At 47.1% G+C, this 143,632-nt stretch overlaps 1 protein-coding gene and 2 non-coding genes across 6 annotated transcripts; all 3 read left to right on the forward strand.

The window, feature by feature from the left end:
• The first annotated feature begins 15,159 nt into the window (after positions 1–15,159).
• NCAPD2 (non-SMC condensin I complex subunit D2) lies at positions 15,160–103,337 on the forward strand. Of its 4 annotated transcripts, XM_069243090.1 has the most exons (33): positions 15,758–15,911; positions 21,091–21,196; positions 21,918–22,043; positions 22,131–22,206; positions 23,720–23,778; positions 24,217–24,398; positions 44,366–44,505; positions 44,601–44,728; positions 46,885–47,008; positions 47,636–47,783; positions 49,557–49,754; positions 51,607–51,741; positions 55,542–55,629; positions 55,729–55,912; positions 55,995–56,113; positions 56,923–57,177; positions 57,813–57,987; positions 68,206–68,290; positions 69,731–69,864; positions 70,426–70,558; positions 75,217–75,301; positions 75,530–75,700; positions 75,872–76,086; positions 76,558–76,663; positions 83,130–83,253; positions 83,333–83,488; positions 83,867–84,044; positions 84,152–84,246; positions 84,556–84,636; positions 88,291–88,474; positions 101,360–101,498; positions 102,579–102,728; positions 103,065–103,337. In XM_069243090.1, exons 3-33 carry the CDS (start codon positions 21,926–21,928, stop codon positions 103,151–103,153), a joined length of 4,254 nt encoding a protein of 1,417 aa, XP_069099191.1. In that variant the 5' UTR covers positions 15,758–15,911; positions 21,091–21,196; positions 21,918–21,925; the 3' UTR covers positions 103,154–103,337. The 4 variants fall into 4 exon arrangements, with proteins under 4 accessions (XP_069099190.1, XP_069099192.1, XP_069099191.1 ...); XM_069243089.1 differs by lacking the exon at positions 21,091–21,196 and having other exon boundaries at positions 15,160–15,911; XM_069243091.1 differs by lacking the exons at positions 15,758–15,911; positions 21,091–21,196 and adding an exon at positions 15,168–15,571.
• On the forward strand, positions 23,831–24,137 carry LOC138247553 (small nucleolar RNA U85). Its single transcript, XR_011194573.1, has one exon. It is a non-coding gene; the product is annotated as a small nucleolar RNA U85 (small nucleolar RNA).
• LOC138247554 (small nucleolar RNA U85) lies at positions 47,064–47,358 on the forward strand. The gene has a single exon (XR_011194574.1). It is a non-coding gene; the product is annotated as a small nucleolar RNA U85 (small nucleolar RNA).
• Positions 103,338–143,632: the final 40,295 nt, after the last annotated feature.

Below are 143,632 nucleotides of genomic sequence, written 5' to 3' on the forward strand. Positions count from 1 at the left end.
ACGCTCAGTCTGTCCGTTGGTCTGAGGATGGAACCCTGAAGACAAGGCTCTATTTATATTCAGGGTTTTACAAAAATGCTTCCAAAATCGGGAGATGTACTGAGGTCCTCTATCAGATATTATGGTATGTGGAAGTCCATGGAGACGGAAGACATGATCTATGAATATTTGACTTAGTTCTTGAGAAGTAGGCAGCTTTTTTAGGCCAGTGAAATGAGCCATTTTTGTGAAAGAATCCACTGTGACCATGATAACCCGGTTTCCTGCTGATGGTGGGAGCGAACACATAAAATCAGTAGAGATAGTATGCCATGGGGCCGATGGAACAGGCAAAGGCTGTAGTAATCCTGCCGGTCTGGTGTGAGGTATTTTGACTTGGGCACATATGGGACAGGCCTGAACGTATTTTTCCACATCCAGTTTCCAGGTAGGCCACCAGAAAAATCGTGAAAGTAGTTCTTGTGTGGCTTTGATGCCTCTGTGACCAGCTACAGGGGAATCATGGCACATTTGTAATGCTTTCTTTTGCACCTTGTTTGTAGGGAGGAATATCAGGTCTTGGTAATAAAAATATCCTTGTTTCTTGTACAATAATGGTCTTAGTTCTTCTATGTCATGGTCCGATAGGTTGGCGTATTCTTGTTGTACTTCTTCCAGGAAAGACTGAGCCACTCCAATGATCTTACTGGGTTCTAGAAGATACTGGGATGAGGAAGGAGAACACTCTGGATATCGGCGAGACAGAGCATCAGCCAGAATGTTTTGAGATCCTGGAATATATGTAATATAAAAATCGTACTGACTGAAGAAAAAGGCCCAGCGGGCCTGACGACTATTCTGGCATACAAAATTTCTTAAACATTGTAAATTACGGTGGTCTGTCCTCACCTCAAATGGTTCCTTGGAACCCATCAGAAACTGTCTCCACTCAAGGCAGGCTGTTTTCAGAGCCAATAATTCCCTTTCAAGTACGGAATAATGTTGTTCAGCTGTGGAAAGGATATGAGACAAATAGAAAACAGGATGTTCAAGGCCATCATCCTCTTGTCGTTGGAGTAAGACAGCTCCGATGGCTCTCTCAGAAGCATCAGTTACTACTATAAATTGCTTGGTGGTATCTGGATGTCTTAAGATGGGGGCTTGGGTGAAGGCTCTCTTTAAGCTTTGAAAGGCTGCTTCAGCAGCTTCAGTCCAGACAAACCCCTTCTTTAAATTGTCCTTCTTTAAGGTGTGAGTTATGTGGCTAGTCTGACTGGCAAAGTCTAGAATGAATTGTCGATAGAAGTTTGCTAAACCTAGGAAACATTGTGTTTCTTTTATGGTAGAAGGAGAAGGCCACTCTAGGATAGCTTGTACCTTTTCTTGATCCATAGCTATGCCGGTGGGACTTAAATGATAGCCCAGATATTTGACTTCCGTCATGTCGAACTCACATTTCTCTGGTTTGCAAAATAGTTGATGATCACGAAGTCTTTGAAGAACTTGTTTAACATGGGAAGTATGGAGTTCAGGATTTCTAGAATAAATAAGAATGTCGTCTAGGTAGATCACGACTGTCTGATTCAGTAGGTCTGAAAACACTGAGTCCATAAATCTCTGGAAGATTGCGGGGGCGTTAGTAAGACCAAACGGCATAACCCTATATTCAAAATGGCCAAATGGGGTCCTGAATGCTGTCTTCCATTCGTCGCCTTCTCTTATGCGTAAAAGGTGGTAGGCTCCTCGTAAATCCAATTTAGTAAAACGTTGGGCCCCTCTGATTGCTTCCAGTATGTCCCTGATGAGAGGCAAAGGATAACGATCTTTAATGGTAATTTTATTCAGACCTCGAAAATCCAGGCACGGACGAAGATCCTTAGTCTTCTTGGGCACAAAAAAGAGAGGGGCCCCAGCCGGAGACGACGATGGAACAATAAGACCACTCTGTATATTTTCGTCCAGATACTCCTTTAGAACTTCCTTTTCGGGTTCCGTGAGGGAGTACATCCTCCCAAAAGGAACAATTGTGCCGGGTTCCAATGGAATTGCACAATCATATTCTCGATGTGGAGGTAGCACAGGTTTTGACGGTTTTTGGAAAACATCCTGAAACTCCAAATAGTGGTCTGGGATCCCTTGGACCGTATTAATGGACATACCAGTGGCACCTTCAGTAGCTAAGGATCTTTTCGGAGACCAATACTTGTCGGAAGTAAAACAGTTCTCATGACAAAATTGCGAAGACAAAGAGACTGTCCGGGTAACCCAATTTATATATGGGTTATGTCTGATGAGCCACGGAATTCCAAGAATGATGGTATGGTTAGGGGACGTAATAAGATCGAAGGAGATGTGTTCTTGATGGTTTCCCACCTGTAGACTTAACATCAGGGTAGTGGTGTCTACAGGACCAGAGGATATCAAAGATCCATCCACAGTGTGTACCTGTTCGGGTACCTCTTTTGCTTGAGTAGGGACTAGGTTAGCAGCAGCCCACGTCTTGTCCATGTATATACCACTAGCACCACAATCTAGTAATGCCATAGTCTTTTCTTGACGACCGTCAGGAAGTTGTAACAGGACCGGAAAGATGAACAAGGCAGTTGTATTGTCATTAAAGGAGCTGATGGAAGGTATAGCTGTAGATCCCGTCCCCTCCCTTCTTACAGAGGACGGGAGGTGGCGTTTCCCAAAGGCCTGGACGGACGTACTGGACAGGTACGGAGCATGTGACCAGCAGAACCACAATACAGGCACAACCCTCTCTTGCGTCTGTCTTCTCGTTCACTAGCAGAGAGCGGACCTCGGGTAGTATCCACCTGCATGGGTTCCCCTTCGATGTCTCTAGCAGGAGTGCGAGGTTCCTCGGAACGCTGCAGGTATGCACGTGAGCTACTTGGCTGGGCAAACCCTCTACTCCTTTTCTTCTCCGATCTCCGTTCCTGAAGACGATATTCGATGGACAGTGCTTGATCCATCAGGCCACGAAGATCTTCCGCTCTGGTAGAATGCACTAGTTCATCCTTTATTTCTTCTTTGAGTCCTCTACGAAATAATGTTACCAGAGTACGTTCCACCCAAGTGGTCTCTGCCGCCAGCTGACGAAAACGGGTTATATATTGCAGGACGTCTTGGGAGCCTTGTTGGATGTCGCACAAGGCTTCTTCAGCGGAGGCTTCCAATCCAGGACGACTAAACATCTGTTTGAAGCGACTCACAAAGGCGGAATAGTCTGACAATACAGGGTCGTTGGAGGACACCATCGGGGTTGCCCAGGCCAAGGCTGGACCGGATAAGGCACTGATAAGATAACCCACCTTGGTCCTGTCGTGGGAGAATTGAGTAGGTCGGAAGGCGAAATACACCGTTAAAGCATCCAAGAACTCGCGAAGCTTGGTTGGTTCACCAGAGAAACAAGGGGTAGAAGCGGAGATTGTCGGAACATCACTGGTGCGGAGGGCCAAAGCCTGTCGTAACGCAGCATTTTCATTACGTAGTTGTTGCAATTCCTGGGCTTGTTGCTGAATCGTGGTCAACAGAGATTGCTCCGGATCTGCAGCAGCCGCCACTGTATTATCCATGGTGTTTGAGGACGTCGGAATGGTTGGGCGCTGCAATCTGTCACGACTCACGTGCTGCTTGCGCCTGGAATTTGCAGATCTGGTGGCGTGAATCTTCAATGTTCGGCTTTGGCCCAAAAAGGGGCGACTCTTTCTGGTAGCCACGGTGCTGTAGGCAATGGAGACACCAAGAACAGACCGTGCCCTTCAGAAAGTAGCGCCAGAGGGAAAAAAACCCTTAAAAAGGGGAAAAAACCTCCAAACAGGAAGGCTCCTGGAGAAAAACAAGAACAAACAAACAGGAATCCAAAAGGAGCAAAAATCAGAAAACACAGAAGGCTGAATCCAAAACCAAAAGGCAAGGAAATCAGGAGCGAAGACACTAACTGAGCAGAAAGTGTTGCAGCGCAAAGAAAGAGGAAAAACACAGCCCTTATATACCAAAAAACAGGAAGTGACCCACAGGAAGTAAAAGGACACCATCTTAGATAGGGAAACAATACATAGAACAGAATAGTAGAGGAACCATAGAGAATAGGGAACAAGGAATGCTGGGAAAGCACAGGAATCTGGGAAGGAGGAAAAAACATAAAGAAAGGCACACAACAGACTGCAAAAAAGAAGAAGGACAAAGAAACGAAGAAAAACAGGTAAGAGGGTTCAGAGACCACTGGGACAGTGAAAGGCAGAAGGAAGAACGAGGCCCCAAGCAAATCTGGGGCCTCGAAACGCGCAGGAGAGGCTGGGGGCGCGCCGCGTCTTAATAACGCGGTGCGCGGCCCGAGCCGAACGCCCGGCAGAAGTCGAGCTCTCGGCTCGCGCCGCACCGCGCGGCGCGACAGGGAGGGCAGTAGCCAATGGCTACTAGCCCTTAGGGTGGCTACACCCTCTTTGTGCCTCCTCCCAAGGGGAGGGGGTCACATTCCTATCCCTATTGGGAGGATCCTCCATCTGCAAGATGGAGGATTCCTAAAAGTCAGAGTCACTTCAGCTCAGGTTGCCTTAGGGGCTGTCCTGACTGGTCAGTGACTCCTCCTTGTTTTTCTCATTATCTCCTCCGGCCTTGCCGCCAAAAGTGGGGCCGGGCAACTCCACTAGCTGGAATGCCCTGTGGTGCTGGAACAAAGGGGGTGAGCCTTTGAGGCTCACCGCCAGGTGTTACAGCTCCTGCAAGGGGGAGGTGATAAGCATCTCCACCCAGTACAGGCTTTGTTAACAGCCATAGAGTGACAAAGGCACTCTCCCCATGTGGCCAGCAACATGTCTCGAGTGTGGCAGGCTGCTACAACCAGTCAGCCTACACAGGTAGTTGGTTAAGGTTTCAGGGGGCACCTCTAAGGTGCCCTCTGGGGTGTATTTTACAATAAAATGTACACTGGCATCAGTGTGCATTTATTGTGCTGAGAAGTTTGATACCAAACTTCCCAGTTTTCAGTGTAGCCATTATGGTGCTGTGGAGTTCGTGTTTGACAGACTCCCAGACCATATACTCTTATGGCTACCCTGCACTTACAATGTCTAAGGTTTGGCTTAGACACTGTAGGGGCACAGTGCTCATGCACTGGTGCCGTCACCCATGGTATAGTGCACCCTGCCTTAGGGCTGTAAGGCCTGCTAGCGGGGTGACTTATCTATACTGCATAGGCAGTGGGAGGTTGGCATGGCACCCTGAGGGGAGTGCCATGTCGACTTACTCGTTTTGTCCTCACCAGCACACACAAGCTGGCAAGCAGTGTGTCTGTGCTGAGTGAGGGGTCCCCAGGGTGGCATAAGATATGCTGCAGCCCTTAGAGACCTTCCCTGGCATCAGGGCCCTTGGTACCAGCGGTACCAGTTACAAGGGACTTACCTGGGTGCCAGGGTGTGGCAATTGTGTAAACAAAAGTACAGGTTAGGGAAAGAACACTGGTGCTGGGGCCTGGTTAGCAGGCCTCAGCACACTTTCAGTTCAAAACATAGCATCAGCAAAGGCAAAAAGTCAGGGGGTAACCATGCCAAGGAGGCATTTCCTTACAGTGCATCTCCTGTCGAGTGGCTATTTGCCCTCTTTCGTGCAGCATTAACCACCACTGAATCGGGAGGCACCTGATGGGTGATGTAATCAGGGTCAGAGGGTGCAGGCTTATACTTCTTCTCTATTCTATGTGTGATTATTCTTGCTTTCACAGACTCATTAAAAATTTGGTCTGCGTGCTTTACCGTGCCTGATAGCATTGGTAGGCATTGGTACCTAGCATGTGTTGAGGATAACGTGTTAAACGAAAAATCTTCCTCTAATGGTTAAGTGTGCATTGCTACCCAATGATATGCTGCAGCCCTGGCTATGACCTGATTGTATACTGTGGTATCCTCAGGTGGAGATGGTTTAGAGGAGTAGGTATCTGGGTCGTTATCTGGGATGGGATCAGGATCATAAAGGTCCCATGGATCTACAATGTCTTCTTGAGAATCAAAAGAATTTGTTGGAGAAGGCATTGGAGGAGGGCTGGTGTGAGGAGAGGTAGGTAGGTGCGGAGAATGAGGAGGAGAAGACTGAGGAGGTACTGGCTTCTCTTTTTGCTTTGGCACTTTAGCAGGTGGCTGTGCAGTGTTCAGTTCTTCTTGGAATGCTAGCTTTCTCTTTAGAGGAGGTGCTGTAATAATTCTCCCCGTCTCTTTATGGATGTGTTTGCTAGATTGCCTCTCATCCATAACTTGTGGAATGGGCTCAATGTCTGACTCTTCCTCAGAGGTTTTACGGCTTTCTCGTAGTTTTCTGGAAAGTACTTGCTCCTCTGTGTAACCTGTCTTTTTCGGTTCTGAAGCTTGATGTTTTTTCGGTATCGAAAATGCTGTGGAAGGTCTCGGCTGCAAAACTGTTTTTCTAATTTTCGACTCTGAAAATTGATGTTTTTTGCTGGAGTCTGAAATGGAGCCCTTGATATTTTTTGCCAACTCCGAAGTAATTGTAGGTGTTGGGCACCGACAGTCTTTTTTCGGGCTGAACCATGGCCTTCCGGCAGTGGTGTACCCAAGGCCTTCTGATGTTTTTTTTGTGTGGGGGTGCAGGGGCAAACGTACTCACATGCTGGCCGGCTGTGATGGGTCTGGCATCTTCGTACTCCTGCTCGGACTCTGTGTCTCGGATAGAGACTGCTATTTGCGTCTGCTCCTCTTCGGTGACGTCAAGATGTTCACTGCTCTTCGACACTATTTCCAGCCTTCTTGCTCTTCGGTCTCTAAGAGTCTTTTTTGATCGAAATGATCGACAGGCCTCACAGTTTTCCTCCTGGTGGTCTGGAGAAAGGCATAGGTTGCAAACCAAGTGCTGGTCTATGTATGGGTAGTTGGCGTGGCACCGAGGGCAGAATCGGAATGGAGTCCGATCCATCAGGCTCTCCACGCGGTTGGCCCGAATAGGCCTGAATTGGGCACGTGCGCCCCGAAGGGCGAACAAAGTGGTTTCCCGACGGTACTACTGGTTCGATGCTAGTTGGATAACGTGATCGAGACAATACCGACGAAAAGAAAGGTTTTCTAAAGTTTTCCAATTCGAAATCTCGGAGCGAGAGGAAACACGTCCGAACCCGACGGCAGAAAGAAAACAAACAATGGAGTCGATGACCATGCGCAATGAAACCGAGAGGAGGAGTCACTCGATCCTGTGACTCTAAAAGACTTCTTCGAAAAAAACAACTTGTAAACACTCCAAGCCCAACACTAGATGTCGGAATCGATACGCATAGCATGTGTATCTGCAGCTACACATGCCATCAAACAATCGAACATATATATATATATATATATATCAGACACTACACCTTTCTAAGTCAACTGATGTAATTGTTGTCCTTCATATGTGTCCATGAATTCTGCCTTTTTGGTGTCCTTCTTTTTTGTCTTTAAGCAATATCGGCTTTTAGTTTGTAGAAAAATGTTTTAGATTTTCTTAGCTTGAGTGAAAGAAAGTCTTAATTTTATTAAAGACACGGAGGCAAGCTTTATGCTATCTGTTCTTGCATTTATTTGAATATCAGCCAAGATAACTACAACTCCCAGCATGCTTAGACAGTACAACTACAAAATGCTGTCATAAATAGAAGAGTAAACAACCAGTCACATAAAGGCAACCCTATAAAGGTCTTGACTGGGCGCAACAAGTCCTCTTTTCTTGGTGGCGCAATTTAGGACACTGAAATAACAGTGTTATAATCAGAACAATAGAAAAAGACAAAAGAAAAGTAAACACGCTTTTAAAATAGTTCACATAACGGAGAATCTTAAAGATTAAAATCATTAATATAAGTTGGATGTTCTTCCTTGTACGGAGTGCTGGAAACAAGAGAATAACGAGGAGATCCCAGAATATGTTGTAGATGAATGTTCTTCTTAAGACCTCTGGTTAGTGGCAGAAGATAACGCTATAGGAAAAATAAAGGGAGGGTTAGAACAGAAGTGGAGGGATAATACTTGCCTCCATGTCTTCATTAAAATAGAGTCCTTCTTTCACTGAAGCTAAAAAAAAATACATTCCTATTATGCTAGTTCAAAGCATAGCTACAATTTTATTAGCAACATGAGAAACAGGTTTGCAATAGAACACCGTAAAAGTAGAAACATCTGTTCAATCAGCAGATTTAAGAATGTCATTCAGACTCGCTCCAACCCGGAAGACGTTAGATGCCATAGCACCCTTGGTAGGGTGGGCTCCAAAAGTTGAAATGTTAACACCCGCCAAATTCATGATCCATATAACCAAACGGGCTAAAGTAGGAAAAGACACAGTATTGTGGGGCATTCTGAAAGAAATAAGAAGATGGGGGGGTCCGATGACTTTCTCAAATCTTTAGTTTTTGAAATATATTCTCTTTAACAACTTCCAAAACATAATTTTGGTTGATCAGGAAAATAAGGATAAAACACAGATATTGGGTTTGTTTTAGTTCTTATACGAACTTGGAAAAATACACCTGAATGAATATATTGTACAGAAGAAGAATTCAAAGCTGTGGCATCAGAAATACATTTTAAAGAAACTAAACATGGAAGTACAGTCAATTCTGCAGACAAAAGTTTTAGAGAAAAGAAAGAGTTACCAGGTTTATTGAGGCAATATTGTAGTTACATTTGCATCCCATATTGAATTATATTTTGGTAAAGGAGGCTTTGAAAATCTTACTCCCTTTAAAAGACAACATATCAATGGATGTTCACCCACAGATTTTCCATCCACTCTATAGTAATCCATTGATATTGCTGATCTATATGTATTGACTGTTCTGTAAGCTTTCCCTTGGGAAGCCAAAGAAGCTAAAAAGTTTACAATCAATGTTACATTTGCTGAAAAGAGATCTGCACCCCAGCCGATATACCAGCTATCCCATACTTTCCAGGCTGGCTTGTATGTTTGGCTGTACCTGGAGCCCAGGATTGCTGGATGAATTGAGTAGCTTCTCATGAAATTCCTGAGGTTCTCCAGGAAGACCCAAAACCATCCATGCCACCAACATGAGGGAGTTGTTGACAATCAGATTGTGCAGTAATCCTTGAGGATTCTGGAGCAACAATGGCAATTGTGGAAGAAGAGTAGGTTGATCTACCAACAACTCCAGGACTGTGGGGAACCAGGGCTTGCCTTGCCAGAAAGAAGTAACCAGTAGGACCTTTGCTTTTTGACAACGAATGTGAGTGAGTACTTGAGATATCATAATGAAGGGAGGAAAGGCAGAACTCAGCTGATTGGACCAGTCTTGAAGAAAAGCATGGCCTCCAGGTGTAAAAAGAAAGAATGTGGGTATTCAAGTGGGAAGCAAATAGTTTGATGGAGAAGGGGCCTGAATTTAGAAAAAAGTTTTTTGAATACTGTTGGGTGAAGACGCCAGCTGCTTGAATCTTGAAGATGTCTGGAGCACCAACCTGCTATTGTGTTCATACTTCCTGGAAGATATTCTGCTTGGGCTGAGGTCTGTCTCTGGAGACAAAACTCCCAAAAATGTCTTTCTAGCTTGGTTAGAAGTTTGGACCTTGTACCTCCTAGATGATTTATATATTGAACAGCTGATAGGTTGTCCATTCGAAGCAGAATGGAACAAATTATCCTGTCTTCGACAAAGGTTTGGATTGCCAAGGAACCCTTCAAACATCTCTAAACAATTGATGTGCAGTGATGCCTTCTCTTGTGACCATGCGCCGCCAGTCGAGAACTGACCACAACTTGCACCCTAACAGTCCGACTTGCATCGAATTCTTAAACAAGATCTGGTGATGTAGAGAAAATTGCTCTTTCATTCCAAGCTTCTAGGTGATCTAACCTCCATTGGAATTCTGAACCAGAATATTGATCTAGAGGAATGACGTCTCCATAACTGAGACCCTTTTGAAGAAGGCAAATTTATTTTGAGGCTTTGTAGGGCTCAATAATGTACCAGGCCTGTAAAAATGGCTTGAACTGAGGAAGCCAGAAGACCTAATATCCAAGCTAAAAGTCTGAGAGTTAGATTGGATTGATTCAAGACTTGAGTTAACTCTCTGTTGATATGAGAAACCTTCTCTTTTGGAAGCTGAAGGATTGAATTGTCTGAATCTATCACAAAACCTACAAACTCCATCTGTCAAGATGGATTTAAAGCTGATTTGTGCTTGTTGATGAGAAAAGCTACGTTTTGGAGAAGAGATATGAAGTTTGGCAAAGGTGGTGTTAAGAAGACCTTATCCTGATGTAATAAAATAAATTGTCTAGATAATCTAGTAATCTGACACCTTGTGCTCTCATTTGAGATATGACTGGTTTGAAAACCTTTGTGAAACACCAAGGAGCTGAAGATAGTCCAAAGGGAAGGCTTATGAACTGATATAATGTGTATTTCCTTGGCAATTGGAGGAATTTCCTTAAGGAATGATGAATCAGAATTAAAAAGGTATGCATCCTGAAGATCCTGGCACACCATCCAGTCTTTCTCCAAAAAGAATCCCTGAGGTGGAGAATTGCCTCAATTTTTAAGTGATGATACACTATGTGATTGTTGAATGACTTTACATTTATTACTGGCGGAGATTTTTTTTTCTTTTGAACCAACAAGATCGTACTTACAAACCTGATGGATTAGGGGAAGAAATCTCTATAGCTTGTTTGGGAAGAAGGGATTGAATCTCTTGAGACAGTAGAACAATCTTGTTCTTTCGAGAAAGAAAGGGATATTGTTATCATTTCTTGGACTGGTGCCTTGTTAAGTTCTATACAGTAATCTTGTACTGTTTGTAAAACCCACAGATCTGAAGTTATGTTTCTCCAAGCAGGGATAAACAAATGTGTACATTCTGCCACCGGAGGATGGCCAGAAAGAAGGGTACTTACCTGGGTTCTGGGATCCTCTGCTTCTGGAACCAGGTTGCCTGAAACTTCTGCTCCTCTGAGAATACAATTGTGGTTTATAGTCTTGTTGCCATCCAAAGGAGCCTCTGGTCTGATTAAACGCACCTGTTGAGAGATAGCAGACAGCCAAGAGGATCCTGCCTTTGCCGGCCCTGCCAAAAACCTGATTGTGGAAAATTCTTTATAAAGAAGAATGTGTCTATTGATGCAAACGTGGCCCCATTCTTCCTGAGCTCTTTGAGGAAAGAGTCACCAAAAAGCAAACCGTTTGCATCCTGACCCTCTTCCTTTGTTGCCAAATTACTCAATTTGGGATCAATCTTCAAAAGCCAGCTTTTGCATCTTTCTTGTGCCATGGCCGAATTGGTGTTTCCTAAGAGACAAATTGTTGTTCTGGGCCCAAAGGGACAAAATTATAGGATCTACTTTGGTGCCCTCAATCCTTGCTTCTTCTGCCAGATCCAAAATTCTGGTAAGAGGACCAGTGAGGTCTAGTAATCTGCCCTGGCAATCTGTCCAGGCTCTGTCTATTTCCTTCTCAGGGTCTTTCCCAAACTTTGTAAAGAATAGGCGCATATTTGGATCTATACTAGGTGTGGCAGAGATGCTATTGGGCAAAGAAGGACAAGGACATACAGAACGAAGTCTGTTACCAGAAAGTTTGTCAAAAGGTTGTCTTAATTTTTCAGAGACATACAGGGACACGTGTTCGCAAGGACACCATTCTGTGCAATGTGCATGTCGGACAAGGGTAGGATCAAACATCGCTTGACCTGAAAAATCAAGCAGTGTATCATATTCACTGTTAGTAATAGATTTAAATGACTCTATCAATTCGTTACAAGAGGTTTTACGCCTCTTCTCCACAGGCCTAGGCCAGATCATAATGTCTGGATCCTTAGCCATGTCATTATCAGAGTCTTCCATATCATCATCTGTGCCTCGTAATTGTGTCACATTGATAGGGAATTTGAGCTTTTTTGAACTATCACTAGCATCATAGAAAAAGGTTGTACGGAAGGAGAATCATTAGCTACATTTGTATCAACTGCCACACGTTTTTGGCCTTTTTAATATTAACATCTTCAGCATCATTGGCCAATAATTTTAGCATGGAAGCTTTGAGTGTTTTAGAAATATTTGTCATAGAGGCTGAAACAGCCTGTAGTACAGAATCTTTTATGAAAGAATTTAAGTTATCTTTAAATATTTGTACTTCTTCATCATCAGAATAATTCTCCATTTTATTTAAAGAAATAAATATGTTTATATTGAAAAATGTAAGAAATGGTACAATTTTTATCCGGAGACTTGGGGGAACGCTGGGTGGAAGGAAATTTGTGGCTGCTCTCAGATTCCAGAACTTTCTGTCACAGGAATGAGAGGAAAAAGTGTTTTTTGGCCAAATTTTGAGGTTTGCAAAGGATTCTGGGTAACAGAACCTGATCAGAGCCCCACATGTCACCCCATTTTGAATTCCCCTAGGTGTCTAGTGTTCAAAACTGCACAGGTTTGCTAGGTTTCCCTAGGTGCGGGCTGAACTAGAGGCCAAAATCCACAGCTAGGCACTTTGCAAAAAACAGCTCTGTTTTCTTTGTGAAAATGTGATGTGTCCACGTTGTGTTTTGAGGCATTTCCTGTCGCGGGTGCTAGGCCTATCCATGCAAGTGAGGTACCATTTTTATTGGGAGACATCGTGGAACACAGAATAGCAAAATAAGTGTTATTGCCCTGTGACACACTCAGATCTTGCTTGTGCTGTCGCTGCCTCCACCACCACGGAAGTGACCCGGGAAGACGGCCTTCCCATTGGTTCCCTGCTACCACCGCGGGAACTGCAGATGGTCAAAAAGAGGCTTTCTCCCTTTTACGGGGAGAACGACCGGATTCGGAGCTGGAGTGTGACGGAGCCGACAGGAGGAGAAGAACGGAGGACAATGGAAGACGCTACCCCAGAAGACGCTGCACTTACCCTTCGGAAGAGCGAACCGACGTTGGGATCCAGAACGGTGGAGACCGTTGCAGAGACGAGGACCGCCGGCCCCGGGGAGCATGCGAGTGAGCCGCCACGCTTCAGGAGAAGCGTGGCCAATCCAGGTACGGGAGTGCGGGACGGGGGAAGAAAGGAGCGGGAGGAGGGAGGTGAAAGGAGGCGGGTAAAGGAAAACACGGAAAGGAAAAGGAAGGCGAAAACCCACACACTTACCGTATCTATTCTTTTCTGTTTCCACACGCTTCCCGCGAGGCCCTGGGAGAAAGAAAGAAGAAGACGAGATGTAGTGGCTAGAAGAAAAAAAAGACACTTAAACCCACCAACCCTCAAAACCAACCAACAACCACATTCTTTATACCATCCAAAAGACCAATAAAGGCAGCTTACCTAAAACAAAAACCAAGCAGTCTGATGTCATCGATCGGCCAACCTCGTACATGCCCCTTGTCTTTCTCTACATTTTTTCCTCCCAAATGTAAGACAGTATGTAAAAAAGACTTCTATTTGAGAAATGCCCTGTAATTCACATGCTAGTATGGGCACCCCGGAATTCAGAGATGTGCAAATAACCACTGTTTCTTAACACCTTATCTTGTGCCCATTTTGGAAATACAAAGATTTTCTTGCTACCTCTGTTTTCATTGGGAAAATGTGATGTGTCCACGTTGTGTTTTGGGGCATTTCCTGTTGCGGGAACTAGGCCTACCCACACAAGTGAGGTATCATTTTTATCGGGAGACTTGAGGGAACGCTGGGTGGTAGGAAATTTGTGGCTCCTCTCAGATTCCAGAACTTTCTGTCACCGAAATGTGAGGAAAAAGTGTTTTTTTAGCCAAATTTTGAGGTTTGCAAAGGAGTCTAGATAACAGAACCTGGTCAGAGCCCCACAAGTCACCTCATCTTGGATTCCCCTAGGTGTCTAGTTTTAAAAAATGCACAGGTTTGGTAGGTTTCCCTTTGTGCCGGCTGAGCTAGAGGCCAAAATGTACAGCTAGGCACTTTGCAAAAAACACGTCAGCTTTCAGTGAGAAAATGTGATGTGTCCATGTTGCGTTTCCTGTCGTGAGCATTAGGCCTACCCACGCAAGTGAGGTACCATTTTTATCAGGAGACTTGGGGGAACACAGAATAGCAAAACAAGTATTATTGCCCCTTGTCTTTCTCTTCATTTTTTCCTTCTGAATGTAAAACAGTGTGTAAAAAAGACGTCCAATTGAGAAATGCCTTGTAATTCACATGCTGGTATGGGCACCCCGTAATTCAGAGAAGTGAAAATAACCACTGCTTCTCAACACCTTATCTTGTGCCCATTTTGGAAATACAAAGGTTTTCTTGATACCTATTTTTCACTCTTTATATTTCAGCAAATGAGTTGCTGTATACCCAGTATAGAATGAAAACCCATTGCAAGGTGCAGCTCATTTATTGGCTCTTGGTAACTAGGGTTCTTGATGACCCTACAAGCCTTATATATCCCCGCAACCAGAAGAGTCCAGCTGACGGAACGGTATATTAATTTTAAAAATCTGACATCGCAGGAAAAAGTTACAGAGTAAACAAAAATGGACAAAAATGGCTGTTTTTTTCACCTCAATTTAATTTTTATTTTTTTCCAGCTGTTATTTTCTGTAGGAAACACTTGTAGGATCTACACAAATGACCCCTTGCTGAATTCAGAATTGTGTCTACTTTTCAGAAATGTTTAGCTTTCTGGGATCCAGCATTGGTTTCTCACCCATTTTGTCACTAACTTGAAGGAGGCTGAAAGCACAAAAAATAGTAAAAATGGGATATGTCCCAGTAAAATGGCAAAATTGTATTGAAAAATTGGGTTTTCTAATTCAAGTCTGCCTGTTCCTGAAAGCTGGAAAGATGGTGATCTTGCCACCGCAAACCCTTTGTTGATGCCATTTTCAGGGGAAAAACCACGAGCCGCCATCTGCAGCTTTTTTTCCCCATTTTTTTTTAGAAAAAAAACAAAACTTTTACTGCAATTTGGTTAATTTCTTGGTCTCCTTCAGGGGAACCCACAAAGTCTGGGTACCTCTAGAATCCCTAGGATGTTTGAAAAAAAGGACGCAAATTTGGCGTGGGTAGCTTATGTGAACAAAAAGTTATGAGGGCCTAGGCGGAACTGCCCCAAATAGCCAAAAAAAAAGGCTCGGCACGGGAGGGGAAAAGGCCTGGCAGCAAGGAGTTAAGTGATTGGTTGTTTATGTTCTCTTTATGGCAACATTTTGTTGTTGTACTATCTAAGCATGCTGGGAGTTGTAGTTATCTTGGCTCAGCTGCTATTCAAATAGTGCAAGAAAAGAGCCATACAGGAGCCTCCGGGTCTTTTAATAAAATCTAGCAACCCTCGCTGCTTTTTATGGGCACACACAGTGTTGAACTTCTTTGAAGATGGGAGTTACCAACGAGTCTCAACTGGTCTACATAACTGAAGTGGGAAGGTACCGGCGCTTCTCGGTATCTAACACGTAGTCTGGAACAGTGCGCACCGCGTTTCTCTTTCAAACTCTGGAGCCTAGCCTGCGATTTAAAATATTATATAAAAATAAACTATTTTGTTTTGTCAATGCCTGTACGAATAAGGACTCAGGAAACGCAACATTCTTTTTTACGCTGAAGAAGTATTTTAGGATAAGGTCCCGCCATCCGAGAAATAAAGAAGCCGCCATCTTACAGGTAGGCCAAGACCATGAATGTACAATTATAAATGAACTAGAACGCCATTCATTCAATGCGAGACAGTGCGGATTGGCGGGGCCAAGAAATGGCGTCTCACTCCTACAGGAAAGTCTTCCGCTAAGGGTCTTATAGACGAGGGACGTGATTGGTTTACACCAAAGCCGCCACTCTAATTGGCTTGCCTTGGTTTGGTAAAACAATCCAATTGGGTATTTCGAGCGCTCTCTTTTCGGTTGGCTGTGGCTTCCCCCTCAAGTTCGTGCTCAGCCTGGAACCGTTGTTCAGCTTCCTGCGCGCCGGATTTGAACACGGTCTCGTCAGCTCGTGTCTGAAGGCGGTAAGTGGTAGCGCGAGAGAGGATGAGTGATGTCGTTGTTGTGCACAGAATGGTGGCGATGTTTGCATGCGGTTGTTTGAAGTCTTTATGCGATATGTTGATGGTGACATAACTTCGTGCACGAGAGAAGCAGCGACGCCCCTTGCGATGGGGAATGCATCGGCGTGAGGTTAACTATATATTGAATGACGATAAGATGCCCCTGTGACGTCTTTTCTTGGAGTTATAGGAACGGAGCGGGTCTACGGATCATAGGTCTAACAATATCGCTACATTTCCTGGCTATTTGCCTGGCGCATTCTACTGCGGTGTTGGAGTCTTGCCGCTTTCTGAGCTGGTGTGACGTAGCCCCTGTCTGGAGCTCAGCCAGCCCCACAGGTTTATCACCCCCCTTCCTTCTTGCATTGAGCAATCCAGGACCCGAAGTCAGGTGACCACCTGATCCAGAATACGCTGCTGCAAGTCATCTGCTCTCCATAGCCATCCTGCTGCTCCACCCCTGGGTCCTTTCACCCAGACCGGGAATGTTATAAAACCTCAGTTCATTTCCTTCCTCCTGTCAGAGCAGGAGACCGTCACAACTGGCTACAAACAGTACACAAATATTTGTTTTTTTATACATAATTTACATGCTGTTTCAGTACTACAGTCTTGCTTGTTTCAGTACAGTCAAATCCTGTCCGTGCAATATTGTCACAGTGGATAGAGTAAAGTTACTGCATCCCCTGAGTGTGTAGTTGTAGGAAGTGAACTAATGCAGGTGTACCCCATGCAGATAGTCCAGTTGATGCTTAGAGGGATTAAATTAATAATCCCAAATGCTCTTTTTTGTGGTTGTGTGGGTGAGCAGTTTAGGCTTATCAGAGGGTAGTGTTAAGCATTTGTTTAACACAGTCAATTAATGAGACACACATTCAAGAAGAAACTCTGAACTAATTTAGAAAAATAACATTTTTATATTGATTTACACACCCCAGATCAGGTAAGTACTTTTTGAGATAGTGATTTTCCAAAGTACAGTAAATAATGCAGTCAGATCTGAGGCATGACCCTCAAACACTGTAATGTTATGAAATGGGGAAAAACATACACTGCGTAGGGGCACTTGCAAACATCTTCTGGACTTGAGGTAGGTAGGGGTCCATGGCCCAAGAAAGTACCAACAGTTTAGGTTTACCTGCCCTGGTGTGTCCGTGTGTAGCGGTGCTTCCAGCTGTGGTACCCCTGAACGATGCACATTAAAGTCAATAGGGAAAATGACCTTTAACGTGTGGGGTGGAACCCAGGTCTCAGCTGTTAGTGGACTCAGGACCATAGGGGCGCCATCTGTTTTAGTGGGCTCGGCTGGAGGTCTCTGGTGCAGAGGTGTTTTCTCTCTCAATGTCCAGTGCAGGTTAGTTTGGGCTGTGGTGTTCATGCTGAACACAAACAGGCCTTTGTGCTTGTAACTGGTGATGGTACCCCATTTGTTGGTTCAGGAATGCTCCTGGCAGGCTCAGTGACTCGAGGGCTGGATAAATCACTGGGGTGCACCTCTGGATCCTCGTCCTAGCTTGTTGCTCCCTCAGGGAACCAATGGTCAGCAAAACTGGGAACCAGGCAGTCGCGGTTGGTGCCTGCTGGTGCAGGAAGTGGTTTCTCCACTCCAAGGGTGATGCAGACATGCCCTCCTATGTAATATAATGCACCCTGTCTTAGGGCTGTAAGGCCTTCTGTAAGGATGACTTGCATATATTCGGTGACTTGGGTGTGGCACACAGTGTACCATGTCATGTATTCACACAGGGTGTTCACAGTCTGCATGCAGTTTGTATTGGGGGAACAGCCTGCAAAAAACCTGGTTTCCTACGGTGGTGATTTGATTGTCCGGAATGGTGCTGGCACGTGGGTGTTGTTGAGTTCATGAAGTTGGCAGACCGTCTGCTGACGTAGGTGAGAGCTTTGAATTTCTCTTGTCCTAAGTTAGGGTAGTCAAGGCCTCTCAAATGTTACTTGCATGTGCATAGAAACGTTGCTGAGATTTGGATTCAACCTTTAAGTTCAGGCTCGATTATCAGTACTTGAGCAGTCCCAAGACAGATTTGTATATGACTGTCTATCTGAGATGTCATGGTAGGTAAAAGATGATGGTCCAGAATGCGGCCAGAGAAATAATTAGTGGCTGATATGAATTCAAGCTTTACACCCATCGCTTTATTTTTCTAAGTGTCTCTCTTGCTCATTATTCCGCAAGCCTTGAGCTGCATCTCACTGAGGAGTCACAAGACTGAAATCGATCCAGTGCTGCACATGTTCCTGTCTAGAATGGATCCAAGCTGACTGGACTGGATGTCTCTAGATTCTAGAACAAGCCCCAGTCTGATTTCCCTACAACATGTCTCTATCTGGAATCAATAATAGGCACAAAAAAAACTGGACTGTTTTGTGGCCCTTGCAATTCCCTGGGGGCTAAGATTAATTCAAACATTATTCCTATTGCTTTTTGTGACTGGTGCGGTCTACTTTCCTGGCTATTTCATTGAGTTTGATAATGCCACGGCTGCTCCTCAAGGGATGTGTGACAACGCCATGTTTTTGAGTGAAACATTTTGTGTTCTGGTTCAAGTAGGGCTGTTGGAGCCTCGGTGGTAACCGGACTTACAAACTCCTCTTGTGATAGAAGGTAGTGCTGACAGGCCCACCCATTCGGTTTGCTTTCATGTGGTATTACATTCCCATTGACAAATAGCTAAATATATGTATATCTCCTAAATCGGGCATGTCCTGTATTGGTCCATGAGGGCTCACTCCATGCCACAATTTCGGGATAACAAATGGAAATGTAAATTTATGGGTTGCTATTAGCTCATCTGGGGGGGAAGTTAAGCTGTGGTGATTTAAATAAAAAAAAAAATCTAACTCTGATTCCCAATCTGTGGTCCGTGGACCCCCCCCCCCATGCGGTCCATGCCACATTTCCAGGAGATCCGCAGGCCTGGGCCGGCAGGAAAGCACTTCTCAAGCTGGGGCCTCTTGACAAACACGTGTTTTTGTATTTATTACTTAATTTGTGCAGCAGTTTTAAAAGCACTACAGAGTTCCTTGGGCATCAAGCAGCTTTTGGGCAAAAGTAAAATCGTCAATATAACTCTGGTGGTTAATGTACCTGCTGGAGAGAGACAGGAGTCTAGTGGCAGTTTTGACTCATGTAAGGTAGCGCATATGGTTATTATGCCTGCTGAAAACAACCTGTGTCATGCAAAGAACAGTATTTCATGTGCATAGAGCAGTGGGTTACTGCTTTTGTTAGAGATTCTTACATTACTGTGCAGTTCATAAGTTACAATTGTAACCTAGCACAGTGAGCTATGAACTGCTATCAAAGCTGCATGGCTCAAATTATAATTTTTTTTTTTTTTTTCCCCCCCCCAGTCTTACGTTATCCTTATGCTTCTAAAAAAGTTTTCTTACTTAGAAATACGTTCCTAAGTCAATGCTAACCACTGTCATGATCTGAATCCTGAGTTTGTGCTTTATGTGACCAAGCACTCTTTGAAAATGCCTACAAGTGTGGATGGCATGAATCCTACACCTTGTAATCCCCTGAAAGTGCTCCAATACCCTACACTGGTATATGAGCTGATATAAAACAAATTAAATAAACACATATTTATGTGGAAAAAGCTTTCTCAGATCTTATGTAACTAAAAACATAAATCGTTTGGAAAATGTAGAATCTGACCTAAGGATTCAGCTTTTCCTAAATAAAACTAAACATTGAAAAGTTAGTCGCCGAGATGCAGCGCCAACCTTCCCATTTAACATTTTTTCATATAAAATAATTATATCTTTAGTAATTCAAGTATATGTTTGGTGTGTACTTGTTTGTATATTTACAAATTATTATTTGAATGTTTCAAATTGTACAACTTGTCTGGGGGGGGGGTCCCCAGCTTCCAGTAGTGATTTAGTGGGGGTCCTCAGGAGTCAAAAGGTTGGGAACTTCTATTCTAAACTGTTGGTAATTAGAAATGAATAAAGTTTCTTGGGCCTACAATGTGACACTTTTTATTGACCGCGTTTAGTCCGATGTGTTGGTGGGAGGGAGAGAAACTTACACCAAAGATGACCGAAGCATGACAAGTGATTGTCTTCCGAGATGGGGAGAAATATTATAACACCCTTTTGAAAACTCAATAGGTTTCATTTTTTGGAGACCTGTTTGCTTTGCCAAAACATTTTTGGGGCATGCTGGAGCACATGGGGAGAGAGCTAAACAAGCATGGGAAGGGGGAACAAGCACACGGGCAAGAAAGCAACAAAAGCCTGATTGGGGAGAGAGAAATAGGAGAGGGTAGCTGGAAAACACATGCACTCACGGAGCGCTAAAACTTAAAAAAAAAAAAAAAATCAAAAAAAAAAATGCTACAAGTCAGCAGCTATAGACATACCAGTCGGAAGGGCGGTACCTAGACTGTGCTTAAGGAGAGAGACAAACACAAGTTGCAAAAGTCATTAGGTCGAAACGAGCAAATGAGACAACGAAGCTAAGCAGTGGTATGCGCTGGATGGGTTGAAAGCTCTTGGTAAGCCCACAGTAGAATTCCTGCAACTATATAGTTGCACTGCCTGGTGGACTTGACTTAAAAAATGTCTGGGTGCAGCTTTTGTGGGGAGGCCTTTGTGAATGCTACTAGTCAGTCGGAGCCATCTAGGCCTCCCACCCTGAAAGGCTGTGTGCTTCTTGAAGAAGCAATTCTTCACTGATGCAGGTGAGTCTGTAAATGTCTCAGTAGAAGGGTAATTTGCACAAAGTGAAATCACCTCCCTGCTGTCTGACCGCACTAGTGATTAAATTACTTTGGCTACACCTGGTACAGCGTGATGGGCTAATCGCTTGGTGGAATAAAGCTCCAACTACATTTGTCATTGCTTAGTTAAACGTTTATTTTATTATCTGGTATACAATCCTTCTGACCGTTTTAGAGCTCTAATACAATTCCTGTACGAGCAGAAGGACAATTCCCTTCCTTCCTTCCTTCCAAGAAGTGGTGTGCGGGAGACATGATAAAAGCCACCACGGTTAGAGGGAGAAAGCAGCGCAGTTGGGGCACAACTTCAAAAACGTGTAGTCTTATGGTATGCTTAAGCAAAAAAAAAAAAAAAATATATATATATATTTTTCCCTGAATGTTAACAGTTGAAGAACACAAAGAACCTGTGCTCCAGGGGAGGGACATAAAAGATGAACCGGGCAAGCCATTGAATAAGAAGCAAGCAAATAGATGGCAATAAGCCAACCAATGGTAAATAATGGGTGTGTTTTACACCCACTGTAAGTTCTTGTAAAGCTGTCATTTTATATCAGGCAGCTGCACTGTCTGGTAAGCTCATCCTTTAAAAGGGCACAATTAGCATACATGGAATCTTATAATGAAAAGCATGGGGTTAAGAAGATGCACCTACACGAGGGACAATGGGCGCGAGTTAAAGAGCACTAAAGTCATCCGGGTGGGATAGATTTCTGAACCAATAAAAATGATTACGTGTGTAACAAACTGCACACTTTGTGTGACATTTCAGTTGATGGTCACATTCAAGGTGTAGATGAGAAGAATGCTCAGGAGAAGTGTCAGTGTAGATGATTGTTTATGGTTGGAGGATGAAGAAATTCCAGGGGTGGTGAATGACTTCTGTGAAGCAGGGATTACAAGCTGACAAATGCTCTTGAGAAAGGGGTTGAGAGTATGATGAATGGAAGTCTTTGTGGTATTATTGTGCAGCATTAGAAGTGACTGTTAAAATGAGCTGAGTTGGTCATCCTACAGCTGCAGTGGGACACAAACGACCACAGAGGTATTTTTGTTGACTGACATTAGCTTGTGGGCGAGGGTCGGCAATGCCATGGGCTTAGTTGGGTTTGTATATCCTTCATATGAGGGTAGAGGGTCTCCCAGGGCAGCAAAGAATTCAGATGAAAAAGGATTGACAAGTCATTGGTATGCATCGTTCATCTTTTCAACCTAGGTGTCGAGATGCCATTTGAATTTCATATCCCCTTGACGTTTGGGGAGCTACTGCACAGTGGGGGCATCGATCAATATGTGGTGCAGGAGGTGCTGCCAGTCCGACAGCTCAGCACTCAGCTAGGCGGTAAGTCAGTTTGGGCTTTGATTCGTATGTTAGCATTAGTTCATCTGCTGACAGTGTGACAGACCTTTCTATCACTCCCCCCTTCAGCTTTTCAGTCTGCCTTCAGAGGAGCTGGTCCATTGGCCATCTTGGAGCATTTTGACACCATCTACAGCATCCTACAGTAAGTACTCACCTGTGCTGCGCATCCTCCAGCGTGCTTGCTACGGAAATGTATTTTTTAAGACGCCGTTTTAGACCCGGCTGTGCTGCTAGAAGGTAGTTCAATGGGCTGCTGTTGAGTTTGATACAATATTGCCTGTTCTAACGGCTTAAAGCTAGTGACATTTAGCACTCATTGTGACCATTCTGCTGGTGTAGCTTTGATTGGCCGTTCACCATTGTAAATCAAATTTGAATTGAATCGGGAGTGCATGGTTACAGAAAGGAATTGCGTTGGGTTGTGATCCAGTAAGTGTGGTTTGCTCCAGGCTATCCTTATTTCTGATTCATACTGCCGATGCATGGCTGTGATTTTTAGCGTAGGAATCATGCTCTGCTCTGTCCTGGGTCTGGATCTGGAGGACAAAGGGTTAAACTAACAACTCCATTGATCAACTGCTCCCCAAGAGCTGCTAACCCATTATCAAATTAGAAAAAGTCTGTGTTACGAATCAGTTCCGTGACATCAGTAGTCTTAATGAAAAGTGAGTGGTTCTTTGCACCCCTCTGCAGCTCCCATTGCATTTCCACCGTAGTCATTGGACTCAGAAACGGAATAATTGTTTGCCTGCCCAATTTCTCTTGATATGATTGAGGTGATGCACAGATGACAGAAAAAAAAATGGTTGGAGCTTCACTGCAGGGATCATAAGAGAATACACGGAAAGGGGTGACTGGACGATTGTCTTGTCACTAAGCAGTTTCAGTATTGTCTGACGATAGGATGTTGAAGCCCAGATAGGTAACCTTAGAGATGTGATCAACCCAAGCTTCGCTTTGTTTGCTCGTTTAGATTATGATCATGTCGTGCAATATGAAAAAATATTTAAGTCAATAGCTGTCCCTCTCTCAACCCTGCAACCAGTTACCATGATATACGAGAAACGCTGGGAGGACCAAACGTCCAAAACATTTATTGCAAGTTATTAGTGATACACATTGCCTCCTGGATAGTGCAGCGCCAATAACACTTGGGTATACGTCAGATTAAATGAACTACTGAGTCTCAGATCCCATGCCCAACAACGTTTTGAGTATATTGGACTAGACCATTATGGGCCTCTTTCAACATGCCTTAAAAAGGAGATCACTTCTGCCTTAAATTACAGGGAAAGAAAAACATGTTATTTCAAAGACATTTTTTAAATAGCTTTGCAGCCTTTGTGGGGGAACAACATATTAATACTGAAGTTCCTTTCTGTGACCTTAGTACTAGAGAGGAAATTCATTTCTAGATAGTTAACTTTGTGTTCAGGAAAGGGAAATAACAATGAAGAACGCTGGGAGTTGCGAGGTTTATTTTAGATTCGATATTTTTCAAGCTCTGCTGCTGGTCATGGAAATTGGAGGTACATCATTTATTTTAGTTACAGTGGTGGTTTAAAATCTGTGTTCTTGTTTACCCTGTGATCACATTGCATGTGGTGGTTTGTAATTCAGTGTGTCACCTCCTGGTTTTTCTGTTACCTTCACAGTCATTTTAGAACAATTCACCTCGAGCTGAAGGAGGACACACTGGAACTTCTAGTTAAAGGTTTGTTTGTAGATTTCAACTCTTATTCTTTCTCTCCCTCCCGCTGTTCAAGGCTAAATGATGAACCGTGTGGCTTCTGTGACCTCACTAGACAGGCTATGCCACTGTATCCCTAACTTCTATACTGGCCCGTAATCTTGGTGGGTGATACTGAGCTATGTGCACTCGCTGTAAGGCCGGGCCGACAATGAACTGCAGTCTCCACTCCTTGTCTCCTGAGGTTTCAGAGAGAAGGAACTGGTTTCCGAGATTCTGGGTCTGCAGACAAGGTATATCTAGTTCCAAAAGTTTGGGTTAAAGTGGTGTGGCCTGAAAATGGCTGGTGTGGTATGATCACAATTCTTTGGTAATCTGATGCTGAACGGCCCCTTCTGGTGGTCATTGGCTAGTCATCCTTTGGTGAATGTCTGTTATTGTATGATCTCTCTCTCCTCCCAGTGGTGTCTCGTCATGCCAGTGAGCTGCCTGCTATCTTGGAGGACCTGACCCTTAGCTCTGCTGATCGCAGCGCTCATCTCAACACTCTCAAGATGAACTGCTACCTTCTCACTCAACTAGTGGAAGCTTTCGAGGCAGAGACGTACAAGACGGGGCTGGTCAACCTGGAGGCTGGTGGCCGGGTAAGTTGAGGAAAATTGAAGATCTGAAAGGTAGGGGTGTAGGCTTTGGCAACATACTGTGGAGGGGACAGAAAATCAAAGCAGGGAGCGAGAGGCTGATCAAGCCTAAAGCATGTAGTCCGAGATGAGAAAATAACGGAGTCCTGCTAGGGGAGGACATGCAATAAATAGCTGTATCAGACATGAGGATGTTCTTTCTGGGAATGGGCAGACAAAGTTGTAATGAGTCTAGCAGGTGGTGCTGGGGAAAATACCAAAGAATGGGAAGGAGTATGTAATGTAGGGACTGTCGAAGTCTTTAAAAAATAGGGAAGAGCTAGAGGTATTTTTTTTTTTTTTTTGGGGGGGAGGTTGAGCAATGGCAGAGGAGAAACTGGAAGCGCTGTAGGAAGAAGGGAACCGTGGGAATGGGCGTTTAGGGGCGAAGGGATGTTTTTATTGGGGGGAATAATGAAAGCGAAGGGATTGCTGTCTAGTGGAGGACCAGTGCTGCTGATTGTGCTGGGCGTTTTGAATGAGTGTGAGGAGATATCCCGGGCAGGTCAGCTATATATCGTTAAAGAAGGGGAGGGAGAAATGAGAGCACTTGTGCATGAGCCATTGCTGTTCAAAGTGTTCAACCATCTTTGGTGTGGAATATGAGGGAGTGTGTATTGCTTCAGCTTCGGTTGAAAATGTGGCGGAAGGTGGGTCCCCCCTAGGCATTTTGTATAGCACCATCATGCAGATTGACTGCTCCACACATTTGGTCTACTGTTCATATTGCCCTTTTCATTTGTAGTATCTGTGTTGGAAACATACTATGTTAGTACTTCTGCCATGTTTGAGATTTTTCTTTGCATGTCCACGTGTAGCATCAGCCATTCTTCCAGGCACGATTTTTTTTTTTTTTTTGTAATCTATTCTGGAATTTGAAGTTTGAATCGTCGGCTTGTGCTTGTATTGATATTGGTGACCCTTATGTCTATTGTCATAAGCCATACTTTCAAAAATATTCTTACTGTAATACACAACAATATTAGATGGGTGTAACGGGCACTGCCTCAGTTACCCTTTTCTCCGGATGGGTTGTAACAATCTTCTGTCTCCCAAACTATCCACCCTATAAGTTTGGAGCTTTCCACCTTGCTGAGCTTGTTTGGTTCTTCCAGTCGGATTAACGAGGATTTCTCAGATTCAATGAATCTATATTAGCCGAGTCTCAGTGAAGACAGCAACAAAAAAACTGTGTTGCCAAACGGACCTGAAGTTTAGATCAAACAAACCGTATCAACTAACAAGCACAAACCGCATTGCTGTTAGTACATGAAATTGGTGACATGTATCTCAAATTATCCAGTATTGGTATCTTTCAGATAGTCACATGTTCAAATCGTTGCCTTTCGTCCGGCTGAGAATACCCGGTAATTTTAAATGGCAAACGGTGTAAAAATGGCCATAGGCCCCATCAATTGTGTTTTAGTAGCACACCCACCTCATGAAACAACCCAAACTTCCTAGAATTAAGTAAAAGTGCTAATCTTTCACCCCTGGGATTAGTTTTCAGTATAATTTTTGTGCCTTGTAGAGTGGAAAAAAGGCTTATTTTCTGTAAACTCCTGCAACTCCTTCTGTTCTTGCTAATGTTACGGCTAGAAGAAGTGCTGTCTTCCAACAGATAATCCTTCAATGCTCTTTATTGATTGGTCTACAGGGGAAGCATAATTTGGCAGTGTTAGTCTCTTAAGGCACAACAGGACACTGTACAGGAGGGAATGCTCTGAAAGACACTCATAAACTGTTATGATTAATTGTGAAAGAGTTGTGGCGGGGTTTGCCGTTCTCCCAGATGTAAAGATAGCTGCTATGTGTACTCCCACAGATGGGTTTTTGAGGACCATTGTTGCCTTTGTCTTTACACCTCATGCTATCATTTGGCAATATTAAGATTTCTGGCGGTCTTACCTAAGGCTGTAATGGGAGGCATGTGCTGAGGTTTGAGGGAAATTCCCTCACCAGGACCGCCCTGAGTCTCCTTGTGATGTGGACTGCCGTACTAATATCTGTGCACTTGTTGCCAGTGATTTGCCTAGCTCCTGTTGTACAGGTCTCTTTCTGAGCCTGCTAGAAGGTATCATCCCTATGCAGGAGGACATCGGACCCAGAATATATTTGTTCAGTCTGGTGGTTTCTGTCTGTCAGGGGCCTTAGCAATGGCTCAGAGCTTCAGTGCTGTGTATTTGTGGTTGCGCCAAAGAACTGAGGTTGTCACTGCTGTCCATGGGGATTTTTCAGTGTCTGGCCACTTGGTCAAAGATTAATGCAGGCGGCTGTAGTAGCACTTAGCTCTTCTGTTGATCGAGCCCTGGTAAGTCGGCCATCCAAATATGGATATTCTTGGTGACGTTGTACATAGGCACTTTTTAGAAATCCAGAGTGAGATATTAAACCAAATGGAGGTTGGTGGGGGCGCCTTCAGTTGATACTACTGCTTTTCAGTGGCAGAGCAGCACTATTTCCTGTAGTTTCGTTGAAAGAGGATGTGACAAAACACATCCCAAATGTCAAGGAGGTCAGGAAATCTCCTTCCTGATGCATCAGGGGGACTTCTTTGAGTGCTACCATTCTAAATTTCTTTAGTCAGGAATTTGTTCAGCTGCCTGAAGTCTAATAGGCCTCCATTTCCCCATGTTCTTTATCAGGATGAATCTGGAATAGGATCCCTGATTTTGCTGGGATCCTGGCACTGTCCCTATTGTCCCCTTCTTCAGGAGAATAAGTTTCTGCTGGAACTCTTATTTCCCCCCCCCCCCCCCCCCCACCCCTCCAAAATGACGATCACACCTTTGCCAGCCCGGTGCTTTGTGCATGTAGACAGGCTGGCATCCCCAGAGGTAGAAACCTTGCAGAATCAGTTTTGCTGGAGAGTCGCTTTATGCTGGGTAAGCCCCATCTTGGTTTTGGATACAGAGAGGTCTCCTTCGGTTATTTGGTGGCCAAAACCCCTGCAAGTGATGTAAAGTGGGAAGGGTTGTCCTGTGGGAGCTATTGCCCCATTGAGTCCTCTTCCCCCAAAGAAGACTGCAGAAAAATGACACCCCAGAACCACAGTCTGGATTACAGCTGGACCGGAAAGAAGACAGAAGGACTACCCTGCTGCTCTCTGGACCCAGCAAAGAAAGGCTGTACCAAAGAATGGATTGCACCTGCTGAACCAAAGGGACCTGCACAGAGGACTGCCCACCCATGGAAAAGAGCTCCGCTGGTGCTTGAAAGGAAGAAGTGACTCCAAGGGCTAGCCCTTATTCAGTACGGAGGAATTCTGCCCCCAAACATGGTTGATCGAGACCTTGAGGCTGATTATCCCTGGCACTTGGGGATATCAGATTGGCTCCGGAACATACTTACTGCATCTCTGCATTATCTCCAGCATCAGAACCACTTCTTGGCTGGACTACAGTAAAAGGAAGTAACTATCCTCCTGGATCTGAGTAGTCTCTGTGACTGTCTCCCAATTAGTGTGGCTGTTCGAAGAGTTCCAACCGGTGTTTCAACTCTTTGGCTACTGACTGCTAACATCAACCTATTGCATCTAAAGTTAAAATGACTTTACTTCCCTTTTTGAAAATTCATAATCCTGGTTTTCCTCAATAGATTTTTGTCTGTTTGGTGTCTATTTTAAGAAAAATACCCTTTTTTTGTGTGTTTGTTATGGTACTTCAAATTGCCTTACACCTTTTTGTTTAAACGTGACTAGTCTGCCACAGCTAATCAGGGCTGAGCCTAGGACTTTTAATTAAAAAAAATAAATAAATAAATAAAATAAGCTGTCGGGACCCAATGGAAGATTGTCGTTATTACATGACGATGTTTCATAACCAAACCAGATGATGATAAAATTAATCCACTTTCCTACAATACTGTAATGCCCCAAGGATCTCAGTGACTGTTGCACCCTCCTTGACTGCTTTGGTAGCTTCCCTCTTTTCCTTTTGGATGAGGTTGGTCGGTGGCCAGTTGTCATGCCACATCGGGTCTCGGAACCTCAAAATTGATGTATATGCAACTATGATTGAAGTTTTTGCTATAGAACTAATCTTTTGACCCAAATTATTTAGCTACCGGCTGTCCCTGTCTGGTGGTTCTGACAATGGTATGATGGGGTGCTTGGAACTACATAGTATCAGCAACTCAATCACATTCTAGGGCAGGTGATGTGTAGATGGCCTGAAGATGAATCTGCAGCGCTGTACTTTTAAAACTGTGGTGCAACTGCCGAAGTTGTAGCCTGTGTTTTCGACAATTTTAGTTTCTTTAGCTCTAGAAATTATAATATGGGGCTAGACCTGTTTGGGACTGTTTCTTTAAATAATAAAGGAAACTTTGGTCCACTCAAGCCACCTAGTGATTTGAATATTTTAGCTTCCCTTTCCATCAAAGCATGGAATCTGGCTGAACACGAGATTCATCTACATCCCTGGGAAGATGGAACAAATACATTCTGGATTGTGTTCATGGTCTCCATGTGGGAGCTCAACTGCTATCTCCTAGTCTGAGTACTGGTCGGAATCTGGCAAACTTACCCAGCTCCTAAAAATGCTCTTGGATATTGGTGGGACAAGAGGCATGGACACTTTCTTAAGCATCTCGGGCATTGCAGGAAGTGGAGGAGTTGGCAGGGACATGAATAGAGCTGAAGGGTGGTAATTGTTGATTGTCTGACTGGTTGTTGAGGAGTAACCCTTGAAAAGTGCCCACCATTTGCTGCAAAGTTATCAACCCAACATGCACCTGCATCTCTTCAGGTTCTTCGTAGTAGTAATATCTCAGTTCATACTATGGAGGGCTGATGGTGAAGTTCTTGGTGGCCTTCTTTCAAAGCGTGTAACTAAAATTCAGTCATGTAATGTGTATCTAGCTATGTCAGGCTGTATGCAGTTTTGAGATGATGCCCTGATCATTGGCTTCTAGCTCAGATTCCAGTATGTGGGTTAGCAAATTTGCTGTCACTTTTGTTGCTGAAAAGGAGACTGTAACCAAAAATGACGCTGGTGAGGTGCTAATCATCAGTTCTATACTCCTCGTCAATTTGTGAGGTGTAAGGTAGACTGGTTCATTGTTGACCGTGTGAGGAGAGATTTTCTCGGAGCTCTTGCCAACAATGGACTGGTCACAGAAGGTATTGCTAACGAGTAATTGGTGATCATGTGAGTAATTGATGAGTCTGCAACGCAGCTGATGAGGCTTGTTCGACTGTTCCAGAAGGTTCAACAGTTTGTCAGTGACTAGGTTGGTGTTGATCCCACCCCCCCCAAAACGGAGGCGAGGTGGGTGGGATGTTTTTCTTTTTCCAGTAAGTTGCGTGCCAACCTTCTCACTATCCTTCAGAGTGTTTGGGAGAAGTTTTACAGAGTGAAGTCTTGTGTGCTGAATTAAGGCCATAAATACACTGATCATGTGGATAATTCCTATAGCTCTCCTTCTGATCAGTTTATTTTTCTGTCAGTCATGAGGGCAGTTGGTGACAGGATCTCAGTAGTTCAGAAAGTGTAGATTTTTCCACAGTTACCCCAGAAACAACTTGGTGGTCTGAAAGCTTAAGCTAGAGCTGGTTCATGTCCAATTGTAGAGCAGGGATGTATTAGAGTAAGGTAACACGTTAGAGTAGAGGGGTTCCTGGGGACTTCCTCGCAGACAACATGCAGTATAAATCTGAACTTTGGCCTCGAGGGAGCAGGAGAGCTTGGTACTATCGCCTAAATGGCTTAAGTTTTTATTTTTTGTTGTTTCAAATCAAGTGGATCAACTACTAAACACAGAGGCCTAAGACCATTATTACCCTGTTTTCTGCTTCAGAAGGTCCTTTCTGATGGGGACCAATCCGAGAATGTAAATATGACATGCTGGCGGCTGGGGATTTTTTTTTTTTTTTTGTGTGTATGCTTCAGTGCAACTCCTTGAGTGGGAGGAGTATGCACAGATGTGAGTCCTGTGTGCAGTGTGCCACTGGAACCAAGCTATACCTCACTTATGCGCACTAATAAGTATGAAACGGTTCTTGTGTTCCGGTTAGGGGATGGCCTGGTAATTTGGGCTGGACTCTTACTAGTGGAGCATTGTAAGGAAATGCCTCCTTGGCATGGTTGCCCCCTGACTTTTTGCCTTGGCTGATGCTATGTTTACAATTGAAAGTGTGCTGAGGCCTGCTAACCAGGCCCCAGCACCAGTGTTCTTTCCCTAACCTGTACTTTTGTATCCACAATTGGCAGACCCTGGCATCCAGATAAGTCCCTTGTAACTGGTACTTCTAGTACCAAGGGCCCTGATGCCAAGGAAGGTCTCTAAGGGCTGCAGCATGTCTTATGCCACCCTGGAGACCTCTCACTCAGCACAGACACACTGCTTGCCAGCTTGTGTGTGCTAGTGAGGACAAAACGAGTAAGTCGACATGGCACTCCCCTCAGGGTGCCATGCCAGCCTCTCACTGCCTATGCAGTATAGGTAAGACACCCCTCTAGCAGGCCTTACAGCCCTAAGGCAGGGTGCACTATACCATAGGTGAGGGTACCAGTGCATGAGCATGGTACCCCTACAGTGTCTAAACAAAACCTTAGACATTGTAAGTGCAGGGTAGCCATAAGAGTATATGGTCTGGGAGTCTGTCAAACACGAACTCCACAGCACCATAATGGCTACACTGAAAACTGGGAAGTTTGGTATCAAACTTCTCAGCACAATAAATGCACACTGATGCCAGTGTACATTTTATTGCAAAATACACCCCAGAGGGCACCTTAGAGGTGCCCCCTGAAACTTAACCGACTGTCTGTGTAGGCTGACTAGTTCCAGCAGCCTGCCACACCAGAGACATGTTGCTGGCCCCATGGGGAGAGTGCCTTTGTCACTCTGAGGCCAGTAACAAAGCCTGCACTGGGTGGAGATGCTAACACCTCCCCCAGGCAGGAGCTGTAACACCTGGCGGTGAGCCTCAAAGGCTCACCCCTTTGTCACAGCCCAGCAGGGCACTCCAGCTTAGTGGAGTTGCCCGCCCCCTCCGGCCACGGCCCCCACTTTTGGCGGCAAGGCTGGAGGGAACAAAGAAAGCAACAAGGAGGAGTCACTGGCCAGTCAGGACAGCCCCTAAGGTGTCCTGAGCTGAGGTGACTCTGACTTTTAGAAATCCTCCATCTTGCAGATGGAGGATTCCCCCAATAGGGTTAGGATTGTGACCCCCTCCCCTTGGGAGGAGGCACAAAGAGGGTGTACCCACCCTCAGGGCTAGTAGCCATTGGCTACTAACCCCCCAGACCTAAACACGCCCTTAAATTTAGTATTTAAGGGCTACCCTGAACCCTAGAAAATTAGATTCCTGCAACTACAAGAAGGACTGCCTAGCTGAAAAACCCCTGCAGAGGAAGACCAGAAGACGACAACTGCCTTGGCTCCAGAAACTCACCGGCCTGTCTCCTGCCTTCCAAAGATCCTGCTCCAGCGACGCCTTCCAAAGGGACCAGCGACCTCGACATCCTCTGAGGACTGCCCCTGCTTCGAAAAGACAAGAAACTCCCGAGGACAGCGGACCTGCTCCAAGAAAGGCTGCAACTTTGTTTCCAGCAGCCTTGAAAGAACCCTGCAAGCTCCCCGCAAGAAGCGTGAGACTTGCAACACTGCACCCGGCGACCCCGACTCGGTTGGTGGCGATCCAACACCTCAGGAGGGACCCCAGGACTACTCTAAGACTGTGAGTACAAAAACCTGTCCCCCCTGAGCCCCCACAGCGCCGCCTGCAGAGGGAATCCCGAGGCTTCCCCTGACCGCGACTCTTTGAATCCTAAGTCCCGACACCTGGGAGAGACCCTGCACCCGCAGCCCCCAGGACCCGAAGGACCGGACTTTCACTGGAGGAGTGACCCCCAGGAGTCCCTCTCCCTTGACCAAGTGGAGGTTTCCCCGAGGAACCCCCCTCTTGCCTGCCTGCAGCGCTGAAGAGATCCCTAGATCTCCCATTGACTTCCATTACAAACCCGACGCTTGTTTCTACACTGCACCCGGCCGCCCCCGCGCTGCTGAGGGTGAAATTTCTCTGTGGGCTTGTGTCCCCCCCGGTGCCCTACAAAACCCCCCTGGTCTGCCCTCCGAAGACGCGGGTACTTACCTGCAAGCAGACCGGAACCGGGGCACCCCCTTCTCTCCATTCTAGCCTATGTGTTTTGGGCACCACTTTGAACTCTGCACCTGACCGGCCCTGAGCTGCTTGTGTGGTGACTTTGGGGTTGCTCTGAACCCCCAACGGTGGGCTACCTTGGACGAAGAACTGAACCCTGTAAGTGTCTTACTTACCTGGTAAAACTAACCAAAACTTACCTCCCCTAGGAACTGTGAAAATTGCACTAAGTGTCCACTTTTAAAACAGCTATTTGTCAATAACTTGAAAAGTATACATGCACTTTTTATGATTTAAAGTTCCTAAAGTACTTACCTGCAATACCTTTCAAATGAGATATTACATGTAGAATTTGGACCTGTGGTTCTTAAAATAAACTAAGAAAAGATATTTTTCTATACAAAAACCTATTGGCTGGATTTGTCTCTGAGTGTGTGTACCTCATTTATTGTCTATGTGTATGTACAACAAATGCTTAACACTACTCCTTGGATAAGCCTACTGCTCGACCACACTACCACAAAATAGAGCATTAGTATTATCTATTTTTTACCACTATTTTACCTCTAAGGGGAACCCTTGGACTCTGTGCATGCTATTCCTTACTTTGAAATAGCACATACAGAGCCAACTTCCTACATTGGTGGATCAGCGGTGGGGTACAAGACTTTGCATTTGCTGGACTACTCAGCCAATACCTGATCACACGACAAATTCCAAAATTGTCATTAGAAATTCATTTTTGCAATTTGAAATTTTTCAAAATTCTTAAAAGTCCTGCTAGGGCCTTGTGTGTTAAGTCCCTGTTTAGCATTGTCTTTTAGAGTTTAAAAGTTTGTTAAAAGTTTGAAATTAGATTCTAGAAACAGTTTTAGATTCTTAAAAAAAGTATTCCAACTCTTAGCAGAATAATGTCTGATACAGAGATGCAGGTGGTGGAACTCGACACCACACCTTACCTCCATCTTAAGATGAGGGAGCTAAGGTCTCTCTGTAATATAAAGAAAATAACCATTGGCTCCAGACCTACCAAAATTCAGCTCCAGGAGCTGTTGGCAGAGTTTGAAAAAGCCAACCCCTCTGATGATGACATCACAGAGGAAGAAATTAGTGACTTGGAGGCCAATGTCCCTCCTCCAGTCCTAAATAGGGAGAACAGGACCCCTCAAGTCCTGTCTCCAACTGTGTTAGTCAGAAATAGTGAGTCCCTCACAGGAGGGTCCCACATTTCTGAAATCACTGAGGATGCTCTCAGTGAAGATGACCTCCTGTTAGCCAGGATGGCCAGAAGATTGGCTTTAGAGAGACAGCTCCTAGCCATAGAAAGGGAAAGACAAGAGATGGGCCTAGGACCCATCAATGGTGGCAGCAATATAAATAGGGTCAGAGATTCTCCTGACATGTTAAAAATCCCCAAAGGGATTGTGACAAAATATGAAGATGGTGATGACATCACCAAATGGTTCACAGCTTTTGAGAGGGCTTGTGTAACCAGAAAAGTGAACAGATCTCACTGGGGTGCTCTCCTTTGGGAAATGTTCACTGGAAAGTGTAGGGATAGACTCCTCACACTCTCTGGAAAAGATGCAGAATCTTATGACCTCATGAAGGGTACCCTGATTGAGGTCTTTGGATTCTCCACTGAGGAGTACAGGATTAGGTTCAGGGGGGCTCAAAAATCCTCGAGCCAGACCTGGGTTGACTTTGTTGACTACTCAGTGAAAACACTAGATGGTTGGATTCAAGGCAGTGGTGTAAGTAATTATGATGGGCTGTACAATTTATTTGTGAAAGAACACCTGTTAAGTAATTGTTTCAATGATAAACTGCATCAGCATCTGGTAGACCTAGGACCAATTTCTCCCCAAGAATTGGGAAAGAAGGCGGACCATTGGGTCAAGACAAGGGTGTCCAAGACTTCAACAGGGGGTGACCAAAAGAAAGGGGTCACAAAGACTCCCCAGGGGAAGGGTGATGAGACAACCAAAACTAAAAATAGTAAAGAGTCTTCTACAGGCCCCCAAAAACCTGCACAGGAGGGTGGGCCCAGAGCCTCTTCACAAAACAATGGGTACAAGGGTAAAAACTTTGATCCCAAAAAGGCCTGGTGTCATAGCTGTAAACAGCATGGACACCAAACTGGAGACAAGGCCTGTCCCAAGAAAGGTTCCACTCCAAACTCCCATCCAGGTAACACTGGTATGGCTAGTCTCCAAGTGGGATCAACAGTGTGCCCAGAGCAAATCAGGGTCCACACTGAAGCTACTCTAGTTTCTGAGGGTGGGGTGGATTTAGCCACACTAGCTGTCTGGCCGCCTAACATGCAAAAATACAGACAGCAACTCTTAATTAATGGGACTAGAATAGAGGGCCTGAGGGATACAGGTGCCAGTGTCACCATGGTGACAGAGAAACTGGTTTCCCCTGGCCAATACCTGACTGGAAAAACTTACACAGTCACCAACGCTGACAATCAGAGAAAAGTACATCCCATGGCAATGGTTACTTTAGAATGGGGAGGGGTCAATGGCCTGAAACAGGTGGTGGTCTCCTCAAATATCCCCGTGGACTGTCTGCTTGGAAATGACCTGGAGTCCTCAGCATGGGCTGAGGTAGAACTAAAAACCCATGCAGCAATGCTGGGTATCCCTGAACTGGTGTGTGTGAAAACCAGAGCACAATGCAAGGCACAGGGTGAACAAGTAGAGCTGGAGTCTGGAAGAATGGCCCAGCCTACCAAGAGGAAAGGAAAGTCAGTTGGGAAACCAACTGCAACACAGCAAAAGAAAGGGAACCTCTCTTCTCAGGAAGAAGTTCTGCCCTCTGAGGGAACTGAGCCTTTGGAGCTTGAACCTTATCAGGTTGAGCTCTTAGGCCCAGGGGGACCCTCAAGGGAGGAGCTGTGTAAGGGACAAGAAACCTGTCCCTCTCTTGAAGGCCTTAGGCAGCAAGCTGCTGAAGAGTCCAAAGGCAAGAAAAATGGAACGCATAGGGTCTATTGGGAAGATGGACTCCTGTACACTGAGGCCAGAGACCCCAAACCTGGTGCCACTAGGAGAGTGGTAGTGCCTCAGCTGTTCAGAGAGTTCATCCTAACATTGGCCCATGACATTCCCCTTGCTGGACATTTGGGACAAACCAAGACGTGGGAGAGGTTAGTCAACCACTTCTACTGGCCCAATATGTCCAACATGGTTAAGGAGTTTTGCCTCTCCTGCCCCACCTGTCAAGCCAGTGGTAAGACAGGTGGGCATCCAAAGGCCCCCCTCATTCCACTTCCAGTGGTGGGGGTTCCCTTTGAAAGAGTGGGTGTGGACATAGTTGGTCCACTAGAACCTCCCACAGCCTCAGGAAATATGTATATCCTGGTAGTAGTGGATCATGCTACCAGGTATCCTGAAGCTATTCCCCTTAGGTCGACTACTGCCCCTGCAGTAGCCAAGGCCCTCATTGGTATCTTTACCAGAGTGGGTTTCCCTAAGGAGGTGGTGTCTGACAGAGGTACCAACTTCATGTCCGCATACCTAAAGCACATGTGGAATGAGTGTGGAGTGACTTATAAATTCACTACACCATACCATCCACAAACTAATGGCTTGGTTGAGAGATTCAACAAGACATTAAAAGGCATGATCATGGGGCTCCCAGAAAAACTCAAAAGGAGATGGGATGTCCTCTTGCCATGTCTGCTTTTCGCTTACAGAGAGGTGCCACAGAAGGGAGTAGGATTCTCACCCTTTGAACTTCTGTTTGGTCATCCTGTAAGGGGACCACTTGCCCTTGTTAAAGAAGGCTGGGAGAGACCTCTCCATGAGCCTAAACAGGACATAGTGGACTATGTACTTGGCCTTCGCTCTAGAATGGCAGAGTACATGGAAAAGGCAACCAAAAACCTTGAGGCCAGCCAACAGCTCCAGAAGTTTTGGTATGACCAAAAGGCTGCACTGGTTGAGTTCCAACCAGGGCAGAAAGTCTGGGTTCTGGAGCCTGTGGCTCCCAGGGCACTCCAGGACAAATGGAGTGGCCCTTACCCAGTGCTAGAAAGGAAGAGTCAGGTCACCTACCTGGTGGACCTGGGCACAAGCAGGAGCCCCAAGAGGGTGATCCATGTGAACCGCCTTAAGCTCTTCCATGACAGGGCTGATGTGAATCTGTTGATGGTAACAGATGAGGATCAGGAGGCAGAGAGTGAACCTCTCCCTGATCTTCTGTCATCAGACCCAAAAGATGGCACAGTAGATGGAGTGATCTACTCAGACACCCTCTCTGGCCAACAGCAAGCTGATTGTAGGAGAGTCCTACAACAGTTTCCTGAACTCTTCTCCTTAACCCCTGGTCAGACACACCTGTGTACCCATGATGTGGACACAGGAGACAGCATGCCTGTCAAAAACAAAATCTTTAGACAGTCTGACCATGTTAAGGAAAGCATCAAGGTGGAAGTCCACAAGATGCTGGAATTGGGAGTAATTGAGCGCTCTGACAGCCCCTGGGCTAGCCCAGTGGTCTTAGTCCCCAAACCTCACACCAAAGATGGAAAGAAAGAGATGAGGTTTTGTGTGGACTACAGAGGGCTCAATTCTGTCACCAAGACAGATGCTCATCCAATTCCAAGAGCTGATGAGCTCATAGACAAATTAGGTGCTGCCAAATTCTTAAGTACCTTTGACTTGACAGCAGGGTACTGGCAAATAAAAATGGCACCTGGAGCAAAAGAGAAAACAGCATTCTCCACACCTGATGGGCATTATCAGTTTACTGTTATGCCCTTTGGTTTAAAGAATGCCCCTGCCACCTTCCAAAGGTTGGTGAATCAAGTCCTTGCTGGCTTGGAGTCCTTTAGCACAGCTTATCTTGATGATATTGCTGTCTTTAGCTCCACCTGGCAGGATCACCTGGTCCACCTGAAGAAGGTTTTGAAGGCTCTGCAATCTGCAGGCCTCTCTATCAAGGCATCCAAATGCCAGATAGGGCAGGGAACTGTGGTTTACTTGGGCCACCTTGTAGGTGGAGGCCAAGTTCAGCCACTCCAACCCAAGATCCAGACTATTCTGGACTGGGTAGCTCCAAAAACCCAGACTCAAGTCAGGGCATTCCTTGGCTTGACTGGGTATTACAGGAGGTTTGTGAAGGGATATGGATCCATTGTGACAGCCCTCACTGAACTCACCTCCAAGAAAATGCCCAAGAAAGTGAACTGGACTGTGGAATGCCAACAGGCCTTTGACACCCTGAAACAAGCAATGTGCTCAGCACCAGTTCTAAAAGCTCCAGATTATTCTAAGCAGTTCATTGTGCAGACTGATGCCTCTGAACATGGGATAGGGGCAGTTTTGTCCCAAACAAATGATGATGGCCTTGACCAGCCTGTTGCTTTCATTAGCAGGAGGTTACTCCCCAGGGAGCAGCGTTGGAGTGCCATTGAGAGGGAGGCCTTTGCTGTGGTTTGGTCCCTGAAGAAGCTGAGACCATACCTCTTTGGGACTCACTTCCTAGTTCAAACTGACCACAGACCTCTCAAATGGCTGATGCAAATGAAAGGTGAAAATCCTAAACTGTTGAGGTGGTCCATCTCCCTACAGGGAATGGACTTTATAGTGGAACACAGACCTGGGACTGCCCATGCCAATGCAGATGGCCTTTCCAGGTTCTTCCACTTAGAAAATGAAGACTCTCTTGGGAAAGGTTAGTCTCATCCTCTTTCGTTTGGGGGGGGGGGGGTTGTGTAAGGAAATGCCTCCTTGGCATGGTTGCCCCCTGACTTTTTGCCTTGGCTGATGCTATGTTTACAATTGAAAGTGTGCTGAGGCCTGCTAACCAGGCCCCAGCACCAGTGTTCTTTCCCTAACCTGTACTTTTGTATCCACAATTGGCAGACCCTGGCATCCAGATAAGTCCCTTGTAACTGGTACTTCTAGTACCAAGGGCCCTGATGCCAAGGAAGGTCTCTAAGGGCTGCAGCATGTCTTATGCCACCCTGGAGACCTCTCACTCAGCACAGACACACTGCTTGCCAGCTTGTGTGTGCTAGTGAGGACAAAACGAGTAAGTCGACATGGCACTCCCCTCAGGGTGCCATGCCAGCCTCTCACTGCCTATGCAGTATAGGTAAGACACCCCTCTAGCAGGCCTTACAGCCCTAAGGCAGGGTGCACTATACCATAGGTGAGGGTACCAGTGCATGAGCATGGTACCCCTACAGTGTCTAAACAAAACCTTAGACATTGTAAGTGCAGGGTAGCCATAAGAGTATATGGTCTGGGAGTCTGTCAAACACGAACTCCACAGCACCATAATGGCTACACTGAAAACTGGGAAGTTTGGTATCAAACTTCTCAGCACAATAAATGCACACTGATGCCAGTGTACATTTTATTGCAAAATACACCCCAGAGGGCACCTTAGAGGTGCCCCCTGAAACTTAACCGACTGTCTGTGTAGGCTGACTAGTTCCAGCAGCCTGCCACACCAGAGACATGTTGCTGGCCCCATGGGGAGAGTGCCTTTGTCACTCTGAGGCCAGTAACAAAGCCTGCACTGGGTGGAGATGCTAACACCTCCCCCAGGCAGGAGCTGTAACACCTGGCGGTGAGCCTCAAAGGCTCACCCCTTTGTCACAGCCCAGCAGGGCACTCCAGCTTAGTGGAGTTGCCCGCCCCCACTTTTGGCGGCAAGGCTGGAGGGAACAAAGAAAGCAACAAGGAGGAGTCACTGGCCAGTCAGGACAGCCCCTAAGGTGTCCTGAGCTGAGGTGACTCTGACTTTTAGAAATCCTCCATCTTGCAGATGGAGGATTCCCCCAATAGGGTTAGGATTGTGACCCCCTCCCCTTGGGAGGAGGCACAAAGAGGGTGTACCCACCCTCAGGGCTAGTAGCCATTGGCTACTAACCCCCCAGACCTAAACACGCCCTTAAATTTAGTATTTAAGGGCTACCCTGAACCCTAGAAAATTAGATTCCTGCAACTACAAGAAGGACTGCCTAGCTGAAAAACCCCTGCAGAGGAAGACAAGAAGACGACAACTGCCTTGGCTCCAGAAACTCACCGGCCTGTCTCCTGCCTTCCAAAGATCCTGCTCCAGCGACGCCTTCCAAAGGGACCAGCGACCTCGACATCCTCTGAGGACTGCCCCTGCTTCGAAAAGACAAGAAACTCCCGAGGACAGCGGACCTGCTCCAAGAAAGGCTGCAACTTTGTTTCCAGCAGCCTTGAAAGAACCCTGCAAGCTCCCCGCAAGAAGCGTGAGACTTGCAACACTGCACCCGGCGACCCCGACTCGGCTGGTGGCGATCCAACACCTCAGGAGGGACCCCAGGACTACTCTAAGACTGTGAGTACAAAAACCTGTCCCCCCTGAGCCCCCACAGCGCCGCCTGCAGAGGGAATCCCGAGGCTTCCCCTGACCGCGACTCTTTGAATCCTAAGTCCCGACACCTGGGAGAGACCCTGCACCCGCAGCCCCCAGGACCCGAAGGACCGGACTTTCACTGGAGGAGTGACCCCCAGGAGTTCCTCTCCCTTGACCAAGTGGAGGTTTCCCCGAGGAACCCCCCCCTTGCCTGCCTGCAGCGCTGAAGAGATCCCTAGATCTCCCATTGACTTCCATTACAAACCCGACGCTTGTTTCTACACTGCACCCGGCCGCCCCCGCGCTGCTGAGGGTGAAATTTCTGTGTGGGCTTGTGTCCCCCCCGGTGCCCTACAAAACCCCCCTGGTCTGCCCTCCGAAGACGCGGGTACTTACCTGCAAGCAGACCGGAACCGGGGCACCCCTTCTCTCCATTCTAGCCTATGTGTTTTGGGCACCACTTTGAACTCTGCACCTGACCGGCCCTGAGCTGCTGGTGTGGTGACTTTGGGGTTGCTCTGAACCCCCAACGGTGGGCTACCTTGGACCAAGAACTGAACCCTGTAAGTGTCTTACTTACCTGGTAAAACTAACCAAAACTTACCTCCCCTAGGAACTGTGAAAATTGCACTAAGTGTCCACTTTTAAAACAGCTATTTGTCAATAACTTGAAAAGTATACATGCACTTTTTATGATTTAAAGTTCCTACAGTACTTACCTGCAATACCTTTCAAATGAGATATTACATGTAGAATTTGGACCTGTGGTTCTTAAAATAAACTAAGAAAAGATATTTTTCTATACAAAAACCTATTGGCTGGATTTGTCTCTGAGTGTGTGTACCTCATTTATTGTCTATGTGTATGTACAACAAATGCTTAACACTACTCCTTGGATAAGCCTACTGCTCGACCACACTACCACAAAATAGAGCATTAGTATTATCTATTTTTTACCACTATTTTACCTCTAAGGGGAACCCTTGGACTCTGTGCATGCTATTCCTTACTTTGAAATAGCACATACAGAGCCAACTTCCTACAAGCATTGTCCGGTGTGATTTGCATATGGCGGAGTGCAAACTGAGGTGGCATGGTGTGCAAAATAACAATTTACTGGGGTGCAGACCAATTAATTACCAGTGGCTGATATTAATTCATATATTCCAATAATCACTTTTTTGTATACCTCTGTTAACAGGACTTTAACGCAGATGTTTCTAGTTCTTGTGTAGCAAGTTACATTGGACTAGTTTAATTATTCTTTGTCAGTAGAATAGATGGAGGGTGTTATTTGTGTTAAACTTTTTTTTTATTGAGCCCTTGGTATTGATCCTCCTGTTGATGGTGCATGCCGACCTGTTGATTAAGCTAACAAGATGTTGTGTTCTTTTGGAGGCACTTAACAGTACTGATTGAGAGGGTGGGGGTGTACCTCGAGAGTTTACTTGGGACTGTAGGCCCAACACTGTGTGTTGCCACTCCATGTTCTGTTTTATGCTATGTGTAGGACGTTGGCTCTGTATGCACTATTTCAAAGTAAGGAATAGTATGCACAGAGTCCAAGGGTTCCCCTTAGAGGTAAGATAGTGGCAAAAAGAGAATTCTAATGCTCTATTTTGTGGTAGTGTGGTCGAGCAGTGGGCTTATCAAAGGAGTAGTGTTAAGCATTTGTTGTACACACACAGACAATAAATGAGGAACACACACTCGGAGACAATTCCAGGCCAATAGGTTTTTGTATAGAAAAATATATTTTCTTAGTTTATTTTAAGAACCACAGGTTCAAATTTTACATGTAATACTTTAAATGAAAGGTATTGCAGGTAGGTACTTTAGGAACTTTGAATTAGCAAAATAGAATATAGAGTTTTCACATATAGCTATTTTAAAACTAGACACTTAGTGCAATTTTCAACAGTTCCTGGGGGAGGTAAGTATTTGTTAGTTTTGCAGGTAAGTAAACCACCTACGGGGTTCAAGTTTGGGTCCAAGGTAGCCCCCCGTTGGGGGTTCAGAGCAACCCCAAAGTTACCACACCAGCAGCTCAGAGCCGGTCAGGTGCAGAGTTCAAAGTGGTGCCCAAAACGCATAGGCTTCAATGGAGAAGGGGGTGCCCCGGTTCCAGTCTGCCAGCAGGTAAGTACCTGCGTCTTCGGAGGGCAGACCAGGGGGGTTTTGTAGGGCACCGGGGGGGACACAAGTTAGCACAGAAAGTACGCCCTCAGCAGCACGGGGGCGGCCGGGTGCAGTGTGCAAACACACGTCGGGTTTCCAATGGAAATCAATGGGAGACCAAGGGGTCTCTTCAGTGATGCAGGCAAGGGGGGGGGGGTGGGGCCTCGGGGTAGCCACCACCTGGGCAAGGGAGAGGGCCTCCTGGGGGTCACTCCTGCACTGGAGTTCCGATCTTTCAGGTCCTGGGGGCTGCGGGTGCAGAGTCTTTATCAGGTGTCGGGATCTGGGAGTCAGGCAGTCGCGGTCAGGGGGAGCCTCGGGATTTCCTCTGCAGGCGTCGCTGTGGGGGCTCAGGGGGGGGGGGCAACTCTGGCTAATCACGGTCTTGTAGTCGCCGGGGAATCCTCCCTGAAGTGTTGTTTCTCCACAAGTCGAGCCGGGGGCGTCGGGTGCAGAGTAGCAAGTCTCACGCTTCCGGCGGGAAACGCAAGTTGTTTTAATGTTGCGCCTTTGGAACAAAGTTGCAGACTTGGGTGAACAGAGCCGCTGTCCTCTGGAGTTCTTGGTCCTTCTAGAGCAGGGCAGTCCTCTGAGGATTCAGAGGTCGCTGGTCCCTGGGGAAAGCGTCGCTGGAGCAGTGTCTTTAGAAGGGGGGGGGGGGAGGAGACAGGCCGGTAGAGCGGGGGCCAAAGCAGTTGGTGTCTCCGTCTTCTCTGCTGGGTTTTTCAGCTTAGCAGTCCTCTTCTTCTCAGGTTGCAGGAATCTGAGTTCCTAGGTTCTGGGGAGCCCCTAAATACTGAATTTAGGGGTGTGTTTAGGTCTGGGAGGGCAGTAGCCAATGGCTACTGTCCTTGAGGGTGGCTACACCCTCTTTGTGCCTCCTCCCTGAGGGGAGGGGGGGCACATCCCTATTTCTATTGGGGGAATCCTCCATCTGCAAGATGGAGGATTTCTAAAAGTCAGTCACCTCAGCTCAGGACACCTTAGGGGCTGTCCTGACTGGCCAGTGACTCCTCCTTGTTTCTCATTATCTCCTCCGGCCTTGCTGCCAAAAGTGGGGCCGTGGCTGGAGGGGGCGGGCATCTCCACTAGCTGGAGTGCCCTGGGGCATTGTAACACGAAGCTTGAGCCTTTGAAGCTCACTGCTAGGTGTTACAGTTCCTGCAGGGGGGAGGTGTGAAGCACCTCCACCCAGAGCAGGCTTTGTTTCTGTCCTCAGAGAGCACAAAGGCTCTCACTGCATGGGGTCAGAAACTCGTCTCTCAGCAGCAGGCTGGCAGAGACCAGTCAGTCCTGCACTGAACAATTGGGTAAAATACAGGGGGCATCTCTAAGTTGCCCTCTGTGTGCATTTTTTAAATAAATCCAACACTGGCATCAGTGTGGGTTTATTATTCTGAGAAGTTTGATACTAAACTTCGCAGTATTCAGTGTAGCCATTATGGAGCTGTGGAGTTAGTTTTTGACAGACTCCCAGACCATATACTCTTTTGGCTACCCTGCACTTACAATGTCTAAGGTTTTGCTTAGACACTGTAGGGGCATAGTGCTCATGCACCTATGCCCTCACCTGTGGTATAGTGCACCCTGCCTTAGGGCTGTAAGGCCTGCTAGAGGGGTGACTTATCTATACTGCATAGGCAGTGTGAGGTTGGCATGGCACCCTGAGGGGGGTCATTTTCTCCCCACCAGCACACACAAGCTGGCAAGCAGTGTCTGTGCTGAGTGAGGGGTCCCTAGGGTGGCATAAGACATGCTGCAGCACTTAGAGACCTTACCTGGCATCAGGGCCCTTGGTACCAGGGGTACCAGTTACAAGGGACTTACCTGGGTGCCAGGGTTGTGCCAATTGTGGAGACAATGGTACATTTTAGGTGAAAGAACACTGGTGCTGGGGCCTGGTTAGCAGGGTCCCAGCACACTTCTCAGTCAAGTCAGCATCAGTATCAGGCAAAAAGTGGGGGGTAACTGCAACAGGGAGCCATTTCTTTACACTATGGATTTAGCAGAACTGGTTGCAGGGATTTATGCTTACTTTTGCTATGAATTAACTGCTGCAGCTTGTTTGCCTTTTACCTGCGTATTGCTCTTTTGAGGTAGTGGCGTTTGGTGGCCTGGTTCCTTCCATTGTACAGGGCATCCTCTTTGTATGTGCTACCAAGGCACTATCAAGATTGACGTCTTGCTTATCCTTCCTAGACTAGGTTGTTCTTTCTCTTTAGTACAACCTTTTGCTCCAGCAGAGGTTCCCTACTCGTCCGAGTTCAGCTCTTGTGATGTCTGCCTTCCCTTGCAGGGAAAGAAGGGAAAGTTAAAGGCTGGTGGTTTTGATTGGGAGGCAGAACGCGAGCGAGTGCTGCAGACCATCCTGAATCTGGTGCAGCTGGAGATCCGGCGCCTCTGGAGCCTCTCTGTGGTGGAAGAAGAGTTTGTCAGGTCTGCTGCAGGGAGATGCTGTTTTGGGGATGGGAGATATGGCTCTTTTTCCTAGCTTTCATCCTCATGTTGGTCCCCTTCCCCTTCTCCTGCAGCCTGGTGACTGGCTCCTGTTACAAGATCCTGGAGAATCCCAGTGTGTCCCAGGTCAAGAACAAGCCCACGCGTGATGTGGTGTCCCACCTCCTGGGGGTGATGGTTAAACGCTATAACCATATGCTGAGTGAGTGGCCTTTGAGTCTTTTGTGCTTTTTACCCACTATCCGATAAATCGACTTCATCCTCACAACTCTGCTTTCTGCGTAATCCCCTTCCTACATGTGACTCTGCTTTTTCACTATGGTAGTTAGGGCTCCAAGTGAATTAGGGGGTTTGGAATAAGAACCTACAGTTTCTTGCACAGATGCTTAACCGACACTTGTTACTTTGGCAGGTGTGTGTGTGTGTGTGTGTGTGTGTGTGTGTGTGTATATATATATATATATTGTTTGAGCAATCTTTACTTCATGTAATTACCACCCTCTGCAGTGGGTCTCCCCCCCCCCCCCCCCCCCCCCCGCCACACTAGTCTCGCTTCCCGCAGTAGCTGCGGCTTTTTTTTTTCTTTCTTGTGTGCATCTCTTGTTTGTTCTTCCCCCTTCTCAAGACTGTCTTGGAGGAGCCAAATTACAAACCTCGAGCATAGATGATGTCCTTAGATGCTGTGTTAGTTCTTCCGATCAGTAAGTTTGGCGAGGGGTGCTCAGCAGTGCGCCCCCGCTGTAAGGTCAGACCAAGAGTAAACCGCAGTGTCTTGTCTTAATATGCGGTGCTTTAGGCAATGTGGGCCGCTGCCACTTGCTATGATCAATTATCTTTGGTAATCTGATGGAGTGTGACGGCAGTGAAATCTGCATTTGTGTAGCCGCTTTTTTCTTCTTCTTACAGTTAAAGATAAAGATATTGCTAAACATATTACCAATGTTGCACGTAATTACAGATTATATCCTGGTTAACGATGTTCCAGTATCCCACAGCGGCTCCTATAAAATTTTCCATCCCTACCTCCTGCATACCACGCTGTTAATCTACAGTAAATGGCACATAATTCGCCTCGACTATCTAAAAATTAATGCAGGATCTCCAGGTGTTCTCATGCTTAGTCGCGCAGCCTCAGATTTAAGAGACTTCGTGTTCCAGTTGTACACATCCGTCTCTGCCACAATGTAGTCTGTGGAGTATTCTTTCTGAGATGATAGCAAGTGATGTCCCATTCACAATTAAGAAGCCCAGACCAATCCGCATCCTCCTGTGTTGGCAGTGTGCCCTTACCCCCGGCTATTCCCATTACTGCTATTTGTGGTGTGAGCATGATTGGTACCATGAGGATCCGAGCCAGCAGCATTCTGCATGTTAATCCAGTGTTTAATGTGCGCAGGCCTACACTATTTGATAAAAGCTGCAAACGTCTGCATTACATCCCAGACAGTAGTCACCATTGCATGGTAAATACATGATATACCCTTTGTCGCCAAGGGTTCAATAATGGCCTATGCTCCCAGAGGGTTCTACTTAAAAAGGGGTTATTTTTGGACTATATAACCTAGAGCGTATCTCAATTGTAAGAATCTAAAGTAACGGACCTTGCTGCACATACGGGGTCCGGGGGGAGGGGGGGGTCAGATAATTGCCCATTGACTTTATCCTGGGCCCACAGCTGTATGTAGAGGAGACGTGCACAATTAATAAACTGAGGGCCATCGTATTTTTCCATGACCTGCCTAAAGGAAATACAGTCCACAAAGTTAAATGCTTTTTCTGTCACAAGCACCCTTCAAATTCTTAATTCTAGCTAAAGTTATCTGTACCCAGGCATTACACTTTTCTGGTCCCTATGGACTAGTGTGTGGGCATCACTCTGGCCAGGCGTAAAACTGGTACCTCGCCTAACCATTTGGCAGCATGGTAGAGATCGAGCCCGTGTGCTGTTGGCCATCTTCCCTGGCCACGCCTGTGAAGCTGTCTGTATAGAATGTCACATTTTAGTATGTTCCACTTTACTACTTCTGCGTACTCATTGTTATGCACAACCTTTAATTCCTCTTCACTTTCGTTTATCTTGGATGTTTTTCAATAGTTGTCAATATTTCCAATTTCAACATTTACCCTTCACTCTTGAGTGTTCTTTGCATGCTTTTCATCCAGTTTTCATTTGTTCTGTCTCTTGCTCTATTGTAAAGGTTTTATTTACTCTGCATTATTTTGTAGCTGTCTGATCTTACTCGGCATTGTTTTTTAGCGGTCTGGTTTATTTCCTGTTGTTGCTTTCTTGTTTCTACAGTATCTTCTGCATACATCTCTCCCTGTACGTTTCCTTTCATGCTTATTTCTCTTGTCTAGGTGCCAGCCTGAAGATTATTCAGCTACTGCAGCATTTTGAGCACTTGGCCCCAATCTTCGTTCAGGCTGTCAGCCTGTGGGCAACAGACTTTGGAATGAAGACCATTGTTGGGGAGATCATGAGGTAAAACAGAGGACTGAAGATTGGTTTCTCCATAGTACTGGGATCCGTATGCCATGCCAAATGATGAACAAGAGGCTAATGTGACTCCACTGGCTAGGTCCTGTTTTTGACCTAAAACGGTCCGTAATCTTGGTGCGCGAAGCTGAGCTATGCTCGTTCACTGTAAGGCCGGTCCAACAGCAAACTGCAATAGCCTTCCTACTTTCCACAAGTCTTTAAGTTATCTGGACTTGGGAATCAAGGGGTCTTTGCAAATAAGGTATGCACAGGTCCAAAAATTGGGGTTGCAGGGCAGTGACCTAAGTTTAGCCAGTATGGTGTGATCACAAATCTTTGGTAACCTGATGGCAATTCGCAACATGTTTCTTACGTTAAACTTTCTCCTGTTAATTGCCTGCTATCTTCAGTCGAATCACTATGGTCTCGAGGAGGAGAGATGCTTGCCTTCCAGGTTGGCATCTTTGTTTCAAAGTGTATAAAAAAAAGTGACATTCATGTATAGTAATGGTAGATGAAAAGCATTTCTGGGGAAAGGGGGTATGGGGCATGACCTGGGAGGTATTAAAGGTTGTTTTTCTGAACTTTTGTCCTGTTTCCTAATGACCAAGTCTTCCTTTCTTTCAACAGAGAGATAGGACAGAAGAGTCCTCAGGAACTGGCTCGGGAGACATCAGGGGTGAAAGCCTACGCCTCATTCCTGACTGAACTTGGCGAGCAAATACCAGCCGTCATGATTCCCAGCATCAGTGTCTTGTTAGACCACCTGGATGGGGAGGTAGGGTTTGTAAAAGGGGAGGGCGGACATGAAATGGTCTGATAGTCAAAGTTTTACCTTGATGCTGAAGTATGTCAGTGACTGAAATGTTGGGAAACCATTGTTTGAAGCACCAGATGTTCTGAAGCTTTCCGGTTTCACTAGATTCCCTAACTTTTGTAAAAGGGAAGACTGAAGAAGGCTCCTTGCATACTAACCTGGTAGGTTTGGTTGTCTCTCTCCAAAGCAGCCTTTTCTTTCAGCAGCATTTTGCTTGTTTATTTGGTGGCTTCTTTGCTCTGCATAAGTAGGTCACCAGAATATTTAGGTACAAGAAGACTTAAGTAGCTAAACACTTTTTGGTTACATTTTCTGTAACCTGAAGGCCATTGGTTTAAATGTTTGTCAGACCAGCTTAAGCTTTCCATAGTCCCAAATTAAGTCCTCTTTTATTTCTGAACGTTTAAATCGCAAATATCTCTGTACGAAGCCCTGTAAGTTATTAAATGTCAGCAAGCTCAGAACATCAAGCGAGCAGCTCTGATGTACTTTGCCTACCGCAGAGTTTCTATTTCTCTTGGCTTAATTGAGATCTACAGAACTTGTGTTTTTGGCATTGGATCAGGTGTGTATAATAATGAGCTTAGTGCCTCTGTTGGCTTGTGGGTGCGATGTCCATTGATCTGTCTGTCTGTCTGTCTGGAAGAGAAGAGAGGCTTAACTTTGCTCGAATAGCCCAAATGAAATTCTTGGACAGGGCTTGGCTTGGAATTGATGGATTGGCAGACAATATCTTGATCAGACCTGTTGTTGGTGTAATAATTTAGATGTGAGCTCTGGTCAATAAACAATGGTGGCAGATGTGATGCAAGATGGATATGAGGTAATGACAATGAATGGCATAGCAGGGTTTTGTTGGGACTATGAACTTTACTGCACAAGATTGGACTACTGTGGAGTTGTAGCCATGCTACTGTGCATTTAGGGCTTAGATTTGATCAAAATGGGATGTGCTCAAAATCCATATCGAGCAGATTGAGCTCAGCTGGTGCAAAAGTCTTACTGGAGTAGCCTTAAGATGGTGTGCGGCATAGTAGACCTAGCTATGCAAAGTATCCAGATCAGTGTTAATCTGAGCATTACTACTGCCCTGTGTTCCATGTCTGAGAGAAGTTGCTGTTGAGTCAGCCCAGAGGTTGGGGAAGGTGAGTGTATTTACAAACTGACTGGGATTTGACTAAGCACAGATGAAAATTGACCCAGTGACATTTGTGTAATCTGGAAAACCAAGAATGGGGGGGGGGGGGGAGGGGGAGGGAGGGAGGAAAGGAGGGAGGAAAGGAGGGAGGAAGGGAGGAAGGAGTGTTGGTTTAGCAAAGGCTAACTTGTTTAGGTACCCATTGATCCACCAATGGCTTGGAAAGTTTCTCCCATTCCAGACATCCTCCTCCTATCATTATTCATTGAGGGTGATAGCAGTCCTAGAAAGAACTCCAAAAGGATCTTTAAAAAAAAAAAAAAACTTTCTTTACCCCACCCCAGGGTAGGGCATTTTCAGGATAAACCTAGTTTATTTTGGAGTGCTGGATATCACAGTTCTATAAGCAGCCATGTAATGATACTCATTAAGAGGTGAGTGATGAAAAACATGTGGATTCTGGATGACGCTGATTATAGAAACCTGTAATCTATGGGGCTCCTATTGTATTTCTCAGCTTGTCACAATTAGAGGCTGAGTAAAAATGTGCCTGTCTGTACTACCTATCGTACATGTGCGTGTTTTACTTTTCCCAGAGTTATATGATGCGCAATGCTGTCCTGTCGGTTATGGCTGAAATGGTGATCAGAGTACTAAGTGGTGATCAGATGGATGAAGCAGCCAGGAAAACCCGTGACCAGTTTTTAGACTCGCTGCAGGATCACATGCATGACGTCCACGCCTTTGTTCGCAGCAAGGTGCTGCAGATTCTTTGTCGTGTTGTGCAGGAGAAGGTTGGTATTGCCAAAAAAGCTCCAGGACCCCGACATTGATCACTGTCTCCCTGGACACCATACCCACCTCAGTGGCATGGCCACTTTATTTACATTTTTTTTTTTTTTTTTTTTTTTAAGGAAGCATGTGGAATATTATATTGGCATGGTGCATGTGAATCAAGCTCCAGTTCCTGAATTGGAATCTCCAGGTTGTCTAAGGTGGCAACAGCTGATGGCCTTGCCCCATGTGCACTCTGCCACAGATGACCTCGGGTAGGGCTTCTTTTAGAGTCCCTAGGCAAAGTGTAGTTATCCCCGTGCAGATTTTGCCTCTAAGAGACCGTTCCTGAGAGACTAGGAGAATGACTTCTGCCCCAAACACTCCTGAATAAACCTCAGTTCTCAAGACCACATCAGAAAAGCAGCACTGACCCATTAGCACATTTTACAGACTGGGGAAGATTAGGCAGTAAGACGTAAGCATACGTCGGCACTGAGTTGTCAAACAGGATCTTTTACTAATTATGATTCATATTCTTTAAGTATCCCTCATTATGAGGATCCTATTCTCATCTGCACTTCGACTGACCAGTTTTGTTCATAGCTGGTGGTTTTAAGTAGTGGGGCTTAAATACCTGATCCAAACTGCCCAAAGCTCACACAACAAGCAACTTCCAAAGGGTAGTTCAAGAGCCAACCCATGCAATTTGTCACTACATTTTAATGAAGTTCTATGTTCTGAATGAAGCATTCATGACCTGTTCAGGTACTCTTGTGATGTGCTAACTACGACTCACCATTCAAAGGATAGCTGGGTTCTCCCATCCCAAGAAAATGTTGATATGGATGCAAAACACAATGTTACAACACTATTTTCGGAACAAAAAGCATAAAAATAAGTGATCTATACAGTTGAGAAAATCAATGTTGCATAAGCTATTGTCTTTGAGAGAGTCTGGCTCGCTCACTGCACTTGACACAGTTGTCGGTAGGTAGTTAGTACCATAGAAAGTGTTTTTTGAGCATGGTGAGCAAAAGAATTGATGGATTAAACCCAGATCTGTGACTTTGGGGGTGGTAAATGTTCGATTGGTTTTGCATTCTGAGCAATTTTTTTTTTCTTTAACAATAACAAAGATGCAGAAGCTTGTGATTTAGATGAATACTGTAAGAATCCAGCTCTGCCATCTGCTTCTGTACTGCAGCTGCACCATTACTGCTCGCGATCTTGCAGTTCTTATACACCATATGTGGTGCAACCGATTTTTTTTTTTTTAAGGAGGGGGATCAGCATGCTGGTGTCCATCGAGCCCACCACTTCTTTGCTTACAAATGCCCATCTCCCAAGTTAGTGCTAAAAGATGGACAAAGCTCTAATAAGATAAAATAGACGCATTGGTGAGGGTTTCGGTATGGGGGGGCGGCTGAAGGGGAGGGTGGGGGAATTTCCCATCTTGTCCAAGCACCCACTAGTTTTTCCACCATGTAATGCAGCTTTTCATCAGCAGGGGATTTTTTTTTTTAGGCCTCCATAACTACCAGGCTATAGTCTGTTTAGTTGCTGATTAAATCTTCATAACTTGTAGTGCTGATTTGACACAAGTTTGCGGGTTTTTTTTTTTTTTTTTTTTTGCCCCCTCCAATCCATTTGAGCTGTTGTATTTACAGGTGTTTGTGGAACAGCATGCGGAGCAGTCCTCCTTCCTCAGACTGACTGCGTATTTTTGTTTTTGTTAAATCTTTTCTCACCCAAAAAAAGAAATCTGCTTACTTTCTGTTCCGAGGTGTGCTTTCTCTGGCCACTACCCTTCCACTGTTGCTGGCATATTGTATTGCTCCCTATTCTCACGCTTATGCTTTCTCTTTCCAGGCCCTTCCCCTCTCACGATTTCATGACGTTGTCACTCTAACGGTTGGCCGGCTTTTTGACAAATCTGTGAATGTTTGTAAGAACGCCATCCAGCTCCTTGCCACTTTCCTGGCCAACAATCCCTTCACCTGCAAGGTAAGAATTGAGCATTGCTTAAAACACACGAGGTGAGCATTTACGCAACTTCTGAGCTTGGGCAATAGGCTACATAGCAAACCCTTGTTGCAGTGTGATTTATTGACAAGCTGATGGCCTTGCCCCATGTGCAATCTGCCACAGATGACCTCGGGTAGGGCTTCTTTTAGAGTCCCTAGGCAAAGTGTAGTTATCCCCGTGCAGATTTTGCCTCTAAGAGACCGTTCCTGAGAGACTAGGAGAATTACTTCTGCCCCAAACACTCCTGACTAAACCTCAGTTCTCAAGGCCACATCAGAAAAGCAGCACTGACCCATTAGCACATTTTACAGACTGGGGAAGATTAGGCAGTAAGACGTAAGCATACGTCGGCACTGAGTTGTCAAAAAGGATCTTTTACTAATTATGATTCATATTTGTAAGGAAATGCCTCCTTGGCATGGTTACCCCCTGACTTTTTGCCTTTGCTGATGCTATGTTTTGAATTGAAAGTGTGCTGAGGCCTGCTAACCAGGCCCCAGCACCAGTGTTCTTTCCCTAACCTGTACTTTTGATTCCACAATTGGCACACCCTGGCATCCAGATAAGTCCCTTGTAAGTGGTACCCCTGGTACCAAAGGCCCTGATGCCAAGGAAGGTCTCTAAGGGCTGCAGCATGTCTTATGCCACCCTGGAGACCCCCCCACTCAGCACAGACACCCTGCTTGCCAGCTTGTGTGTGCTGGTGAGAACAAAACGAGTAAGTCGACATGGCACTCCCCTCAGGGTGCCATGCCAGCCTCTCACTGCCTATGCAGGTATAGATAAATCACCCCTCTAGCAGGCCTTACAGCCCTAAGGCAGGGTGCACTATACCATAGGTGAGGGCACCAGTGCATGAGCACTGTGCCCCTACAGTGTCTAAGCAATACCTTAGACATTGTAAGTGCAGGGTAGCCATAAGAGTATATGGTCTGGGAGTCTGTTTTACACGAACTCCACAGCACCATAATGGCTACACTGAAAACTGGGAAGTTTGGTATCAAACTTCTCAGCACAATAAATGCACACTGATACCAGTGTACATTTTATTGTAAAATACACCCCAGAGGGCACCTTAGAGGTGCCCCCTGAAACCTTAACCAACTATCTGTGTAGGCTGACTGGTTCCAGCAGCCTGCCACACTAGACATGTTGCTGGCCCCATGGGGAGAGTGCCTTTGTCACTCTGAGGCCAGTAACAAAGCCTGCACTGGGTGGAGATGCTAACACGTCCCCCAGGCAGGAGCTGTCACACCTGGCGGTGAGCCTCAAATGCTCACCCCTTTGTGCCAGCACCGCAGGACACTCCAGCTAGTGGAGTTGCCCGCCCCCTCCGGCCCCGGCCCCCACTTTTGGCGGCAAGGCCGGAGAAAATAATGAGAAAAACAAGGAGTCGTCACTGGCCAGTCAGGACAGCCCCTAAGGTGTCCTGAGCTGAAGTGACTCCAACTTTTAGAAATCCTCCATCTTGCAGATGGAGGATTCCCCCAATAGGATTAGGGATGTGACCCCCTCCCCTTGGGAGGAGGCACAAAGAGGGTGTACTCGCCCTCAGGGCTAGTAGCCATTGGCTACTAACCCCCCAGACCTAAACACGCCCTTAAATTTAGTATTTAAGGGCTCCCCTGAACCTAAGAATTTAGATTCCTGCAACTTACCGAAGAAGAAGACTACTGAGCTGAAAACCCCTGCAGAAGAAGAAAGAAGACACCAACTGCTTTGGCCCCAGTCCTACCGGCCTGTCTTCTGCCTTCTAAAGAACCACGCTCCAGCGACGCTTTCTCCAGGACCAGCGACCTCTGAATCCTCAGAGGACTGCCCTGCTTCCAAGAGACCAAGAAACTCCAGAGGACAGCGGCACTGCTCCAAAAGAACTGCGACTTTGTTTCAAGGAACAGATTTAAAGACCCCTGCAACTCCCCGCAAGAAACGTGAGACTTGCAACACTGCACCCGGCGACCCCGACTCGACTGGTGGAGAACCAACACCTCGGGGAGGACCCTCCGGCGACTCCGAGACCGTGAGTAACCAAAGTTGTCCCCCCTGAGCCCCCACAGCGACGCCTGCAGAGGGAATCCCGAGGCTCCCCCCTGACTGCGACTGCCTGAACTCCATTTCCCGACGGCTGGAAAAGACCCTGCACCCGCAGCCCCCAGCACCTAAAGGAACGGAACTCCTGTGCAGGAGTGACCCCCAGGAGGCCCTCTCCCTTGCCCAGGTGGTGGCTACCCCGAGGAGCCCCCCCCCCTTGCCTGCCTGCACCGCTGAAGAGATCCCTTGATCTCTCATTGAAATCTACAGAGAACCCGACGCTTGTTTGCACACTGCACCCGGCCGCCCCCGCGCTGCTGAGGGTGTACTTTCTGTGTGGACTCGTGTCCCCCCCGGTGCCCTACAAAACCCCCCTGGTCTGCCCTCCGAAGACGCGGGTACTTACCTGCTGGCAGACCGGAACCGGGGCACCCCCTTCTCTCCATTGAAGCCTATGCGTTTTGGGCACCTCTTTGACCTCTGCACCTGACCGGCCCTGAGCTTCTGGTGTGGTAACTTTGGGGTTGCTCTGAACCCCCAATGGTGGGCTACCTTGGACCCAAACCTGAGACTTGTAAGTGATTTACTTACCTGACAAAAACTAACAAAAACTTACCTCCCCAGGAACTGTGAAAATTGCACTGTCCACTTTTAAAACAGCTTATTGTGTTTTATGTAAAAAGTATACATGCTAATGTAATGATTCAAAGTTCCTAAAGTACTTACCTGCAATACCTTTCAAATGAGATATTACATGTAGAAATTTAACCTGTGGTTCTTAAAATAAACTAAGAAAAGTTATTTTTCTATAACAAAACCTATTGGCTTGGATTTGTCTCCGAGTGTGTGTTCCTCATTTATTGCCTGTGTGTATGTACAACAAATGCTTAACGCTACTCCTTTGATAAGCCTACTGCTCGACCACACTACCACAAAATAGAGGTAAGATAGTGGCAAAAAGAGAGAATACTAATGCTCTAAGGGGAACCCTTGGACTCTGTGCATACTATTCATTACTTTGAAATAGTGCATACAGAGCCAACTTCCTACAATATTCTTTAAGTATCCCTCATTATGAGGATCCTATTCTCATCTGCACTTCGACTGACCAGTTTTGTTCATAGCTGGTGGTTTTAAGTAGTGGGGCTTAAATACCTGATCCAAACTGCCCAAAGCTCACACAAGAAGCAACTTCCAAAGGGTAGTTCAAGAGCCAACCCATGCAATTTGTCACTACATTTTAATGAATCTCATGAACTTGAATCACTTCAAGTGAAGGGAGTTCTTCAACGTTGTCCATGCCTGGGTTTGAAAAGTGTCTACCCTCAAATTAACACTTCCATTTTGTGTTATGAAGTGCATTGATGTCTTTGATTCTTTGGGTTAAGTTATGATTGATTTTTTTTTTTGGGGGCGCTCCCATTTTCATGTGCATTTTATACATTCTGCACTGTTGGAAATATTTCAAAGTGGTTCTATGTGTTGATGGTACTTGGCTGACTGTCAGATTCCTTGGTACCCTCTCCAAAGGTGAGATTAATTTTCTCCTATTAAGTGCATAGCATGATTTTTAGGTTTATCCTTCTCTCGATTGCATGGCACGCCACAGATGCTCAACAAGCCGCCTGGGGTCTGGAACCTACATTGTGCATGTCTCTGTAGCAGTGAAAGCACTATGTGTTAGCCTTTGCAAGCTCTGTAGGTACAGTGTATGTTCTGCTCAGTTTATAGTCCTACTTTGTTTGCAGCTCAGTAGTGCGGACTTGAAGGAGCCATTGGAGAAAGAAACACTTAAGCTAAGGGAGTTGAGAGAGAAAGTGAGAGCTGCAGCCCCTGGTAAGACTTTCGTTTAGCTTGCTAGACCTCAATAGGGTCTATTATTCGTACCTAAGCTTCTCAACTTGTATATATCTTGATTAGATATTCTGTTTGCAGTTGTGGTGATTACTCCTGAGGAAGAATGGGAGGCAATGTTCCCTGAAGTGTGCACCAGTCTCCAGGCTGTCCTACAGGGTCCTCCACAGGAGAAGGAGGAGCAGGTTGACGGCATTGGCGAGGATGAAACCGCTGAGCAGGTCTCTGAGCGGATAACAAGGCTTCTGAAGAAGACCAGTTACAAGTAAGTGCCTGCCATGTCTTGATCAAAAATAACTTGTGCTATTTTGATGGTCCCCGAGTGAGAACTCTGCTTCCTTTCTTAGGCATGCCATTGCGCTTGTACAGGAAGCCACTGAGCATTTCAAAGACAGCGCTTTCTTCTCAGGAAAGGGTGTCCCTGAAGATCAGTGCATCCTTGAAATACTACAAAAACTTTTTACAGGTAAATGCCTACTATCGACCGGGTTGATAATGTTCCGTACTGTCACTCCAGTTTCTCTACCATCTTCACCCACTGGCTTATCTTTAGTGACTTGAGTCACAAAGCACCTTTTGTAGCATACAGTATTTCTCACTTTAGGTAAAAGTCCTAAAGTGGAACATCACAATATGGTGTAGATTGATCTCCCTACAATATCTACCAATCTCAACTGCCTTTGCTTTCCTTCACAAGTATCAAGGAGTGATGGAGCAAAGCAAGGTTGAAAAGGAAACTACTTTTTTTGTTGTGGTGTAAGGATGGAGCAGGTATGGGTTGGTGGCTGCTACCTGGAGGGTGCTTAAATGAGTTGCAAGTACTTGGTGTCTAAGGAGTGAAAGGGGTCCTCTGAATTACTTACCAATCTTCTTCAAACATATGAGCCTAGACACTACCGTAAAAAGGGGATTCCTGGAAATTTAAATCCATGTGTGCTGACAGTATAGTGGGTGCCTTGAAACTCTACTTGTGTTCAGGATCCATGTCAAACACCTTCACTAAGAGTCCTGCCAAACCAGGCTCCCTCAACCGCCTCTTCCCACCAGTATTGGATCCTTTTTGGCTTCTCAAATAGCAAATTATTTGAGATGGTTTGGATCATTTCCATCTGGCAATCAAAGCTTGTGCTTGATTCATGCACTTTTTCTGGAGAAAAGTAACATGTCATGCACTTAGTCCTTAATTGTTTCAAATCGCACTGTAAGGCTTTTGCTTTCTTAATTACTTTCTTGCCCTGTTCTTGACTTGTGTTCTTTGGCCTTGTTCCTTGGCAGGACAGCAGAGTGTCAATGGTGAAGCTTCTGCAGGCGAGCCAGAACAGTCTGAAAAGTTGGATAAGACCGAGCAAGGGCCTGATGTCTCCCCTTCTCCCGAGGTGCAAAACACTACTTCTCCTGCAGTAGAGCCATCTGAGTTAGGAAAGCAAGAAATGTTGGTTCAGTACCTCAAGGACGCTTACAGCTTCGCCCTCAAAATTGAAGAGGCCATCAACGTAATCAGCAAAATGATGTATGAAACAGCTGTTTCAGGTAGGACTTGTTTGTGTTGCCAGGGGTGGCGGCAATGGAGTAAGTATATCCTGGGTCCCTGCAAAGCTTTGTCATAGGTCAGAAACTAGCTTAGGCTTTGGCAACGTGTGGAGTTCATTGGTGTGCATTGTGGAAAAGGTTGGTTATAGGTGCGAACAATGTTGCCTAAAATTACAGCAGTGTGACTGCTTTGTTCAGAAAACTGCAATTCCTTCCAACTTGCCTGTTTTAATATGCTGGTTGGATAGTAAGTAAAATTATTTTTGCACCATTTGCCCACAAGAAATGGCACACAATTGTTACTTACTGGAGATGCTGTATATTGTCCTCAGTTAATCCTCCTACCATTTGACCATGTGATACCCCCTCATGCATTTAATGTATTGGAATGTTCTGTAAGAACTGTTCTTGTAGCTGGACACTCACCTCTAGGCTTTACATCAACTAGCACTCTGATAATGGTCAATGAGATTGACAATACTTCCATTTAACTCCCCTACTCACCTGTTTTTGGCTCTCAACAGTTCAACTCATGTAATTCATTGTCTGCTTTGTTTTCTCTAACTTCTGTGTATAGTTCTCAGTTAATCTCCTTCCGTAAAAAAAATTGTTCTGCCACCTCTCTTCCCTTCTAGTGGTGCAGGAAGTGATTGACTTCTTTGTCACCGTCTCCCAATTTGGTGTGGCACAGGCTTTGCTTGGAGTCCGCCGGATGCTGCCCTTGGTGTGGTCTAAAGATCCAGGTGTGAAGGAGGCGGTGCTGGGGGCCTATCGCCGACTATACCTAAGCCCCAGCGGTGAGTCTGAGAGGTATGATGACATCAGACATGCTTGATTATTGGTTGGGCCAGGTCAGACGATATTGGGTGTGTTCAACTCTCGGCAACTTTACAAAGGGCCTATTATACGGCAAGACGGAACTCCTGCCATACACATTTAGAGAAAAAAAAAAACCTGTCTGCTAGTTTGCATTCAACATGTCTCTACCCATGACACACCATCCTCACCATCTTGCTCTTGTACTCCACTGTGACACCCTTGCAAAATCAAACCCAAACAACCTCATTACCTTCTGCCACGAATCATGAACATGCTATGCTTCACATTACTCAACGCAATCTGCAGCTAGACATAGCAGATGTCTCTGCTTCCCCTTACCTTTTATGGCAGCTTAACTGAAGCCTACCTCACTTGCGAACAGGAGATCCTCTGCAGCCAGGGCATCCCCTGCCCACCAAACTGTCAACTTTAACATGCTCCAACTCTCTCCTCTACCTAGTATCTGCTTCCCCATAGATTTTCCAGCTAATCACCGCATTCTCCCCACCATTGTACAGAGAATTGTAGTGACCCGACACCCAGATGTGCACCCAAACGTGGGACTGTGAAGCAAAGTTGTGTGTTGCCAACAACTGAAATAAGTTGTGGACTTCACACAAGTCCTGCCCCACGACAAGGGAGTAGACCAATTCCACAATAGGTCATTTTTGCAGCTGAAGTCTTCCAGGATGTCCAAATTGAAGAAGCAGCATAAGAAGTAAAAGTAGGATCTAACCTCATTACGCCACTCTGTCCAACAGTACATTTGCAGAGCGTCAAGGTGCTAATCTATCTTTCTGTCCATTATGCTCCTGCTGCTCCCTGAATTTCCCAAGCCTTTGGCAAAGCTGCAGCAGGACATGGTCTTTAAGAAGGCCATGCTGTGTACTTCTGGCACTCCTAGCCTCCTCTGGCATGCTTTCAGGCCCAAAGTGTCCTCAGAGTGCCGCCTGAGCCCCTGGAGCCTGCCTATTGTTCCATGCTGACTGGTACCGACTTCCACTCCAGCTCAGAGACCTGCTCCGGTCCCAACATCCCTGGTGTCAAGCCCTTGTCAACCGTGTCAGGCCTACAGTTGAATCTGTCTCTACCCCAACTGAGGTTGCACTATTACTTGTTCCAGCGTACTCGGTTCTATACATTCTAACTGATAAAATACTTCCTCTACCGCAAAGCCTTCTTAAGGGTCTCCATCCTTTTGTCATGGATTTCGACCAGAGTTTGTCACAACCTGACCAAGATGGTGGGGACGATTTACTCCCACTTTACGGTGACCATATATAAATGGGTTTGCAGAAAGCCTGTGGATTTGATACATCCCCGGACACTGGGTTGGGTGGCCCTATGAACATCCTATAGAGGAGAGTGGTTAATTTGCTATTGTTGTGAGACGTGAAGCTAAGGTCTTGAATCTACAGCTGCCTTTTGTTGAGGTTGAAACAAATGTGCTTAAGTGCTTAAATGTACTTATTGAACTTGTACAACCGGAGTATACTTCTACAGAACCCCTTCTACCATTCAGTGAGTGACACCTGTGTGGGCTATTGGGGTAGGTAAGCCTTGCTGTTACACACCACTGAATGAGTAAGTAGCCAGATGCCACAGACCACACCCATTTGCTACCCCTTCAGTTTCACTCTGAGGTTATTTCAGAGGACTGGCATATAAACATCGTTTGGCCCCACCACCCTCAATAGCTGCCCTAGCCTTTTTGTGGCCTGGGATCAAGCAGACACTGCACCCACTTCAGCTTTCAGAGGAGAACCTCCATCTTCCTTAATGACTGCAGGCTTTACTGGCCAAAGGGGTCACTGACCGAGTGTCTGCCTTAGATGTGGGGATGCATTGTTACTCCTGCTATTTCCTCATTGTAAGGAATTGCCTCCTTGGCATGGTTACCCCCCTGACGTTTTGCCTTTGCTGATGTAAAGTTATGATTTGAAAGTGTGCTGAGGCCTGCTAACCAGGCCCCAGCACCAGTGTTCTTTCCCTAACCTGTACCTTTGTCTCCACAATGGGCACACCCTGGCATCCAGGTAAGTCCCTTGCAACTGGTACCAAGGGCCCTGATGCCAGGGAAGGTCTCTAAGGGCTGCAGCATGTCTTATGCCACCCTGGGGACCCCTCACTCAGCACAGACACACTGCTTGCCAGCTTGTGTGTGCTGGTGGGGAGAAAATGACTAAGTCGACATGGCACTCCCCTCAGGGTGCCATGCCAACCTCACACTGCCTATGACCTAGATAAGTCACCCCTCTAGCAGGCCTTACAGCCCTAAGGCAGGGTGCACTATACCATAGGTGAGGGCATAAGTGCATGAGCACTAGGCCCCTACAGTGTCTAAGCAAAACCTTAGACATTGTAAGTGCAGGGTAGCCATAAGAGTACATGGCCTGGGAGTCTGTCATACACTAACTCCACAGCACCATAATGGCTACACTGAAAACTGGGAAGTTTGGTATCCAACTTCTCAGCACAATAAATGCACACTGATGCCAGTGTACATTTTATTGTGAAATACACCCCAGAGGGCATCTTAGAGATGCCCCCTGAAAACATACCCGAATTCCAGTGTGGGCTGACTAGTTTTGCCAGCCTGCCACACACCAGACATGTTGCTGGCCACATGGGGAGAGTGCCTTTGTCACTCTGTGGCTAGTAACAAAGCCTGTACTGGGTGGAGGTGTTTCTCACCTCCCCCTGCAGGAGTTGTAACACCTGGCGGTGAGCCTCAAAGGCTCACCCCCTTTTTTTTTTTTTTTTTTTTTTTTTTACAGCGCCACAGGGCATTCCAGCTAGTGGAGGTGCCCACCCCCTCCGGCCACTGCCCCACTTTTGGCGGCAAGGCCGGAGGAGATAATGAGGAAAAACAAGGAGGAGTCACTGGCCATTCAGGACAGCCCCTAAGGTGTCCTGAGCTGAGGTGACTGACTGACTTTTAGAAATCCTCCATCTTGCAGATGGAGGATTCCCCCAATAGGATTAGGGATGTGCCCCCCTCCCCTCAGGGAGGAGGCACAAAGAGGGTGTAGCCACTGGCTACTAACCCCCCCAGACCCAAACACACCCCATAATTGAGTATTTAGGGGCCCCCAGAACCTAGGAGGATAGATTCCTGCAACCTAAGACGAAGGACTGCTGACCTGAAGCCCGGCAGAGAAGACGGAGACACCAACTGCTTTGGCCTCAGGCCTACCGGCCTGTCTCCCTACTTCAAGAAAAACAGCGACGCGTTCCCCAGGGTCCAGCGACCTCTGAAGCCTCAGAGGACTACTCTGCATCTAAAAGGACCAAGAACTCCCGAGGACAGCGGCCCTGTTCCAAAGAAACCAAAACTTGCAACAAAGAAACAACTTTAAAAGGACTCCCCGTTTTCCGCCGGAAGCTTGAGACTTTCCACTCTGCTCCCGATGCCCCTGGCTCGACCTGTGGAGAAACAACACTACAGGGAGGACTCCCTGGCGACTGCGACCCTGTGAGTAGCCAGAGTTGACCCCCCTGAGCCCCCCCAGCGACGCCTGCAGAGGGAATCCGGAGGCTCCCCCTGACCGCCTGCTTCCAAGAACCCGACGCCTGGTAAAGACACTGCACCCGCAGCCCCCAGGACCTAAAGGATCCGACCCCCAGTGCAGGAGAAACCCCCAGGTGGCCCTCTCCCTTGCCCAGGTGGTTGTTACCCAGAGGAGCCCCTCCCTTGCCTGCCTGCTTCGCTGAAGAGACCCCTAGGTCTCGCACTGAAACCTATTGCAAACCAGATGCCTGTTTGCACTCTGCACCCGGCCGCCCCCGTGCCGCTGAGGGTGTACTTTTTGTGCTGACTTGTGTGCCCCCCCCCGCCCTACAAAACCACCCTGGTCTGCCCTCCGAAGTCGCGGGTATTTACCTGCTGGCAGACTGGAACCGGGGCACCCCCTTCTCTATTGAAGCCTATGCGTTTTGGGCACCACTCTGACCTCTGCACCTGACCGGCCCTGACCTGCTGGTGTGGTAACTTTGGGGTTGCCCTGAACCCCCAACGGTGGTTTACCTTGGACCCAACTTTGAACCCTGTAAGGTGGTTTACTTACCTGCAAAACTAACAAATACTTACCTCCCCCAGGAACTGTTGAAATTTGCACTGTCTAGTTTTAAAATAGCTTATTGCCATTTTTGCCAAAACTGTACATGCTATTTTGCTGATTCAAAGTTCCTATGATACCCAAGTGAAGTACCTTTCATTTAAAGTATTGATTGTAAATCTTGAACCTGTGGTTCTTAAAATGAACTAAGAAAATATATTTTTCTATACAAAAACCTATTGGCCTGGAATTGTCTCTGAGTGTGTGTTCCTCATTTATTGCCTGTGTGTGTGCAACAAATGCTTAACACTACTCCTTTGATAAGCCTACTGCTCGACCACACTACCACAAAATAGAGCATTAGTATTCTCTTTTTGCCACTATCTTACCTCTAAGGGGAACCCTTGGACTCTGTGCATACTATTCCTTACTTTGAAATAGTGCATACAGAGCCAACTTCCTACGGGACTGGTCTGTTCGGGACTGGTCTGTTCGGGACTGGTCTGTTCGGGACTGGTCTGTTCGGGACTGGTCTGTTCGGGACTGGTCTGTTCGGGACTGGTCTGTTCGGGACTGGTCTGTTCGGGACTGGTCTGTTCGGGACTGGTCTGTTCGGGACTGCCCTTGATCCCGATGCATCTGTGGCTTGCTCAGAGCTTTCTTGTGCCCCCTCTGCACTCACACAGACATTCCCTATAGTTAAGTGTAAGCTAGTAGTATTTTCAGTTTGCTGTTCTTCCCTTCAGCTCTACCAGCGCCCCTCGGGTGTTTATGAAAGTGATGGCAGTGGTCACCTTACATTTTTGAAGGTTATGGATACCAATTTCTCCCATACCTTGATGACTGGCTGTTGATGGTGGGCTCGCCACACAGACCATCTCCAGATGCTGGCAAACCTTTTGACCTCTTTGGGGATTTTGATTAACACCATAGTCACACCTGAGTCTTTCACAGAGGCTACTTTTTATTGAAGCTCTTCTGGACATGGTGAATTTCTGGCATTGTTTCCCTTTCAACATGTCCAAGACATTTTGGCTAGGATCCCAATGTTTATGCCTCGGTTCCCTGCTGGGCTGAGACAGTGTCCTCTGGGAGAGGTGTAAATCACAGGACCCTGGTCTTGGAAATAAGTCTCTATATCAGTCTGCTGGAGCTGCATGCCGTCCACCTAGCATTGAAAGCCTTCCTGCACCCATCAAGGGGAAGGCCAGTGGAGGTTTTCACAGAAAACACCACCATGTAGTATTGCAACAAGCGGTGTGGAGTGGGGGGAGGTGGTCCTTGGTCCTGTGTCAAAGGGCACTGCGCCTCTGACATTGACTGGACAGCAGAGGCATCTCCCTTATTGCAAGCCACCCAGCAAGATCTTTGCATACCATGGTGGGCGAGCCTGGCTGGTGACACCAGGTGGATCATGAATGGCAGTTTCATCCTAAGGTGGCACATAATCTTCTGACGGTAGGAAGAGCCCTGGCTGGGTCTTTTCACCATTGTCAAGCGCACAGTGTCAAATATTCTATAAGTTTGATTTCTCAAGACTGCCCTCTCAAGGAGATGCACGAAGGCTATAAAGAGCACAAGACCCCTGGACAGCTCTGTCCCTGCATCTCCTGCCTGAATTCTGAAGAAGCTTGGGTACAAAAAGACCCATGTCATCCTTGTGGCTCCGGATCGGGACAGGAGTGTGTGGAATCTGGAAATTCCATGCTTGAGCATCTGTCCTCAAGTCAGGCTACCGCTTCAGGACTGAGTGCTACATCTGACCCTGCACAATTTATACCTCCATGAAAGGAGGAGTTTGAGTGGCAGCAGTTTACTATACTCAGTGTACTTCCTGAAAATGTGTTTGTGGTCCTTGCAGTCAGGTGTCCCACTACAATATGTAGTTATGGTGGGAATAAAGTTGTGGCCTGAAGTGTTGTCCGCAACATAAACCCTTGATAACACAAAAAATATGGCATTTTTTTTTATCTTTGGCCCAGCAAAGTCTTGCAGTGGGCACCCTTAAGTTATTTGTCTGACTTTGTTTGTTTTTGTATTCCCGAACCAGCTGTCCTTATTTAAATCCCCTGTTGTGCTGCACTTTATTAAAGGTCTGCCACATGCTCCTGACTGAACAGTTTGTCAATCAATAGTTGGAACTCAATTTGATCATAATCATCATGTACTGTCACAGAGCAAATACACAGCTTCTACTTGTGCCCACTGACTCTAAAACCATCTTCCTCATTGCGATCGTTTCAGCTTGTCACTTGAATGGGCTCCAGGCGCCCTCTATGCTTCTGCCCTAGTCCACCTTTTTTTCTAGACACACTAAAGCTGAGGACCAGGGCAGCCTTTTTGCCTAAAATCCTAATGCCTTTTCCCATTGGGAAAACAATCACACTCCCAGTGTTCTTTACTCTGCTTAGCTTATCACGGTGAACAGTCCTCTGCATTAAACATCTGCCACACCTAGAAGCAGCCTTCTAAAGGGCTGAGGGCTCCTTTCACCAGGGCCAAGGCTACGACTGTGCTTTCAAGCAAAGTGGGCATCTGTGTAAACATTCTCAAAGTACTACTACCTTGACAGCTAGTTCGAACGTGGAAGGCATTTTGCTTGTCTGGTTCTGTGGTACTTTTTGGTCTGAGCGCACTTCAGACCCTGCATCTTGGTAGGTACTACTTTGTTCACTATTCTAGAAGTGAGGAAGCTACAGTTGGAAGTATCCATGTGATACGCTGTTTCCCTTCAGTAACTCTGTGGTGGAGACGCTCCCTGCAGATTTCTCACTCACCCTCATCTCCCCGTTCTGTGGAGTAATCTCTTAACACCTAAAAAGGCCCCAAATGACAGAAATGCACACTTGTACCTCCACATTTTTTGTACTTTGCGGGTGTGTGCGGGAAGTGCCAAGCAGGAAACTGACATCAGTGCTCAGGGGTCGTGCTTACATATGGTACATTGTCAGTTCTGGGTGGAAGAAAGTTGTAAGGAAATGCCTCCTTGGCATGGTTACCCCCTGACTTTTTGCCTTTGCTGATGCTATGTTTTGAATTGAAAGTGTGCTGAGGCCTGCTAACCAGGCCCCAGCACCAGTGCTCTTTCCCTAACCTGTACTTTTGATTCCACAATTGGCACACCCTGGCATCCAGATAAGTCCCTTGTAAGTGGTACCCCTGGTACCAAGGGCCCTGATGCCAAGGAAGGTCTCTAAGGGCTGCAGCATGTCTTATGCCACCCTGGAGACCCCTCACTCAGCACAGACACACTGCTTGCCAGCTTGTGTGTGCTGGAGAACAAAACGAGTAAGTCGACATGGCACTCCCCTCGGGGTGCCATGCCAGCCTCTCACTGCCTATGCAGGTATAGATAAGTCACCCCTCTAGTAGGCCTTACAGCCCTAAGGCAGGGTGCACTATACCATAGGTGAGGGCACCAGTGCATGAGCACTGTGCCCCTACAGTGTCTAAGCAATACCTTAGACATTGTAAGTGCAGGGTAGCCATAAGAGTATATGGTCTGGGAGTCTGTCATACACGAACTCCACAGCACCATAATGGCTACACTGAAAACTGGGAAGTTTGGTATCAAACTTCTCAGCACAATAAATGCACACTGATGCCAGTGTACATTTTATTGTAAACTACACCCCAGAGGGCACCTTAGAGGTGCCCCCTGAAACCTTAACCGACTATCTGTGTAGGCTGACTGGTTCCAGCAGCCTGCCACACTAGAGACATGTTGCTGGCCCCATGGGGAGAGTGCCTTTGTCACTCTGAAGCCAGTAACAAAGCCTGCACTGGGTGGAGATGCTAACACCTCCCCCAGGCAGGAGCTGGAACACCTGGCGGTGAGCCTCAAAGGCTCACCCCTTTGTCACAGCACCGCAGGACACTCCAGCTTAGTGGAGATGCCCGCCCCCTCCGGCCACGGCCCCCACTTTTGGCGGCAAGGCTGGAGGAAACAAAGAAAACAACAAGGAGGAGTCACTGGCCAGTCAGGACAGCCCCTAAGGTGTCCTGAGCTGAGGTGACTCTAACTTTTAGAAATCCTCCATCTTGCAGATGGAGGATTCCCCCAATAGGATTAGGGATGTGACCCCCTCCCCTTGGGAGGAGGCACAAAGAGGGTGTACCCACCCTCAGGGCTAGTAGCCATTGGCTACTAACCCCCCAGACCTAAACACGCCCTTAAATTTAGTATTTAAGGGCTTCCCTGAACCTAAGAATTTAGATTCCTGCAACTTACCTGAAGAAGGACTGCTGAGCTGAAAAACCCCTGCAGAGGAAGAACAGAAGACACCAACTGCTTTGGCTCCAGACTTACCGGCCTGTCTCCTGCCTTCCAAAGAAACCTGCTCCAGCGACGCTTTCCAAGGGACCTGCGACCTCTGAATCCTCTGAGGACTGCCCAGCTTCAAGAAAGACTAAACTCCTGAGGACAGCGGCACTGCTCCAAGAGAACTGCAACTTTGTTACAAGGAGCAGATTTAAAGACCCCTGCAACTCCCCGCAAGAAGCGTGAGACTTGCAACACTGCACCCGGCGACCCCGACTCGACTGGTGGAGAACAACCAACTCGGGGAGGACCCTCCGGCGACTCTACGACTGTGAGTAACCAAAGTTGTCCCCCTTGAGCCCCCACAGCGACGCCTGCAGAGGGAATCCCCAGGCTCCCCCTGACCGCGACTGTCTGAACTCCATTTCCCGACGGCTGGAAAAGACCCTGCACCCGCAGCCCCCAGCCCCTACAGAAACGGAACTTCTGTGCAGGAGTGACCCCCAGGAGGCCCTCTCCCTTGCCCAGGTGGTGGCTACCCCGAGGAGCCCCCCCCCCCCCCCCCCTTGCCTGCCTGCATCGCTGAAGAGACCCCTAGGTCTCCCATTGAAAACTAAAGGAAACCCGATGCTTGTTTGCACACTGCACCCGGCCGCCCCCGCGCTGCTGAGGGTGTACTTTCTGTGTGGACTTGTGTCCCCCCTGGTGCCCTACAAAACCCCCCTGGTCTGCCCTCCGAAGACGCGGGTACTTACCTGCTGGCAGACTGGAACCGGGGCACCCCCTTCTCTCCATTATAGCCTATGTGTTTTGGGCACCTCTTTGACCTCTGCACCTGACCGGCCCTGAGCTGCTGGTGTGGTAACTTTGGGGTTGCTCTGAACCCCCAACGGTGGGCTACCTTGGACCAAAAACTGAAACCTGTAAGTGACTTACTTACCTGTTAAAACTAACATTACTTTACCTCCCCCAGGAACTGTGAAAATTGCACTAAGTGTCCACTTTTAAAACAGCTTATTGTGTTTTATGTGAAAAGTATACATGCTAATGAAACGATTCAAAGTTCCTAAAGTACTTACCTGCAATACCTTTCAAATGAGATATTACATGTAAAATTTGAACCTGTGGTTCTTAAAATAAACTAAGAAAAGATATTTTTCTATAACAAAACCTATTGGCTGGATTTGTCTCTGAGTGTGTGTTCCTCATTTATTGCCTGTGTGTATGTACAACAAATGCTTAACACTACTCCTTGGATAAGCCTACTGCTCGACCACACTACCACAAAATAGAGCATTAGTATTATCTCTTTTTGCCACTATCTTACCTCTAAGGGGAACCCTTGGACTCTGTGCATGCTATTCCTTACTTTGAAATAGCACATACAGAGCCAACTTCCTACAAAAGTCGACACTGAAACGAACAGTGCCACAGACCAGAGGTCCACGCAGGCTCTTGGGCAATATTCTAAGGGTGAAAAATCTACAAGTAGAGTATCCACTAGAAAGTCTATCACCAAAGGAAAGTAACTTGTTTTTACCGCTCCCTCATCAAAAATAATCCAGTCTGTGATGGGTTGAATTGGGTAACAGGTAGTATGAGTCAGGTTATGTGCTGGGAGAAAATGTTTGCTGTATGTGTAAAGCTGACAGCTGTGACATACATAATTTAACTTTTGCAGTCTAAAATCCACTTTTTTGGGGAGGAGGATTCTAAATGCATATAAATGTGACACTTAAAAGGCCTCATAGTACATTGTCTCCTCTTTGCAATTTTTTAAGACAACCATTAGCTAGTATGGAGTTGTCTGATGTCTTGTGGCTGGGCTTGCCTATATGTAGTGTTCATGTAGTGCTGGATTTTGAATCGACCACCTTTTTATTCTTGCAGGGCAAAGGCTCAGGCTCTTGTGCACAACCTCTCCCTTCTCACTGTGGATGCTTCTCTGTCAACCATCCAGTGCCTTGAGGAGATAGTAAGTGAATAAGTGTCTTGCTTCATTATATTTATCCTGGTATTTTCTATTTGGACTGGCCCTTTGTTTCAGTATCACAGATGCCTTCTGCACCCTCTAAGCTCCCTTTAAATATAGCCAAATGGATGACCCAAAAGCCTTTAGGTAGGTTAGAGGAATTTCGGAAAGAGACACACGGAGGAAATCTGGGTGCTTTGAATACATCGCTCAAAATGTATCACAGGTCTGGAAACAAACTCTAAGGAAAAAAGGTCAAAAAATTTATACTCTTAAGGGAACACTAAAATGTTGAGTTTTATGCTTTTAGTTCATATTCCGGGGGTTGTGTGGGGGGGTGTTTTTATAGATAGATATGTGCCCATGTTGTGGTTAGGTCTAACTCCATCGAAAAACAGTCTTGTTTTGCTAATAGTTTAAGAACTGCTCGATTAATGGAATTACAGTGAATTTAGCATGGCGATAACTTTTCTCAAGGATTGTTTGGTGTAAATCCATTCAGTACTGTTCAAGTAATTGTTGGTGGTATATTTCATTTTTTTTTTTTTTTTTTTTTTTGTAAGCCTCAAGTTGAACCGAAATGGGCTGTCAAATTTTGGAAAATATAGATAACTGGACCCATGGTCTGTTTAAACAATCTTATTGAGGATTTTTTTTCTTTTTTCTGTAATCCATTTTGGGTCAGCAGAATTGAAGCGTACAATTCAATGGTAACAATTTGAACAAAAAGCTTAAGCTGCCATTATAGCTGCGAGGAGTCTGTGCCAGTCTTATGGGTAAGGTGGGTGGGTGAGGGAGGGGAGGGAATGAAGGAGTCTAAAGGTGGCAGGGAGGCAAAAGGATGCCTACTTTTTTATTTGTTTTAAGTTTTGCTGTGAAGTTCAGGGGTTGCACTGGATCCATTCTATGTAGTTCATGGACCTGGTGCTGGGGCCATCAGCCTCAAGGAATATCCAACGAGGGTTACAAGTGTGCAAGCATATGCAGATCCTTATTTTCATTTATTTTTTCTTTCTTCAAAAATGGTGTCTCACCATAGGGATCGCCTTGTGGCCATCAAGTGCTGCAGAGTCTAAGGCATTGTGCAGCGCTGGTTGGCTGCATGCAGAGGGTATCAAAACCTAACAACACAAAGTAACCTACGATTCATAGCCGTATGAATGAAGGAATAGTAGCTCAGTGTAGATGTATGGCCATGCCTTCCGTTCACTGAGATACCAAGCTTATTCCTGACCTTGGCTCAAATCAGGGTGAATTTTATCCTAAGCAGATGTCAGTCCTACTGTGTCTTTATCAACAAATTAAGTGTCTGTAAGAAATCAACCCTTCAGTGGTATGCCCAATCCTCTATCTGATACTTTTTTGACCCCCAACCATACTCAATCGTGCATGTTTGCACCCTCAATGTTTCTAGTCTTCCTTACAGTCTTTAATCTTCTGTAGGTTTCAGAGTTTGTGCTAAAGAATGAAATCCGCCCAGCTGTAATCCAACATCTCTGGGAGCGCTTCACAGAGAAGTCTGCATGCTCTCCTCTTGAGCGCAGGGCTTCTGTTTTACTGCTGGGAATGATGGCCAGGTAAGTAAGACTTGTTACTTTTTGTTATTGGGATCCAGCTAGAGTTTTCTGATTTGTTTGTTTAGGAGATACGGGGTTGCATTGCTGCTGCTTGCATTGTGTGAAGTGTTTAGCAGAACCTGTTGCTCTCTCGAATGGTTGCATAGTTGCCTCTTCAAAATTTAATGGAGGGCATCCACACATTTGGCTGCATTGGTTTGAGATAAAACCGTGATACAGTTTTCTGGGGTTTGCCATTCTCAGATGGCAACCTCCATGGCTGACTGGATGAGTTGCATGCAGTGTTAAGCCATAAGTCCCAATGCTTTGCTTTTGTTGAGCAGGGAGGGTCTCAGTGGTTCTAAGTGTTTTCATTGAGCTCCGTAGGGCATCCATGGCGACCTGCTTCTGATCCTGTACCAAATCTTTTATCAGAGGGTGCCTGCTTAGCATTGTTCTTGTGGAGTAATTAACTGTTTAAACTGATGTCTAAATGAGCCATTAACACCACAGCACTTTCTGTGCACTGTAGACTTGTATGCTATTCTGCGCTTACTTAAAATGCATTCTCTTCCAATGCAGAGGTCGCCCTGAAATTGTTGGCAGCAACATGGATACATTGGTGACTGTTGGGTTGGGTGAGAAAGTACATGAGGATTACCGTCTTGCACGAGAAGTCTGCAACACCATCCTTAAAATTGGAGACAGCCAGAAAGTAAGGAGTTGGTGGGGGGGTGGGGATGCTAGAGACTGAGGGCCAGGTGGCAGGTACATGATGGTGCAGGGGGAGGAGAGGGAGGGAGATTGTCCAATCAGTTTACACGCTGGCAGTCCATTGCATTGGACCGTTGGGTCCTGCAGATTGTTGGGAAAGGCTATAACTTTATAGGAATTACTGCCACACATCTCTTGTCCTTTCAGTCAACTCTGATGACTGCTTTCATCCTGTAGCAGGTGCTGCTTCATCTTTTGATCAGGGCAGAGTGGTGCTGGCTCCAGAGGACAAGATCGGCCAGGGCAGTTACACTCCCGGGTTCCCAAGAAGCGTGGATGCCTCACCCAATTCTGGCCCTTCACACTTATTTGCAAGTAGAAGTTCAATATGTAGTCTTTGATGTAGGTTCTCTTGGCTGTGTAGGTTGGACAGTGTCTCATCAGCTGTAGGATTTGTATTTTCATATGCCAAGCCTGTAGTTGCACGGGTGATGCCTAGGCTTTGGTTCATTCACTATCAGTTCAGTGGTTCGGTTTGGTCATTTGCACCTTGACAAACCTGATGTCAGTAATTGGTACATCTTTACAGGTCAGTGTTCAATTTGTTCCTGTATCTCAATGATTGGCTGCTCTCTGGGCTAGTGTTAACCACCTCCAGGCAACCATACCCCTGCTGATCGACCTAAGGCTCTCCTCCCACAGCAGGTCCGGTGAAATTCAGTCTGTGATCAAGATGTTCCAGGAGGGTGCTTTTTTTAATCCTGAAAGCCCAGTGCCTTTTGGGCCTGCTTGCCTCTTGCTGGTGCTTCATGGATGGTGGCACATGCTTGCACTCCAATGGTGCCTCCGCTTCCAGTGATCCAGCACCTTTGTGAAAGCCTTACTCCCCTTTTGCTAAAATTGGCCATAGTGACCGAAGGCCACCTCCCTTGCTTGGAGTGGACACCTCAGTGCACTGGAGACATGAAAGTTTGGTCTCCCTTTTGATGCAAAGGGCGGATACGAGATCAAGCTTTGTGTGATTGGCCTGAGTCTTTGCGTTTCTGTTCTCCATCATTTGCATGGTGGTTCAGGTCCTGATGGGCAAAACTACCACAGTGTGGTTTGAAAACAAAACTGGGTGGTGTTCACTTAACTTCCAGTGCCAGGAGGCCCTGTGGTTGTGGAGCCACTCTTGATAACTGGCTGGTTGTGAACCACCTGGCAGACTATGAACATGCAGGCTGACTATCTCAATTAGCTCTATCCTGCCAACTGCAAGAGGTATCGTCACCAGAGTGTAGTCCAGTCTACCTTGTATTCTGGGGTACCAGTTCTCCACTGCTGAGTGTGCACTATTGGCTGTGCGTTGCCCTGCATCTTCTTCTGCAGGGAGCCCTGGGAGACATGTTCTAGCTGAGGTGGGTCTCCTTCTTGACAATGATTTCCACCAGTTTCTCTGATTCCTCGTTCTCTGAAGAAACTGCACCAGTACTGTGTGCAGACTTTTAATGTGTGGAGGGTCTGCAGCACCTGCCCCCTAAGTCTCCTTGAATACAATGTTTGTTATCCAAATGTATCTGCTTTCTCTGCATTTCTATTTCTTTGTATATTTCTTCCTTTTCCAGTAATTTGTTTACATACAGCTATTTATAGTGCCTCTTAGATGTCTTATACAAATCGCGGAGAAGTGGGGGTTTCACGGTTTTTGCATTATCTTGAACTAACTGGTTTAGTTTGAATAATGTATCTTGCAGCAGGCTCTAGCTAGTGTCGATCGTGAAAATATTGGTCGTAGTCTGTTTTTAATTTGTGCAACTTTTTCTACTAAAACTACAAAATACTCTTTGAAATGGATGGATCATTTATCTGTAGTAGTGTCACCTGACTAAGAGGCAATAGGAATCGAGGACAATTGATGTGATTAAAGTGTAGCAGTTTTTTTGGTTTCATGATGAAGTGTGTATGTCTAGCAGCATGGCACTTGTGTAAACCCAAACAGTTTTTTCAAGTTTGAAAGTCTGCTTGTTGGCTTAGTGCTGTCAGGCGCTGCTCTACCTGTTAACCTGTTTGGTTAGTGATTACAACTAACATGTTTACACTACTGGACATTGTAAAGAAATGAAATTGCAACATTCTGACTATGCAGTTTCTGTGTCCTAAGCTATGCAAATAGAAGGCACAACAAGTGGCAAAAGTAAACTTTAAATGATAAGCCACATTTCCCAAATTAAGAATGTTATCAAGCTCCAGTAAAATCCACTGTCTATAACCGTAGACCTTCTCAGATCTCTGCCAGAAAGCAGACTACAGGGAGTGCAGAATTATTAGGCAAGTTGTATTTTTGAGGATTAATTTTATTATTGAACAACCATGTTCTCAATGAACCCAAAAAACTCATTAATATCAAAGCTGAATATTTTTGGAAGTAGTTTTTAGTTTGTTTTTAGTTTTAGCTATGTTAGGGGGATATCTGTGTGTGCAGGTGGCTATTACTGTGCATAATTATTAGGCAACTTAACAAAAAAAAATATATACCCATTTCAATTATTTATTATTACCAGTGAAACCAATATAACATCTCAACATTCACAAATATACATTTCTGACATTCAAAAACAAAACAAAAAGAAATCAGTGACCAATATAGCCACCTTTCTTTGCAAGGACACTCAAAAGCCTGCCATCCATGGATTCTGTCAGTGTTTTGATCTGTTCACCATCAACATTGCGTGCAGCAGCAACCACAGCCTCCCAGACACTGTTCAGAGAGGTGTACTGTTTTCCCTCCTTGTAAATCTCACATTTGATGATGGACCACAGGTTCTCAATGGGGTTCAGATCAGGTGAACAAGGAGGCCATGTCATTAGATTTCCTTCTTTTATACGCTTTCTTGCCAGCCACGCTGTGGAGTACTTGGACGCGTGTGATGGAGCATTGTCCTGCATGAAAACCATGTTTTTCTTGAAGGATGCAGACTTCTTCCTGTACCACTGCTTGAAGAAGGTGTCTTCCAGGAACTGGCAGTAGGACTGGGAGTTGAGCTTGACTACATCCTCAACCCGAAAAGGCCCCACGAGCTCATCTTTGATGATACCAGCCCAAACCAGTACTCCACCTCCACCTTGCTGGCGTCTGAGTCGGACTGGAGCTCTCTGCCCTTTACCAATCCAGCCACGGGCCCATCCATCTGGCCCATCAAGACTCACTCTCATTTCATCAGTCCATAAAACCTTAGAAAATCAGTCTTGAGATATTTCTTGGCCCAGTCTTGACGTTTCAGCTTGTGTGTCTTGTTCAGTGGTGGTCGTCTTTCAGCCTTTCTTACCTTGGCCATGTCTCTGAGTATTGCACACCTTGTGCTTTTGGGCACTCCAGTGATGTTGCAGCTCTGAAATATGGCCAAACTGGTGGCAAGTGGCATTGTGGCAGCTGCACGCTTGACTTTTCTCAGTTCATGGGCAGTTATTTTGCGCCTTGGTTTTTCCACACGCTTCTTGCGACCCTGTTGACTATTTTGAATGAAACGCTTGATTGTTCGATGATCACGCTTCAGAAGCTTTGCAATTTTAAGAGTGCTGCATCCCTCTGCAAGATATCTCACTATTTTTGACTTTTCTGAGCCTGTCAAGTCCTTCTTTTGACCCATTTTGCCAAAGGAAAGGAAGTTGCCTAATAATTATGCACACCTGATATAGGGTGTTGATGTCATTAGACCACAACCCTTCTCATTACAGAGATGCACATCACCTAATATGCTTAATTGGTAGTAGGCTTTCGAGCCTATACAGCTTGGAGTAAGACAACATGCATAAAGAGGATGATGTGGTCAAAATACTCATTTGCCTAATAATTCTGCACTCCCTTTATAGTGAATGTTAAGTTTGGTGTGACCACAAGTACAATAGGCTTTAAAGTAGTTCAGTGTAGTTTTACCAGTTTGCTTAAATGCATACGTCTCCACATTTTACTTTATGAAATGACTGTTGGTTTCTACTTTTCCAAAGTTGGTTAAAAAAATCCATTGTGGTGCCCACTGAGTCATCTACTTTGTGGCATCTGCCCTAATCTTTACAGTCTTCCTTCTGTTGCCCAGGTAGACGGCTTAACTGAATGGTAATTGTCTAGGTAAGTTTATATTTGTACTCCTAAAGTACTTTGGGATTTTGAGAATGACAGGAGCAGTTTCAGGACATGTTGGTGTGGAAAGCAGGGTTCTTGTACAGTGACTAGCTTGGTTACACTGTTTTTTTTTTTTAATGACCGTTTGCAGCATATGTGGTGCACAGAAGTATGCACTGAGAATTGGTGCTTTTGGGATAAGCCCAAAGATCTTTGCTTGTAGGGTAAGTCATAGAGAGACTGTTTTTGCCTGATTAAAAAGATGTGGGTTATTTGTGTCTGGTGCTTTCACCTATACTTTCCAGATGTCACTGCTATTTTTTTCCGTATCATCCAGTTTCTGTTAATGTCTTGCATTAAGTTCCGCAGAAGGTTAGTTTGACTAGCTTCTTTGCATTAGGTACTGTTGATACACACACCATTCCCTGAATGGCTGCTTCTGCAGTCAATGTGGTTAGTTCAGTCTTGTGTAAATGCTACAACTTTTGTGACTCATTGCTTTAATGTGATGCATCTCTTAGAATGGAATAAACAATGTTTGATATTTTCATTTGCAGCAAACGCTTGGGAAAAGCAAGGAGCCCTTTAGGTTGCCTAGAGAGCACCAGCTCTTTGACCGTCTTGCAGAGGCTGTGGTCGGAGGTAAGAAACATTGAAGCAGTGTGTAAAATTACTGCTCTAAACTTTTTCAAGGAAGAACATTCACTTGGAAAATACATTAGATCTTCTATCTTGTCCTCAGGGTCCTGTAGTTTCCTTGCTGTCAGTGTTGTCTTCCCTCCTCCTTTTTTTTTTTTTTTTTTTTTTTTTCTTGGTCATTGGCTGACTTTCAGGTGTTAATGTTTGTTTCTTTACCGCCTAATGTCACAGGCATCACCAGACCCAGCCTGCTCTGGCTTCCTTTCACTGAGACTGCGATTACTGTCATTTACCAGCTGGCTGAAGAGCCAGAGACTATCTGCGCCCAAATTCTGCAGCGATGCTCAAAGCTGGTGGTGGAGGAGTTGGACAGTGCAACATCTGAGAAACCAGAGGCCGCAGGTGAGCGGGTCATGGTGATTTGTGGGGTGGAAATGCTTGGTCTGTGGACTTGGTGTAGTATTTAATTTTTCAAAGATTCGTTTGTAGGGCTGAGCATGGGAAGATGCCCAGTAGGGGATGAAGGGCAATGTGGGGTTAAAAGCTGCCTGACTCAAAACAGTTCTATTTCAGAGCCTCCGATAGACCCTCAGACATCAGACGAAATCCCCGATTGCCCAACCCTACCCACGTTCCTCCTAACACACCTTCTGTCTCTGGCTGGGAATGTGGCGCTTCAGGAAGTTGTACACCTTGAGCGATCAGTCAGTTCTGAGCTGCGCCGCCGCCGTGTCATTAAGGAAGACCAGGAGGCCAAGAAGAGTGCCGACAAACAGAAGAAGCAGAAGGTGAGCCATACTGCAGTAGTTCTAAAACCTGCATAATTTCTTGGACAGAGCACACTGGCACATCGTGTAGCACCAGCTGTGCTGCATGCTCCTGGCTGAGTAGAGTTTCCTGTATTCCACAAACATTTAAAGTCCATTTAAACAGAAAAAGTGGACCTTGTTACTTAGCAGTCCTTGAAAATGACGCAGGTGAATTAATTCACCTTAAATGAGAAGTGCAAGGAGTCTTAGCCTTCAACCCTATTTTTCTTTTCTTTTTTTGCTAAGTACAGCATAAACCACTTTCTATAAAAGTTGCACTTGAGCAAAACATTGTTAATAACTAAATGTGTCTTTTTAGATCTATCTTGAGGCTTCGACCTGCAGAAAGCTCTTTACAGGGGCTCCCCGTATATTTTCTTCCCTTGTATTCGAGGGTTGCTTCTATCTCCCATTGACGATGTCTTACCCAAACTGATTGATATTCTTTAGGGAGACGAAAGCACCATGGAGGAGGAGCTAGGGCTGGTTGGGGCCTGTGCTGACGATACAGAGGCAGAGCTGATCCGGAAGATCTGTGAATCTGAACTGCTAGCTGGTAAGTGACTCCACCTTACATTGCTGTTTGATAACACTTGACCAGTGTGGGTGTGTTGGAACTTTGTTCTGCCTTTTTTTTTTTTTTCTTTACATTCCTTTATTCAGGTGTTCATAGGCGGTTCTGAACAGTAGTCCTATAATAAGTGCAGCAGTAGAAATGAGCATCAAACATAATGTATGGGAATGGGGAATATAAAGGAGCTTATACATTGCCAGAAACGACTTCTCTCTAAACATACCCAGCGGAGTCATAAGGGTGCAGATTGCAAACAGGCCTGTGTCTTACTTCCCCACCAAGTATAGTTGCCAGGCAAACCCACTGCACTCATAGTTCATGACCCAACTCACTGCCCTCTACTAGCCAAAACCCTCAGTCTTCCCCCAACCGATGAAGGAAAGAGGCTCCTGTCATATCACTTTGAGTCTACATTGTTCTCATCCCTGTTGTAATGCCTCATCTTTGCACGGCCATAGAATGATTCACTTACCCCTCACTGTAGAGAGGGGTATGGTTGATTGTACCATGACCAGCAGAGGGCATCACGGTTTTCCGCCGATGAGTTAAAAACTGTCTGCAAATATCAAAGACTAGAAATTGGTCTTGGAGTTTGTAAATGTGTTGTTCATTAGTGGCCAGTCGGTACAGCCCTGAACCATTCTTTGGACATGCATATCTGAGGTAAATGCCATTGCCGTAAGATACAGACGTGGCTACTGTAAAAAAGTGCCCCTTGTTTGACATGGTCGCACCTGCTTTTTGCCTGGTATCTCATGCAATTTTGACTGAAGGCACTAGGTTCCTGACATCCAGGTCTCCAGTGCCAGATCTCTTAACCTAAACCTGCACCATTGTCCCCACTTGGCAATACCTTTGCCCTGTTGTAAATCCCCAGTAAATGGTGGGCATGAGTACCAAAGAGGGTTCCTAAATGCTGCAGCATTTATTGTGCCACCCTCTGGGACCCCTCACCTAGCACACTGCAATGTCTTGGTGCAGCTGGAAGTGAAAACACAACATGACACATCCTGTGTGCCATTTCTCCTAACACAGCATGCAGTATATGTAAGTCGCCCTTCTAGCAGGCCTTTCAGCCCTTAGGCAGGGTGCATTATATTACATGTGAGGACCTATCTGCAAGAGCAGGTATGCCCCTGCAATGAATTTGTTGATTCTTAGATATAGCGAGTGAACAGGGAAGCCCTTTTAAGTGCATGTGCGGGACACTGCTCACTAAGATTTCCCCAGCTATATAATGGCTCACTGAACATAGGGATGTTTGGTATCAAACACTTCGTGTTAATAAACCTTCACTGATTCCAGTGATGGATTTATTAATACATGCACTAGAGGTGACCCCGAAAAACCGACCAGCTCCAAGTGTGGGCATTGACTGGTCAAAACCAGGTGCAGCTACCTTAGACAGCGTTCTGGCCCCCTGAGGTGAGAGCCAGTGCTCTCGAGGGCTCAGAACAAGCCTTTAGGGCTGGCAGGCCTCCTAGAGGGGTGACTTACATATGTTCCATGCGGTGTAAAACAGGACCGGGCACACTGGCTGTGTGCCATGTCGTATTTTAATTATAGTTCTGTTATAGTTCTGCACCAAGACACGCAGCACTGTACTGGATTCCAATAATTGAGTGGGGGGTCCCCAGGTTCCAGTATTGATAAAGTGGGGGGGTCCACAGAAGTCAAAAGGTTGGGAACCAATGATCTGGATCATTGATATTTGCACTGTGTATGAAGACTGAGAAACTCCTCACAGGAAAAAAAAAAACGTCATCATACCTTGTATCTTAAAATGATATAAATGAATAGGCAACTTCTAAGATTAAAGTTTAGGGTTGAACTATCCAGTATGCAACAGGTGTTCCTTGGAACACTAAAGCTTACAGTGAATCAAAAAGCCTACAGCATCTTTCTGCCACCTTAGACCTCCCGGAAGTCGTTCTGGTCTTTTCTAAGGAGAGAATCATAAAGAGATGAAGGGAGCAGTCTATGCCATTCCCTATACATTTCTATGCATTTGTTTAAGAACCATCTGAACTGGTGTGCATGTTACAAAAAGCTCCTATTTAGAGAAGTATGCCATCAGTTATTGCAGTGTGACGCTGGTTAGACCATTCTCCTCTTAATAAAGACGCACCTCTTTCTAACACTCATCAGAATGACTATGGTTAAATCAGTGCACCAAGGAGAACTCCAGATCAAAAACCCTTACCTTCGTAGGAAGATCCCAAGGGAAGCAACACTTTACACACCACCCTCATCTTGTATTTCCAATTTCCTGAAAGAGTAGCCAAAAAAAGCAAATCATGTTGCTGAAGTAGGAGGTAAAATATCATCACACTAAAGGTTCGGGCATGGGGAATATGGTCTTGTGAGGCTTGTGTACTTGCTTGATTGCCATCTTGTGTTGCAGCAGACAAATGTATCTAATTGTGTTTCTCAGTGTGGTACCCCTACATGGGGTGTTGGGTGTGGGAAATAAAGGTCCATCCTAAACATTAAAATAGCAAAATAGGGCTGAGGAAAATAAAATACTGGGTGCTGAAATTTCTTTGGGCGTTTGGATGTGTGCCAGTGATTAGCCAGACTTAGAAATACAACATCCTGAGTGAGGAAAACCCAAGGACATTTCGGAGATGCTTGGCGTATACAGAGAACACTTCATACTCAACCATTCAGCCTAAAATCTGCCCTAGAGCCTATGCCACGTGTGTGGCAGTAATGTAATGGCATTCCACTTTAGAAGAAAAAAGATATTTGTCTTAGGCTTGTATGGACAGATTGCGTGAATAAAAACCTCTAGGCAGAATTTACAACAGAACAATGTCTAGACTTGAACATTGACTGCATACAATAGCTTCTATATCTAGATTCCTTTACTAGATGGTCCCTCGTATATTTAGTGCCAAATGGCAGGCTCTGACCTCTGCAAGAATACATAGAGATTTCTAACTGCAGGTTGCCTACCTTCTTAATATTCCCCAGGCGTTAGATTGGATCTGGAAACACTTTAACATTACCTCTGCAGGCCTGTAGGTGGCACTGGGCAGCTCTGCATTGAAACGATTCTCTGGAAATTATGTGCGGTGGCCTTTATAGTAGGCATCACTCCCATGTGCTGATGTTGGTTTATTTCTGTGCCACCAGACAAGGGTCTGAGAAATGACACCCAAGACGACAGGATTCAAACTCTGTACAGACTCTCACAAATGTCTGTGACCAATGCTCATCAGGTTTTCCAGTGATGCCTGGAGTTGACACAAATCTAAGGCCTATAGTGACTGTTTATTGATAGACCCTAAGGCCAAATGAGACCTCAATGTAAAACTGCCGCAAATCACTGGAAGACTCTGCACACACTAGGGCTCTAGCTAGGTCAAACGTTGACTAAGTCACCATTCCCTTCAATGAGGCACTTAAAGATACCCTTTTAGGGGTGGCTTGGGCGAAACCGTGCTCTGACCCCAATGCCCCCCCCCCCCCAACCCCACGGTCATATTGGGAGATGCCACAACTGTGCCCCGGGTGAGCTTGCATTTTTACACTCAGCACCCCTTCTCCTGAAAGCTTGGTGGTGCAGGCATCTACAGGTTGGACAAACCCAAATATCTTCCAAATGCGTCCCCCTGATAGGGAGTGCAAATGTGTGGAGACCTTTGTGAATAGTATTTTCTTTTCCATCTTGGCCCTCCGCTCTGTAAATGCTAGCTGCATCCTGGGCCCTCATTCCCAAACTCTTTGGGATTATGTTGCACAAGTCCTCTCAGGGGTTCTGACTTGGCTGCATCAAGGAGGTCCCAGGTGCATTGTGGTTTGGAAACCACTGTTTACATAGTGTGGTGCCAATGGCACCAGCTTTCCCATTTGCAGCCATGCCTGGCTGCGGTCCACTTTTTTTTTTGGGGGTTTTTTTTTCAAGCAATGTCTAGTCCTTTATGGACATGCCATTTGACAGGAGTTGCCTGTTTGGGGACAAGGCAGATTCTGCTCTAGAGTGGTTCAAGGAGGGCTGGGCCACAGCATGCTTCCTTGCCAGCTGCATCAGCCCCACCATTCCATTTGCAACTTCCACAGAGGGCACCCCATGCAGTCAGCCAATTCAGCCCTAACCAGGTGCATAGCAGTTTGGTGGCCACAGTGCCCACAGCCCCCTCTGTCAGTAAGTGAGCCACTCAGTCCACTGACCACCGCCTATTTCCTTCAGGGTCCCCTTAGAGGAGCTCAGCCACCTTGTTAGAGGTAGAGTGTAATAGCTCTAGCTAAGTTGGCCGACCACCACATCAGGCAAGTAGGTCCAGCAGTAGTCTGGAAGGAGCACACCTTTCAGACAGAGCGACTGACTGAGAGCCGTCGGTTTGTCTTACAGCAGGAAGTGCAATCCTTTTTGACCCAAGAGGCTGTGGGAGAGGATGCCCACAAGCAAGAAGTAGGTCATGGAGGTTGTATCTTCTACTTTCTGGTGCCGAAGGAGGGCGGAGGTCTTGTTTCTATTTAGACCAATGCACTCAATGCCTTCCTCCAGAAAGGGAAAAACTCAAGATTATCATACTGGCTTCCCTGGAGACTGAATGGGGGCAGCAATAAACCTGCAAGACACCCGTTTTCATGTGTGCATCCTGCAGGCCAATTTAACAACCTGCAGTTCATGGTGGGACAAGAACATTTTCAGTTCACTGTGCTCCTTTTTGGTCTCGCCAGTCTGACCTTTGGAGGTCAGGGCAGCAGTTTTCAACCACCTCCAGTCTACTGCGAAACTGCTGTCCTCTTTGGGTCTCTATCAATGTGGCAAAGTCACACCTGACTCCTTCTCAAATGCTTCCCTTCATTGGAGCCATTCCGGACATTGGCTCAGTTTCGTGTCTTCCCTGGGAAACCGAATATAGGACAAGCTCCATAGCAAGCTCAAAGGCACATGTGGCCCCAGCCAGCTCCTTGCCTCCAGCCGGAGCCTGCCTTGCTCTGCCCTGGAGGGAGCAGCTAAAAATGGTGCTCCCTGCAGGCAGGCAAAATCTTCGATTTCCCTGCCCCTTTCAGAGAGCGGGCAAGGAAACAGGTGAAACTTCTGCTCCCAGCGGGTGAGATCGTTTTTCATGGTCCTGACCACTGGGAGCAGACTTGCTTACTCCTGCTTGCCGGGAGTTTTGAAATTGCTTCCGCCAATGAGAGCAAACACAGGTTTCCCTAACTGTAACAGTGCAGGCAGGGAAATCCCCGTCTCTCCGGTTGGGTCCCTGGGACATAGCATGAGCTGTCCCTGGAGAAATTGGATATTAATGGCACAGGCAGGGGGTCTGTGCAACTCCATTCACCTTCGTAGTTGCTGGGCCCCATGAGATGGGGGTCCCTGGGGCCGAAATCAACTTTGGGGGGGGGGGGGGGGGGGGGGGCGCTTGGTGCTCCTCCCCCGTTTCTGAATACGGCTGGGCCCGAGGGATAGTGTCCATAGGGCAGAAATCGGCCAAGGGAAGGGGCTACGTGCCACCCCATCCCCCCCATCTTTTTAAATACAGCCAGGGTATGGGGTCCCAGGGGCTAAAGCTGGTCAAAGGGGGTCCCCCCCTTCTCCTCCCTCCCTTTTTTATTTTTAATTTAAAAAAAAAAAAAAAACGTACAAAAAAATGTTATTGCAGTCTCTCCATGAATTTGTGGCAAAATTAGTGTGTGTATGTTTATATGTAGATATTTATACATAGATCATACCCTCTGGTGAGTCCTAAGATGGCTTCCACCACTTCCTGGTTGAAGTGGTGCAGCCAATCAGATCCCCGCATGACATCTGTTGCATCTGCGGACCCTACGAGTCTCTAAATATACATAGATTTTTTTTATTTTTATTTTTTTTTATATATTTTTTTTTTTACATTACTCCAAAACTACTGAACAGATTTACTCCATATTACAGAAAACATTCTTTCTGAACCAAGATCTAGCAGTCTGCCAAATTTGGTGTAATTCAGTTCAGCGGTTTGGGCTGTAATCATGCCTAAAATTTGTATGGGAAATTGCACAGGGAAAAGTGTGTTTTGGACCCCCACCACCCCTTTTTTTTTTTTCTTCTTTTTTCCTTGACCCTTACTTGACGAATCACCCTGACCCTTTCCAGACAGCAACTGAAGTGACTGGCACACTAGTTTGAAAGTTTTTCAGGCCGATTAGTCGAACTATGCCAAAGTTATTAGCAAAAAAACTTCCTTTGGAAACTAGATCCTAACGATTACGATTTTTTCTATTAGTGTTTTTTTTTTTTTTCCTTTGGCGCTGTTTGATTATCGCAATGGTTTACAAAATCTCATCAATCTGAGCTCCTACCTGGTATGTTTCGGAGAGATCTGTCAAGTGGGGTCCGAGAAAAAGGACTCCTAAAACGTGTTTCCCAGCTATACTTATCTCAACTAACTCATGCCCTAAAGTAACTATAATGGAACTGTTTTTTTTTTTTTTTTTTTTTCTCCACTAGATGCTCAGTATCTCTCGGTGTTTGTCCCACTCATTCTGAAGGTTTGCAACAGCCCTGGCAAATACAGTGACCCAGACCTCTGCATTGCAGCCTCACTGGCACTTGCGAAGTTTATGATGATTGGGTAAGGTGAGAGGGGACCTGGGAGCACCCGCTTTCTGTACTACTGCCTGCTCTAACCACCTGCTTCTTACACTCTGCAGCTCTGACTTCTGTGACACTCACCTCCGTCTACTCTTCACCATGCTGGAAAAGTCTCCCCTACCTAGTGTCCGTTCCAACATAATGATCGCTTTGGGGGATCTCTCCATCCGCTTTCCCAATCTAATTGAGCCTTGGACGCCGCACCTGTATGCAAGGTAAAGGTTGAAAGTTGGAGCTTTCCATGCTTGTCGCCCTCACTTCCTGCGGGTTTGGGGGACCAGGAGCTGGATGTGGGCAATGTATGGGTGGCATTTGATTATTTGTTGCTTCACCCCGTTTAAGCCTTTGATTCCTTTCCCAAGTACTGGTAGTACATACTGTCCTCTCTGGGTCCCCCCCCCCCCCCTCAGTCTATAGCAAACTGCACTCAAGTGGGTGAGGGGTGTGAACAAAGTAGTGTTCTGGAAATGGCCCGCTTGATTGTGCCAAAGGGGTACTTCTGAGGTGGCATGTGCTAGAGGTGCTTTTACACAACTACTTTCTACATTGGTGTGATAACTTCAGCTTGTATACTGCCACCCTCTTTGGTACAGGTTACGTGATGATTCTTGCAGTGTACGGAAGACATCCGGTATGGTCATGACTCACTTAATTCTGAAAGATATGGTGAAGGTCAAAGGTCAAGTGAGTGAAATGGCTGTTTTGGTGATCGACCCTGAAGCAGAAATTGCAGCACTGGCTCGAAACTTCTTCAATGAACTCTCCAACAAGGTGGGCAGGCCGATACTTTTAGGTTTTTTTTTTCTAGCTATGCCTATGGTTGACTGGGGTGTGCATGTCTCTTCTGTTCTAGATACCTAACTGTGTCCTCCCTTTAGGGCAATGCGGTGTACAATCTCTTGCCAGACATAATCAGTCGACTCTCAGACCCAGAGTGTGGGGTGGACGAGGAGCCTTTCCAGACCATCATGAAGTGAGTTGATGGGGTTAGAAAGCATAGTACCAGGTGAACTATGGATACCTAGTAGGCCCAATTCACCATGATTTTTAGGGTAGTTAAGACTGTGCATGGCTTCCTCTATTGGAAGTACATTTCGCTGTCTTTGGCTAACTAGTTTCTCAAAGACTTGCAATGGAGCTACCTAAGGATTTATGGCAAAATCTAGCTAAAACGTTCTCATTTAAGTATGTTGCCTAACTTGTTCAATTCAATATTTCCTTAGTGCTTACCTCCTTCTCTACACAGTTCTTAAGTACAGTATCATTTTCCTGTCTTTTGCAGGCAGCTTCTCTCCTACATCACGAAGGATAAGCAGACTGAGAGTCTAGTGGAAAAGCTGTGTCAGCGGTTCCGCACTGCCAGGTAGCTTTGCTTCTTGCAACCCACTGTGACATCTTTTGCTGGTTTGAGACGTTGGTGCTCTACTAGGGTTGATTAGGGGCCTAATGATGTGTTCGTGAGAAACTACACTTAAGCTCATGGAAGCAAAGTGTCAAGAAAGAGTTCTGGTGAAGAATGCAGTCTACTGTCTCCAATGCATTGGAGAAGGGATTGGTCACCCTAGGGATTCTGCCAACTGTTGTGGCTCTAATGCATAGGAGAAGGGGATTGGTCACCATCTAGACTCTGCTGACTGTTGTGGCTCTGTTACATGAAGTATTGTTATTATGTAGACTCCTCTCTCGCCTCTCCATCCCTATTTCCCCCTTAAGTAATCTGCAGGCCATCGCCGCATTCATACCAAAAGTGTTAAGAAATAATTGCAGGGCAGACAACCCAGAATATAATTGTTTCCCTTTTTGGGTACCTTCCCACAGGGCTGTGCTTAAGCGAGGCAATTTAATGTGTTTTTCCTCTTGAAGTTATCTAAATAAAGGTTGAGTAAGGCCACTGGTACTGGTTAACTGTTCCAACGAGCAGCTTTTGGCCTGGTGGGGGTCCTCGGTCAGGAGGGACCTCAGTCTTCAGTGGGCTACAAGTTTAATTAGTTGAACATGTCTGTAGGAAGTTGGCTCTGTATGTGCTATTTCAAAGTAAGGAATAGCATGCACAGAGTCCAAGGGTTCCCCTTAGAGGTAAAATAGTGGTAAAAATAGATAATACTAATGCTCTATTTTGTGGTAGTGTGGTCGAGCAGTAGGCTTATCCAAGGAGTAGTGTTAAGCATTTGTTGTACATACACCTAGACAATAAATGAGGTACACACACTCAGAGACAAATCCAGCCAATAGGTTTTTATATAGAAAAATATCTTTTCTTAGTTTATTTTAAGAACCACAGGTTCAAATTCTACATGTAATATCTCATTCGGAAGGTATTGCAGGTAAGTACTTTAGGAACTTCAAATCATCAAAATTGCATGTATACTTTTCAAGTTATTCACAAATAGCTGTTTTAAAAGTGGACACTTAGTGCAATTTTCACAGTTCCTAGGGGAGGTAAGTTTTTGTTAGGTTAACCAGGTAAGTAAGACACTTACAGGGCTTAGTTCTTGGTCCAAGGTAGCCCACCGTTGGGGGTTCAGAGCAACCCCAAAGTCACCACACCAGCAGCTCAGGGCCGGTCAGGTGCAGAGTTCAAAGTGGTGCCCAGAACACATAGGCTAGAATGGAGAGAAGGGGGTGCCCCGGTTCCGGTCTGCTTGCAGGTAAGTACCCGCGTCTTCGGAGGGCAGACCAGGGGGGTTTTGTAGGGCACCCGGGGGGGGACACAAGTCCACACAGAAATTTCACCCTCAGCAGCGCGGGGGCGGCCGGGTGCAGTGTAGAAACAGGCGTCGGGTTTGCAATGTTAGTCTGAGAGATCTCGGGATCTCTTCAGCGCTGCAGGCAGGCAAGGGGGGGGTTCCTCGGGGAAACCTCCACTTGGGCAAGGGAGAGGGACTCCTGGGGGTCACTTCTCCAGTGAAAGTCCGGTCCTTCAGGTCCTGGGGGCTGCGGGTGCAGGGTCTCTCCCAGGCGTCGGGACTTAGGATTCAAAGAGTCGCGGTCAGGGGAAGCCTCGGGATTCCCTCTGCAGGCGGCGCTGTGGGGGCTCAGGGGGGACAGGTTTTTGTACACAGTCTTAGAGTAATCCTGGGGTCCCTCCTGAGGTGTTGGATCGCCACCAGCCGAGTCGGGGTCGCCGGGTGCAGTGTTGCAAGTCTCACGCTTCTTGCGGGGAGCTTGCAGGGTTCTTTAAAGCTGCTGGAAACAAAGTTGCAGCTTTTCTTGGAGCAGGTCCGCTGTCCTCGGGAGTTTCTTGTCTTTTCGAAGCAGGGGCAGTCCTCAGAGGATGTCGAGGTCGCTGGTCCCTTTGGAAGGCGTCGCTGGAGCAGGATCTTTGGAAGGCAGGAGACAGGCCGGTGAGTTTCTGGAGCCAAGGCAGTTGTCGTCTTCTGGTCTTCCTCTGCAGGGGTTTTCAGCTAGGCAGTCCTTCTTCTTGTAGTTGCAGGAATCTAATTTTCTAGGGTTCAGGGTAGCCCTTAAATACTAAATTTAAGGGCGTGTTTAGGTCTGGGGGGTTAGTAGCCAATGGCTACTAGCCCTGAGGGTGGGTACACCCTCTTTGTGCCTCCTCCCAAGGGGAGGGGGACACAATCCTAACCCTATTGGGGGAATCCTCCATCTGCAAGATGGAGGATTTCTAAAAGTTAGTCACCTCAGCTCAGGACACCTTAGGGGCTGTCCTGACTGGCCAGTGACTCCTCCTTGTTTTTCTCATTATCTTCTCCGGCCTTGCCGCCAAAAGTGGGGCCTGGCCGGAGGGGGCGGGCAACTCCACTAGCTGGAGTGTCCTGCTGGGTTGGCACAAAGGAGGTGAGCCTTTGAGGCTCACCGCCAGGTGTGACAATTCCTGCCTGGGGGAGGTGTTAGCATCTCCACCCAGTGCAGGCTTTGTTACTGGCCTCAGAGTGACAAAGGCACTCTCCCCATGGGGCCAGCAACATGTCTCGGTTTGTGGCAGGCTGCTAAAACTAGTCAGCCTACACAGATAGTCGGTTAAGTTTCAGGGGGCACCTCTAAGGTGCCCTCTGTGGTGTATTTTACAATAAAATGTACACTGGCATCAGTGTGCATTTATTGTGCTGAGAAGTTTGATACCAAACTTCCCAGTTTTCAGTGTAGCCATTATGGTGCTGTGGAGTTCGTGTTTGACAAACTCCCAGACCATATACTCTTATGGCTACCCTGCACTTACAATGTCTAAGGTTTTGTTTAGACACTGTAGGGGTACCATGCTCATGCACTGGTACCCTCACCTATGGTATAGTGCACCCTGCCTTAGGGCTGTAAGGCCTGCTAGAGGGGTGTCTTACCTATACTGCATAGGCAGTGAGAGGCTGGCATGGCACCCTGAGGGGAGTGCCATGTCGACTTACTCGTTTTGTCCTCACTAGCACACACAAGCTGGCAAGCAGTGTGTCTGTGCTGAGTGAGAGGTCTCCAGGGTGGCATAAGACATGCTGCAGCCCTTAGAGACCTTCCTTGGCATCAGGGCCCTTGGTACTAGAAGTACCAGTTACAAGGGACTTATCTGGATGCCAGGGTCTGCCAATTGTGGATACAAAAGTACAGGTTAGGGAAAGAACACTGGTGCTGGGGCCTGGTTAGCAGGCCTCAGCACACTTTCAATTGTAAACATAGCATCAGCAAAGGCAAAAAGTCAGGGGGCAACCATGCCAAGGAGGCATTTCCTTACAATGTCCCTGTATTATTCTGGCAGTACGTTGCTGCATTTCTTGCATGATTTACTAATTTGGTTCTTGTATAGCTTTAGCACTGAAGTCAATGTGACCTTTATAGGATATCCCTGGATGCGCCCCTGCACAAATAAAAAATGGGCTAGAGCACAGGGAAAAATACTCTGCGCAACAGCTGAATTTAAAACGGATTAGTCACACTCCTTGTTGAATCTTTAAGCACAGGTTACCCCGGTTATGGAGTTCATAGGGGCCCACTTACTACAACTTGGTGAGATTGTTGTTCTACCCAGGCTGCATATTCCATTCGCTTCACCTTGATCTCTTGTTTTCAGGACTGAGCGACAGTGGCGGGATCTCGCCCACTGCCTGTCGCTCCTTCCGTTTTCAGAGCGGGGCCTACGCAAGATGCAGGAGAACTTCGAGTGTTTTGGTGATAAACTGACCGAAGACGCGGTGTTTAACTCCTTCATGACTGTCATTGGGAAGATGCGCAGAGGGGCCAAGCCGGAGCTTAAGGTAAGCAGGCTGAATCGGATGCTTCCTTTGGCGAGCATGGGAGAAGCGGATTGGTCCCAGCAGGACTTTGATGGTGTTTGTGGCCTTAATACATGGGAGAAGAGGACTGGTTGTCCTCTGGGCTTACTATTGTGGCTCTACTGTATGGGAGAAGTGGCTTGTGGCTTAGTTGTATGGGAGAAGGATATCAGTCGCCTGCAGGACTCTTTTGATGGTTGTTGCTATAATACATGGGAGAAGGGGATTAAAAAAAAATAATCTAGAATTCACAATTTTCAATTCTATTAAGGACATGGAGGTGAGGCTTATGCATCTTTCTTTACTTTCCATTTTCAGCAGCCAATTGAGTAAAAGTTGAACACTAAATTTCCAATGACCACCTCTGTCGCAGGTCCAGCCATAGAGACCCACCCCTATATAACTCTTGCATCTAAAGGGCTTCCTCTTTCTTTGCACAAATCCAACAAAACAGTTAGTCTGAGACTCGGCAACAACAGGATCAAAACTAACAGATCACCAGCATCTCTAACAGGAGCTCAACTCAATCTCTTCAAATCTCAGGTTTCTGACAACTATGACTCCAACAGCTGAAGAATACAGGAGACAGCAGTGCACACTCCCAGACATCTAGAACATTGCAGCATGACTGACTTGTCCTCATTTGCTGATAAGAAAATAAAACGCCAAAGCAGTGAACTCTGGTCCATAAAAGGACCTAATAAAGCAATTACATAACTTTATCAGGGAGGAAGAAAAACAAACCAATTAAACAATCAATACATTATTAAAGCACAGAATAGTCAGGTAAATGGGTTGTTGCGTAGGCTTTAATTCTGCTAATGAGGCTACTTGATTTGGGAGACTGCATCACATGGCTAGTGTGTACTATGTAGGATTCCACACCACATGACGCCTGTCGGCCTAATCAGAGTTCTCCGGCTAACTAGCAGCGCCTCATCTGTGGCCGAGATGATTGTGGCAACCGGGCTTGTGACAAGGAAGACTCCTTAGGGGAATTGTGGTCGATCGTGGTCCCATTTCTCTGTTGCAGGTAGTCTCATACAGGCAGACAACAGAGGCAGAATATAGTTCAAAAAGCATTTATTGAAGTAATTGCAGCTTATATAAAAAAAGGCATTTAGTGCAATAACTAGGATGACAAAACAGAATAAAAGCAAGCAGGTGACTGAGTACAAACACAGGAAAAGTCCTACCATACGGTCACTAGGAGTGATGTGTGTGTATGTGTGTGTGTGTGTGTGTATGTGTGTGTATGTGTGTGTATGTGTGTGTATGTGTGTGTATGTGTGTGTATGTATATATATATATATATATATATATATATATATATATATATATATATATATATATATATATATATATATATATATATTACAATCTCTCCTGCATACACTGTTTGAGCACAGTGTAATAAGCCTTATCTGCCCTTTGGGTTTTCCCCCTGGGGGTACATCCTCCCTCATACCTGGAGGAAAAAACCTGTAGTCTAGAGAGAGACTCCGTCCCCATGTTGATCAGGGGGTCTGGCCGTCTTAAGCAAACAGCTGCAGCAAAGCAGTCTGAATATAGTTGTGGTCATCTGGCTGGAATCTCCCTCTAATGTGTCTAGGACAAAGGGGTGTTTTTTTTTTTTGCTAATAATAAAACTGACATTCTAAGAAATGGTCTCCACGTATGAGTGTGGTCTGTGAATGTTGGAGACACAGCATACCATGTTTGTCGGCAACCCTATCTGAATGTAATGTAGCCTTGAAGAAAGCACAAAGTGAAATAAATGTCCAACTGTAAGGAAATGCCTCCTTGGCATGGTTGCCCCCTGACTTTTTGCCTTTGCTGATGCTATGTTTACAATTGAAAGTGTGCTGAGGCCTGCTAACCAGGCCCCAGCACCAGTGTTCTTTCCCTAACCTGTACTTTTGTATCCACAATTGGCAGACCCTGGCATCCAGATAAGTCCCTTGTAACTGGTACTTCTAGTACCAAGGGCCCTGATGCCAAGGAAGGTCTCTAAGGGCTGCAGCATGTCTTATGCCACCCTGGAGACCTCTCACTAAGCACAGACACTCTGCTTGCCAGCTTGTGTGTGCTAGTGAGGACAAAACGAGTAAGTCGACATGGCACTCCCCTCAGGGTGCCATGCCAGCCTCTCACTGCCTATGCAGTATAGGTAAGACACCCCTCTAGCAGGCCTTACAGCCCTAAGGCAGGGTGCACTATACCATAGGTGAGGGTACCAGTGCATGAGCATGGTACCCCTACCGTGTCTAAACAAAACCTTAGACATTGTAAGTGCAGGGTAGCCATAAGAGTATATGGTCTGGGAGTTTGTCAAACACGAACTCCACAGCACCATAATGGCTACACTGAAAACTGGGAAGTTTGGTATCAAACTTCTCAGCACAATAAATGCACACTGATGCCAGTGTACATTTTATTGTAAACTACACCCCAGAGGGCACCTTAGAGGTGCCCCCTGAAACTTAACCGACTATCTGTGTAGGCTGACTAGTTTTAGCAGCCTGCCACAAACCGAGACATGTTGCTGGCCCCATGGGGAGAGTGCCTTTGTCACTCTGAGGCCAGTAACAAAGCCTGCACTGGGTGGAGATGCTAACACCTCCCCCAGGCAGGAATTGTCACACCTGGCGGTGAGCCTCAAAGGCTCACCTCCTTTGTGCCAACCCAGCAGGACACTCCTGCTAGTGGAGTTGCCCGCCCCCTCCGGCCAGGCCCCACTTTTGGCGGCAAGGCCGGAGAAAATAATGAGAAAAACAAGGAGGAGTCACTGGCCAGTCAGGACAGCCCCTAAGGTGTCCTGAGCTGAAGTGACTCTAACTTTTAGAAATCCTCCATCTTGCAGATGGAGGATTCCCCCAATAGGGTTAGGATTGTGACCCCCTCCCCTTGGGAGGAGGCACAAAGAGGGTGTACCCACCCTCAGGGCTAGTAGCCATTGGCTACTAACCCCCCAGACCTAAACACGCCCTTAAATTTAGTATTTAAGGGCTACCCTGAACCCTAGAAAATTAGATTCCTGCAACTACAAGAAGAAGGACTGCCTAGCTGAAAACCCCTGCAGAGGAAGACCAGAAGACGACAACTGCCTTGGCTCCAGAAACTCACCGGCCTGTCTCCTGCCTTCCAAAGATCCTGCTCCAGCGACGCCTTCCAAAGGGACCAGCGACCTCGACATCCTCTGAGGACTGCCCCTGCTTCGAAAAGACAAGAAACTCCCGAGGACAGCGGACCTGCTCCAAGAAAAGCTGCAACTTTGTTTCCAGCAGCTTTAAAGAACCCTGCAAGCTCCCCGCAAGAAGCGTGAGACTTGCAACACTGCACCCGGCGACCCCGACTCGGCTGGTGGCGATCCAACACCTCAGGAGGGACCCCAGGACTACTCTGATACTGTGAGTACCAAAACCTGTCCCCCCTGAGCCCCCACAGCGCCGCCTGCAGAGGGAATCCCGAGGCTTCCCCTGACCGCGACTCTTTGAACCTAAAGTCCCGACGCCTGGGAGAGACCCTGCACCCGCAGCCCCCAGGACCTGAAGGACCGGACTTTCACTGGAGAAGTGACCCCCAGGAGTCCCTCTCCCTTGCCCAAGTGGAGGTTTCCCCGAGGAATCCCCCCCTTGCCTGCCTGCAGCGCTGAAGAGATCCCGAGATCTCTCATAGACTAACATTGCGAACCCGACGCCTGTTCCTACACTGCACCCGGCCGCCCCCGCGCTGCTGAGGGTGAAATTTCTGTGTGGGCTTGTGTCCCCCCCGGTGCCCTACAAAACCCCTCTGGTCTGCCCTCCGAAGACGCGGGTACTTACCTGCAAGCAGACCGGAATCGGGGCACCCCCCTCTCTCCATTCTAGCCTATGTGTTTTGGGCACCACTTTGAACTCTGCACCTGACCGGCCCTGAGCTGCTGGTGTGGTGACTTTGGGGTTGCTCTGAACCCCCAACGGTGGGCTACCTTGGACCAAGAACTGAACCCTGTAAGTGTCTTACTTACCTGGTAAAACTAACAAAAACTTACCTCCCCCAGGAACTGTGAAAATTGCACTAAGTGTCCACTTTTAAAACAGCTATTTGTCAATAACTTGTAAAGTATACATGCAATTTTTATGATTGGAAGTTCCTAAAGTACTTACCTGCAATACCTTTCGAATGAGATATTACATGTAGAATTTGAACCTGTGGTTCTTAAAATAAACTAAGAAAAGATATTTTTCTATACAAAAACCTATTGGCTGGATTTGTCTGAGTGTGTGTACCTCATTTATTGTCTATGTGTATGTACAACAAATGCTTAACACTACTCCTTGGATAAGCCTACTGCTCGACCACACTACCACAAAATAGAGCATTAGTATTATCTCTTTTTGCCACTATCTTACCTCTAAGGGAAACCCTTGGACTCTGTGCATGCTATTCCTTACTTTGAAATAGCACATACAGAGCCAACTTCCTACAGTGTCCACTTTTAAAACAGCTATTTGTGAATAACTTGAAAAGTATACATGCAATTTTGATGATTTGAAGTTCCTAAAGTACTTACCTGCAATACCTTTCGAATGAGATATTACTTGTAGAATTTGAACCTGTGGTTCTTAAAATAAACTAAGAAAAGATATTTTTCTATATAAAAACCTATTGGCTGGATTTGTCTCTGAGTGTGTGTACCTCATTTATTGTCTATGTACAACAAATGCTTAACACTACTCCTTGGATAAGCCTACTGCTCGACCACACTACCACAAAATAGAGCATTAGTATTATCTATTTTTACCACTATTTTACCTCTAAGGGGAACCCTTGGACTCTGTGCATGCTATTCCTTACTTTGAAATAGCACATACAGAGCCAACTTCCTACACCAACTAAGGACGGGATGCTTTCCTAGGCATAAGTATAAGATAAAGAAAATAAAATAGCACCGCAAATGCGGCGTATTGATAGGAAAATAAAGCAATGCTGTAGGAAGTTGGCTCTGTATGCACTATTTCAAAGTAAGGAATAGTATGCACAGAGTCCAAGGGTTCCCCTTAGAGGTAAGATAGTGGCAAAAAGAGATAATACTAATGCTCTATTTTGTGGTAATGTGGTCGAGCAGTAGGCTTATCAAAGGAGTAGTGTTAAGCATTTGTTGTACATACAAACAGGCAATAAATGAGGAACACACACTCAAAGACAATTCCAGGCCAATAGGTTTTTGTATAGAAAAATATATTTTCTTAGTTTATTTTAAGAACCACAGGTTCAAATTCTACATGTAATATCTCATTTGAAAGGTATTGCAGGTAAGTACTTTAGGAACTTTGAATAATCACAATAGCATATATACTTTTTACATAAAACACATATAGCTATTTCAACAGTTCCTAGGGGAGGTAAGTTATTGTTCTTGCAGGTAAGTAAACCACCTACGGGGTTCAGATTGGGGTCCAAGGTAGTCCACCGTTGGGGGTTCAGAGCAACCTCAAAGTTACCACACCAGCAGCTCAGGGCCGGTCAGGTGCAGAGTTCAAAGTGGTGCCCAAAACGCATAGGCTTCAATGGAGAAGGGGGTGCCCCGGTTCCAGTCTGCCAGCAGGTAAGTACCCGCGTCTTCGGAGGGCAGACCAGGGTGGTTTTGTAGGACACCGGGGGGGGGGGGTGGGATGGGGTGTGGGGGGGTGGGACGGGGTGTGGGGGGGACGGACAAGTCCACACAGAAAGTACACCCTCAGCAGCGCGGGGGCGGCCGGGTGCAGTGTGCAAACAAGCGTCGGGTTTGTAATGGGAATCAATGCGAGACCAAGGGGTCTCTTCAGCGGGGCAGGCAGGGTGCCCAAAACACATAGGCTTCAATGGAGGTAAGGGGGTGCCCCAGTTCCAGTCTGCCAGCAGGTAAGTACCCGCGTCTTCGGAGGGCAGACCAGGGGGGTTTTGTAGGGCACCGGGGAGGACACAAGTCAGCACAAAAAGTACACCCTCAGCAGTGCGGGGGCGGCCGGGTGCAGTGTGCAAACATGTGTCTGGTTTCCAATTGTTTTCAATGAGAGACCAGGGGGTCTCTTCAGCGTTGCAGGCAGGCAAGGGGGGGCTCCTCGGGGTAGCCACCACCTGGGCAAGGGAGAGGGCCTCCTGGGGGTCACTCCTGTACTGGAGTTCCGATCCTTCAGGTCCTGGGGGCTGCGCGTGCAGGGTCTTTTCCAGGCGTCGGGATTTCAGTCAGGCAGTCGCGGTCAGGGGGACCCTCTGGATTCCCTCTGCAGGCGTCGCTGTAGCGTTGTTTCTTCACCAGTCGAGTCGGGGGTCGCCGGGTGCAGTGTTGCAAGTCTCACGCTTCTGGCGGGAATTGCAGGGGTCTTTAAAGTTGCTCCTCTGGAAACAAAGTTGCAGTGTTTATTGAACAGGGCCGCTGTTCTCGGGAGTTTCTTGGTCCTTTTAGAGCAGGGCAGTCCTCTGAGGATTCAGAGGTCGCTGGTCCTGGGGAAAGCGTTCGCTGGAGCAGTTTTCTTCCGAAGGGGGGAGACAGGCCGGTAGGGCTGGGGCCAAAGCAGTTGGTGTCTCCGTCTTCTCTGCAGGGTTTTCAGCTCAGCAGTCCTCTTCTTCTTTAGGTTGCAGGAATCGGAGTTCCTAGGTTCTGGGGAGCCCCTAAATACTGAATTTAGGGGTGTGCTTAGGTCTGGGAGGGCAGTAGCCAATGGCTACTGTCCTTGAGGGTGGGTACACCCTCTTTGTGCCTCCTCCCTGAGGGGAGGGGGGCACATCCCTATTCCTATTGGGGAAATCCTCCTTCTACAAGATGGAGGATTTCTAAAAGTCAGTCACCTCAGCTCAGGACACCTTAGGGGCTGTCCTGACTGGCCAGTGACTCCTTGTTATTCTCATTATCTCTCCTGGACTTGCCGCCAAAAGTGGGGGCTGTGTCCAGGGGGCGGGCATCTCCACTAGCTGGAGTGCCCTGGGGCATTGTAACACGAAGCTTGAGCCTTTGAAGCTCACTGCTAGGTGTTACAGTTCCTGCAGGGGGGAGGTGTGAAGCACCTCCACCCAGAGCAGGCTTTGTTTCTGTCCTCAGAGAGCACAAAGGCTCTCACCGCATGGGGTCAGAAACTCGTCTCTCAGCAGCAGGCTGGCACAGACCAGTCAGTCCTGCACTGAACAATTGGGTAAAATACAGGGGGCATCTCTAAGATGCCCTCTGTGTGCATTTTTTAAATAAATCCAACACTGGCATCAGTGTGGGTTTATTATTCTGAGAAGTTTGATACTAAACTTCGCAGTATTCAGTGTAGCCATTATGGAGCTGTGGAGTTCGTTTTTGACAGACTCCCAGACCATACACTCTTATGGCTACCCTGCACTTACAATGTCTAAGGTTTTGCTTAGACACTGTAGGGGCATAGTGCTCATGCACATATGCCCTCACCTGTGGTATAGTGCACCCTGCCTTAGGGTTGTAAGGCCTGCTAGAGGGGTGACTTAACTATGCCACAGGCAGTGTGAGGCTGGCATGGCACCCTAAGGGGAGTGCCATGTTGACTTAGTCATTTTATCCCCACTAGTACACACAAGCTGGCAAGCAGTGTGTCTGTGCTGAGTGAGGGGTCCCCAGGGTGGCATAAGATATGCTGCAGCCCTTAGAGACCTTCCCTGGCATCCGGGCCCTTGGTACCAGGGGTACCAGTTACAAGGGACTTACCCGGATGCCAGGGTGTGCCAATTGTGGAAACAATGGTAAATTTTTAGGTGAAAGAACACTGGTGCTGGGGCCTGGTTAGCAGGGTCCCAGCACACTTCAGTCAAGTCAGTATCAGGCAAAAAGTGGGGGGTAACTGCAACAGGGAGCCATTTCTTTACAAATGCTGATTAAAGTGTAACTGGATTAAAGTGCAAGGTGGCAGGCCTAGTTAGCTTAAACAAGTCTAGAACTTGGATAAAATAGCTATACAACAGGATGGGATAATCCTCGCCTCTGTGTCCTTAATAGAATTTAAAATTATTGTAGCGAATGCTAGAGAATATATTTTTTTTTATATATTTTTTTTTTATTCTGTCAGGACTGGAGGCTCCGATTATGCCTGTTTAAAGTTGAGCTACCACCACATAAGCCACATCCACAATAGGTTTGTCATAAAATTATTTAAACGTATACTCTGACAACCAATCGGGCACTTAAGATATCATCTTAACAAGAACCAAAAGATTTTGAAGACAATAGCCTCTCTAGCTGAGTGGGTGCCAAACATGGACATATGAATGCCTCCCTCAAACAAGAGCCAACGCATTCATCTGGTCAGCAGCAGAAGAAACTGTCCGAAAAGCTTTTTTGTAAAGCAATTGACTACCCATATTGGTGCAAAAGTCAGCTGCCCTCACCTGCTAAGCTTTCAAACATTGCACTACGCAAAGTTTAAAATTATCGCGAAAAGCTGGGTAAGATACCGACCTGGAATCACATTTAGTCTGTTGTAAGATGGGGAAAAAAATCACTCCTTCAGGAGAGAGCTCTCCCAGCTAGATCTAAGGCTTGTATGTCAGACACAAGAAATCAAGCACAAGAGCATGGTCCGTTTAGCAGAAAGCTGCTTTCTAGAAAGGTACCAGTTTTCTGGCCTAGAATGCAAAAATTGCAGAACCACGTTAACATCCCATAATAGCAAATATTTAGGTTGAGGAGGGTTAATATTTCTAATACCTCTCAATAACTTGCTCAAAATGGAGTGTTCTCGCACAGGCCTACTCTGGGTGAATGGCCTGCTGAAATGACTGATCTAAAATTGTCAATCCATACGCTGTTCCTGCGGAGGCCAGAGGACCAAAAACGTATGACCAGACAATCTGCTCCAATGAGATCTGCACCCTGTTCACTGCACCTATTACACCATCTCCATGTGGATGTAGATCCCTTGTGTGTGCTTGAGGGCCAAGCTTGGCAGCTTCTTGAGAAAGGCCTGGGAGCCTCCATTGTTTCCTGTAAACTCTCCAGGCCACCAGAAAAAGTGTTCCAAGAGGATTAGTGGACGAGGTAGGCCCACTGGATCCAGAAGGAGGTTGCAATTGAAGGGAATCAGAATCTGACAGGCACATACCTTCTCCAGAATTACCTGAAACCAGGCTGGTGCTCTCCAAAGCGGAGTCACCAAGACCACCTCCGTCTTCTAAAGTCTCAACTGTGCCAAAACCCTGTGACTCACGAACAGGGAAAAGGTGTTACCCAGAAAGGAGGACCAATCCTGCAGAAACTTGTTGGTGGCTTGGGCCTCTGGATGTGGACACCAACTGAAACAAATTGGAAACTGTTGGTTTAGGCGCGATCAAAACAGGTCCCTCAAGCACGGGCCCAAAAGATGCTGAAGCGCATGGAATACTTTGAGGTGAAGTCTCCAATAGCTGAAATCCTGAAGGTTCTGGGATTGCCATTTTCCCCACAGCATTGTTATGACTTAGGAGGCACTCCGCCACCACCAAAATCTAATGTTGGAGACAAGTGTGCCAGAAATCCGTGGCTATCTCCGCGAGGAGGTGGGACTTCATTCCTCCTTACTTTTTCACCACTGAGATGTTGACCATGCAAAGTATGCAACAATCCGTTTTCTCTAGAAACTGACTCCGAATTGCAAAAGAACCCGCTAGGAGTTCCAAACAATTGATGTGGAGATCTAGTTCTGCTGTGGACCAGTGGCCATCCTGTGGAAATCTGACTGTACAAACCATTTCAGGCCTCCATGTGGTTCAATCACCAGGACATTTCCTTCCTTGCCTCCTCTAAAAGAGGAATCCATTTTGAATAACTGAGACCCTTTTTGAAGATGCTGAATCTTGAGTCTTTGAAGGGCACTGTAATGGAGGGGACCCCAGGAATATGGTTTGTATTGATAAGGCAAACCAGCTCACAATGCGGGCTATCGACCAAGAATACAGCTTTCTTGCTCAATATGGATCTCATGTCTTTCTTGACATTTCAGACTTTCAGGGGAGGAAGGATCAGTGGAGATAGAATGGAATCTAGTTGGAAACACAAAAACTCCATCCACTGGGATTGCACCAAGATCAAACTTCTGAGAATTTGACAAAACCCAGGTCTCAAAGAAGATCAGTCGTTCACTCTAGATGGATAACCGCCAATTGAGGGCACTGAGCCATTATAAATGTCCTCTAGATAATTAAGATAAACCCCTCGGGCTCTCGGAGACCATGCTACCAGCTGCATGGTCTGTGAAGCACCATGGGGTGGACTACAGACCGAATGGCCGCTTTTGTAACACCCTTGCCAGATGAACTGACAAAAGCGCTGATGAAGTGGAAAACTGGGGCTGCTTAGGTAGACGTTTTTAAAATCTATTCTGACCATCCAGTCCCCTTCCTGAAGAATCTATTAAAAGACGGATACCTTCCATTTTGAAGCGACAGTAAATGAGCCAATGAACTCCGATTCAGTACCAGTCGAGACATGCCTCCCTTCTATAGTGCCTTTCTACAACAGGTCTAGCACCTCTGAGGAGTTGAGGTCTTGATCCTGTTGGGAGGAGAGTAAGACTGAACCGGAGAGTTGTAAAATTCGAACTTGTAACCCTGCATTGTCTCAAAACCCTACAATCTTGAGTCACACTCTGAAAACAGAATTATTCTCACTTGTAGACCCAGTCTCCTGGAAGGAGCCTTGTGACCCTCTTAATCTTCCATTCTGGAAATGGTTTCGACCAGCTTGGGAACAGAAAGGGTAGAATTGTAAGAAATCTTGATTTCTCCCTCTGCCACATCTTTGCGGTCCTTGGTGGAAACCATGGCCCAACGCTTTCTCCCTGAAGCACCATGCCCTGACAAAAACTGGACGGAAGACCTTCCAGAGAGACCCCTGAACTTTATCTAGATTGCTGTAAGTCGGCACAAACTTTGGGAATCCTTTCCCTTTTTGAAGGAATTATCAAACCGGCCCTGAGCTATGGACCTCCTTCAGAAGAAGCGGGCTCTGAGCTTCAGGTCCAGTTTGAGAAGGATGGCTCAGCATTGTTCGCTGGAGAAAGCACAATCCACATTTCCTAGCAGCCCCAATGCCCTTTGGGCCAATCCGACTAAGATATCGGGATTGATAGGGGTCTCAGACTCCTTAGCATGATAACCAAATTTAAGGATTTTCGTTAGAGGGCCAGATACATCCAGCAATCTATTGTGGCAGCCTCACCAAGCTCGATCAGTTCCTTTCTTTGGGTCACTGGAGATGTTTTCAGATAAGTTACTACGGTAGGATCTGTTTCTGGGCTTTCCTTGACCTTGCTTGGGAGGTCCGGTCTAGAGCACTTGCATCGCAGTTGATATCTGACATCCTCGTCAAACCCTTGTCACATATGAGCTTATTCATAATCCACAACTTCAGGAGGTTGGAGCCACACAGATCTAGGGTGGATATCAGAGTTCAAGGGTAAGGCCTTAAGGTTGCTGCGCAAGGTGGGGAATGACCTCTTTATTTTGTGCTTGCTAAGATGAGGGCCGTCTAATTGATCTGCACTTTGGGAAGAAGAGGATGAGCTTGAGTCGCCCTGCTGATATGTATTCATGGGGCATAAGGAACACTGTAGTTACGATCATTTTGCTAGCGATTGTGACAATTTCTCAATCTGCCACGTGGGGGGGCCTTTAGGGGCTTTTGTTTTCAGCTGGACCAAGAGACTGATGGGACATCATCTTATGAGTAAAGGAGGTGGGGGTCCATCCCTGCTCCTCTGTGAACCCATACAGGTGTCATTTTAGGGGCTCAGTGGCCCTAAGGGTTCTATTTACAGAGTGGTGCACCTCAATGTTAAGTGCGTTCACCAGAGCCTGCTCCAAAGACCCGGAAGGACCATCATAGTAGTAACCCCCCTCTATGATCTTATCTTCACTGGATGCAAGGCAGAGATTTACACCTCGGGAGGTCAGGACCAAAAGCAGGAGAAAGGCAAAGCCAATCCAGTAGTAGCAAATCAGGGGGACTATGCAAATATCAGTGGAAACCATGAGGTGGTGTAGCAAAATTGTATAAAATGTGAAGGGGAGGCCCTGCCAAATGATTAGGCAAAGCCTATGAAGATTATTTCAACCCTGGGAGTGAGCAGTAATCACAGGGCGTAGTTGGAGATATCTGAAGGGCCTGGGCTAGAGACTGTTGCACGTGTTTGTTGTTAGAAGCAGTTAAAGGAGCCGGCATTCTGGGAGGGGGAGGCCTGGTGTGGCGCAAGTGTGTCCAAACGAGAACACTAGAAAGGACTGCCTGACGAGTGGTCGCACGTCCTTAAACCCCCGCTCCCCTAAAGAAATAAAGCAAGGGTGGCAAGCTGCCCTGCAGAGAGGAAGGATGAGACCCCCCCCCCCCCCCCAACTGCGTGGATGCTGTGCTGTTATGCCAGAATACAAATGACTAAAAGCAGAAAAACAGTTTTAAAAATGTGCAGCTCCTGATGAGCACAAAGGATCCAGTGCTAGTCGGCTGAAAGCAAACGCTTAGATCCTTGCATACGAAGAGACAATAAAACGGTATCATGCAAATGCTGAAACGCAGGAGGGCACTGAAGTGGCTGCGAAGCAGAAAAGAGAGGAAGCTGTTCAGCTGCCAGAGTGTTATATAGGGCAGGGTCTCTAAGGTTGGACGTGACTGAGAGGTGGTCATGGGAAATGTGTTAAACTTGCTTGATTGGCTGCTGAAAATGGAAAGTAAAGAAAGAGGAATCTGAGCCTCCGGTCCTGACAGGATTGGTCACCCTGGAGGACTCCTGACTATTGTGGCTCTGACTGGGAGAAGGGGATTGGTCACCCTCGGACTTAGCGGACAAGGTAGCCATGTCCCTGGTGGTATTGTGACTGTACTCGGTTGGATTCCTAGTCCTTGTTTTTCTTTTTTCACAGGTGTTGATAGATGAATTTGAGCAGAAACTTCGGGCCTGTCATGGCAGAGGGATGGAAAACATGGAGGGAGCTGTGGACTCACAAGAGAATGCTATGCCGCCTCCTTCAGCTGCAAAGAGTGCCAAGAAGAACCCAACTGGTGAGACCAGCAGCTTCATTCTTCATGTTTGCATCTCCACGCTTCTAGCTACCGTAACCTGTCACGCCCCCTTCTCGTCGTTAAGGTAAAGGCCTCTGCACCCTCTAGACTGCACCGTGGCCAGGGCTGCGGCAAGTTAACCATATATGAGCACTGTCCGCTATCCGTACTAGTTGAACACCCATGTTCGGCAGTAACCAACAGAAAGCGGAGCAGTTAACCTTCGGAAAGGCTCTTCCGCTTCGTGGCAGCACGTCCCACCACCTTTTTAGTAACTTGATCGGCTTGAGCCAGAAACATTTGTTGTTAACCTGTAGATTATGCAGCAGACAATAGGTTGTGGCAAATCCGTATTAATGCGAGAAAAGCAGCGCGTCAAACCTGCAGAATTCCAGTGTCCGTGATGGACGTCATTTAGGGGTCGCAGCTGCGACCCTTGGCTTGCCCTTTGCTACCCCTCGCCCTACTTTTGCGATCCCTAGGCTAGGAGATCAAATTCAGTGCCAGGCACAGTGACAGCTCGTCCTTATGGACGTGAGTTGGGGCTCCATTCACTGTTTCCTGTCATTTTTGTGTTTTATCACTAACAATATTCACAATCGGTGTAATAAAAATGGCGTACACTTAGATGGAATAAGCCCTTCCATGGCAGCTGATGCAAGTAAAAAACGCTTTTGAGTGCATGCTGTGTGGGTGCTTGTGGGCGGGTGTGTGTGTGTGTGAATTTGTATGTATGTGAAGTATGTGCGAGTGAAGGTCAAAGCGTGTCACTTACGCCGGCATGTGGTTGAATTGACCTCCATGGGCCCACATTCGCTTCTTGCACAGTAGTGGGGATCCGCAGGCCCCCTTGCCTTTACAACCATTTTCACTTTATATACCTTCACCCCCCCCCCCCCATCATCCATATAAATTGCGAAATCTTCTAGTTAGTCCGACATTGCTTTTGTCCTCCAAGCCACGCGTTTGTGCCACATCCGCCCACCCCCGTGTGACTGAGGCTTGCACTGTTACCCTTCTACCCCGTGTGAGAGCTGGGTTAACTCGCTGTTTCTGATCTCTCATGACCCCGTTCTGCAGGGAAGAGACGCCCCCTCTCTGCGAGGAATGCCGGTGGCCAGAATGAAGAGGACGACTTCACAACTCCTAAGCCGCGGGCCAATCGCCGGGGCCCGGCTACTCGCAAGAAGCTGACCGTGGCGTTCTCAAGCGATGAAGAGTCCGCAGAAGGTGAGACTTGAGGGAATATCACGGGGCGATCTCACGCCAGGCCTCTGGAACCAGGCGTCCATTTTAGCTAATAGTCCTACTTTAGAAAAGAGGCGCTGTAGCCAGCTCGCCAGAGAGGGGTCTTGTAAGGGAGCAGACGCATGGCTGCGGGTTGAGCCACAATGTAATGATTCAGTATCTCAGTTAAGAACACAGGTTCCTCATGTTTCCCACTCGGTTGGGGGCCCTCCCTAGATGAATGAAGCACAGATGTCAGTTCGCGCAGGTGCGTCTTGCGCAATAGAGGGTCTGGTAGAACGCCTCTCACTTTGCTTTCTCCCCACTTGTTCCCATCAGATATGGAGGCAGAAATGAGTGAAGCAGAGACCCCCAAAAACACCACACCTATCAGGCGAACCTCAACCCGGACGACCAGAGCAAAGTGACCGCTTGGATAGTTCTTTGCCTGGAGCAGGAGAGGGCTGTGGCAGTCATACCGTTATTGGACATTTTATATGTTGAGACTCCATGTGACTCGTGTGGGCGGGCAGCGCACCCATTTCTGTGTCTTCTACCTTGTCTGTCTTTTCCGTGTTTTATTATGAATAAAGATTACTTTTTATTTATTAACTGCAGTTTGTCTCTATTTCCTGTGATTGTTTCGTATAATAACTATCTGGGGTGAAGAGGGATAGCAGGAGAGGTTAATTAGCACATGAATTTTAAATGATTCCCTTTAAGATGGTTACCCAGCTCGGTTCAATGGTTCCCTGGGGTGATGGGTCCATGATCTCGATTGTGAACCAGATTGCCCTGTAAATAACTCCATTGGCTGCAGCTTTGTAAGCCTGGAGCAGTGGCAGAACGAGAGAGTACTCTGGTGTATTAAGAAAGGGGTAACGTGCCAAGCCACTGACCTGTGGCACCAAGGTACTCTTTCATAGCCGGGTCTGATTGTTTGGCGACAATGTAGCGAGGCCACAGGCCTCCATTCACCATTAACTCGGTTAATTAAGGAGGAGGGCAGTCCCCTAATGTCTCGCGGTTCCCCTACCACACCTACTAAATGCCCTAAAAACCATGGTGAAAGGGAGTTGAGGCGGACTAATTATGCCAACGATGGCATTGCTATTCTAATATTCTGCCCTGGGACCTACTGGCTTTGCCAATATGTTTTAGCCGTGCGGTACATCATCCCCTATGCTGTGCGGCGTGGCTAAACAAGGGAAGGGAGCTTACTGCATTATTATGTAGGCGGATGCCTTCAAATTGACGCGGGTACTTTTTTAAAAATCTTATTTAGTAATCCACCTCCGATCGGCAATAAAGGGGAGGAAAAAAAGCATGAACTTTTTGTGCAGTAGAAAGCAACACATGGTTGGGAGGGTGTGAAAGCAACATGGGGGTAAAAAGGATGGGGTAGGAAGCAACGCAGCTTGGAAGCAAAACGGGGTGGTGGTACAGTGGGCAGAAGGGGATGGGGACAAGCATACAAAAACGAAGCATACAAAAACGGGGGGACAGGAGGGGCTGGGGAAGCACAGACGACTGATTCTGAGGTAGCACATGAACAGAAGAAGTTGTCTCTCCTCCTCCCCCCCCCCCCCCCCCCCACCCCACCCCTGGACAAGTCTTTCAGAAATATACATATAGCAACATAGGCCACAGTATACTCGGAAATATCATCTCCAGCTTGACTAGTTGGTCAGCCTTTTTTTGGTTACGCCACACCAGAAAAAAAAATCACAACTAAACTTTTGCAACTGTGAACAAAAACACTCCATTATGACACTTTGTATACAATTTATTAATGGCCAGAAGCTTGCAGCTTGGGCTTCAGAGATTGCGTTTTCAGCATCAAACAAAGCACAGGGTCACAAACCCACAATATTTGCCTTTCCGATGGTTTATTGACTTAACATAAAGGCTCAGGTCGGTGTACTGTTTGCCTGCTTTTTCTCGGTTAGTTCATCCTAGCTATGTGCAATGGGGTAGTGCTTAGTCTTTTACGTTCTTCCTGTAGAGCGAGCGGCTTGACGCTGATGCCAAGTGGGGGAAAGTTAAACTATTTTGTGACCGCGGCGGGAGCAGTGTGTTTCCATGCTATGGTGAGGTTTCTGCTAGCTAACAAAGAGGGTTAGGGCTAAGAACTCTGCAGCCACTGTCTGGCTTGTTGAGTGCTTAAAGGCTCCCAATGGGCACATTTCAGTGTTCAATAAGTTTGTCACCACTGTAGGGTAGGCCAAGAGGATCTCCATAATCACCCCAATAATGTGGCAACACAGAGCAAGTCCACATGTGGGAAAAGCCGGCCTCCAGGGCGTGACATCTAGGACAATGAAGGGGAACTCTGGTGTGCGTATATTAGCTACATTTGCTGGTGTAAAGTAGGCTTTATGTAGCATATAGACCTGTATTAATTTGATTCTTGGGTTACAAGAGACTGTTTAGATATTGAATTATCTTATCCCATGCCTTATCTTTGAGTACTCTTCCAAGGTATCTCCAACTTTATATCCGAGTGCCCTCAATTCGGTGGTAGACTGTTGCAGTGTACTCTGTAGAGCCACCGTAATCATTTATGCCCTTCTCCCATAGTATATAAAGTTTGTAATAAGTCACGCTTAGTGGGTTCCTGTAGAAAAGCTTGCGAAGTGCAATAATCATCTGCCTGTAAACAACAAATTGCACCTTATGAGTTCATAGACTGCTACGAGTCTTTGGAAATCCATCAGAGTACTGCCTTAAAACCACTCTCCTACTCTAGAAATATTCACTTTGGTCCAGTGAGCTACAGTTTTCTTGTAAGCTATCCCTTACATAATACAAGGCCTATCAGAAGAAGAGCTGCTGCCTAGGGTGTTGACGTTCAAGTCAAAAGACCAGACCGCAGCGTTGTCACATTTGTGCTTGAGCACTCACTGTACTGATTGCTGAGATTTGAGGAAGTCCTGTAGAACGCCAGAGGGGAGCTGCCCTGGGGCATTGTTGCTGCAACCAGGAAGCGGCCTGCTAGCCATCTGGAAGATCACTGAAGCGGAGCTGTTGCATGGTATTTTTCGAAATTGGACTCTACTAAGCCTCCCTCTTCTGTAGGTAACTTAAGTGTGGACAGTTCAACCTGACATCTCCCTGTGTTTTGAAATTAATTTGCACAAAAACTGTTCAATTTGTTTGAAGAATGACTTCAAACGTATCAAAGGCAGATTCCTGAAATAGTATAAACGTTGAGGCTGCGTAACAATCTTTGCTATTGCTGCCTGACCAGCCACTGATGGGCAGTGTAGTCCAACCTGTGCTTTATATGAGTACATTGCACTGTCCAAGTTGCCCTCCAAAATATCAGTCTTGGAGATAGATGTTCACTCCATGCTATTTGAAGAAATCAGTGGCCCATCTCAAAGCACCAGACCCCCACACCCAGTGCCACAGGAGTTGGCTTTGGAGTAATCAATTTTCAGTGAATAAAACCGATGGAGTCGCAACTCTATAGTTGTGCTACGGTCGAAAAACGCATCTTTGCTGCAGATCAACAGCAACAAGTGAGACCTGCGCTGTTCCGCCTATCTGGATCTCTAGTTCCCCTCTCTTTCTGCAGCCATGCAGCAAAAGGCTCAATTGCTTATGTAAGCAGCAGGTGAGATACAAGGCACCACTGCTGTGGACTCTATAGATGGTTAATGGTGCTGATAAGCTGTGTCCCGTCTTAACCCTTGCAGTTGGGTTAGAGTTACGTATTTTGACCCACTTTGATGCGTGTCCCAAAGCCAAACGTCCCCACAACCAGCTGCATATTGCGCCAGTTCAAGGAGTCAAAGGCCTTTTCTAGATCCAAGGCTGAACGAGGGTGGTGTCGGGCGTGTTCAAGTATGCTGTATGTTAAGTGAATGTTGCTGTATGTTAAGTGAGAAACTGCGCCCCGGAATGAACCTGCTCTGGTCGGCATGAACCAGATTTGGGACATCGGGAAGTATTCGGTTTGCTGTGTGTAAGGAAATGCCTCCTTGGCATGGTTACCCCCTGACTTTTTGCCTTTGCTGATGCTAAGTTTTGAATTGAAAGTGTGCTGAGGCCTGCTAACCAGGCCCCAGCACCAGTGTTCTTTCCCTAACCTGTACTTTTGTTCACACAATTGGCACACCCTGGCATCCAGGTAAGTCCCTTGTAACTGGTACCCCTGGTACCAAGGGCCCTGATGCCAGAGAAGGTCTCTAAGGGCTGCAGCATATCTTATGCCACCCTGAGGACCCCTCACTCAGCACAGACCCACTGCTTGCCAGCTTGTGTGTGCTGGTGAGGACAAAACGGGTAAGTTGACATGGCACTCCCCTCAGGGTGCCATGCCAACCTCACTGCCTATGCAGTATAGATAAGTCACCCCTCTAGCAGGCCTTACAGCCCTAAGGCAGGGTGCACTATACCATAGGTGAGGGCACCAGTGCATGAGCACTGTGCCCCTACAGTGTCTAAGCCAAACCTTAGACATTGTAAGTGCAAGGTAGCCATAAGATATATGGTCTGGGAGTCTGTCATGCACGAACTCCACAGCACCATAATGGCTACACTGAAAACTGTGAAGTTTGGTATCAAACTTCTCACCACCATAAATGCACACTGATGCAGTGTACATTTTATTGTAACATACACACCAGAGGGCACCTTAGAGGTGACCCCTGAAACCATAAGCAACTATCCGTGTAGGCTGACTAGTTTTAACAGCCTGCCACACACCAGACATGTTGCTGGCCACATGGGGATAGTGCCTTTGTCACTCTGTGGCTAGTAACAAAGCCTGTACTGGGTGGAGGTGCTTCACACCTCCCCCTGCAGGAACTGTAACACCTGGCGGTGAGCCTCAAAGGCTCACCCCCTTTGTTACAGCACCACAGGGCACTCCAGCTAGTGGAGTTGCCCGCCCCCTACGGCCACGGCCCCACTTTTGGCATCAAGGCCGGAGGAGATAATGAGAAAAACAAGGAGTCTTCACTGGCCAGTCAGGACAGCCCCTAAGGTGTCCTGAGCTGAGGTGACTAACTTTTAGAAATCCTCCATCTTGCAGATGGAGGATTCCCCCAATAGGATTAGGGATGTGCCCCCCTCCCCTCAGGGAGGAGGCACAGAGGGTGTACCCACCCTCGGGGCTAGTAGCCATTGGCTACTAACCCCCCAGACCTAAACACGCCCTTAAATTTAGTATTTAAGGGCTCCCCAGAACCTAGGAACGCAGATTCCTGCAACCTAGAAAAAGAGGACTGCTAAGCTGAAAAACCCTGCAGAGAAGACAGACAGCAACTGCTTTGGCCCCAGCTCTACCGGCCTGTCTCCCCACTTCTAAAGACACTGCTCAAGCGACGCTCTCCCCAGGGACCAGCGTCCTCTGAATCCTCAGAGGACTGCCCTGCATCTAGAAGGACCAAGAACTCCCGAGGACAGCGGCCCTGTTCACCAAAGACTGCAACTTTGAAACAAAGAAGAAACTTTGAAACAACTTGCGTTTCCCGCCGGAAGCGTGAGACTTGACACTCTGCACCCGACGCCCCCGGCTCGACTTGTGGAGACCAAACACTTCAGGGAGGACTCCACGGCGACTGCAAGACTGTGAGTAGCCAGAGTTGCCCCCCCAATGAGCCCTCACAGCGACGCCTGCAGAGGGAATCCCTAGGCTCCCCCTGACCGCGAGTGCCTGCTTCAAAGATCCGACGCCTGGTAAAGACTCTGCACCCGCAGCCCCCAGGGCCTGAAGGATCCGACCTCCAGTGCAGGAGTGTAGGAAGTTGGCTCTGTATGTGCTATTTCAAAGTAAGGAATAGCATGCACAGAGTCCAAGGGTTCCCCTTAGAGGTAAAATAGTGGTAAAAAGAGATAATACTAATGCTCTATTTTGTGGTAGTGTGGTCGAGCAGTAGGCTTATCCAAGGAGTAGTGTTAAGCATTTGTTGTACATACATATAGACAATAAATGAGGTACACACACTCGGAGACAAATCCAGCCAATAGGTTTTGTTATAGAAAAATATCTTTTCTTAGTTTATTTTAAGAACCACAGGTTCAAATTTAACATGTAATATCTTGTTTGAAAGGTATTGCAGGTAAGTACATTAGGAACTTTGTATCATTTCAATTGCATGTATACTTTTCAAGTTATTCACAAATAGCTATTTTAAAAGTGGACACTTAGTGCAATTTTCACAGTTCCTGGGGGAGGTAAGTTTTTGTTAGTTTTACCAGGTAAGTACGACACTTACAGGGTTCAGTTCTTGGTCCAAGGTAGCCCACCGTTGGGGGTTCAGAGCAACCCCAAAGTTACCACACCAGCAGCTCAGGGCCGGTCAGGTGCAGAGTTCAAAGTGGTGCCCAAAACGCATAGGCTTCAATGGAGAGAAGGGGGTGCCCCGGTTCCAGTCTGCCAGCAGGTAAGTACCCGCGTCTTCGGAGGGCAGACCAGGGGGGTTTTGTAGGGCACCGGGGGGGACACAAGCCCACACAGAAATTTCACCCTCAGCGGCGTGGGGGCGGCCGGGTGCAGTGTTAGAACAAGCGTCGGGTTCGCAATGGAAGTCAATGAGAGATCACGGGATCTCTTCAGCGCTGCAGGCAGGCAAGGGGGGGCTTCCTCGGGGAAACCTCCACTTGGGCAAGGGAGAGGGACTCCTGGGGGTCACTTCTGCAGTGAAAGTCCCATCCTTCAGGTCCTGGGGGCTGCGGGTGCAGGGTCTTTTCCAGGCGTCGGGACTTAGGTTTCAGAGAGTCGCGGTCAGGGGAAGCCTCGGGATTCCCTCTGCAGGCGGCGCTGTGGGGGCTTAGGGGGGACAGGTTTTGGTACTCAGTCGTAGAGTAGTCCGGGGGTCCTCCCTGAGGTGTTGGTTCTCCACCAGCCGAGTCGGGGTCGCCGGGTGCAGTGTTGCAAGTCTCACGCTTCTTGCGGGGAGATTGCAGGGTTCTTTAAAGCTGCTCCTTTGGATAAAGTTGCAGTCTTTTTGGAGCAGGTCCGCTGTCCTCGGGAGTTTCTTGTCGTCGTCGAAGCAGGGCAGTCCTCGGAGGATTCAGAGGTCGCTGGTCCCTTTGGAAGGCGTCGCTGGAGCAGAGTTCTTTGGAAGGCAGGAGACAGGCCGGTGAGTTTCTGGAGCCAAGGCAGTTGTTGTCTTCTGGTCTTCCTCTGCAGGGGTTTTCAGCTAGGCAGTCCTTCTTGTTGTTGCAGGAATCTAAATTCTTAGGTTCAGGGAAGCCCTTAAATACTAAATTTAAGGGTGTGTTTAGGTCTGGGGGGTTAGTAGCCAATGGCTACTAGCCCTGAGGGTGGGTACACCCTCTTTGTGCCTCCTCCCAAGGGGAGGGGGTCACATCCCTAATCCTATTGGGGGAATCCTCCATCTGCAAGATGGAGGATTTCTAAAAGTTAGTCACCTCAGCTCAGGACACCTTAGGGGCTGTCCTGACTGGCCAGTGACTCCTCCTTGTTATTCTCATTATTTTCTCCGGCCTTGCCGCCAAAAGTGGGGGCCGGAGGGGGCGGGCAACTCCACTAGCTGGAGTGTCCTGCGGTGCTGTGACAAAGGGGTGAGCCTTTGAGGCTCACCGCCAGGTGTTACAGCTCCTGCCTGGGGGAGGTGTTAGAATCTCCACCCAGTGCAGGCTTTGTTACTGGCCTCAGAGTGACAAAGGCACTCTCCCCATGGGGCCAGCAACATGTCTCTAGTGTGGCAGGCTGCTGGAACTAGTCAGCCTACACAGATAGTCGGTTAAGTTTCAGGGGGCACCTCTAAGGTGCCCTCTGTGGTGTATTTTACAATAAAATGTACACTGGCATCAGTGTGCATTTATTGTGCTGAGAAGTTTGATACCAAACTTCCCAGTTTTCAGTGCAGCCATTATGGTGCTGTGGAGTTCGTGTAAAACAGACTCCCAGACCATATACTCTTATGGCTACCCTGCACTTACAATGTCTAAGGTTTTGCTTAGACACTGTAGGGGCCCAGTGCTCATGCACTGGTACCCTCACCTATGGTATAGTGCACCCTGCCTTAGGGCTGTAAGGCCTGCTAGAGGGGTGTCTTACCTATACTGCATAGGCAGTGAGAGGCTGGCATGGCACCCTGAGGGGAGTGCCATGTCGACTTACTCATTTTGTTCTCACTAGCACACACAAGCTGGTAAGCAGTGTGTCTGTGCTGAGTGAGGGGTCTCTTAGGGTGGCATAATACATGCTGCAGCCCTTAGAGACCTTCCCTGGCATCAGGGCCCTTGGTACCAGAGGTACCAGTTACAAGGGACTTATCTGGATGCCAGGGTGTGCCAATTGTGGAATCAAAAGTACAGGTTAGGGAAAGAACACTGGTGCTGGGGCCTGGTTAGCAGGCCTCAGCACACTTTCAATTCAAAACATAGCATCAGCAAAGGCAAAAAGTCAGGGGGTAACCATGCCAAGGAGGCATTTCCTTACACAACCCCCCCCCCCCCCCCCCAAACGAAAGAGGATGAGACTAACCTTTCCCAAGAGAGTCTTCATTTTCTAAGTGGAAGAACCTGGAAAGGCCATCTGCATTGGCATCGGCAGTCCCAGGTCTGTGTTCCACTATAAAGTCCATTCCCTGTAGGGAGATGGACCACCTCAACAGTTTTGGATTTTCACCTTTCATTTGCATCAGCCATCCGAGAGGTCTGTGGTCAGTCTGAACTAGGAAGTGAGTACCAAAGAGGTATGGTCTCAGCTTCTTCAGGGACCAAACCACAGCAAAGGCCTCCCTCTCAATGGCACTCCAATGCTGCTCCCTGGGGAGTAACCTCCTGCTAATGAAAGCAACAGGCTGGTCAAGGCCATCATCATTTGTTTGGGACAAAACTGCCCCTATCCCATGTTCAGAGGCATCTGTTTGCACAATGAACTGCTTGGAGTAATCTGGAGCTTTTAGAAGTGGTGCTGTGCACATAGCTTGTTTCAGGGTGTCAAAGGCCTGTTGGCATTCTACAGTCCAGTTTACTTTCTTGGGCATTTTCTTGGAGGTGAGGGCTGTCACAATGGATCCATATCCCTTCACAAACCTCCTATAGTACCCAGTCAAGCCAAGGAATGCCCTGACTTGAGTCTGGGTTTTTGGAGCTGCCCAGTCCAGAATAGTCTGGATCTTAGGCTGGAGTGGCTGAACTTGGCCTCCACCTACAAGGTGTCCCAAGTAAACCACAGTTCCCTGCCCTATCTGGCATTTGGATGCCTTGATAGAGAGGCCTGCAGATTGCAGCCTTCAAAACCTTCTTCAGGTGGACCAGGTGATCCTGCCAGGTGGAGCTGAAGACAGCAATATCATCAAGATAAGCTGCACTAAAGGATTCCAGCCCAGCAAGGACTTGATTCACCAACCTTTGGAAGGTGGCAGGGGCATTCTTTAAACCAAAGGGCATAACAGTGAACTGATAATGCCCATCCGGTGTGTAGAATGCTGTCTTTTCTTTTGCTCCAGGGGCCATTTTGATTTGCCAGTACCCTGCTGTTAAGTCAAAGGTACTTAAGAATTTGGCAGCCCCTAATTTGTCTATTAGCTCATCAGCTCTAGGAATGGGATGAGCATCTGTCTTTGTGACAGAGTTGAGACCTCTGTAGTCCACACAAAACCTCATCTCTCTCTTTCCTTCTTTGGTGTGAGGTTTGGGGACTAAGACCACTGGGCTAGCCCAGGGGCTGTCAGAGTACTCAATTACTCCCAATTCCAGCATCTTGTGGACTTCCACCTTGATGCTTTCCTTAACTTGGTCAGACTGTCTAAATATTTTGTTTTTGACAGGCATGCTGTCTCCTGTGTCCACATCATGGGTACACAGGTGTGTCTGACCAGGGGTTAGGGAAAAGAGTTCAGCAAACTGCTGCAGGACCTTCCTGCAGTCAGACTGCTGTTGGCTAGAGAGGGTGTCTGAGTAGATCACTCCATCTACTGAGCCATCTTTAGGGTCTGATGAGAGGAGATCAGGGAGAGGTTCACTCTCAGCTTCCTGGTCCTCATCGGTTACCATCAACAGATTTACATCAGCCCTGTCATGGAAGAGCTTAAGGCGGTTCACATGGATCACCCTCTTGGGGCTCCTGCTTGTGCCCAAGTCTACCAGGTAGGTGACCTGACTCTTCCTTTCAAGTACTGGGTAAGGGCCACTCCATTTGTCCTGGAGTGCCCTGGGAGCCACAGGCTCCAGAACCCAGACTTTCTGCCCTGGTTGAAATTCAACCAGTGCAGCCTTTTGGTCATACCACAACTTCTGGAGTTGTTGGCTGGCCTCAAGGTTTTTACTTGCCTTTTCCATGTACTCTGCCATCCTTGAGCGAAGGCCAAGTACATAGTCCACTATGTCTTGTTTAGGCCCATGAAGAGGTCTCTCCCAGCCTTCTTTAACAAGAGCAAGTGGTCCCCTTACAGGGTGGCCAAACAGAAGTTCAAAGGGTGAGAATCCTACTCCCTTCTGAGGCACCTCTCTGTAAGCGAAAAGCAGACATGGCAGGAGGACATCCCATCTCCTTTTGAGTTTTTCTGGGAGCCCCATGATCATGCCATTTAATGTCTTGTTGAATCTCTCAACAAGGCCATTAGTTTGTGGATGATATGGTGTAGTGAATTTGTAAGTCACTCCACACTCATTCCACATGTGTTTTAGGTATGCTGACATGAAGTTGGTACCTCTGTCAGACACCACCTCCTTAGGAAAACCCACTCTGGTAAAGATACCAATGAGGGCCTTGGCTACTGCAGGGGCAGTAGTCGACCTAAGGGGAATAGCTTCAGGATACCTAGTAGCATGATCCACTACTACTAGGATGTACATATTTCCTGAGGCTGTGGGAGGTTCTAGTGGACCAACTATGTCCACACCCACTCTTTCAAAGGGGACCCCACCACTGGAAGTGGAATGAGGGGGGCCTTTGGATGCCCACCTGTCTTACCACTGGCTTGACAGGTGGGGCAGGAGAGGCAAAACTCCTTAACCTTCTGGGACATATTGGGCCAGTAGAAGTGGTTGACTAACCTCTCCCACGTCTTGGTTTGTCCCAAATGCCCAGCAAGGGGAATATCATGGGCTAAGGTCAGAATAAACTCTCTGAAACCCTGAGGCACTACCACTCTCCTAGTGGCCCAGGTTTGGGATCTCTTGCCTCAGTGTACAGGAGTCCATCTTCCCAATAGACCCTATGTGTTCCATTTTTCTTGCCTTTGGACTCTTCAGCAGCTTGCTGCCTAAGGCCTTCAAGAGAGGGACAGGTTTCTTGTCCCTTACACAACTCTTCCCTTGAGGGTCCCCCTGGGCCCAAGAGCTCAACCTGATAAGGTTCCAGCTCCATAGGCTCAGTTCCCTCAGAGGGCAGAACTTCTTCCTGAGAAGAGAGGTTCTCTTTTTGGTGTTGTGTTGCAGCTGGTTTCCCAGCTGACTTTCCTTTTCTCTTGGTAGGCTGGGTCATTTTTCCAGACTCCAGCTCTACTTTTTCACCCTGTGCCTTGCACTGTGCCCTAGTCTTGACACACACCAGTTCAAGGATACCCAGCATGGCTGCATGGGTTTTCAGTTCTACCTCAGCCCATGCTGAGGACTCCAGGTCATTTCCAAGCAAACAGTCTACTGGGATATTTGAGGAGACCACCACCTGTTTCAGGCCATTGACCCCTCCCCACTCTAAAGTTACCATAGCCATGGGATGTACTTTAGTCTGATTGTCAGCGTTGGTGACTGGATAAGTTTGTCCAGTCAGGTATTGGCCAGGGGAAACCAGTTTCTCTGTCACTATGGTGACACTGGCACCTGTATCCCTCAGGCCCTCTACACTTGTCCCATTAATTAAGAGCTGCTGCCTGTATTTTTGCATTTTAGGGGGCCAGGCAGCTAGTGTGGCTAAATACACCCCACCCTCAGAGACTAATGTAGCTTCAGTGTGACACCTGATTTGCTCTGGGCACACTGTTGATCCCACTTGGAGACTGGCCATTCCAGTTTTAGCTGGATGGGAGTTAGAAGTGGTATCTTTCTTGGGACAGGCCTTGTCTCCAGTTTGGTGTCCAGACTGACTACAGTTTCGACACCAGGCCTTTTTGGGATCAAAGTTTTTACCCTTGTACCCAGGATTGTTTTGTGAAGAGGCTCTGGGCCCACCCTCCTGTGCAGGTTTTTGGGGGCCTGTAGAAGACTCTTTACTATTTTTATTTTTGGCTGTCTCACCACCTTTCCCCTGGGGAGGTTTTGTGACCCCTTTCTTTTGGTCACCCCCTGTGGAAGTTTTGGACACCCTAGTCTTGACCCAATGGTCCGCCTTCTTTCCCAATTCTTGGGGAGAAATTGGTCCTAGGTCCACCAGATGCTGATGCAGTTTGTCATTGAAACAATTACTTAACAGGTGTTCTTTCACAAATAAATTGTACAGCCCATCATAATTACTTACACCACTGCCTTGAATCCAACCATCTAGTGTTTTTACTGAGTAGTCTACAAAGTCAACCCAGGTCTGGCTCGAGGATTTTTGAGCCCCCCTGAATCTAATCCTATACTCCTCAGTGGAGAATCCAAAGCCCTCAATCAGGGTACCCTTCATGAGGTCATAAGATTCTGCATCTTTCCAGAGAGTGTGAGGAGTCTATCCCTACACTTTCCTGTGAACATTTCCCAAAGGAGAGCACCCCAGTGAGATTTGTTCACTTTTCTGGTTACACAAGCCCTCTCAAAAGCTGTGAACCATTTGGTGATGTCATCACCATCTTCATATTTAGTTACAATCCCTTTAGGGATTTTCAACATGTCAGGAGAATCTCTGACCCTATTTATGTTGCTGCCACCATTGATGGGTCCTAGGCCCATCTCTTGCCTTTCCCTTTCTATGGCTAGGATCTGTCTTTCCAAAGCCAATCTTTTGGCCATCCTGGCTAACTGGATGTCCTCTTCACTGGAGTTATCCTCAGTGATTTCAGAGTTGTTGGCCCCTCCTGTGAGGGAACCAGCATCTCTGACTATTATTTGTGGAGTCAGGGCTTGAGAGGCCCTGTTCTCCCTAAATAGGACTGGTAGGGGGGAATTTTCCTCCAAGTCACTATCTTCATCCTCTGTGTTGCCATCCTCAGAGGGGTTGGCCTTTTCAAACTCTGCCAACAGCTCCTGGAGCTGTAGTTTGGAAGGTCTGGGGCCCAATACTATTTTCTTTATTTTACAGAGTGACCTTAGCTCCCTCATCTTAAGATGGAGGTAAGGTGTGGTGTCGAGTTCCACCACATTCATCTCTGCACTAGACATTATGCTTCTAAAAGTTGGAATACTTTTTAAGAATCTAAAACTAGTTCTAGGTTCTAATTCAAACTTTTACCAAACTTTTAAACTCTAAAAGAAATGCTAACAGGGACTAACACAAGGCCCTAGCAGGACTTTAAAGAATTTAGAAAACTTTTCAAGTTGCAAAAATCAATTTCTAATGACAATTTTGGAATTTGTCGTGTGATCAGGTATTGGCTGAGTAGTCCAGCAAATGCAAAGTCTTGTACCCCACCGCTGACCCACCAATGTAGGAAGTTGGCTCTGTATGTGCTATTTCAAAGTAAGGAATAGCATGCACAGAGTCCAAGGGTTCCCCTTAGAGGTAAAATAGTGGTAAAAAGAGATAATACTAATGCTCTATTTTGTGGTAGTGTGGTCGAGCAGTAGGCTTATCCAAGGAGTAGTGTTAAGCATTTGTTGTACATACACATAGACAATAAATGAGGTACACACACTCAGAGACAAATCCAGCCATTAGGTTTTGTTATAGAAAAATATCTTTTCTTAGTTTATTTTAAGAACCACAGGTTCAAATTTAACATGTAATATCTTGTTTGAAAGGTATTGCAGGTAAGTACATTAGGAACTTTGTATCATTTCAATTGCATGTATACTTTTCAAGTTATTCACAAATAGCTATTTTAAAAGTGGACACTTAGTGCAATTTTCACAGTTCCTGGGGGAGATAAGTTTTTGTTAGTTTTACCAGGTAAGTACGACACTTACAGGGTTCAGTTCTTGGTCCAAGGTAGCCCACCGTTGGGGGTTCAGAGCAACCCCAAAGTTACCACACCAGCAGCTCAGGGCCGGTCAGGTGCAGAGTTCAAAGTGGTGCCCAAAACGCATAGGCTTCAATGGAGAGAAGGGGGTGCCCCGGTTCCAGTCTGCCAGCAGGTAAGTACCCGCGTCTTCGGAGGGCAGACCAGGGGGGTTTTGTAGGGCACCGGGGGGGACACAAGCCCACACAGAAATTTCACCCTCAGCGGCGCGGGGGCAGCCGGGTGCAGTGTTAGAACAAGCGTCGGGTTCGCAATGGAAGTCAATGAGAGATCAAGGGATCTCTTCAGCGCTGCAGGCAGGCAAGGGGGGGCTTCCTCGGGGAAACCTCCACTTGGGCAAGGGAGAGGGACTCCTGGGGGTCACTTCTGCAGTGAAAGTCCGGTCCTTCAGGTCCTGGGGGCTGCGGGTGCAGGGTCTTTTCCAGGCGTCGGGACTTAGGTTTCAGAGAGTCGCGGTCAGGGGAAGCCTCGGGATTCCCTCTGCAGGCGGCGCTGTGGGTGCTCAGGGGGGACAGGTTTTGGTACTCACAGTCGTAGAGTAGTCCGGGGGTCCTCCCTGAGGTGTTGGTTCTCCACCAGCCGAGTCGGGGTCGCCGGGTGCAGTGTTGCAAGTCTCACGCTTCTTGCGGGGAGATTGCAGGGTTCTTTAAAGCTGCTCCTTTGGATAAAGTTGCAGTCTTTTTGGAGCAGGTCCGCTGTCCTCGGGAGTTTCTTGTCGTCGTCGAAGCAGGGCAGTCCTCCGAGGATTCAGAGGTCGCTGGTCCCTTTGGAAGGCGTCGCTGGAGCAGAGTTCTTTGGAAGGCAGGAGACAGGCCGGTGAGTTTCTGGAGCCAAAGCAGTTGTTGTCTTCTGGTCTTCCTCTGCAGGGGTTTTCAGCTAGGCAGTCCTTCTTCTTGTTGTTGCAGGAATCTAAATTCTTAGGTTCAGGGAAGCCCTTAAATACTAAATTTAAGGGCGTGTTTAGGTCTGGGGGGTTAGTAGCCAATGGCTACTAGCCCTGAGGGTGGGTACACCCTCTTTGTGCCTCCTCCCAAGGGGAGGGGGTCACATCCCTAATCCTATTGGGGGAATCCTCCATCTGCAAGATGGAGGATTTCTAAAAGTTAGAGTCACCTCAGCTCAGGACACCTTAGGGGCTGTCCTGACTGGCCAGTGACTCCTCCTTGTTATTCTCATTATTTTCTCCGGCCTTGCCGCCAAAAGTGGGGGCCGGGGCCGGAGGGGGCGGGCAACTCCACTAGCTGGAGTGTCCTGCGGTGCTGTGACAAAAGGGTGAGCCTTTGAGGCTCACCGCCAGGTGTTACAGCTCCTGCCTGGGGGAGGTGTTAGCATCTCCACCCAGTGCAGGCTTTGTTACTGGCCTCAAAGTGACAAAGGCACTCTCCCATGGGGCCAGCAACATGTCTCTAGTGTGGCAGGCTGCTGGAACTAGTCAGCCTACACAGATAGTCGGTTAAGTTTCAGGGGGCACCTCTAAGGTGCCCTCTGTGGTGTATTTTACAATAAAATGTACACTGGCATCAGTGTGCATTTATTGTGCTGAGAAGTTTGATACCAAACTTCCCAGTTTTCAGTGCAGCCATTATGGTGCTGTGGAGTTCGTGTAAAACAGACTCCCAGACCATATACTCTTATGGCTACCCTGCACTTACAATGTCTAAGGTTTTGCTTAGACACTGTAGGGGCACAGTGCTCATGCACTGGTACCCTCACCTATGGTATAGTGCACCCTGCCTTAGGGCTGTAAGGCCTGCTAGAGGGGTGTCTTACCTATACTGCATAGGCAGTGAGAGGCTGGCATGGCACCCTGAGGGGAGTGCCATGTCGACTTACTCATTTTGTTCTCACTAGCACACACAAGCTGGTAAGCAGTGTGTCTGTGCTGAGTGAGGGGTCTCTTAGGGTGGCATAATACATGCTGCAGCCCTTAGAGACCTTCCCTGGCATCAGGGCCCTTGGTACCAGAGGTACCAGTTACAAGGGACTTATCTGGATGCCAGGGTGTGCCAATTGTGGAATCAAAAGTACAGGTTAGGGAAAGAACACTGGTGCTGGGGCCTGGTTAGCAGGCCTCAGCACACTTTCAATTCAAAACATAGCATCAGCAAAGGCAAAAAGTCAGGGGGTAACCATGCCAAGGAGGCATTTCCTTACAAGGAGCGATTCCCCCAGGTGGCCCTCTCCCTTGCCCAGGTGGTGGCTACCCCGAGGAGCCCCCCCCTTGCCTGCCTGCCTCGCTGAAGAGACCCCTTGGTCTCCCATTGAAACCTATTGAAAACCTGATGCGTGTTTGCACACTGCACCCGGCCGCCCTGTGCTGCTGAGGGTGTATTTTCTGTGCTGACTTGTGTCCCCCCCCCCCCCCCCCCCCGGTGCCCTACAAAACCCCCCCTGGTCTGCCCTCCGAAGACGCGGGTACTTACCTGCTGGCAGACTGGAACCGGGGCACCCCCTTCTCCATTGAGGCCTATGCTTTTTGGGCACCACTTTGACCTCTGCACCTGACCGGCCCTGAGCTGCTGGTGTGGCAACTTTGGGGTTGCTCTGAACCCCCAACGGTGGGCTACCTTGGACCCAAACTTGAACCCCGTAGGTGGTTTACTTACCTGCAAAAACTAACAAACTCTTACTCCCCCTAGGAACTGTTGAAAATTGCACTAAGTGTCTAGTTTTAAAATAGCTATATGTGATTTATGTGAAAACTGTATATGCTATTTTGCTAATTCAAAGTTACTACCTGCAATACCTTTCATTTGAAGTATTACATGTAAATCTTGAACCTGTGGTTCTTAAAATAAACTAAGAAAATATATTTTTCTATACAAAAACCTATTGGCCTGGAATTGTCTTTGAGTGTGTGTTCCTCATTTATTGCTTGTACAACAAATGCTTAACACTACTCCTTTGATAAGCCTACTGCTCGACCACACTACCACAAAATAGAGCATTAGTATTCTTTTTTTGCCACTATCTTACCTCTAAGAGGAACCCTTGGACTCTGTGCATACTATTCCTTACCTTTTAAATAGTGCATACAGAGCCAACTTCCTACACCATGGTTTTACTTTAGATTTTATAACGAGTTAGGGGTAGATAAAGGCCGATACAACACTATCTGCTGCATCGCATCCTGGTTTAGGATTGAGGTAGTAAGGGCACTGCTAGTAGTAGGGACTGGTGCAAACATAGAACACAATTCAGTGGGTACTGCATGTATATCTGGGGTCTTGCCTACCTCTAAATCACACTGTGGTCCTCTGACTTCGGAGAGGGGGAGAAGTACACTGGGGAGATAGCTGAAAAGTACACTAAGGAGACATCTGAGAGCTTCAACAAAAAGAAAAAAATTGCACCTGAAAAAGCAAGCAGTGCAAGGACACCTGTAACTCGTCCATGCTCCAGGAGGACAAACACACGAATAGGAAGGAAGCCTAGAGAAGTTTACAAATAAGAAGCAAGTAAACTAGTGACAATGGAGCCAACCATTAGTAATAGATGAGTGATCGCTAAACCCTCTATGATAACAAAAGGTCTTGCAGGAGATAGTACATATGCTGTCTTAGGCAAGGCTTAAAAAGTAGTGCCTGAAAAAAGCGAGCAGTGTAAGGCTACAGTAAATAGTCTGTGCTCAGGGGAGAGACTAGCACACGAAGAGGAAAGAAAACACACACGAATAGGAAGCAAGCAAATGAGTGACAATTAAGCCTACTGATGGTAAGCAATGGGCTGGCACTAAGTCTGCAGTAAGCTAACAATTCTCGCAGTGGTCAGCTCATGCACTATCTAGTAGGCAGGACCTACAAAGTCATGAAATTCATGAGTTAAGTTGCTACAGCCTACCAACCAAGGTACTAAACTTCCAGAGCACTGCACCACATGGAGTCTATCCTCAAACTCCGCCTTATTTTGTTACCCCCATTTTTGGTACCCTCATCCACAGCACCCCTCCACTCCTGTAGCTAGGCTGCTCCTATTATTTGCTTAAATGTTTGTCCTCTTATGCCTGCCCTCAACTGGAGTATCTATTCCTTTAATGCACTAAGCATGTAGATCTCTGCTTTTGTTCACTTTCCTTCTACCTTTGTCTGCTCTCCTACCAGACTCAAAACTTTACAGACCCAACTGCAGTATTCAGCGTGGGATATGAACTGAAAGCAACATAGAAACCATGATATTGTATCGGGGGACCTGCAGAGTAAACTAACTGCCACATAATGTAGATTTTCCTAGTAATGTATGAAGGAAAGTTTTAATTTTCCTAGACATGGAGGCAAATATTATGCTTATCTGATCTTGCTTCTAATCAAATAGCAGCAGTCAAGAACTTAAGAAAACTACAAATCCCAGGAGGCTTGGGAACAACTAGCCAAGGGGATAACCAACATAGTACGTATAATGACCAATGGCGTCCCAGTAACACCTATATTACTTAGCTTGACTGTGAACAGTCTTTTCTTGTGAAAGAAGTTAGAGATAAACATTAAACAAAGGGAAAATAGATAACACAATGGTAAATGCCAAAGTATACCTGAATGAATCTTGGCAAAAGTCTATAAATCTGGGTCCCAAGCAGTCAAACGAAGACCATGTAGATCCAGGAACACCAGGAAAATCCATAGATGGAGGAGTTGCCAGGGGAGAGCCAGGGCGCGTTGAAATCACCTTAGCTAGAAGACGGCGGTGGTGTTGGAGCTGCTGTGGGGGTGGGAAACAAACATCAGGTTAAAACTCTGTTTAGGCAGGATAATACTCACCTGTGTGTCTTTAATAAAGAGAAGACTTTCCTTCATAAACAGGAAAATCTACATTTTATTCCAAGAGCATGTTAATTACCACAGAAAATGCAGTACGTACCGGTTTACAATAGAATGTGCAGAAGACAGAATCATTAGACCAATCAGCTGATACTAGAATATTCTCTAGACGAGAGCTGGCCCAGAAAGCTTTGGAAGCCTTGGTTCTTCTAGAAGAATGGGCACCAAAAATAGAAATATCAATACCCGTCAGGGACATTACCTACTTAACCAAGCAAGAGTAAGGGAAGATACATTTTTTTGGGAGATAAGTTCCAAGATCAACTGTGTTCTGTTCATACACTGAGACACTGTCTGACAAAAAGTGGAGGTTGATCAGCAAAATATGGATAAAAGACAAAAGTTAAATATGTTTTAGTATGTTTGTGAAAAGCACACCCGCAGGAGTAAAACTGTCTAGAGGAAATATCTAATGCTTTAACATCAGACTGCTGTTTGATGGACATAAGACATAACATGCTTAGTTTTGCAGATTACATTTTTAATGAAAGGTTGGCATTACCCGGCCATGAGCAACAATTTAAATATAACATTTGCATCCCACAATGTGCTGTATTGCAAAATTGTATTCCCTTTAACAGTTGATAAACGAGCGGATGCTCTTCCACCGGTTTTCTGTTGATATAGGGATGATTGATAGAGATGGCAGATCTGTAAAGACTTACCATACAGTAGGTTTTGCTGCTGCTAGCTTAGGCCACCAGGAAATTAACTATGTAGGTTATATCCGCTGAAAGAGGATTGATATATTTTCCCCACACACCAGCTTGACCATTAAGACCAAGCTGATTTGTAAGATTTGATGGTACCTTATGCCCAGGTTTTATCAATGTACTCTGAAACTTCTAGCAAAATAAAAGGGGAATAGTGGGAGATTCTGCTATGTTCCAAGCTGAAAGAATGAGGGAAGTTGTTGAACACCAGATTGTGAGGAAGGCCGGATGGGTCCAGGAGGAGATTGGGAAGTGAAGGGAGAAGAATTGGAAAGTTGATATCTAATTCTAGGTGAGGAGGGAACCATACCTGTGATTTTCAGAAAGGATTCGCTAGAACCAGGATTGCTTGTTGACATCTGACTTGAGCCAGGGCCCTGTTGATCATTACAAATGGAGTGAAAGCGCAACTGAGAGGGACCAGTCCTGAAGAAAAGCACCTCAGGCTAAAGGATCTCAACACCAGCTGAAGAATTTAGGATGCTGGCCATTTAGTATGGAAGCAAAAAGGTCTATCTGGAAAGGACCCAATTTGTGAAGCAAAGACTTGAACACAGAAGAATGAAGCTTCCAATTGTTTGAGTCTCAAAGGTTATGGGAATGCCAGTCTGCAACTGAGTTTAGATCTCCTGGCAAGTATTCTGAATGTACTGAAATTCTGTTTGGAAGGCAGAATTCCCAAAAACAGTTTTCTAGTTCTGGCATTTACTTTGATCTGGTGACGCTAAAATGATTGATGTAACTTACTGCAGTAACGTTGTCAATACGAAGAAAGGAGCACTGTACCCTGCATTTTGCTAGGCTTCTGATTGCAAAGGAACCTGTACTCATCTGTAAACAGTTGATGTGCAATCTGGACTCCTCGTGCAACCATGTACTGCTGACAAGATTTGTCCATAACGGGCGTTCTAACCTGTTCGGCTTCCATCGGATTGTGACACAAGATCAGGGTCTGATGCGAAGATGGTTCTGCGGTTCCAGCAATCTAAATAGTCATTCACCATTGCAGTTCTAATTGGGATTCTGGATCTATGCTGATGGAATCAGAGTAAGTTAGACCTCAGCGTAAGAGGTGAATCTTTAATTTTTGAAGAGTCCGATAATTCAGAGGGCCTGGGAATATGGCCTGAATGGAAGATGAGAAGACCCACATCTGTCGCTTGATCTCTGAGAGAAAGGACTGAACTTCGAAGAGTCCAGAGAATTTCAGATTTGATGGATGGTCTTGACTTTCGCTGAGGGGGAGGTGTAGAGTAGCACTGGAAGAGTTTATAAAAAAAACAAGAGTTCTATCTGTGTTCATTGGATTAACATTGATTTCTCTGCATTAATGCGAAAACCCAGATCTGAAAGAAGAGAACATGTAAGTTGGACCTGTGCGTGAAGAGTATGTACGTTTTGGGTCATTAGAAGAATATATCTTCTCAATAGATAAGCCTGATACCATGAGATCTGAGAAAAGCAACTACATATTTCATTAGTTTGGTAAAGCACCACAGTGCTGAGGAGAGTCTGAAGTGAATAGAGGAAAAATAAGTATGCCTTTCACTAGATACATTTCCTGTGTTATAAGGGGATGGGAACAGTGAGATAAGCATTCTGTAGATCCAACTGGACCATCCAGTCGTGCTTGCGCAGAGTGTCCCTGCGATGGAGGATAGTTTCCATCTTGAAATGATGGTAAATCATAAACTGGTAGAACTGTCTGAGTTTGATCACAAGTCCCATCTTTAGGAAGCTGGCTCTCTATATGGTATACCAAAATGAGGTATACCGTGCAGAGTCCAGGGTTCCCTTACTAATGGACAGGGGCTTGCAATCCCTTTTAGGGGTGGGGGGGAGAGTGTCATCACGCAGCCTTGGGCTTATCAAAGAAGAGTGTTAGACATTTACCACACAAACACAGTCAATAAATGAGACACAACTCAAGAAGGAGAGCCACACCAATTAACAAAAATAACAAATATCTTTATATAGATATTTAGGCATCAGAATCAATACAATGAGGTAGGTACGTTTTGCAGTGGGAGGTCTTCACAGGCAGCATTTGCTGTTGAGGGAACCTGCGAACAGAGGCAGCAAGTGGAGTTGGTGAGCCCACAGTGGGCTGTGTCTCAGGCGCACTGGGGGAACCACGTTGGCATCATCGGCCCACATCAGCTTGGGCTAGACGGCACAGGTGCAGTGGTGCTTTCCAGTGTCTTGTTTTTAGCCGTCCTATCAGGTTTCTTGCGGTGCCTGCAAGATGCTGGGAAGCGGCTCCACTGCTCCATGGGCGTTCTTGGGTCTTTGCTGAAGGCAGGCAGTCCTCCTCGGCTTTTGGAGGCACGACAGCTTGCAGGGCAAGATGACTTTGGTGCAATTCGGCGGGATTAGCAGACAGGGCTGGTGCAAAGTCGGTTACTTCTTCTTCAGTCTTTGCTTGCAGCTCTTTATTGTCCTTCTTTGTAGGTCAACAGGAATACTGAATTTAGGGATGTTTAGGGGAATGTAGGGTAGTAGCCAATGGGCTACTTAGCCCTAGGGACTCCACTCCCCCATATGACCACTTTGTCAGAAGTGGGCATAACCCTGTCCCAGAGGTCCTAGTTTGGCCATTACCAAGATGGCAGACTTTCAAAAGTTGTGTCCACGTCAGGCTGCCCACCTTAGGGGTGGGCCTGACCTGAGAGGTAGGTACGCCTCTCTGACTACTAATTTTTCTGCCTGTCCAGGTGCCAGGGAAACCTGTCTGGTGGAGGCAGACTAGTTAGAACTAGTCAGCTAGCACATAGGTAAACTGTAGGTTTTTCAGGGGGCTCCTGTGAGGTGCCCTCTGGCTGCATGTATTTATAAATCATCACTAGCATCAGTGAGGGTTTATTAATGCTAGATCTTTGATACTAAACATCCCTATCTTCAGTGAAGCCCTCATGTAGCTTGGGAGCTCATTGACCAGTGTCTGGCACACATACTTAAAATGGCTTCCCTGTTTACTTATTTAAGAATAGACAGTGACAGCAGGGGCATATCTGCTCTTGCAGATACATCCACATATGTAATATAATGCACCCTGCCTTAGGGCTGTAAAATCTGCTAAGGGGGGTGACATACATATATTGCATGCAGTGTTGGGGGACATGGCACACAGGCTGTGCGCCATGTAGTGTTTTCACGTTTAGCTGCACAAAGACACAGCCTGCAATGGCAGTCTGCATGTGCTAGGTGAGGGGTCCCTGAGGGAAGTACAATACATGTCTTTGGTGCCCATTCCCTAGGTACAAGGGGCACCATTTACTATGGACTTACAGGGGTGCCAAAGGTATTGCAATAGGGGAACAACTGCATAACAGATCTGGCACTGGGAACCTGGATAGCAGGACCCCAGTGTGCTTTCGTCAAAATTGCATCAGTTACCAGACAAAAAGTGGGGGTGTCCATGTCGAAAGAAGGCACTTTCCTAAATCAACTTGTTTTTGTTTTGAACGAAGAAGAGGGAACTGAAGATACCTGAGGGATCGAGAACTGAAATCTGAATTGCCTTTTTTTTTTTGTAAGAGAGAGACTTTTGCTAGAGAAATGAGGTTGGTCTGAAGAGAATTTTGGAGGGGAAGCAAACATGGTTTGCAAAGGTCTGGAATAAAGTTTTATAGCATAATCTTGGACAGTGTGTGAGACCGATAGATCTGGCGTTATGGATTGCCACTTTGTTAGAAACAATGGAAGACAGTCTCTGACAGAAGCATAGCCAGAAGGGAGACTCACCTGTTTGGGTCTTGTATCTGGAAACTTTGTGTCCACGAAAGCCTCTAACTCTCTGGGGATTGAATTGAGGCTTGTATTCTTGATAGCCTGAGTTGAAGGAGCCTCTGAATTCCTGGTTTTGGTAGTTACGGCTGGTAAAGCAGCTTCTGCCTGGCGAAAACACGCTGGGAGAATACCTTTTTTGAGTGTCTGAGCCTTGTCGAGGGTTGCAAAAGTAGATACATATTTGCATAGTTCTTTTATAAAAGAATCTCCTAACAAATGACTGTAAGGAAATGCCTCCTTGGCATGGTTGCCCCCTGACTTTTTGCCTTTGCTGATGCTATGTTTACAATTGAAAGTGTGCTGAGGCCTGCTAACCAGGCCCCAGCACCAGTGTTCTTTCCCTAACCTGTACTTTTGTATCCACAATTGGCAGACCCTGGCATCCAGATAAGTCCCTTGTAACTGGTACTTCTAGTACCAAGGGCCCTGATGCCAAGGAAGGTCTCTAAGGGCTGCAGCATGTCTTATGCCACCCTGGAGACCTCTCACTCAGCACAGGCACACTGCTTGCCAGCTTGTGTGTGCTAGTGAGAACAAAACGAGTAAGTCGACATGGCACTCCCCTCAGGGTGCCATGCCAGCCTCTCACTGCCTATGCAAGTATAGGTCAGTCACCCCTCTAGCAGGCCTTACAGCCCTAAGGCAGGGTGCACTATACCATAGGTGAGGGTACCAGTGCATGAGCATGGTACCCCTACAGTGTCTAAACAAAACCTTAGACATTGTAAGTGCAGGGTAGCCATAAGAGTATATGGTCTGGGAGTCTGTCAAACACGAACTCCACAGCACCATAATGGCTACACTGAAAACTGGGAAGTTTGGTATCAAACTTCTCAGCACAATAAATGCACACTGATGCCAGTGTACATTTTATTGCAAAATACACCCCAGAGGGCACCTTAGAGGTGCCCCCTGAAACTTAACCGACTCTCTGTGTAGGCTGACTAGTTCCAGCAGCCTGCCACACTAGAGACATGTTGCTGGCCCCATGGGGAGAGTGCCTTTGTCACTCTGAGGCCAGTAACAAAGCCTGCACTGGGTGGAGATGCTAACACCTCCCCCAGGCAGGAGCTGTGACACCTGGCGGTGAGCCTCAAAGGCTCACCCCTTTGTCACAGCCCAGCAGGGCACTCCAGCTTAGTGGAGTTGCCCGCCCCCTCCGGCCACGGCCCCCACTTTTGGCGGCAAGGCTGGAGGGAACAAAGAAAGCAACAAGGAGGAGTCACTGGCCAGTCAGGACAGCCCCTAAGGTGTCCTGAGCTGAGGTGACTCTAACTTTTAGAAATCCTCCATCTTGCAGATGGAGGATTCCCCCAATAGGGTTAGGATTGTGACCCCCTCCCCTTGGGAGGAGGCACAAAGAGGGTGTACCCACCCTCAGGGCTAGTAGCCATTGGCTACTAACCCCCCAGACCTAAACACGCCCTTAAATTTAGTATTTAAGGGCTACCCTGAACCCTAGAAAATTAGATTCCTGCAACTACAAGAAGAAGGACTGCCTAGCTGAAAACCCCTGCAGAGGAAGACCAGAAGACGACAACTGCCTTGGCTCCAGAAACTCACCGGCCTGTCTCCTGCCTTCCAAAGATCCACCTCCAGCGACGCCTTCCAAAGGGACCAGCGACCTCGACATCCTCTGAGGACTGCCCCTGCTTCGAAAAGACAAGAAACTCCCGAGGACAGCGGACCTGCTCCAAGAAAGGCTGCAACTTTGTTTCCAGCAGCTTTGAAAGAACCCTGCAAGCTCCCCGCAAGAAGCGTGAGACTTGCAACACTGCACCCGGTGACCCCGACTCGGCTGGTGGAGATCCAACACCTCAGGAGGGACCCCAGGACTACTCTGATACTGTGAGTACCAAAACCTGTCCCCCCTGAGCCCCCACAGCGCCGCCTGCAGAGGGAATCCCGAGGCTTCCCCTGACCGCGACTCTTTGAATCCTAAGTCCCGACGCCTGGGAGAGACCCTGCACCCGCAGCCCCCAGGACCTGAAGGACCGGACTTTCACTGGAGAAGTGACCCCCAGGAGTCCCTCTCCCTTGCCCAAGTGGAGGTTTCCCCGAGGAACCCCCCCCTTGCCTGCCTGCAGCGCTGAAGAGATCCCGAGATCTCCCATAGACTAACACTACAAACCCGACGCTTGTTTCTACACTGCACCCGGCCGCCCCCGCGCTGCTGAGGGTGAAATTTCTGTGTGGGCTTGTGTCCCCCCCGGTGCCCTACAAAACCCCCCTGGTCTGCCCTCCGAAGACGCGGGTACTTACCTGCTGGCAGACTGGAACCGGGGCACCCCCTTCTCCATTGAAGCCTATGTGTTTTGGGCACCACTTTGAACTCTGCACCTGACCGGCCCTGAGCTGCTGGTGTGGTAACTTTGGGGTTGCTCTGAACCCCCAACGGTGGGCTACTTTGGACCAAGAACTAAGCCCTGTAAGTGTCCTACTTACCTGGTTAACCTAACAAATACTTACCTCCCCTAGGAACTGTGAAAATTGCACTAAGTGTCCACTTTTAAAACAGCTATTTGTCAATAACTTGAAAAGTATACATGCAATTTTTATGATTTAAAGTTCCTAAAGTACTTACCTGCAATACCTTTCGAATGAGATATTACATGTAGAATTTGAACCTGTGGTTCTTAAAATAAACTAAGAAAAGATATTTTTCTATACAAAACCTATTGGCTGGATTTGTCTCTGAGTGTGTGTACCTCATTTATTGTCTATGTGTATGTACAACAAATGCTTAACACTACTCATTGGATAAGCCTACTGCTCGACCACACTACCACAAAATAGAGCATTAGTATTATCTATTTTTACCACTATTTTACCTCTAAGGGGAACCCTTGGACTCTGTGCATGCTATTCCTTACTTTGAAATAGCACATACAGAGCCAACTTCCTACAATGACCTTCCGCTTTGATTCCAGGATCCATAGACTTGAGGTTAAGTTAACTTGGGGTTCTTTCTTTAATTTATGGGTTATGATGGCGTAAGCATTGCCCAGTAAACCAAAGGCTCTTTGGACCCACAAGGAGAAAGCTTCTGGCTTAATATAGGAGTTGTCAAGTCTTGCAGATTCCGCTAGGTCAAAAATATAAGTAAGTGGACCTACAATATGCAATAACTTGTCCTGGCAGGTGGCCCAGGCTTTATCAACACACTTAAGTTTGGGGGCGGGTCAGTACCAATGTTGAACAGAATGTGAGCATGGAAGGATCTATAGAAGGGAATTTTTTTTTTAGGGTAGAGAAGGTGTAAGGAAATGCCTCCTTGGCATGGTTACCCCCTGACTTTTTGCCTTTGCTGATGCTATGTTTTGAATTGAAAGTGTGCTGAGGCCTGCTAACCAGGCCTCAGCACCAGTGTTCTTTCCCTAACCTGTACTTTTGTTCGCACAATTGGCACACCCTGGCATCCAGGTAAGTCCCTTGTAACTGGTACCCCTGGTACCAAGGGCCCTGATGCCAGAGAAGGTCTCTAAGGGCTGCAGCATATCTTATGCCACCCTGAGGACCCCTCACTCAGCACAGACCCACTGCTTGCCAGCTTGTGTGTGCTGGTGAGGACAAAACGGGTAAGTCGACATGGCACTCCCCTCAGGGTGCCATGCCAACCTCACTGCCTATGCAGTATAGATAAGTCACCCCTCTAGCAGGCCTTACAGCCCTAAGGCAGGGTGCACTATACCATAGGTGAGGGCACCAGTGCATGAGCACTGTGCCCCTACAGTGTGTAAGCCAAACCTTAGACATTGTAAGTGCAGGGTAGCCATAAGAGTATATGGTCTGGGAGTCTGTCAAACACGAACTCCACAGCACCATAATGTCTGCACTGAAAACTGGGAAGTTTGGTATCAAACTTCTCAGCACAATAAATGCACACTGATGCCAGTGTACATTGTATTGTGAAATACACCCCAGAGGGCACCTTAGAGGTGCCCCCTGAAACCTTAACCAACTACCTGTGTAGGCTGACTGGTTTTAGCAGCCTGCCACACTCGAGACATGTTGCTGGCCACATGGGGAGAGTGCCTTTGTCATTCTGTGGCTAGTAACAAAGCCTGCACTGGGTGGAGATGCTATCACCTCCCCCTTGCAGGAGCTGTAACACCTGGCGGTGAGCCTCAAAGGCTCACCCCCTATGTTCCAGCACCACAGGGCATTCCAGCTAGTGGAGTTGCCCGCCCCCTCCGGCCACGGCCCCACTTTTGGCGGCAAGGCCGGAGGAGATAATGAGAAAAACAAGGAGGAGTCACTGGCCAGTCAGGACAGCCCCTAAGGCAACCTAAGCTGAAGTGACTCTGACTTTTAGGAATCCTCCATCTTGCAGATGGAGGATCCCCCCAATAGGGATAGGAATGTGACCCCCTCCCCTTGGGAGGAGGCACAAAGAGGGTGTAGCCACCCTCAGGGCTAGTAGCCATTGGCTACTGCCCTCCCTGACCTAAACACACCCCTAAATTCTGTATTTAGGGGCTCCCCTGAACCTAGGAAATCAGATTCCTGCAACTTACGAAGAAGAGGACTGCTGAGCTGAAAAACCCCTGCAGAGAAGACGGAGACACCAACTGCTTTGGCCCCAGCCCTACCGGCCTGTCTCCCTCCTTCAGAAGAAAACTGCTCCAGCGACGCTTTCCCCAGGACCAGCGACCTCTGACTCCTCAGAGGACTGCCCTGCTTCCAAAAGACCAAGAAACTCCAGAGAACAGCGGCCCTGTTCAACAAAGACTGCAACTTTGTTTCCAGAGGAGCAGATTTAAAGACCCCTGCAATCCCCGCAAGAAGCGTGAGACTTGCAACACTGACCCGGCGACCCCGACTCGACTGGTGGAGAAACAACGCTACAGGGAGGACCCCCCGGCGACTCCGAGACTGTGAGTAACCAAAGTTGTCCCCCCTGAGCCCCCACAGCGACGCCTGCAGAGGGAATCCCGAGGCTCCCCCTGACCGCGACTGCCTGACTCTAAGATCCCGATGCCTGGAAAAGACCCTGCACCCGCAGCCCCCAGGACCTGAAGGATCGGAACTCCAGTGCAGGAGTGACCCCCAGGAGGCCCTCTCCCTTGCCCAGGTGGTGGCTACCCCGAGGAGCCCCCCCCCTTGCCTGCCTGCACGCTGAAGAGACCCCTTGGTCCCTCATTGAAATCTATTACAAACCTGACGCTTGTTTGCACACTGCACCCGGCCGCCCCCGCGCTGCTGAGGGTGTACTTTCTGTGTGGACTTGTGTCCCCCCCCCCGGTGCCCTACAAAACCCCCCTGGTCTGCCCTCCGAAGACGCGGGTACTTACCTGCTGGCAGACTGGAACCGGGGCACCCCCTTCTCCATTGAAGCCTATGTGTTTTGGGCACCACTTTGAACTCTGCACCTGACCGGCCCTGAGCTGCTGGTGTGGTGACTTTGGGGTTGCTCTGAACCCCCAACGGTGGGCTACCTTGGACCCCAATTTGAACCCCGTAGGTGGTTTACTTACCTGCAAGAACTAACAATAACTTACCTCCCCCAGGAACTGTTGAAAATTGCACAGTGTCCACTTTTGAAATAGCTATATGTGTTTTATGTAAAAAGTATATATGCTATTGTGATTATTCAAAGTTCCTAAAGTACTTGGTGGCAGCAACATAACTAGGGTCAGAGATTCTCCTGACATGTTGAAAATCCCTAAAGGGATTGTAACTAAATATTAAGATGGTGATGACATCACCAAATGGTTCACAGCTTTTGAGAGGGCTTGTGTAACCAGAAAAGTGAACAAATCTCACTGGGGTGCTCTCCTTTGGGAAATGTTCACTGGAAAGTGCAGGGATACACTCCTCACACTCTCTGGAAAAGATGCAGAATCTTATGACCTCATGAAGGGAACCCTGATTGAGGGCTTTGGATTCTCCACTGAGGAGTATAGGATTAGATTCAGGGGGGCTCAAACAACCTCGAGCCAGACCTGGGTTGATTTTGTGGACTACTCAGTGAAAACACTGGATGGTTGGATTCAAGGCAGTGGTGTAAATAATTATGATGGGCTGTACAATTTATTTGTGAAAGAACACCTATTAAGTAATTGTTCAAATGATAAACTGCATCAGCATCTGGTAGACCTAGGACCAATTTCTCCCCAAGAATTGGGAAAGAAGGCGGACCATTGGGTCAAGACTAGGGTGACCAAGACTTCCACAGGGGGTGACCAAAAGAAAGGGGTCACAAAGCCTCCCCAGGGGAAGAGTGTTGAGACATCCAAAAACAAAAATAGTAAAGAGTCTTCTTCAGGCCCCCAAAAACCTGCAGAGGAGGGTGGGCCCAGAGCCTCTTCACAAAACAATTTTGGGTACAAGGGTAAACACTTTGATCCCAAAAAGGCCTGGTGTCGTAGCTGTAATCAGCCTGGACACCAAACTGGAGACAAGGCCTGTCCCAAGAAAAGTACCACTTCTAACTCCACTCCAGCTAACACTGGAATGGCTAGTCTCCAAGTGGGATCAACAGTGTGCCCAGAGCAAATCAGGTGTCACACTGAAACTACATTAGTCTCTGAGGGTGGGGTGTATTTAGCCACACTGGCTGCCTGGCCTCCTAACATGCAAAAATACAGGCAGCAGCTCTTAATTAATGGGACAAGTGTAGAAGGCCTGAGGTATACAGGTGCCAGTGTCACTATGGTGACAGAAAAACTGGTTTCCCGGGTCAATACCTGGCTGGACAAACTTATCCAGTCACCAATGCTGACAATCAAACTAAAGTACATCCCATGGCTATGGTAACTTTAGAGTGGGGAGGGGTCAATGGCCTGAAACAGGTGGTGGTCTCCTCAAATATCCCAGTAGACTGTTTGCTTGGAAACGACCTGGAGTCCTCAGCATGGGCTGAGGTAGAACTGAAAACCCATGCAGCCATGCTGGGTATCCCTGAACTGGTGTGTGTCAAGACAAGGGCACAGTGCAAGGCTCAGGGTGAAAAAGTAGAGCTGGAGTCTGGAAAAAGGGCCCAGCATACCAAGAGAAAAGGAAAGACAGCTGGGAAACCAGCTGCAACACAACAACAAAAAGAGAACCTCTCTTCTCAGGAAGAAGTTCTGCCCTCTGAGGGAACTGAGCCCATGGAGTTGGAACCTTATCAGGTTGAGCTCTTAGGCCCAGGGGGACCCTCAAGGGAGCAGTTGTGTAAGGGGCAAGAAACCTGTCCCTCTCTTGAAGGCCTTAGGCAGCAAGCTGCTGAAGAGTCCAATGGCAAGAAAACTGGAACACATAGGGGCATATTTATACTCTGTTTGTGCCGGAATTGCGTCGTTTTTTTTTACGTAAATCCGACGCAAAGCTAACTCCATATTTATACTTTGGCGTTAGACCCGTCTAGCGCCCAAGATCTTGGAGTTTGCGTCATTTTTTAGCGTGGACACCTACCTTGCGTTAATGATATGCAAGGTAGGCGTTCCCGTCTAAAAAATGACTCCAAGGCATGTGCGCCTTATTTAAACTCCCGTGCAAAAATGGCGCACGGGAGTGGGCGGGTCCAAAAAAATGACGTCCAGCCGCTTTTGCGTCATTTCTTAACGCCTGGTCAGGGCAGGCGTTAAGGGACCTGTGGGCTCGGAAGGAGCCCAGAGGTGCCCTCCCATGCCCCCAGGGACACCCCCTGCCACCCTTGCCCACCCCAGGAGGACGCCCAAGGATGGAGGGACCCATCCCAAGGAACTTAAGGTAAGTTCAGGTAAGTATTTTTATTTTTTTTTGTGGCATAGGGGGGCCTGATTTGTGCCCCCCTACATGGCACTATGCCCAATGACCATGCCCAGGGGACATAAGTCCCCTGGGCATGGCCATTGGGCAAGGGGGCATGACTCCTGTCTTTGCTAAGACAGGAGTCATGTCAATGGAGGGTGGGAGTAAAAAAAAAATGGCGCAACTCGGGTTGAGGCAGATTTTTTGCCTCAGACCGACTTGCCCCATTTTTTGACGCCCAAGCTACATTTTCCCCTACGCCGGCGCTGCCTGGTGTGGGTCATTTTTTTTTACGCACACCAGTCAGCTCCGCCGGCTAACGTCATTCCATAAATAAGGCGCCCGCATGGTGCTTTGGAATGGCGTTAGCCGGCGTTAACATTTTTGACGCACAACTGCGTTGACGCAGTTGTGCGTCAAAAAGTATAAATATGGCCCATAGGGTCTATTGGGAAGATGGGCTCCTGTACACTGAGGCAAGAGATCCCAAACCTTGTGCCACTAGGAGAGTGGTAGTGCCTCACGAGTTCAGAGAGTTCATACTGACCTTAGCCCATGATATTCCTCTTGCTGGGCATTTGGGACAAACCAAGACGTGGGAGAGACTAGTCAACCACTTCTACTGGCCCAACATGTCCCAGAAAGTTAAGGAGTTTTGTGTCTCCTGTACCACCTGTCAAGCCAGTGGTAAGACAGGTGGACATCCAAAGGCCCCCCTCATTCCACTTCCAGTGGTGGGGGTCCCCTTTGAAAGAGTGGGTGTGGACATAGTGGGTCCACTTGAACCTCCCACAGCCTCAGGAAATATATACATACTAGTAGTAGTGGATCATGCTACTAGGTATCCTGAAGCTATTCCCCGTAGGTCGACTACTGCCCCTGCAGTAGCCAAGGCCCTCATTGGTATTTTTACCAGAGTGGGCTTCCCTAAGGAGGTGGTGTCTGACAGAGGTACCAACTTCATGTCAGCATACCTGAAACACATGTGGAATGAGTGTGGAGTGACTTATAAATTCACTACACCCTATCATCCACAAACTAATGGCCTTGTTGAGCGATTCAACAAGACATTAAAGGGCATGATCATGGGGCTCCCAGAAAAACTCAAAAGGAGATGGGATGTCCTCTTGCCATGTCTGCTTTTCGCTTACAGAGAGGTGCCTCAGAAGGGAGTAGGGTTCTCACCCTTTGAACTTCTGTTTGGCCACCCTGTAAGGGGACCACTAGCTCTTGTGAAAGAAGGCTGGGAGAGACCTCTTCATGAGCCTAAACAAGACATAGTGGACTATGTACTTGGCCTTCGCTCAAGGATGGCAGAGTACATGGAAAAGGCAAGTAAAAACCTTGAGGCCAGCCAACAGCTCCAGAAGTTTTGGTATGACCAAAAGGCTGCAATGGTTGAATTTCAACCAGGGCAGAAAGTCTGGGTTTTGGAGCCTGTGGCTCCCAGGGCACTCCAGGACGAATGGAGGGGCCCTTACCCAGTGCTAGAGAAGAAGAGTCAGGTCACCTACCTGGTGGACCTAGGCACTAGCAGGACCCCCAAGAGGGTGATCCATGTGAACTGCCTAAAACTCTTCCATGATAGGGCTGATGTGAATCTGTTGATGGTAACAGATGAGGACCAGGAAGCTGAGAGTGAACCTCTCCCTGATCTCCTCTCATCAAACCCTAAAGATGGCTCAGTAGATGGAGTGATCTATTCAGACACCCTCTCTAGCCAACAGCAATCTGACTGTAGGAAGGTCCTGCAACAGTTTGCTGAGCTCTTTTCCCTAACCCCTGGTCAGACACACCTGTGTACCCATGATGTGGACACAGGAGACAGCATGCCTGTCAAAAACAAAATTTTCAGACAGTCTGACCAAGTAAAGGAAAGCATCAAGGTGGAAGTCCACAAGATGCTGGAATTGGGAGTAATTGAGCACTCTGACAGCCCCTTGGCTAGCCCAGTGGTCTTAGTCCCCAAACCTCACACCAAAGATGGAAAGAGAGGGATGAGGTTTTGTGTGGACTACAGAGGTCTTAATTCTGTCACCAAGACAGATGCCCATCCCATTCCTAGAGCTGATGAACTGATAGACAAATTAGGTGCTGCCAAATTCTTAAGTACCTTTGACTTAACAGCAGGGTACTGGCAAATCAAAATGGCACCTGGAGCAAAAGAAAAGACAGCATTCTCCACACCTGATGGGCATTATCAGTTTACTGTTATGTCCTTTGGTTTAAAGAATGCCCCTGCCACCTTCCAAAGGTTGGTGAATCAAGTCCTTGCTGGCTTGGAGTCCTTTAGTGCAGCTTATCTTGATGATATTGCTGTCTTTAGCTCCAACTGGCAGGATCACCTGGTCTACCTGAAGAAGGGTTTGAAGGCTCTGCAATCAGCAGGCCTCTCTATCAAGGCATCCAAATGCCAGATAGGGCAGGGAACTGTGGTTTACTTGGGACACCTTGTAGGTGGAGGCCAAGTTCAGCCACTCCAGCCCAAGATCCAGACTATTCTGGACTGGGCAGCTCCAAAAACCCAGACTCAAGTCAGGGCATTCCTTGGCTTGACTGGGTACTATAGGAGATTTGTGAAGGGATATGGATCCATAGTGACAGCCCTCACAGAACTCACCTCCAAGAAAATGCCCAAGAAGGTAAACTGGACTGTAGAATGCCAACAGGCCTTTGACACCCTGAAACAAGCAATGTGCACAGCACCAGTTCTAAAAGCTCCAGATTACTCCAAGCAGTTCATTGTGCAGACAGATGCCTCTGAACATGGGATAGGGGCAGTTTTGTCCCAAACAAATGATGATAGCCTTGACCAGCCTGTTGCTTTCATTAGCAGGTTACTCCCCAGGGAGCAGCGTTGGAGTGCCATTGAGAGGGAGGCCTTTGCTGTGGTTTGGTCCCTGAAGAAGCTGAGACCATACCTCTTTGGTACTCACTTTGTAGTTCAAACTGACCACAGACCTCTCAGATGGCTGATGCAAATGAAAGGTGAAAATCCAAAACTGTTGAGGTGGTCCATCTCCCTACAGGGAATGGACTTTATAGTGGAACACAGACCTGGGACTGCCCATGCCAATGCAGATGGCCTTTCCAGGTTCTTCCACTTAGAAAATGAAGACTCTCTTGGGAAAGGTTAGTCTCATCCTCTTTCGTTTGGGGGGAGGGGGGGGTTGTGTAAGGAAATGCCTCCTTGGCATGGTTACCCCCTGACTTTTTGCCTTTGCTGATGCTATGTTTTGAATTGAAAGTGTGCTGAGGCCTGCTAACCAGGCCCCAGCACCAGTGTTCTTTCCCTAACCTGTACTTTTGTTCACACAATTGGCACACCCTGGCATCCAGGTAAGTCCCTTGTAACTGGTACCCCTGGTACCAAGGGCCCTGATGCCAGGGAAGGTCTCTAGGGGCTGCAGCATATCTTATGCCACCCTGGGGACCCCTCACTCAGCACAGACACACTGCTTGCCAGCTTGTGTGTGCTGGTGAGGACAAAACGAGTAAGTCGACAAGGCACTCCCCTCCACAGCACCATAATGGCTGCACTGAAAACTGGGAAGTTTGGTATCAAACTTCTCAGCACAATAAATGCACACTGATGCCAGTGTACATTTTATTGTGAAATACACCCAAGAGGGCACCTTAGAGGTGCCCCCTGAAACCTTAACCAACTACCTGTGAAGGCTGACTGGTTTTAGCAGCCTGCCACACTCGAGACATGTTGCTGGCCACATGGGGAAGAGTGCCTTTGTCACTCTGTGGCTAGTAACAAAGCCTGCACTGGGTGGAGATGCTATCACCTCCCCCTTGCAGGAGCTGTAACACCTGGCGGTGAGCCTCAAAGGCTCACCCCCTATGTTCCAGCACCACAGGGCATTCCAGCTAGTGGAGTTGCCCGCCCCCTCCGGCCACGGCCCCACTTTTGGCGGCAAGGCCAGAGGAGATAATGAGAAAAACAAGAAGGAGTCACTGGCCAGTCAGGACAGCCCCTAAGGCAACCTGAGCTGAAGTGACTCTGAGTTTTAGGAATCCTCCATCTTGCAGATGGAGGATCCCCCCAATAGGGATAGGAATGTGACCCCCTCCCCTTGGGAGGAGGCACAAAGAGGGTTTAGCCACCCTCAGGGCTAGTAGCCATTGGCTACTGCCCTCCCTGACCTAAACACACCCCTAAATTCTGTATTTAGGGGCTCCCCTGAACCTAGGAAATCAGATTCCTGCAACTTACGAAGAAGAGGACTGCTGAGCTGAAAAACCCCTGCAGAGAAGACGGAGACACCAACTGTTTTGGCCCCCGCCCTACCGGCCTGTCTCCCTCCTTCAGAAGAAAACTGCTCCAGCGACCTCTGAATCCTCAGAGGACTGCCCTGCTTCCAAAAGACCAAGAAACTCCTGAGAACAGCGGCCCTGTTCAACAAAGACTGCAACTTTGTTTCCAGAGGAGCAGATTTAAAGACCCCTGCAATCCCTGCAAGAAGCATGAGACTTGCAACACTGCACCCGGCGACCCCGACTCGACTGGTGGAGAAACAACGCTACAGGGAGGACCCCCCGGCGACTCCGAGACTGTGAGTAACCAAAGTTGTCCCCCCTGACCCGCCACAGCGACGCCTGCAGAGGGAATCCCGAGGCTCCCCATGACCGCGACTGCCTGACTCTAAGATCCCGATGCCTGGAAAAGACCCTGCACCCGCAGCCCCCAGGACCTGAAGGATCGGAACTCCAGTGCAGGAGTGACCCCCAGGAGGCCCTCTCCCTTGCCCAGGTGGTGGCTACCCCGAGGAGCCCCCCCCCCCCCTGCCTGCACCGCTGAATAGACCCCTTGGTCCCTCATTGAAATCTATTACAAACCCGACGCTTGTTTGCACACTGCACCCGACCGCCCCCGCGCTGCTGAGGGTGTACTTTCTGTGTGGACTTGTGTCCCCCCCCCGGTGCCGTACAAAACCCCCCTGGTCTGCCCTCCGAAGATGTGGGTACTTACCTGCTGGCAGACTGGAACCGGGGCACCCCCTTCTCCATTGAAGCCTATGTCTTTTGGGCACCACTTTGAACTCTGCACCTGACCGGCCCTGAGCTGCTGGTGTGGTGACTTTGGGGTTGCTCTGAACCCCCAACGGTGGGCTACCTTGGACCCCAATATGAACCCCGTAGGTGGTTTACTTACCTGCAAGAACTAACAATAACTTACCTCCCCCAGGAACTATTGAAAATTGCACTGTGTCCACTTTTGAAATAGCTATATGTGTTTTATGTAAAAAGTATATATGCTATTGTGATTATTCAAAGTTCCTAAAGTACTTACCTGCAATACCTTTCAAATGAGATATTACATGTAGAATTTGAACCTGTGATTCTTAAAATAAACTAAGAAAATATATTTTTCTATACAAAAACCTGTTGGCCTGGAATTGTCTCTGAGTGTGTGTTCCTCATTTATTGCCTGTGTGTATGTACAACAAATGCTTAACACTACTCCTTTGATAAGCCTACTGCTCGACCACACTACCACAAAATAGAGCATTAGTATTATCTCTTTTTGCCACTATCTTACCTCTAAGGGGAACCCTTGGACTCTGTGCATACTATTCCTTACTTTGAAATAGTGCATACAGAGCCAACTTCCTACAGAAGGTCTAAGTGACTCTGACTTTAATTTAGCTCTAGTTTGATTGTCCAAAGATAAGCAAAGTCTAGAGGCAATATACTCCCCTACATGTTCAGCAGGAAACCATTCAGTGAGACTGGGATGGTGAATAAGCTTAGGGTCAAACATGGGAATACCCTCAATGTCCAGTACCATTGTTGCCATAAACTGATCATGAGAAGGTGAAGCTATCCTGGATTTCTTAGGAGGAGGGACCACAAAAATATCTTCGCCCCCCCATCTTTGTCATTATCTGAATCCAGATTACCCATGTTATCTGTCAGCAATGTGAGATATTAAAATAGGAAACTATTTTATATTTATATGTTTTGACTTTGTCTTACGTTTATTAGCTGTCGAACTATTCACATCCTTAGGAGGACTGGGAGGAACCACATCCTCTGTCGAGCGTAAGGGACCCTCACTAGTCACCAGTGAAACATTAGATTTTGTTTTAGTTGTAACATTAGTCACAACATGAAACCCCATTGTTTTGCGTTTTCTCCCACAGAATGGGCCAAAATAGTCTTTCGCGGTAAATTCATTAGAGAAGTCTCGATATTCTTAGTCACTTTATCCATGGAGGCTGCAAAAGCCTGTTCCACTGCTAACTGATTAAAGTAATTTAAGTTCTATTTAATAATATCCTCCTCTTCATCATTATTCTGTAAGAAGGAAAGCTATCAATCTCCATAACTGGTAAAGTAAGGTATAACCAGCAAGAGAAAATGATAATAAAGGGGTTAAAATATATGGGGCAGGAGAAAGAACCTTGTCTCCTCCTTATAGGCGTGAACCAGGCTGAGAGAACCTGAGGAGAGAAGTAGGAGAAAAATCGTTTCGGAACGAAGGCCACGCCTCAGGGAGGGACTGAGTCTGTGTTGGAGAGAACAGACTCTGACTAGAGCTCAAACGGGAACCTGGGAGCGGCCAAACGAGGTGTAATGAAGGCCCAAAATACTACTGAAGCAATAAAAGACCAAACAAAGCTGGATGGAGCTGAATAGAGACTATTGTCTCAGACTGCGACACCAAAATGGCGAACGCGGTCTGAGGCGTGCCAACAGAGCACTCGGGGACAGTGCTGACTGGGCTGAAAGACAAGGTAAAACACTAATCAAAAACATTGATAATCAAAATATTGCAACTGAACAACCACAATACTGGACAAGGTATAAGAAAAAATGTGTAATACTTATCTTGACTGCGAGCAGCAAGAAAAGAGGACAGTTCGCAATCAAGCTAAGTATTATAGGTGTTACTGCTACTGATCATATGTATTAGCAATATATATGTACTATGTTTGTTTCCCACTGGCTAGTTGTTCCCAAACCTCATGAGATTTGTAGTTTTCTTAAGTTCTTGACTGCTGCTATTTGATTAAAGGCATGATCATAGAAGCATAATAAGAGCCTTCGGTCTTGCAGTAACATTATAAGCTGTGCAACCCAACCGTCTCTCACACCTGCATCACACTTCTAGACTCTGTGCTCAAAGGGGAAAAAAAAAAAAAAAAAAAAAAAAAAACTTCACGCACACCACCAAATGCTTTCCACATAGGACCACAAAAATACAACACTGCCAACTGTGCACTCCCCACATTGGATACAGCAAGAGAATGGACCACTCATCCTCTGGTATGGTAGTAAAAAATAAAATAAAAAAAAGGAACCATATTAGGAAGCAGTGGACCCCCTCCTGTAGGAAGCTGGCCTGGTGTGTGGTGGACACCTATGGTGTTATCATCCTATACCAGGTCCAGGCATTCCCTATTAGTGAAGTGTAAGCAGTGTCTAGGAAGCCAGGGCTCTCTAGAGGTAGCTGTGAATGAGCATCCAAGACTTATCTAGGAGACATGCAAAGCTTATGCAATAAAACTACAGTCACACAGCAACTTATCACACATGAAAGAACACACAGTGTTTCAAAAATAAGGGTACTTTATTATAATAACACATATACTAGAATACTGAATAGGCAATCCCCTCACTGAAGGTAAGTATACACACTAGTATATACACATTAGCAATCAGTAAAGAGCATAGAAAGCTATAAGCATATTGAGGGCCCTAGGGGAGGGCCAAACCATATACTGAAAAAGTGGATTATGAAAGGAAGTCCCCCACCCAAGGAAGTGGATTCAGTAGAGGGGAGCTGGAGGAACTAGGAACCCCAAAAGGTTGAGTACCAGAGTGACCCCTCAGCGACCAGGAGAGCAGAGGTAAGTACCAGGTTTTTCCCAAAACGGGCTTTGGAAAGGGATGGGAAGAACCCTCAAGGTAGATCCTGACAAAAGAGGGCGTGCAAAGGAAGGGGACAAAGTCCAGTTCGTGTTGGAGTATCCAGTGATGGCAGGAGAAACTACCCACTCTTCTGTGGATGCAGGACCAGGTTGACGGTGGACAAAGAAGGTCAGCAGTGCAGCACAGGAGATAAGGAGAGGTCCCACGACGGCAGTCAAGATGCAGTTAGTAGTGCTGGAAAACCACCAAGAAACCTTGACAAATGCAAGAGACGGAGAAGGTTGTTTCCAAGGCTGAAGAGGACCAGCAAAGGTAGAGGGGACTCAACCCAAGGAAGGGAGTCTGGGGTGACCCTCAGCAGCTGGGAGAGTCACAAGAAGAGGAGGCAACCCACTGGCAGCAGGCACAGCAGCCGCAGTGAGGCTGAAGAGGAGTCCCACCTGAAGAGGAGTCCCACGCTGCTGGAGCAGCAGGCAGGAGACTGTGCTTTGCACAAAGGTGTGCTAGGGGCTGGGGCTATGAGCACCCTGAAGATCCCTTGGAAGAGGAGCAAACAAGCCTTGGTAGCTGCAAGAGTCTCAGTGCTTGGGGGTACTGTTCTACAAGGAGAGTCAAGGGCTTATCGTCTCCCAAGTTGGACTGCTGGTAGAGAGGATCAAGGGGACCACTCCAGACCACCACCTGTGATGCAGGATCCACGCAGTTCTGGGGGAGAGCAGATCCAGGCAGCTGGTCGTCGTTGTAGTTGGTGCCTGTAGATGCAGTTGAGTGACTCCTCCTTACTTTTTGTGCAGGCTCAAGACTCGCCGCCCTCAGAGGATGCACAGCTGGGGAAATGTTGCAGTTGCTGGAAGGAGACGGACAGACAATGCTGCAGAGCGGAGTCGTCGCTGAAGTTGCAGATTGTCAGTTCCTGGAGGGTCCAGTTGCAGTCCCAGTGGCCAGACGATGAAGTACACGATGCAGAGGAGTCCTGCTGGAATCTTGCTCGTCAAATCTGAGGACCCACCCAAGAGGGAGACCCTAAATTGCCCAGGCAGGGGTACTGGTCACCTAGCAGAGTGACCACCTATCAGGAGTGGCTGTGACATCACCTACCTGACCAGAGCATGGACTGAGGGAAAACGGTTTATGCAAGGAGGGCACCAAATGTGCCCTTATGTAACCCCTATTTCCAAGGGAGAGGGTGTTACCTCCCTCTCCCACAGGAAATCCTTTGTTCTGCCTGCCTCTGGTTGAGCAGGACAAGCAGCAGGAGAGCAGAAACCTGTCTGATGGGTGGCAGCCGCACGAGCTGCCCAGAAAACCCCAGAAGACTGGTAGGAGCAATACTGAGGGTCCTCTCAGGAGCCCCCGGAGGGCCTGGAATCATACAACAAATACTGGCAACAGTATTGGGGTATGATTCTTACATGTTTGATACCAAACATGCCCAGGTTCGGAGTTACCATTATGTAGCTAGACCCGTGTACTTATGTCCAGTACCTAGGTAAAATGGATTCTCCGAACTTATGAAGTCCAGTGTAATGGAGCTGGAGTTTGTAGGGGCACCTCTGCTCATGCAGGGGTGTCCTCACACCCAGGTACCTGCACCCTGTCCCCTGGGCTAGGAGGACCTACCCTAGGGGTGACTTGCAGTGACCTGTAGTGAAAGGGTGCATGCACCCTTTCACGCAGGCTGTAATAGCAGGCATGCAGACACATTTTGCATGGGCTCCCATGGGTGGCACAATACATGATGCAGCCCATGGGGAACCCCTGGTGCCCCCATGCCCTAGGTACCTGAGTACCATGTACTAGGGACTTACAAAGGGGCACCATTATGCCAATTGTGGGGTGTGCAAAGTCATAGACAGCCACATTTAGAGGGAGAGTACAGAATCACTGGGGTCCTGGTTAGCAGCATCCCAGTGAAAACAGTCAAAGCATACTGACAGCAGGCACAAAGTGGGAGTAACCATGCC

The sequence above is a fragment of the Pleurodeles waltl genome, chromosome 7 (genome assembly GCF_031143425.1).
Source record: "Pleurodeles waltl isolate 20211129_DDA chromosome 7, aPleWal1.hap1.20221129, whole genome shotgun sequence".
NCBI lineage: Eukaryota > Metazoa > Chordata > Amphibia > Caudata > Salamandridae > Pleurodeles > Pleurodeles waltl.

What these genes read in the sequence shown, in the direction of transcription:
- NCAPD2 (XM_069243089.1), top strand. Translation starts at nt 21,926, where the DNA reads ATGCCATTTGAATTTCATATCCCCTTGACGTTTGGGGAGCTACTGCAC. An exon ending in TCAATGAACTCTCCAACAAG is followed by an intron (nt 84,045 to 84,151) that starts GTGGGCAGGCCG and finishes TCCTCCCTTTAG; the next exon opens with GGCAATGCGGTGTACAATCT. An exon ending in CGATGAAGAGTCCGCAGAAG is followed by an intron (nt 102,729 to 103,064) that starts GTGAGACTTGAG and finishes TGTTCCCATCAG; the next exon opens with ATATGGAGGCAGAAATGAGT.